Source organism: Balaenoptera physalus (genome assembly GCF_965194825.1).
Source record: "Balaenoptera physalus genome assembly, chromosome: 4".
NCBI lineage: Eukaryota > Metazoa > Chordata > Mammalia > Artiodactyla > Balaenopteridae > Balaenoptera > Balaenoptera physalus.
In genome coordinates this window covers 130,179,972-130,302,753 of record NC_138891.1, presented here as the reverse complement: position 1 = coordinate 130,302,753, position 122,782 = coordinate 130,179,972, and the positions used below count along the sequence as shown (strand labels likewise).

At 36.9% G+C, this 122,782-nt stretch overlaps 2 protein-coding genes across 5 annotated transcripts; one reads left to right on the top strand and one right to left on the bottom strand.

Annotated features, from left to right (window-relative positions):
- Window positions 1-5,721: 5,721 nt before the first annotated feature.
- Window positions 5,722-90,285, top strand: LTN1 (listerin E3 ubiquitin protein ligase 1). 3 transcript variants are annotated; one of them, XM_082460289.1, is made up of 31 exons: window positions 5,722-5,835; window positions 10,698-10,901; window positions 11,426-11,524; window positions 12,043-12,273; window positions 14,844-14,896; window positions 15,595-15,775; window positions 37,269-37,442; window positions 38,446-38,636; window positions 39,369-39,504; window positions 40,355-41,164; window positions 41,691-41,732; window positions 44,240-44,429; window positions 44,808-44,849; window positions 44,958-45,197; window positions 46,039-46,192; window positions 46,983-47,127; window positions 47,589-47,775; window positions 49,533-49,692; window positions 50,645-50,749; window positions 55,995-56,137; window positions 59,956-60,091; window positions 60,287-60,431; window positions 61,349-61,562; window positions 62,037-62,274; window positions 62,612-62,686; window positions 65,686-65,872; window positions 69,332-69,503; window positions 70,379-70,599; window positions 72,298-72,492; window positions 74,168-74,335; window positions 74,932-90,285. In XM_082460289.1, exons 1-31 carry the CDS (start codon window positions 5,794-5,796, stop codon window positions 74,992-74,994), a joined length of 5,343 nt encoding a protein of 1,780 aa, XP_082316415.1. In that variant the 5' UTR covers window positions 5,722-5,793; the 3' UTR covers window positions 74,995-90,285. The 3 variants fall into 3 exon arrangements, with proteins under 3 accessions (XP_082316415.1, XP_082316416.1, XP_082316417.1); XM_082460290.1 differs by lacking the exon at window positions 44,808-44,849; XM_082460291.1 differs by lacking the exons at window positions 69,332-69,503; window positions 70,379-70,599.
- Window positions 90,286-90,563: 278 nt separating this feature from the next.
- Window positions 90,564-118,511, bottom strand: HEMK2 (HemK methyltransferase 2, ETF1 glutamine and histone H4 lysine). Of its 2 annotated transcripts, XM_082460607.1 has the most exons (6): window positions 118,268-118,505; window positions 116,198-116,284; window positions 114,322-114,412; window positions 109,484-109,567; window positions 104,827-104,968; window positions 90,564-103,742 (listed from the first exon to the last, which is right to left on the bottom strand). In XM_082460607.1, exons 1-6 carry the CDS (start codon window positions 118,438-118,440, stop codon window positions 103,636-103,638), a joined length of 684 nt encoding a protein of 227 aa, XP_082316733.1. In that variant the 5' UTR covers window positions 118,441-118,505; the 3' UTR covers window positions 90,564-103,635. The 2 variants fall into 2 exon arrangements, with proteins under 2 accessions (XP_082316733.1, XP_082316734.1); XM_082460608.1 differs by lacking the exons at window positions 90,564-103,742; window positions 104,827-104,968 and adding an exon at window positions 104,975-108,856 and having other exon boundaries at window positions 118,268-118,511.
- Between the last annotated feature and the right edge of the window lie 4,271 nt (window positions 118,512-122,782).

Here is a 122,782-nt window from a genome sequence, read left to right as displayed (position 1 = left end):
GAAAATTCTTAAGTTTATTGGCCTAAAGTTCTTATTTTACCTGTTCTTTTTTAAAAATTTATTTTATTGAAGTATAGTTGACTTACAATGTTGTGTTAACTTCTACTTTACAGCAAAGTGATTCAGTTATACGTATACATACATTCTTGGAAAAAGTAATTTTTGATACACCATCACTTTTGTTCTTAAAATATTTTCAAATTAACTATTTTCAAATAGTTCCTAAATAATAATTTGCTTTGGATGACTGAATATAGGAATTTTGCTCATACAGTATGGAGGCTTAATTCTCCCCCCCCCCCACCGGGGTGTTTGGCATTTTGGATTTTGTAAACTTGTTCTCTTGCTTTCCCCCGCCCCCCAAATATATGTAAATAAGTGTAAGCAATATATTTTTACTAGAAAAGATGACCATTGAGAAAATGTACACATAACTGGATATAAAACTCACCCATAATCTCCTGCCCAAGAAGACAAATTTTTGTTTTATGTTTTATTTTTTAGTATATTACTTTTGCATATGTGTATATGTTGTCTTCCTTTTTTAAACAAGTCATACTGTACATGTTGCTTTGTATCTGCCTTCTTTAATTAAACAATAGGTTGTAAACATTTCCATGACATTAAATATTTTCAAGACTGTCTTGTATTCGGTTGTCTGAGTGTACCGTAATTGATTTCAGCAGTTCACTGTTTTGGTCGTGAGATCATAACATTTTTGGTTTGGTTTGGTTTGGTTTAGTTTAGTTTCAAAAACGAAGCTGCTCTGAGCATCCATTATTATCTCTTCAAGGTAGATTTCTAGAAGTGGAAATTCACTCAAACTCTGGATTTGTCTTGCCGATTGCACTTGTGAAAGGTTGAGAAATGAAAATTGCAAGACCTCTAGAATTTCCTTTGCCTTAGATTTTTACCAACACTGATTATTATTTTGCCAGTTTAATAGATGGAAAACTCTACATTGGTTTATGTTATTTTCAATTGACTTTTAGTGTGGGCTAATACTTTTTACACGAGTACTGGTCAATTTTATTTCTTCCGTGGTGAATTGCCTGTTTATGCCTTATTTATACCTAAATAAGAAACCTTAAAATAGTTATTTGTACGAACTTTTTTTTAACAGTAAGCATATTAACACCTAGTTAATGTTGCAGATGTTTCCCAAGCTTGTCTATTTGTTTTTTCTGACATAGAAAAAAAAAAAACACTTTCAAATTAATGTTACTTAAATGTATCAGTCATTTTCTTTATGGTTTTCTGTCTTTGGAGCATTGACTGGGAATGCTTTCCCTACTCCAGGATAATTTAAAAGTATGTCTATATAACCTTATAACTTTTTTTTGTTTTAAAAAATCTTATTGTGAAGTAGATATGTAACATTCATACTATTTATCTTACTATGAATATTTACCTTATACAAAAAGGTAAAAAGAAGTAAAAAATGAATAGTCATAATCTTACCAACTAGTTTAAGAAAACTTTACCGACAAGTAAAACTTTACCACTCTACTACACGAGTGTGGTTGAAATCCTCTTGTGTACTTCTGCTGATTACAATTCTGTTTCTTGGCAGTATTAACTCCACCCTAAAGTATTTATCATTCCCATATATTTCTTTTTTTTTTTAATTAATTAATTTATTTAATTTTTGGCTGCGTTGGGTCTTCGTTGCAGTGCACGGGCTTCTCATTGTGGTGGTTTCTTTTGTTGCAGAGCACAGGCTCTAGGCACGTGGGCTTCAGTAGTTGTGGCACACAGACTCAGTAATTGTGGCTTGCGGGCTCTAGATCGCAGGCTCAGTAGTTGTGGCACACGGGCTTAGCTGCTCCGCGGCATATGGGATCTTCCTGGACCAGGGCTCGAACCCATGTCCCCTGCATTGGCAGGCGGATTCTTAACCACTACGCCACCAGGGAAGTCCCCCCATATATTTCTTTGTACTTTAATGACGTGTGTGTGTATCCCCGTGCCACATTTTATGGCTTCATTTTTAACATTCAGTCATCAGCAATTCATTTTAGAGTGCTGCATGAAGTAGGTACTAAAGTTATTTTCTCAGAAGGCAAGCAGTTGTTCCAATGATATTTGCTGGATAATCCATATTCTTCAGACATTTGAGATGCCACTTTTATCAGAGCCTGAATGTGGGTTCTGGATTTGCCATTCTATTTTAGCTTATTCCTAACAACACTATTAGGATTGCTATGGCAATATCTTGAGTTTTGAAGTTTAGAAGGACAAATCATTGTTATGCCTGCTTTTCAAAATATCTTTAGCTATTCTTTCATGTTATTCTTTCAGGTGAGCTTTTGAGATAGTTTTGTGATATCTGAAAACAAAATCTTACTGAGAATTCTTTTGGGAGCACATAGGTTACAGACATAACTTTCAAGATTTGACATCTCAGCTATTGTAATTTCCCATCCTCTCTCTAGTTATAACTCTTTAAGTTTTTGTAGCTTTTCCCCTCTACGTACTGCACCTATATATTAATTTTTATGTATTTTGGATTTTATAATTATCTTTAATTAGGTCTTTTATTTTAGAACTTGTTTATTATTTTATAACATCAAAATTGATGTTACAATCTGATAGGACAGATTTCTCTCTTCATTGTTTACCAAAAATATCCTTTTGATTCTCCTTTTATTCTTCCAGATAAACTTTTAAATCATGTGTCCAAAGTTCATTAAGACTTTGGTTTACATTAGAGTTATGGATATTTTGATTAGAATTGACATAATATTACCACTTTGGCAGGCACTGTTTAGAGTACTCTGGTGTAAGAGGGTCTCATCTTCAAAAGAGACAACCACTGGGAACTGTTACGTAACGGAGACTATTTTCGAATGCCCAAACCAATTATAAAATGGCGTTCTAGGAAAATCAAACAGAGACCTGCGTGGTTTGGAATAGTTTGAGGGTTTACATCAAGCGATATGGATCCTTGTTATGAAATGTGGGCAGTGTCAAGGAAATAGAAAGAAATGAAATCATGACATATTTTGAAGTAAGAACAGTAAACAAGGGCATGGATAATCACCCTGGTCCTTTCCCTCAAGTTGTTTTTCCCTGATAAAAGTCCCTGCACAGAAGTCAGTCCAGTTTCTTCACTGGCCTTTCCAAAGGCCATGCTAATTCCTTAGTTCACTGACTCTGCCCCTCTCTAGTCCTGTTTAGAGTGTTCTTCCCTAGGTCTGCTCTTCCTAATTTTGTCCAAGCTTTGGGCTGAAGTTGTCATCCAGGAAGTCTTTCTGACTATTCCAGCACATTACTCTCCCCCTCCTGTAGCATTTTTGATATGTGACACCCAAGTTATCAGTGAATTGCCTGATATCTAGTACTATTTCTTATGGTAAGCTGTTTTCCAGCTATACTGCATAACTCTTAAGAGGACACTGTGATTTGTGCAACTGATAATGTAAGGTATTTTATACAAACAACTTGATTAAATATTTATTTTTATTTAAAATTACATAATTAATACATGAATATAGTCTCCTTGTATAAAATAAAATCTTACAGGGAAGGCTTAATTTCCTTTGACTATAACTCTTAACCCTAATCTCTTCTCTTGCCACCTCTTTCCCCTAAGTATTAACTTCAATTATCAGATTGGTATGATAATTGCATACCAATTGCAGCCTTTTTTTCTGTGTATTTACATAATATATATGTATCCATATAATATTGTTTTATAAATTTTTTAGACACAAATGGTATTATGCTGTACATATTACTCTATTTGCTTTTAATTTAAGAATGTCTTAGAATTCTTCCCATGTATGTACAGATAAACCTCTCTTAACTGCTGCCTAATAGTCCATAGAATAGATATAATTTACTTAGCCATTCCCCCAATGGATAGACACTACGTTGTTTTCAATTATCTTGCTATTATAGTGTTTTAGTGAACATCCTGCAGCATGTCTCTGGATGCATTGTTTAATCAGGGTCCAGTCAGGAAAACAGAAACTTCACTACTTATTTAAAGAGAAAAAAATGTAACATGGCAGATTGGTTAAAAACGAGTATAAAAGCAAAAAGAGAATCCTGAGGTAACACAGAGGTGATTACTGCACAGCAGCTACTATCACTAGGGCTAGAAAAGGAAGGAAGGAAAGAAGAGGTTGGGGTAATCCGAATTTAGAAGTTTGGAGGAGGGCCTGGAAAAGCTGGGGCTCAGTTCAAGCCTATGAAGAGAGGGTGGTTCCTGGCTGGAGCTGCTCGCTGGAGCTCAAAGAAGGTACTGCGTGATGCTGGGGCTCTGACTTCTGAGAAGGGGGCACCACAGGCCGTCTTAAGAGCTCAAAGGAGGGGGCCCATGGAGCTAGGACTCATACCTCGGCGAAAGGTCCTGCCTGGCTGCTGCTGGTACCCCTGAGGTGTGCAATGAGGTTGACTCTGATTGTCGAAAAAAAAGTTGGAGACAGAAAACAACTGCTGCCTAAACCAATTGCTGCTACCAGGGCAAAGCGCTGCTGCTGAGATGATGTTAACAGTATGGAGCAAGTCCCTTCTTCCTCTTCTCTTTCCGTCTCCTTCTAGTCCATCGTCCCCCGCCCCCCCACCCCCAAGTTGAAGGAACCTAACAGGAAGCCAGTTGACTAAAGGAGAAATAGTCTGCAGAGCCTCCGTATCATGGAGTTGATTATAATAGGGTGAGTGTGTGGGCATGAGAGATAATAACCAGCAACATGTGCTTATGTTTCTCTACTGCGATTCTGAGGAGCAAAATCACTAACTACAAAACCTGTAAATTTCAAATTTTAAGAGAGACTACCACACTACCCTCTTTTCTAAAAGCTGCACATAACACTTTTGATATGGGGGGGAAAAAAAACGCGGAGGGGGGCGGATTTAGAGTTGCCTAGAGCACTACTTTGCAAATTTTAACAAAACCTGGGGAAATTGTTAAAAATGCAAAATCTAATTTAATAGTCCCAAAGTGGGCCTGACAGTCTGCATTTCTAAGAAGCAGCCGGGTGATACTGATAATTGCTTTTTTGCGTGGGGGGGTGGGCTGCGTTGGGTTTTAGTTGCGGCATGCAGGATCTTCCTTGAGGCGTGCGGGATCTTTTCGTTGCGGCACGCGGGCTCCTCTTCAGTTGTGGCCTGCGGGTTTTCTCTCTCTAGTTGTGGCTCGCCAGCTTCAGGGCGCGTGGGCTCTGTGCTTTGTGGCACGCTGGCTCTCTCGTTGAGCTGAGCGAGCTCAGTAGTGTGGCACGAGGGCTTGGCTGCCCCTCTGGCATGTGGGAATCTTAGTTCCCCGATCAGGGATGGAACCCTCGCCCGGTGCACTGGAAGGCGGATTCTTTACCATTGGACCACCAGGGAAGTCCCGATAATTGCATTTTAAAAGGTCTAACATTGTCCCATCTTCCTTCAGCCACTACTGTGTCATTCCATTGCTACCCTTGTATGAAAATACCTCCCTTATGGCCGCCCATGCCGATCTCCTACCCGCTAAGCAGGGAACAAACCTTCGCTGCAGGAAAGCGAAGAAGCAGGGTTTGGCGCTATTGGTCCAATGCTTGGCTTCCTATTGGGCAGGGGTTACGTCACTCAGATGGGCGTGGCCACAAGTGTGACATATCCCGCCACGGATGGCCAGGGACGCGGCAGGAGGCGGGAGGGGAAGTGGGGCGGCATGTGGGCGGGGTGGGTGACGGAAGGGGAGGGCCAGGGGAAGGCGTTCCTGTGGGTCGTTTTCCGGTGCAAGGGGCTGGAAGTTGTGGCTCGGTCGTGTTAACTCGGGGGCTGCGGGGTGAGAGTGCCGCTGAGACCGCGAGCATGGGCGGGAAGAACAAGCAGAGGACTAAGGGGAACCTGAGGGTGAGTGTGGGGTGGCCCAGCCAACCTAGGAGTCCTCGCCTCGCAGTGGCTGGCTCCGCCCGGCGCAGGGCCGGAGGATGTGTGGAGCGCGGCTGTGGGGAGGCGTGTGTTTGCGTGTCGAGTGTGACCTCTCTGTTGTGTGTGCGTCCCCGCGGGCGGGGTGGGTTATCGCTGAGCAGACTGGGGAGTCGTGAGAGAAAAGATGTTCCGTGCCAGAGCTGTCCCCACCCGAGCATATTCCACCCCCAACATTTTCATTAAGAATTGGTTCCGTGTCAGCTTCAAGAGGAAGGTTACCTGGCCAGGGTGGCAGGGGTGAACAAGGGAATTGGGTGGGAAGCAGTTAAGGTGAGCCTGGTGTGCACGGTATCTCGCATCATGTCGCTCCTTCGCTCAGAAACCTGCTGTGGCTCCCCACATCCCTCGGGGTAAAGGCTAAAGCCGTGACGATGATACATACACGGTGCATGGTCTGCTGCGGCCCCTTTCCATCTCCGACCCCATCTTCAACTCCCTCCGCCTCGCTCACTCCATCTGGCCACGCTTATCTCTTCACCGAACCTTGACCTTGCCTGGCAGGCTCCCCGACGCTCTTTTGTTAGGTGCCTCCAAATTTTGCCCGAGATATCTCAGTGAGGTCTCCGGTGATCACCCTATTTTAAGTTGTAGCCCTCCCCCCCCCCCCGCTCCCTTTTCTCCTTTCCTGCTTTATTTTATTCCATTGCATTTATGACTTTTAACATATTAGTTGACTGTCCCGCTTCATTTACTGTCTTGCTTCACTAGGATATTAGTATAGGATATAAGTCTCATGAAGGCAGGCGTTTCTATCTGCTGCTGTTAACCTTGGAGCCTAGAACAAAGATTAGCATATAGTAGAAGTTCACTAAATACTTGTTTAAACCCCAGAGTGGACTAAACTACAGGATTGGGGATGCCATAATGATATTTTTTATAGTACTAGGTTTATTATGGCACAGTCTAATTTTATGAGGATGCTTTTTTCCTGTTTCTGAAACAATTCTCGTGATTCCAGTACCACATTTTCTTAGATCTGTCACTTAATCTGTTTTGGAGGTTAATAATAGTAACAGTGATAATAGTAACTTACCTTGTGTTAGTACTCTCCTAAATGCTTTACTTGCATCCTCATTTAATTTTATTTTTTTATTTAAAAAATTTTCTCAATGTTTACTTTTGAAATATTCCAAATATTAGGAAAAGTTGCAAGAATATTAGAGCAACAACTCATAAATTCTTTACCTAGGATTACCAATTGTTAATCTTTGGTCACTTTTGCTTTCTCTTTCTAAAATATATGTATTTTGCTGAAACGTGTGAGAATTAGTTGCAGAAATCATGACCCTTAACTCCTAAATACTTCAGCATGTATATTCTAAAAACAGCACCATTCTTCTACACAACCATGAGCAATTATAACATGCAGAAAATTTAACTTCAGTATAATACTATTATCTAATAATATACATTATCATATTCAGATTTCTATAGTCATCTCAATATTGTTCTCTATGAGTTTTATTTAGATATAGCATTTAAAAAATTTTTTAAATTTATTTTTGGCTCTTGGTGCACGTGGGCTTTCTCTAGTTGCAGTGAGCAGGGGCTACACTTCATTGCGGTGCACAGGCTTCTCATTGCAGTGGCTTTTGTTGCAGAGCACGGGCTCTAGGCGCGCGGGCTTCAGGAGTTGAGGCACGTGGGCTCAGTAGTTGTGGCTTGTGGGTTCTAGAGCGCAGGCTCAGTAGTTGTGGCGTATGGGCTTAGTTGCTCTGCGGTATGTGGGATCTTCCCGGACCAGGGATCGAACCCATGTCCCCTGCATTGGCAGGCGGATTCTTAACCTCTGAGCCACCAGGGAAGTCCCTAGATATAGCATTTTTAAAAACATCCAAGATCCATGAAAGGATCACTCATTCCATTTAGCTATCATTTAGATCTAGGCAGTTTCCTAGTGCCTTTTTTTGGAGGAAGATTCTTTTATGACGTGGACCATTTGGAAGAGTCTAGGCAGTTGATTTGCTTAACTTAGATTTGTCTAATTGTTCCTTATAATTACATTCAGGTTAAACAGTTTTTGACAGAAATGCTTCATAGATGATGTGTATTTCTCAGTGCCTCTCACACCACAGGGACACATAATGCCTGTTTTTCCTGTTATTGGTGGTATATGTTTAATCACTTGATTAAGGTGTTGTCCATTGTATAAGTGTCTCTTTATTGGCTATTAACAAATAATATGTGGAGTAGTAATTTCGGGATAACCTGTTCTCTCATAGACTTTCACTTAATGGTTTTTAGCATCCTTTGATAATTCTTGCTGGAATCAATTATTATTATAGTGGTTTGAAAACTTATGTTTAATCTTGACTACACCTAAGTCATGATTTAGTGACTGTTGTCTCATTTTAAAGGTGATGATTCTGAGGCTTTGAGAGTTAAGTTGCCTAAATTCATGTAGTCAGGAAGTTGTGGAGTTGGGATTTGGACTTCAGAGTGGCAGTCATTTATTCAACAGAAGACTTTGAATACTGAATGCCATGTATTCAAAGACGATAGAGAAATTTTCTGTTCTTGAACTATTAGTTTGATGATAGACAGATAAGTAAGCAAATAATTGTAATATATTAAAGAATTATGGAACAGGTATCAGTAGAAGCAAAGTGGGAGAACAGCAAAGAACGGTGATTGACCTGAGAGGCAAATGTTGAAAACATGAATGTGTTTTCAGGGATAAGTGGGAGTTTGTCAGGGAGAGAAGAGATTACACAAAGACCAAATTGTGGGTAACTAATAAGAACCTGCTGTATAGCACAAGGAACTCTGCTCAAATACTCTGTAATGGCCTGTATGGGAAAAGAATCTAAAAAAAAAAAAAAGTGGATATATGTATATGTATAATTGATTCACTTCGCTGTACTCCTGAAACTAACACAACATTGTAAATCAACTGTACTCCAATAAAAATTTTTAAAAAAAGAAGCATGTTTGCTGTTTGAAAAAAATGAATAAAAAGACCAGATTGTGAAAAGGCATGACATTTTCGGGGAACTTTGTATTGAGTTTGGAACTAGAACATAAATGGTGGGAACAAAAGGGAGCAGGGAGGAGGAAGTGGGACAAGAGAAGAAAAAAGTGTTAGAAAGATGACTGGAGAGGTCGAGGCCAGATGGTGAAAGATCCCGAAAGCTTCGTGAATTTGGTCTTTAAACTGTAGACTCAGGATTGCCACCTCAAATATTATACCTCTAGAAGCCAGGCACAAAAGAATGAAGTAGGTGTAGTATAAGAAAATTAACTGCCAGAAATAGTATCGAGGTTCTTAATTTTTGAACTGTGGGTATGAGCATCTAATGTACAGTGGAGAAAGTAACAAGAAACAGTAACTACATTTTAAGTTCAAAGTAGACATTGAAAAAAGATACAATTAGTTGAAAATAATTTGTTTCTGTGAAACTGGACATCTGATACCTGGTTGTCACTGTCAGCTCTGGTCTTCAGGTCAGTTCAGAACTCAGCCTTGACTCCTTTAGATTTTAGCTTTTTATACTATTTCATTATTCTGTTTCATAATAAAACTGTTTACGCATGAGATTATAGGTAAAATTCCAATGTCTTAATATCATCATAGTTTTCAGAATTATAATTCACTAACTTCCTTTGTAGCTCTTTATTCATGTATCAATATTGAGAAAGGTGAACTGAATAATTTTAGTTCATTTTAATAAAGTTTTAAAATAGAGAACCTTTTTTGAAATTAGGCCAAGTGCTACTGTTTTGAAAAAATATCTAGTCCATCATTTTCATTTCTGGTCACTCATTTCAGTTTAGGAAGTAGTACAGATTATTATTCCTTGATAAATGATTTTCCCAAACACAGTTTTGCTAGGTATGAACAAACTGAATCACACATTTGGATTTGGATTTTCAGACATTCTTACGGAGGAATAAGAAATAGATGAGTTTAGATGGGTTGTGATGTCATCCTGGACATTGAACTGAGGCATTTTCCTATTAGATGACAATGAATACATTAATTTCTTTCAACAGTTCAAATATTTTCTTTCTTTGTCACAAAGAATCCTTTAATTTTTAGTACTGGAAGCCACTATATTGTGTATCAAACAAGCCACTGACTGTGTTTCAAAACAAAGGAGTGTATCTTATATCCTGATCATTGTATTGATTTTTATGTACATACTAATGTAATTTGTAACCATTTTAGCCTAAAGAGATTTGGTTAGGCTGTGGGTATGTGGAAATGAGTGTGTCTGCCCACAAGGAACTCCTGGTCTAGAAGTTGCTATCATTAGACTTGTCCTAGGGTAGTTGCTTAATAAATATTTGTTGAATGAGTGGGTGAATGAAAAGATATCCATTTATGAGTTAATTTTGCATCACTACACAGTATACATATGTGTGTGTACATACTATTTATACAAAAGTTGGAAATAAAAAATTTCATACAACAGTACTTATTCTTACCATATGTGATGCGTTCTGATTTTTAAAATTTTGTTCTATTTCTTTAAAATGTTGTCATGGCCCATTAAGTTGATATCATGAGTCTCTAATGGCTTGTAATCACAACTTTAAAAACATGGTTCTGATGTTTAGGAAACCAGGAAATAGCTCCTAGGAACATTATTGTTAAGTTCTTGGTGACAAAAATATTTATCTTTGGGGAACATTGCAATAGATGCATAAGCTAGGGGGAAAAAGTCCTCAAATAGAAGTTTGCTTCATTGTGGGAATTGTCAAGTAATTACTCCAAAGAACTCAAAGTTAAATTTTGAACTCTTCCTTGACTCTGACTTTTTTTCTACCTACTTTCTTACCAGCCTTCAAACAGTGGCCGAGCTGCAGAACTCCTTGCCAAGGAACAGGGAACAGTGCCTGGATTTATTGGTTTTGGAACATTTCACAGTGACCTAGGCTATGTTCCTGCTATTCAGGGAGCTGAAGAAATAGACAGTCTTGTGGATTCTGATTTCCGAATGGTGCTGCGGAAACTTTCAAAGAAAGATGTCACAACAAAACTAAAAGCAAGTTTTATCGTTTTCATTAAAATGGTCAAGAAAATCTTTTTGTTAAAATGTCATTGGCATATTTTATGTAAAGAAGAATGAAGAATCATCACTAATAAGTACTTTTAAATGAAGAATCATCACTAATAAGTACTTTTACAATTGTACTTTTTTCTGACACAGACTTTAGGTTATACTTATCTTCTAGGTTATAAGTTAGTTTGTTTTTCTGCACTTCTTAGAATCACTTTGGAATTCTGGCTTTACATTTTTTCCTATTAAGTAATGTAATTTTGACTCTCTAATTTTAAATGGTTTTTGTTTTTTGTTTGCGTACGTTTTATATATTTTTTAAAACAACTGAAAAGTTTCTACCATAGTAACCTATAAAGGAACTCTTCAGATTAGTCCCATATGGCACAAAGAGGCATGGTGTATTCTCACGTTACATAAAATAGACTAAGCTTCTAGAACAGCATAAATATAATCAACAGTCAGTATCATGGCTGTTGATCCTTAACAATTTTAATAATTTATTTTAGGCTATGCAGGAATTTGGAACCATGTGTACAGAGAGAGACACGGAAATTGTGAAAGGAGTTCTTCCATACTGGCCAAGAATTTTCTGCAAAATTTCACTTGTAAGTATTAAGACTTGGCTAGTTTATTTCTGTTGTGGTTTTTTTGTTTTGTTTTTTGTGTTTTTTGTTTTTGTTTCTGGTTGAAGTTGTGGGGACTATCAAATTTATATGATTCATTTTTGGTGAGGGTTGTGGAATGTTATGTCAATATTATTACGCAGATTGGATCATGTTGGGTTGTAAAAAGGAGTCTGTTAGGTCCTTACTATAGAATTACCTAGATACTTTTAAGTCATAGCACATTTTGACAATGTAATTTCTTTGTATACTTGCTGCAGAAGAATGAGAATGAATTGCTTATTTATTCCAGGCTTAGCCTTGACTCTATCTTGAATACAGTCATTTTTAACTCGTTGGGAAAAGGAAAAATTAATCAGTTTTTTAATATAATTACTGATTTTAGTTTAGGTTTGTGCATAGGTGAATTCTTATTAATGGGTCCTCATCGCATACCCAGAAATGTCAGTATTTATTTTTATGGGTTAGAGCTGTTTTAAACCATATTATATTTTCAATAGGATCATGACCGCCGGGTTCGAGAAGCCACACAGCAAGCTTTTGAAAAGCTTATCCTTAAAGTTAAGAAACACTTGGCTCCTTACTTAAAAAGTTTAATGGGCTATTGGCTAATGGCTCAGTGTGATACTTACACACCAGCTGCATCTGCAGCAAAAGATGCCTTTGAAGCAGCTTTCCCTCCAAGCAAGCAACCTGAAGCCATAGCATTTTGTAAGGATGAAATTACAAGTGTAAGTCCTTGGAACCATTCTGTATCTATTTTTCTGAAGTATTTAAGGGATATATGGCATATTACAAAGGCAGCTCTTTTACCTAGCATTGTGAGGATATGAGACGTGAAATATTTTCAATGGAAGATTGCGTTTTTTAAACGGTGTTTATGATAAAGTTGACCATTTTGGCTTTTTAAACATAATTAACTTTTTGGATTGGATCTTTCTAAATGATTTAAGTTTTCCCTGTTTATTTTAATGTCTTCATTTACTGTATCTAAAAAAATTTAGATATGTGCTTTGTAATATATAATCTAAAAAAAGAATACATCTAAAAATCAAATCTAAACTTTTTTCCCCCATATTTCCAAATCAATACATGTATACAAATCTGTTTCATCCTGGTATTCCTTTGTATATATAGATATACAACAGTTTATTTAACTTCTTTCATTTTAATATACATTTGGGATTTTTCCCCAGTTTTTTTTTTCAGAATAGGTTTATTTATTTATTATTTTTAAAAATATTTACCCGGTTTTTTATGATAACAAACAATGTGCCTCAGTGAACATTCTTGAATAGATTTCTTCATACCCTGTAGGAGTGGGAGTTACCAGAACTTCTAGTAACTATATGTTGGGTCACAGGGTTTAAATTTTTTATAGATGTGGATAAACTGCCCTTCAAAGGGCCATACAAATTTGTACTCCCATTAACAGATATACATTTCTCCAACACTTGGCCAACAGTTTTGCCAGACTGATACCAGCCATAACTTTTGTGGCTTTTAGTTTGTACACAGTACTGTCCTTCCTCATTTTTTCTCTCCTTATTTGCTATTCCTGATATATGGACTGGAAAAAACTAGACGCCAATTTGTTAGCATTATACCAAGAGATAAAAATAGGTGGGCTGTGAGTCCATTGAGGAGAAGTAAAGATTTAAAAAAAAAGATAATGCTTGCATTTATTTCCTCATTTAGTACTCTTACATTTCCATAGCACCCGATGTATAATCCTACTTAAACACCTTCCCTCCTCCTCCCTCGTTTTCTCCCTGCTTCCCTCCTTTCAGTTAGTCGACCTTTCTGTGGCTTCCCATTATACTTACAAGTCCAGATTTCTTATCTTGGCCTACAAAGCTCTACATGATGTGGTCCCTTCTTACCTATCTGGTCTCTTCACCCAACATCTCTACACACACACACATACACACACGCACACGCACACACGCATTCTAGTTCCCCCTTTAAGTTCTTGGTTCTTACATTCTTTATTTTCTGTTGTACCAGAGTTGTTTTTCTAGGGTGATGGTTTGTAGTTGTGTGGTTTTTTTTTGGCCGCACCGCGCGGCTTGTAGGATCTTAGTTCCCGGACCAGGGATTGAACCGGGGCCCCAGCCTTGAAAGCGCTGAGTCCGAACCACTGGACTGCCAGGGAATTCCCTAGGGTTTGTAGGTTTAATTATACTCTCAAAGGGAGTTCTCTATCCCAACTGTAAATTAAATATCATTGGTTTCTTTAAAATATCAAGTGATGAATGTTATGAGTGAAGTATCATGAGTTTGGACACTTAAGAGTTTTAGAAAATGGATTTAGAGATAATTAATTCGGCTATTCATAGTTTTGTTTATTTGGTTGGTTTTTTGTTCTTGGTTTTATTATGGATGGGTAACTGATCATTGGATATGTGGATTATTTCCTCCATTATTTTACCTTTAGTTGGCTGTGTCACAGATATACAGATACTGGGTTTGAACTTTCCTAAGTTCAAAACACATTTATTAGAGAGGAGTTAGGCAAATGAGATCCAAATGTCACAGTGTCTGTAAGAGAACATGGGCTCTGGGTCATACCACTGGGTTCCAGTCCACTCTGCCATTAGTTGGGGTGTTTGACCATGGGCACGTTTCTGTGCTTCCATTTCCTCAGCTGTTAAAGTAGGAATTAACCTGTACTTCATCGAGTTATTTTGAGGATTTAGTTAATGCACGGAGTGTGCTCAAAACAATACATGGTAAGTGGAAAAACTCAGTAAATGTTGGTTATTATTATTGCTGATAAAATTGATACTGGAACAGTGGACTTGCTAGTACTCTACCCCAGAAGTAAGCAGACTTACTCAGTATTTCAATTGGAACCTTAAACCTTCCTCCATGATGGAGCAGAGCACAATGTGTGTTCTATGTGAGCAGGGAGGTGCTCAAAAAAGAGGGGCGAGGAAAGCAGAGCCTAATTCACTCCCAAACTTACTAATCGGACATCCCATTCACTTCATTGCTGTGTACAAGAAGAATGGAGAAACAAGGGGCCAGGAGTATTTAAGGGAAAATTCCTCTCAGTGGAAACTGGAGGTGTTTGGAAGAAGTACCTTATCCTTCTTTACCCCAGCAGGTGCCAACCTTGGGGATTGATAGGGGGAAAAAATTGGTAAAATTCAAACCTTTTAGTTTTGCTACTTAATTTTGCTACTTTTGTGAGAAAGGGGATAAAAACTTTTAGATAAGATGAAGTTTATGTTCTGTCTCTTCACCACTGACAATTCAATAAAATCTCAAGGCTGTGGCATTTTTCTCCCCTCTGTAGGTGCTGCAGGATCATCTTATAAAAGAAACACCTGATACACTCAGTGACCCACAGTAAGTTGTATTGTTTCTGTGTAACTCAGATTAAGTGAAACTATGTTTCACTCATAGGTAATAAGATGGTAATTTCAATGTGACATTTTTTTAAAAAGGGATGCTAAATGTAGAGGTGAAAACACTTAATATAGTGCTATTTGCCAGGTGCTGTTTTAAGTGCTTTTACCTGCAAGTTGTCCCGCTATTTAACTTGAATTATCTGGGAGCCCACGATTTGGTTCTTTTACAAAGAGATGTTTTTAGGTTTTTTCAAGATTTGCCTTTTGACAGTTTTAAGGTCTGGATGAAAATAGTTGAACTATGAATAGTTCTATTGAAAGAATAGTAAGATGTTCCATTTACTTTTTACTCTTGTGTTCTCATCAAACTATTAAGAGTCTGTAAGGGAAAGTACTCTTAGATGCAGTGTTATTTATTCTCTAATCATCCAATTAACTGCTACTGAGAGCAGTGTACATGCACACTTATGAATGAAGCCACAACTCTTCATTTACTTTCACCTTGTATTATTCGAATAATATGTGATTAAAATTCTATATTGGCATTTTGCGGGGGTTTGGCACAGGGAGAATGAATATAGAGATAAAGCAACTTTGGTAGATATTCAATGATAAAACATTTAAAATAGAAGTGCTGAATATGTATTTTGTCTTATTCTCAATCCTTATATGTATTTATTTTCTTTTTACATCAAGAACTGTTCCAGAGGAAGAGAGAGAAGCTAAATTCTATCGGGTTGTAACTTCTTCCTTATTGGCATTGAAAAAATTGCTTAGCCTCCTACCTGATAATGAGCTTGATTCTCTGGAGGAGAAATTTAAGTCTCTTTTATCACAGAATAAGTTTTGGAAGTATGGAAAACACAGTATACCTCAGGTATCTTAATCTTTTTTATTTTAAGACATTTCTCTGATTCCGTTTTCTCCCCTGATCTTGTTATTTTTTATTTAGGCTTCATGTTTATTGTTTATGTTTAAAATTCTGCAAACACATTTTTGTGGTGGGACTGAATTAACCTCTTACTAGAATGTCCTTGTATTTTCATTTTTTTATTTAGTTGTTTGGACCTCAGATTCAGAGTTGAATCATCATCTTTCTCTGTTCATGGCACCTTAAAACTGCTAGGTGTGTACAAGTCTCTTCCTTTTAATGTATTTATTTTTTCCATTTTGTCTGTCTGTCTCCGTTTTCCACCTCCACCAGCTGCCCATCCTAAGTGTGATTAATGTATGTGCTTTCGTCTGTGCAGTCGATTCTCATTATTTACTGTGATTTTATTCTGTGAAGTCCACGAACACTGAATTAGTGAATACTGAAGCATTGCTCTGAGGGGAAATGCAGGATCAGGCTCCTGTTAGTCTCTTGTCACGACATTTTTGACAGTTGGTCAGTACATAACCTTGTTTTATGTGTGTCTGTTTAAAGACACCTTATTTAATGTATATTGTTGATTCACTAACTTTGAATTCCCACACAACAGCACTAGACATCATGCCTGAATGAAGTTTATCTAATTTTCTCTGTTAGGCATGTCACAGCCTTTTTGCATGTGTTTTTAATTCACATAAATGATACTGTGTTATATTTCGTCCCATTTATTGCTTTTTACTTAGTAGGTTTTTTTTTATACATGTACTTTTTGTTTGTTTGTTTAAAAAAATATTTACTTATTTATTTATTTAGGCTGCACCGGGTCTTAGTTGTGGCATGCGGGATCTTTTTTATCTTTTTTTAAATTAATTAATTAATTAATTAATTAATTATTTTTTTTGGCTGTGTTGGGTTTTCTTTGCTGCGCGTTGGCTTTCTCTAGTTGTGGTGAGTGGGGGCTACTCTTCCTTGTGCTGTAGGTGCGAGGGCTTCAGTAGTTGCGGCACGCGGGCTCAGTAGTTGTGGCTCGCGGGCTCTAGAGCACAGGCTCAGTAGTTCTGGCGCACGGGCTTCGTTGCTCTGCAGCATGTGGGATCTTCCTGGGCGAGGGCTTGAACCCGTGTCGCCTGCATTGGCAGGCGGTTTCTTAACCACTGCACTACCAGGGAAGTCCCAAGCTCACAGGATCTTTTAGTTGCGGCATGCGAGCTCTTAGTTGCGGCATGCATGCAGGATCTAGTTCCCTGACCAGGGATCAAACCCAGGCCCCCTGCATTGGGAGCACGGAGTCTGACCCACTGGACCACCAGGGAAGTCCCAGTAGTTTTTTAAAAGTACAAAGATATTTAAATTTATCACATTCCTGTATGTGTATCTGGCCCATGGCTTGTAACTGATGTGTAGTACTCAGAAGTTTGCATTCATTCCATTTTACCTGTTCATTCCCCCAGTGATAGACACCCTGATTGCCTTTGACTCCCTGCTCTCACAAATAAAGCAGCAGTGAGCATCTTTCATGTATCCCCAGATCTGTGAGAATTTCTTTTTCTGAAATTCTCTTGATTTCTGAATTGCTGAGTCAAAAAGAGTATAGGCATACTTAATTTTCTGAAGTAATGCCAGATTGCTTACCTGATTGGCTGCATTAGTCTAGGCCCAACTGTCAATACATGATGACTACTATATATCCTTATACTGTAGCCAGGACTGGGCATCATTCAACTTCCTATTTTTCAGTAGTCTAATTAGGAGTTCAAATGATACCTCTCTTTAATTTTAATTACTCTGCTTACTAGTGACTTTTAGCATCTCTTCATAAGCTTTTCAGATTTTTATGTTTCCTCTGTAAACTACTTATTCATATCTTTCACCCCTTTTTTTCTATTGGAGATCTCTTTTTCTTATTTTACTGGAGTTCCTTGTATATTTTAAATATTAGTCCTTTTGTCATTTTTAGGCATTGTAAATAATCTCCCATTCTGTCACCTTTCATGTGTCCTCTTTTATAAAGAAATCTTAATTTTGATGTAATCAAAACCACTGATATTGCCTTATGAAGGCCTTTCTCACTTTTAAGCCATAAAAATATTGTTATATTTAATAGTTATATCTTTTTAAACAGCTATATCCTTTTTTAAGTTATATTTTTCTTAACAGATATCTTTTAATCTCTTTAGTTTTATCTTTCATATGAAGTTTTTATTCCATCAATAACCCACCTTTTTATGTGGTGTTAAGTGGAGATCTAGTTACATTTCTCTTCATGTACAGTGAGCCACTTTTCCTAACATCACCTAGTTAAACTGTTCATTCTCTCCCTATTGATTTATGGTCCTGCCATTATGGTATATTAAGTTCCCATATGTTCATGAGTTTTTCTCAAAACTCTATCTTCTGATCTATTAGTCTTTGTTTCTTCTTATGCCAGTACCACTGTTAAAATGACATTATGATATGTCCTAATAATTGCTCAGGTGAGTCACTCTTTTTTTCATCTTCAAAACTAAGTTGTTTTAGAACTTTATTCTTCTGTATAAATTTAAATAAATTTATTGAATTCCTCAAAAAAAAATCTAACTGGAATTTTGATTGGGGTTTCACTGAATGATTTGGGGAGACTTGCTGTTTTTAGGTTATTGAACCTGATGTTATAATTACCTCTCAATTTATTCAGGTATTTAAAAAATATCCTAGAATAACTTTTTAAACAAATTTTATTAAGGTATGACTTACATACAATAAAATGCAGTCATTTTAAGCTTACAGTTTAAGATTTGACAGATGTATACACTCATCTTCATGTACATACTCACATAACCACTACAATCAAGAAGTAAAACATTTTTATCACCCAGAAATTGGTTCCTTGTGTCCCTGCTAGTCATCCTCTCCCTTAACCTAGGCAACTATTTATCTACTTTTCTGTCACTACAGATTCGATTTGTCTTTTTTAGGTTTTCATATAAATGTAGCCATATATTACTCTGTATCTGGCTTCTTTTCTTTTCTTCTCTTTTCTTTTTTCTTTTCTTTTTTTGCCTTGCCGCACAACTCGTGGGATTTTAGTTTCCCAACCAGGGATTGAACCTGGGCCCTCGCCAGTGAGAGTGCGGAGTCCTAACCACTGGACTACCAGGGAATTCCCTGTATCTGGCTTCTTTTGCTCAGCATAATGTTTTTAAGATTCTTTGTTGTTGCTTGTATCAGTATTTCAAAGTGGTTATACTATTTTACACTCTTAATCAGCAGTGTATGAGATTTTTAGTTCCATATCATTACTTCAATATTGTCCGTTGGTTTTTTTTTTCAATTTATTTATTATTTATTTATTATTTATTTTTGGCTCTGTTGGGTCTTCGTTTCTGTGCGAGGGCTTTCTCTAGTTGCGGCAAGCAGAGGCCACTCTTCATCGTGATGTGCGGGCCTCTCACTATCGCGGCCTCTCTTGTTGCGGAGCACAGGCTCCAGACACGCAGGCTCAGTAGTTGTGGTTCACGGGCCTAGTTGCTCCGCAGCATGTGGGATCTTCCCAGACCAGGGCTCGAACCCATGTCCCCTGCATTGGCAGGCAGATTCTCAACCACTGCGCCACCAGGGAAGCCCTGTCCGTTGTTTTAAGTCATTCTCTTGGGTGTGGGATCGGGGATTGGCAAATTACAGCTCATGGGTCAAAATCTGGCACACCTGACCTGTTTTTGTAAATCGTTTTTTTTTTGTATTGTATGTGACTGCTTTGTGCTAACATAGCAGAACAAAGTAGTTGCAACACAGTCCATATGGCTTGCAAAGCTTAAAATATTTGTTTTCTGGCTCTTTAAAGAAAATGTTTGCTGACCTCTGGGGTAGAGACTTTACATTGTGGTTTTAATTTGCACTTCCCTGATGGCTAATGGTATTGAACATCTTTTTTTTTTTTTTTAAGATTTATTTATTTTTATTTATTTATTTTTGGCTGTGTTGGGTCTTCATTGCTGTGCATGGGCTTTCTCTAGTTGCGGCGAGTGGGGGCTACTCTTCATTGTGGTGCGCGGGCTTCTCATTGCGGTGGCTTCTCTTGTTGCGGAGCACAGGCTCTAGGTGCGCGGGCTTCAGTACTTGCGACACGCAGGCTCAGTAGTTGTGGCTTGCGGGCTCTAGAACACAGGCTCAGTAGTTGTGGCGCACAAGCTCAGTTGCTCTGCAGCATGTGGGATCTTCCCGGACCAGGGCTTGAACCCGTGTCCCCTGCATTGGCAGGCGAATTCTTCACCACTGTGCCACCAGGGAAGCCCTGAACATCTTTTAATGTGTTTATTGGCCATTTGTTTTTCTTCTTCTTCTTTTTTTTTTTTTTAATTTGGCCGCACCACTTGGCTTGCGGGACCATAGTTCCCCAACCAGGGATTGAACCAGGGTACCAGAAGTGAAAATGCTGAGTCCTAATCTCTGGACTGTCAAGGAATTCCCTATCTTCTACTTTTTTGAGGTGTCTGTTTAACCCTTTTGCTCATTTTTAATTTAGTATGTTGTAGTTTTTATATCTAAAATTTCAACTTGGTTTTTGTATTTTCTATTTCTTTGATGAAATTTTCTTCTTTTTTAAGAATTTTTTTAAGAGCAGTTTTAGGTTCACAGCAAAATTGAGGAAAAAGTACCAAGATTTCCCATATATCTCCTGCCCCTCACATACATAGCTTCCCCCCTTATCAACATCCTCTCACCAGAGTGGTACCTGTTTTTTTTTTTTTAAACAATTGATGAACCTACGTTGATACATCATTATCATCCAGAATCCATAATTTACATTAGGGTTCACTGTTGATGTTTTATATTCTGTAGGTTTGGACAAATGTATAATGACATGTATCTGTTTCCTATATTTTCATTCATTGTTGGCATATTTTTCTTTACCTCACTGAGTATAGTTATAATAGCTGCTGTAAAGTACGTGTCTGATAATAACATCTGGGATCACATTTTCTTGGCTTTCACATGTTGAGGGATTTTAGATTGTATCCTACACGTAAATATTTAGATTGCATCCTAGACGTAAATATTTAGATTGTATCCTGGAATGTTCTATTTTGGAGACAGGATTATTTTATATTGCTCCAAAGGGTGTTGATGTCTTTGTGTTAGTGGGCAATCAACTTGGTTAGACTCCACAAACTCTCATGCCTGCAGTGGGCATGGTTCAAGTGTCAGCTGTAGATTTAGACTGTTTAAACACAGAACGTGGGGGTTCTCTTCGTTGGTTCTCTTCTTTCTGGAGTTCCCTATTACTCTCTTGCCATCTTGGTTACCCTGGGCTCCTTTTCCTGGTTCTTTCAGTTCTTCCAACCAGAAGGATGTCAGGCTTTCTGTTGCAGTTGTAGCTGCCCCAGTGCCTCTGTGGTGGTGACTGCATCCACCTTCAGGGCAAAACTGCACGAAATGGGAACTCAGTATGTGTGATTGCTTACTCCAAGTTATGATACCCCCTCCAAAATGTGTATTTCAGTCTTCAGAGCCCTTGGATAGTTTTTTTGTGTCGGGTTCACAGAGTCTATAGTTGTTCTTTGCAGGAAGATCAGTGTATCAGCCTGTCACTACTTGATATTCTTTTGCCTATTTTTAAGTTGGGTTTTTGGTTTTTATTGTGAGTTATGAATATGCTTTAGTTATTCTGGGTACAAGTATTTTGTCAGGTAAAGTATCATGAATGTTTTATTACAGTTTGTGGCTTGCCTTTTCACTTTTTTTCCATGGTTTTTGGAGAGTAGGTGTTTTAAAGTCCCATTTATCAATTTTTTTTTTTTTTTTACACTTCATACTTTTGATTTCTTATATAAGGAGTCTTTGCCTACTTGAAGGTTGCAAAGATTTTTTTTATATTTTATTCTAGAAATTTTATAGTTTAGGTTTATTTAGACTTAATTTTTGTGTATGGCATAAAGGTGAGAGTCAGATTTATTTTCATATAGGTATCCATTTCTTGAAAGACTACCAGCTCCTCCTCACCCCACCACCCTGGCACCTTTGTCAAAATTCAGTTGAACATATGAGATTTTAATTTTGGACTCTTACTCCGTTACATTTTATGTCTATCTTTACACCAGTACCACTCTTTCTTGATTATTATTGTTTTACGGTAAGTCCTGAAACCCTCCAACTTTGTTCTTCTTTTTCAAAATTATTTAGCCTATATCAGGCCCTTGCCATCCTGGAATTGTATTTTATAATACTGAACATGACTTCATGGTTTTTGTTACTATTGTGAAATGGGTTTTCTCTTTTGATTCCATTTTCTATTTTGTCTCTACTGTTGTATAGGAATGCTATGCTTTTGTGCGTTAATTTTGTATCCAGCAACTCTTCTGAACTGTTAGTTCTTTTTTTTTTAATCAATTCTTTTATTATTTACAACAATCTTTTGATAATTTCTGCCAAATTTGTTCTGATATATTCTTTTTTTTTAACATCTTTATTGCAGTATAATTGCTTTACAATGTTATGTTACTTTCTGCTTTGTAACAAAGTGAATCAGCTATACCTATGCATATATCCCCATATTTCCTCCCTCTTGCATCTCCCTCCCTCCCACCCTCCATATCCCACCCCTCTAGGTGGTCACAAAGGACCGAGCTGATCTCCCTATGCTGTGTGGCTGCTTCTCACTAGCTATCTCTTTTACCTTTGGTACTGTATATATGTCCATGCCACTCTCTCACTTTGTCACAGCTTACCCTTCCCCCTCCCCATATCCTCAAGTCCATTCTCTACTAGGTCTGTGTCTTTATTCCTGTCTTGCCCCTAGGTTCTTCAGAACTTTTTTTTTTTTTTATTCTATATATGTGTGTTAGCATATGGTATTTGTTTTTCTCTTTCTGACTTACATCACTCTGTATTACACACTCTAGGTCCATCCACCTCACTACACATAACTCAATTTCATTTCTTTTTATGGCTGAGTAATAGTCTGTTGTATATATGTGCCACATCTTCTTTATCCATTCATCTGTTGATGGACACTTAGGTTGCTTCCATGTCCTGGCTGTTGTAAATAGAGCTGCAGTGAACACTGTGGTACATGACTCTTTTTTAATCAGTCATCAGTTTTTTACACATCACTTTATACATGTCAATCCCAATCGCCCAATTCAGCACACCACCATCCCCACCCCACCACAGTTTTCCCCCCTTGGTGTCCATACGTTTGTTCTCTACATCTGTGTCTCAACTTCTGCCCTGCAACCCGGTTCATCTGTACCATTTTTCTAGGTTCCACATACATGTGTTAATATACGATATTTGTTTTTCTCTTTCTGACTTACTTCACTCTGTATGACAGTCTCTAGATCCATCCATGTCTCAACAAATGACTCAATTTCGTTCCTTTTTATGGCTGAGTAATATTCCATTGTATATATGTACCACATCTTCTTTATCCATTCGTCTGTCGATGGGCATTTAGGTTGCTTCCATGACCTGGCTATTGTAAATAGTGCTGCAGTGAACATTGGGGTGCATGTGTCTTTTTGAATTACGGTTTTCTCTGGGTATATGCCCAGTAGTGGGATTGCTGGGTCATATGGTAATTCTATTTTTAGTTTTTTAAGGTACCTCCATATTGTTCTCCATAGTGGCTGTATCAATTTACATTCCCACCAACAGTGCAAGAGGGTTCCCTTTTCTCCACACCCTCTCCAGTATTTGTTGTTTGTAGATTTTCTGATGATGGCCATTCTGACCGGTGTGAGATGATATCTCATTGTAGTTTTGATTTGCATTTCTCTAATAATTAGTGATGTCGAGCATCTTTTCATGTGCTTTGTGGCCATCTGTATGTCTTCTTTGGAGAAATGTCTATTTAGGTCTTCTGCCCATTTTTGGATTGGGGTGTCTGTTTCTTTAATATTGAGCTGAATGAGCTGTTAATATATTTTGGAGATTAATCCTTTGTCCGTTGATTGGTTTGCAAATATTTTCTCCCATTCTGAGGGTTGTCTTTTGGTCTTGTTTATGGTTTCCTTTGCTGTGCAAAAGCTTTGAAGTTTCATTAGGTCCCATTTGTTTATTTTTGTTTTTATTTCCATTACTCTAGGAGGTGGATCAATAAAGATCTTGCTGTGATTTACGTCAAAGAGTGTTCTTCCTATGTTTTCCTCGAAGAGTTTTATAGTGTCCGGTCTTACATTTAGGTCTCTAATCCATTTTGAGTTTATTGTTGTGTATGGTGTTAGGGAGTATTCTAATTTCATTCTTTTACATGTAGCTGTCCAGTTTTCCCAGCACCACTTATTGAAGAGACTGTCTTTTCTCCACTGTATATCTTTGCCTCCTTTGTCATAGATTAGTTGACCGTAGGTGTATGGGTTTATCTCTGGGCTCTCTATCTTGTTCCATTGATCTATGTTTCTGTTTTTGTGCCAGTACCATATTGTCTTCATTACTGTAGCTTTGTAGTATAGTCTGAAGTCAGGGAGTCTGATTCCTCCAGCTCCGTTTTTTTCCCTCAAGACTGCTTTGGCTATTCGGGGTCTTTTTTGTCTCCATACAAATGTTAAGATGATTTGTTCTAGTTCTGTAAAAAATGCCATTGGTAATTTGATAGGGATTGCATTGAATCTGTAGATTGCTTTGGGTAGTATAGTCATTTTCACAATGTTGATTCTTCCAATCCAAGAACAGGGTATATCTCTCCATCTGTTGGTATCATCTTTAATTTCTTTCATCAGTGTCTTATATTTTTCTGCATACAGGTCTTTTGTCTCCCTAGGTAGGTTTATTCCTAGGTATTTTATTCTTTTTTTTTTTTTTTTTTTCTTTTTGTTGCAATGGTAAATGGGAGTGTTTCCATAATTTCTCTTTCAGATTTTTCATCATTAGTGTTTAGGAATGCAAGAGATTTCTGTGCATTAATTTTGTATCCTGCAACTTTACCAAATTCATTAAATAGCTCTAGCAGTTTTCTGGTGGCAGTTTTAGGATTCTCTATGTATAGTATCATGTCATCTGCAAACAGTGACAGTTTTACTTCTTCTTTTCCAGTTTGTATTCCTTTTATTTCTTTTTCTTCTCTGATTGCCGTGGCTAGGACTTCCAAAACTATGTTGAATAATAGTGGTGAGAGTGGACATCCTTGTCTCGTTCCTGATCTTAGAGGAAATGCTTTCAGTTTTTCACCGTTGAGAATGATGTTTGCTGTGGGTTTGTCATATATGGCCTTCATTATGTTGAGGTAGGTTCCCTCTATGCCCACTTTCTGGAGAGTTTTTATCATATATGGGTGTTGAATTTTGTCAAAAGCTTTTTCTGCATCTATTGAGATGATCATATGGCTTTTTCTCCTTCAATTTGTTAATATGGTGTATCACATTGATTGATTGGCGTATATTGAAGAATCCTTGCATCCCTGGGATAAATCCCACTTGATCGTTGTGTATGATCCTTTTAATGTGTTGTTGGATTCTGTTTGCTAGTATTTTGTTGAGGATTTTTGCATCTATATTCATCAGTGATATTGGTCTGTAATTTTCTTTTTTTGTAGTGTCTTTGTCTGGTTTTGGTATCAGGGTGATGGTGGCCTCATAGAATGAGTTTGGGAGTGTTCCTTCCTCTGCAATTTTTTGGAAGAGTTTGAGAAGGATGGGTGTTAGCTCTTCTCTAAATGTTTGATAGAATTCACCTGTGAAGCCATCTGGTCCTGGACTTTTGTTTGTTGGAAGATTTTAAATCACAATTTCAATTTCATTACTTGTGATTGGTCTGTTCATATTTTCTGTTTCTTCCTGGTTCAGTCTTGGAAGGTTATACCTTTCTAAGAATTTGTCCATTTCTTCCAGGTTGTCCATTTTATTAGCATAAAGTTGCTTGTAGTAGTCTCTTAGGATGCTTTGTATTTCTGCGGTGTCTGTTGTAACTTCTCCTTTTTCATTTCTGATTTTATTGATTTGAGTCCTCTCCCTCTTTTTCTTGATGAGTCTGGGTAATGGCTTATCAATTTTGTTTATCTTCTCAAAGAACCAGCTTTTAGTTTTATTGATATTTGCTATTGTTTTCTTTGTTTCTGTTTCATTTATTTCCTCTCTGATCTTTATGATTTCTTTCCTTCTGCTAACTTTGGGTTTTGTTTGTTCTTCTTTCTCTAGTTTCTTTAGGTGTAAGATTAGATTGTTTACTTGAGATTTTTCTTGTTTCTTTAGGTAGGCTTGTATAGCTATAAACTTCCCTCTTAGAACTGCTTTTGCTGCATCCCATAGGTTTTGGGTCGTCGTGTTTTCATTGTCATTTGTCTCTAGGTATTTTTTGATTTCCTCTTTGATTTCTTCAGTGATCTCCTGGTTATTTAGTAATGTATTGTTTAGCCTCCATGTGTTTGTGTTTTTTACTTTTTTTTCCCTGCAATTCATTTCTAATCTCATAGCGTTGTGGTCAGAAAAGATACTTGATATGATTTCAATTTTCTTAAATTTACTGAGGCTTGATTTGTGACCCAAGATGTGATCTATCCTAGAGAATGTTTCGTGCGCACTTGAGAAGAACGTGTAATCTGCTGTTTTTGGGTGGAATGTCCTATAAATATCAATTAAATCTAGCTGGTCTGTTGTGTCTTTTAAAGCTTCTGTTTCCTTATTTATTTTCATTTTGGATGATCTGTCCATTGGTGTAAGTGAGGTGTTAAAGTCCCCCACTATTATTGTGTTACTGTAGATTTCCTCTTTTATAGCTGTTAGCAGTTGCCTTATGTATTGAGGTGCTCCTATGTTGGGTGCATATATATTTATAATTGTTATATCTTCTTCTTGGATTGATCCCTGGATCATTATGTAGTGTCCTTCCTTGTCTCTTGTAACATTCTTTATTTTAAAGTCTATTTTATCTGATATGAGTATAGCTACTCCAGCTTTCTTTTGATTTCCATTTGCATGGAATATCTTTTTCCATCCCCTCACTTTCAGTCTGTATGTGTCCCTAGGTCTAAAGTGGGTCTCTTGTAGACAGCATATATATGGGTCTTGTTTTTGTATCCATTCAGCAAGCCTGTGTCTTTTGGTTGAAGCATTTAATCCATTCACGTTTAAGGTAATTATCAATATGTATGTTCCTATGGCCATTTTCTTAATTGTTTTGGGTTTGTTTTTGTAGGTCCTTTTCTTCTCTTGTGTTTCCCACTTAAAGAAGTTCCTTTAGCATTTGTTGTAGAGCTGGTTTGTTGGTGCTGAATTCTCTTAGCTTTTGCTTGTCTGTAAAGCTTTTGATTTCTCTGTTGAATCTGAATGAGGTCCTTGCCGGGTAAAGTAATCTTGATTGTAGGTCCTTCCCTTTCATCACTTTAAGTATATCATGCCACTCCCTTCTGGCTTTTAGAGTTTCTGCTGAGAAATCAGCTGTTAACCTTATGGGAGTTCCCTTGTATGTTATTTGTCGTTTTTCCCTTGCTGCTTTCAATAATTTTTCTTTGTCTTTAATTTTTGCCACTTTGATTACTATGTGTCTCGGCGTGTCTCTCCTTGGGTTTATCCTGTATGGGACTCTCTGCGCTTCCTGGACCTGAGTGGCTATTTCCTTTCCCATGTTAGGGAAGTTTTCGACTATAATCTCTTCAAATATTTTCTCTGGTCCTTTTTCTCTCTCTTCTCCTTCTGGGACCCCTATAATGCGAATGTTGTTGCGTTTAATGTTGTCCCAGAGGTCTCTTAGGCTGTCTTCATTTCTTTTCATTCTTTTTTCTTTATACTGTTCCGCAGCAGTGAATTCCACCATTCTGTCTTCCAGGTCACTTATCCGTTCTTCTGCCTCAGTTATTCTGCTATTGATTCCTTCTAGTGTAGTTTTCATTTCAGTTATTGTATTGGTCATCTCTGTTTGTTTGTTCTTTAATTCTTCTAGGTCTTTGTTAATCATTTCTTGCATCTTCTCAATCTTTGCCTCCATTCTTATTCCGAGGTCCTGGATCATCTTCACTATCATTATTCTGATTTCTTTTTCTGGAAGGTTGCCTATCTCCACTTTATTTAGTTGTTTTCCTGGGGTTTTTTCTTGTTCCTTCATCTGGTATATAGCCCTCTGCCTTTTCATCTTGTCTGTCTTTCTGTGAATGTGGTTTTTGTTCCACAGGCTGCAGGATTGTAGTTTTTCTTGCTTCTGCTGTCTGCCCTCTGGTGGTTGAGGCTATCTAAGAGGCTTGATGGGAGACTCTGGTGGTGGGTAGAGCTGACTGTTGCTGTGGCGGTCATCAGAGCTCCGTAAAACTTTAATCCAGTTGACTGTTGATGGGTGGGGCTGGGTTCCCTCCCTGTTGGTTGTTTTGCCTGAGGCAACCCAACACTGGAGCCTATCTGGGCTCTTTGGTGGGGCTAATGGCAGACTCTGAGAGGGCTCACGCCAAGGAGTACTTCCCAGAACCTCCGCTGCCAGTGTCCCTGTCCCCACGGTGAAACAGAGCCAGCCCCCGCCTCTGCAGGAGACCCTCCAACACCAGCAGGTAGGTCTGGTTCAGTCTCCCCCAGGGTCACTGCTCCTTCCCCTGGGTCCCGATGCTCACGCTGTTCCATGTGTGCCCTCCAAGAGTGGGGTCTCTGTTTCCCTTAGTCCTGTCGAAGTCTTGCAATCAATTCCCACTAGGCTTCAAAGTCTGATTCTCTATGAATTCCTCCTCCCGTTGCCGGAACCCCAGGTTGGGAAGCCTGACGTGGGGCTCAGAACCTTCACTCCAGTGGGTGGACTTCTGTGGTATAAGTGTTTGCCAGTCTGTGAGTCACCCACCCAGCAGTTATGGGATTTGATTTTACTCTGATTGTGCCCCTCCTACCGTCTCACTGTGGCTTTTCCTCTGTCCTTGGACGTGGGGTATCCTCCTTGGTGAAGTCCAGTGTCTTCCTGTCGATGACTGTCCAGCAGCCAGTTGTGATTCTGGTGTTCTCGCAAGAGGGAGTGAGAGCACGTCCTTCTACTCCGCCATCTTGGTTTATCTCCCACATGACTCTTTTTGAATTATGGTTTTCCCAGGGTATATGCCCAGTAGTGGCATTGCTGGGTCGTATGGTAGTTCTATTTTTAGTGTTTTAAGGAGCCTCCATACTGTTCTCCATAGTAGCTTTATCAATTTACATTCCCACCAACAGTGCAAGAGAGTTCCCTTTTCTCCACACCCTCTCCAGCATTTATTGTTTGTAGACTTTTTGATGGTGGCCATTCTGACCGTTATGAGATGATATCTCGTAGTTTTGATTTGCGTTTCTCTAATGATTAATGATGTTGAGCATTCTTTCATGTATTTGTTGGCAATCTGTATATCTTCTTTGGAGAAATGTCTGTTTAGGTCTTCTGCCCATTTTTGGATTGGGTTGTTTGTGTTTTTGATATTGAGCTGCATGAGCTGCTTGTAAATTTTGGAGATTAATCCTTTGTTAGTTGCTTCATTTGCAAATATTTTCTCCCATTCTGAGGGTTGTCTTTAAGTCTTGTTTATGGTTTCCTTTGCTGTGCAAAAGCTTTTAAGTTTCATTTGGTCCCATTTGTTTCTTTTTCTTTTTCTTTCCATTTCTCTAGGAGGTGGGTCAAAAAGGATCTTGCTGTGATTTATGTCATAGAGTGTTCTGCCTATGTTTTCCTCTAAGAGTTTGATAGTGTCTGTCCTTACGTTTCGGTCTTTAATCCACTTTGAGTTTATTTTTGTGTATGGTGTTAGGGAGTGTTCTAATTTCGTTCTTTTACATGTAGCTGTCCAGTTTTCCCAGCACCACTTATTGAAGAGGTTGTCTTTTCTCCATTGTATATTCTTGCCTCCTTTATCAAAGATAAGATGACCATATGTGCGTGGGTTCATCACTGGGCTTTCTATCCTGTTCCATTGATCTATATTTTTTTTTTTTGTCCAAGTACCATACTGTCTTGATTACTGTAGCTTTGTAGTATAGTCTGAAGTCGGGGATCCTGATTCCTTCAGCTCCATTTTTCTTTCTCAAGATTGCTTTGGCTACTCAGGGTCTTTTGTGTTTCCATACAATTTGTGAAATTTTTTGTTCTAGTTCTGTGAAAAATGCCAGTGGTAGTTTGATAGGGATTGCATTGAATCTGTAGATTGCTTTGGGTAGTATAGTCATTTTCACAATGGTGATTCTTCCAGTCCAAGAACATGGGATATCTCTCCATCTATTTGTATCATCTTTAATTTCTTTCATCAGTGTCTTATAATTTTCTGCATACAGGTCTTTTGTCTCGTTAGGTAGGTTTATTCCTAGATTTTATTCTTTTTGTTGCAATGATAAATGGGAATGTTTTCTTAACTTCACTTTCAGATTTTTCATCATTAGTGTATAGGAATGCAAGAGATTTCTTTGCATTAATTTTGTATCCTGCTACTTTACCAAATTCATTGATTAGCTCTAGTAGTTTTCTGGTAGCATCTTTAGGATTCTCTATGTACAGTATCATGTCATCTGCAAACAGTGACAGCTTTACTTCTTTTTTTCCGTTTTGGATTCCTTTTATTTCTTTTTCTTCTCTGATTGCTGTGGCTAAAACTTCTAAAACTATGTTGAGTAATAGTGGTGAGAGTGGGCAACCTTGTCTTGTTAATGATCTTAGTGGAAATCGTTTCAGTTTTTCACCATTGAGGACGATGTTTGCTGTGGGTTTGTCATATATGGCTTTTATTATGTTGAGGAAAGTTCCCTTTATGCCAACTTTCTGGAGGGTTTTTATCATAAATCGGTGTTGAATTTTGCGGAAAGCTTTCTCTGCATCTATTGAGATGATCATATGGTTTTTCTCCTTCAATTTGTTAATATGGTGTTCACATTGATTGATTTGCATATATTGAAGAATCCTTGCATTCCTGGGATAAACCCCACTTGATCGTGGTGTATGATCCTTTTAATGTGCTGTTGGATTCTGTTTGCTAGTATTTTGTTGAGGTATTTTGCATCTATGTTCATCAGTGATATTGCCCTGTAGTTTTCTTTCTTTGTGACATCTTTGTCTGGTTTTGGTATCAGGGTGATGGTGGCCTCGTAGAATGAGTTTGAGAGTGTTCCTCCCTCTGCTGTATTTTGAAAGAGTTTGAGAAGGGTAGGTGATAGCTCTTCTCTAAATGTTTGATAGAATTCACCTGTGAAGCCATCTGGTCCTGGGCTTTTGTTTGTTGGAAGATTTTTAATCACAGTTTCAATTTCAGTGCTTGTGATTGGTCTGTTCATATTTTCTATTGCTTCCTTGTTCAGGCTTGGAAGGTTGTGCATTTCTAAGAATTTGTCCATTTCTTATAGGTTGTCCATTTTATTGGCATATAGTTGCTTGTAGTAATCTCTCATGATCCTTTGTATTTCTGCAGTGTCAGTGGTTACTTCTCCTTTTTCATTTCTAATTCTATTGATTTGAGTCTTCTTTTTTTCTTGATGTCTGGTTAATGGTTTATCAATTTTGTTTATCTGCTCAAAGAACCAGCTTTTAGTTTTATTAATCTTTGCTATCATTTCCTTCATTTCTTTTTCATTTATTTCTGACTTGATCTTTATGATTTCTTTCCTTCTGCTAACTTTGGGGGTTTTTTGTTGTTCTTTCTCTAATTGCTTTAGGTGTAAGGTTAGGTTGTGTATATGAAATGTTTCTTGTTTCTTTCTTTTTTTTTTTAAATTAATTAATTAATTTACTTACTTATTTATTTAATTATTTATGGCTGTGTTAGGTCTTCATTGCTGTGCGCGGGCTTTCTCTAGTTGCGGTGAGTGGGGGCTACTCTTGAGTGGGGGCTACTCTTCATTGTGGTGCGCAGGCTTCTCATTGTCCTGGCTTCTCTTGTTGCAGAGCACCAGCTCTAGGTGCACAGGCTTCAGTAGTTGTGGCACATGGGCTCAGTAGTTGTGACTCGTGAGCTCTAGAGCGCAGGCTCAGTAGTTGTGGCACTCGGGCTTAGTTGCTCTGCAGCATGTGGGATCTTCCTGGACCAGGGCTTGAACCTGTGTCCCCTGCATTGGCAGGCTGATTCTTAACCACTGCACCACCAGGGAAACACCTGTTTCTTGTTTCTTAAGGTAGGATTGTATTGCTATAAGCTTCCCTCTTAGAACTGCTTTTGCTGCATCCCATAAGTTTTGGGTTGTCGTGTTTTCATTGTCATTTGTTTCTATGTATTTTTTGATTTCCTCTTTGATTTCTTCAGTGATCTCTTGCTTATTAAGTAGTGTATTGTTTAGGCTCCATGTGTTTGTATTTTTTACAGATTTTTTCCTGTAATTGATATCTAGTCTCATAGCGTTGTTGTCAGAAAAGATACTTGATATGCTTTCAATTTTCTTAAATTTACCAAGGTTTGATTTGTGACCCAAGATATGATCTATCCTGGAGAATGTTCCATGGGCACTTGAGAAGAATGTGTATTCTGTTGTTTTTGGATGGAATGTCCTATAAATATCAATAAAGTCCATCTTGTTTAATGTATCACTTAAAGCTTGTGTTTCCTTTTATTTTCATTTTGGATGATCTGTCCATTGGTAAAAGTCAGGTGTTAAAGTCCCCTACTATGATTGTGTTACTGTCGATTTCCCCTTTTATGGCTGTTAGTATTTGCCTTATGTATTGAGGTGCTCCTATGTTGGGTGCATAAATATTTACAATTGTTATATCTTCCTCTTGGATTGATCCCTTGATCATTATGTAATGTCCTTCTTTGTCTCTTGTAATAGTCTTTGTTTTAAAGTCTATTTTGTCTGATATGAGAATTGCTACTCCAGCTTTCTTTTGATTTCCATTTGCATGGAATATCTTTTTCCATCCCCTCACTTTCAGTCTGTATGTGTCCCTAGGTCTGAAGTGGGTCTCTTGTAGACAGCATATATACGGGTATTGGTTTTGTATCCATTGAGCTAGTCTCTGTCTTTTGGTTGGAGCATTTAATCCATTTACATTTAAGGTAATTATCAGTATGTTTGTTCCTATTACCATTATCTTAATTGTTTTGGGTTTGTTATTGTAGATCTTTTCCTTCTCTTGTGTTTCTTGCTTAGAGAAGTTCCTTTAGCATTTGTTGTAGAGTTGGTTTGTTGGTGCTGAATTCTGTTAGCTTTTGCTTGTCTGTAAAGGTTTTAATTTCTCCATCAAATCTGAATGAGATCCTTGCTGGGTAGAGTAATCTTGGTTGTAGGTTTTTCTCCCTCATCACTTTAAATATGTCCTGCCGCTCCCTTCTGGCTTGCAGAGTTTCTGCTGAAAGATCAGCTGTTAACCTTATGGGGATTCCCTTGTGTGTTCTTTGTTGTTTTTCCCTTGCTGCTTTTAATATTTTTTCTTTGCATTTAATTTTTGATAGTTTGATTAATATGTGTCTTGGCGTGTTTCTCCTTGGATTTATCCTGTATGGGACTCTCTGTGCTTCCTGGACTTGATTAACTATTTCCTTTGCCATATTAGGGAAGTTTTCAACTATAATCTCTTCAAATATTTTCTCAGTACCTTTCTTTTTCTCTTCTTCTTTCTGGGACCCCTAGAATTCGAATGTTGGTGCATTTAATGTTGTCCCAGAGGTCTTCCTGAGACTGTCCTCAATTCTTTTCATTCTTTTTTCTTTATTCTGCTCTACAGTAGTTATTTCTACTGTTTTGTCTTCCAGGTCACTTATCCATTCTTCTGCCTCAGTTATTCTGCTATTGATCCCTTCTAGAGAATTTTTAATTTCATTTATCGTGTTGTTCATCACTGTTTGTTTGCTCTTTAGTCCTTCTAGGTGCTTGTTAAACGTTTCTTGTATTTTTTCCATTCTATTCCAAGATTTTGGATCATCTTTACTATCATTATTCTGAATTCTTTTTCAGGTTCACTGCCTATTTCCTCTTCATTTGTTAGGTCTGGTGGGTTTTTGCCTTGCTCCTTCATCTGCTGTGTGTTTCTCTGTCTTCTCACTTTGCTTAACTTACTGTGTTTGGGTTCTCCTTTTTGCAGGCTGCAGGTTCTTAGTTCCCGTTGTTTTTGGTGTCTGTCCCCAGTGGCTAAGGTTGGTTCAGTGGGTTGTGTAGTCTTCCTGGTGGAGGGGAGTAGTGCCTGTGTTCTGGTGGATGAGGCTGGATCTCGTCTTTCTGGTGGGCAGGTCCACGCCTGGTGGTGTGTTTTGGGGTGTCTGTGGCCTTAATATGATTTTAGGAAGCCTGTCTGCTAATGGATGGGGTTATGTTCCTTTCTTGCTAGTTGTTTGGCATAGGGCGCAGCACTGTAGCTTGCTGGTCGTTAAGTGGAGCTGGGTCTTGGTGTTGAGATGGAGATGTCTGGGAGATTTTCACTGTTTGATATTATGTGGAGCTGGGAGGTCTTTTGTGGACCAGTGTCCTGAACTTCGCTCTCCCACCTCAGAGGCACAGCCCTGATGTCTGGCTGGAGCACCAAGAGCCTGTCATCCACACAGCTCAGAATAAAAGGGAGAAAATAAAAGAAAGAAATAAAGAAGAAGATAAAATAAAATAAAGTAAAATAAAATAAAGTTATTAAAATAAAAAATAATTATTAAAAAAAATTATTTTAAGTAATTTTTTTTAAAAAAAGGAAAGAAAGAAAGAAGAGAGCAACCAAACCAAAAAACAAATCCACCAATGATAACAATTGCTAAAAATTATACTAAAAAAAAAAAAAAACGGACAGACAGAACCCTAGGACAAATGGTAAAAGCAAAGCTATACAGACAAGATCACACACAGAAGCATACACATACACACTCACAAAAAGAGAAAAAGGGAAAAATATATATATATCGTTGCTCCCAAAGTCCACCTCCTCAATTTTGGATGATTCTTTGTCTATTCAGGTAGTCCACAGATGCAGGGTACGTCAAGTTGATTGTGGAGATTTAATCCGCTGCTCCTGAGGCTGCTGGGAGAGATTTCCCTTTCTCTTCTTTGTTCGCACAGCTCCTGGGGTTCAGCTTTGGATTTGGACCCGCCTCTGCGTTAGGTCGCCTGAGGGCATCTGTTCTTTGCTCAGACAGGACGGGCTTAAAGTAGCAGCTGATTCGGGGGCTCTGGGTCACTCAGGCCGGGGGGAGGGAGGGGTACGGATGCGGGGCGAGCCTGTGGTGGCAGAGGCCAGCATGACATTGCACCAGCCTGAGGCGCGCCATGCGTTCACCCGGGGAAGTTGTCCCTGGATCACGGGTCCCTGGCGGTGGCGGGCTGCACAGGCTCCCGGGAGGGGAGGTGTGGATGGTGACCTGTGCTTGCACACAGGCTTCTTGGTGGTGGCAGCAGCAGCCTTAGCGTCTCATGCCCGTCTCTGGGGTCGGCGCTGATAGCCGCCACTCGCACCCGTCTCTGGAGCTCCTTTAAGCGGCGCTCTGAATCCCCTCTCCTCGCGCACCACGAAACACAGAAGCAAGAAAAAGTCTCTTGTCTCTTCGGCAGCTCCAGACTTTTTCCCAAACTCCCTCCCGCCTAGCTATGGTGCACTAGCCCCCTTCAGGCTGTGTTCACGCAGCCAATCCCAGTCCTCTCCCTGGGATCTGACTGAAACCCGAGCCTCAGTTCCCAGCCCATGCCCGCCTCGGCGGGTGAGCAGACAAGCCTCTCAGGCTGCTGAGTGCTGGTTGGCACCGATCCTCTGTGCGGGAATCTCTCTGCTTTGCCCTCCGCACCCCCATTGCTGCGCTATCCTCCGCAGCTCCAAAGCTCCCCCCCTCCACCACCGGCAGTCTCCGCCCACGAAGGGCCTTCCTAGTTTGTGGAAATCTTTCCTCCTTCACAGCTCCCTTCCACTGGCGCAGGTCCCGTCCCTATTCTTTTGTCTCTGTTTTTTCTTTTTTCTTTTGCCCTTCCCAGGTACGTGGAGAGTTTCTTGCCTTTTGGGAAGTCTGAGGCCTTCTGCCAGCGTTCAGTAGGTGTTCTGTAGGAGTTGTTCCACATGTAGATGTATTTCTGATGTATTTGTAAGGAGGAAGGTGATCTCCACATCTTACTCTTCTGCCATCTTGAAGCTCCTCCTCCTCCTGTTCTTATTATTTGTCTTTAGATTTTCTTTTCCTAAATTTTTAAAAAATTGATTAATTTAATTTATTTTTTGGCTGCTTTGGGTCTTCATTGCTACACGTGGGCTTTCTCTAGTTGCTGCGAGTGGGGGCTATTCTTCATTGCAGTGCGTGGGCTTCTCATTACGGTGGCTTCTCTTTTTGCAGAGCGTGGGCTCTAGGCACGCGGGCTTCAGTGTGGCGTGTGGGCTCAGTAGTTGTGGCGCATGGGCTTGGTTGCTTCATGGCATGTGGGATCTTCCCAGACCAGGGCTCGAACCCATGTCCCCTTCATTGGCAGGCAGATTCTTAACCACTGTGCCACCAGGGAAGTCCTGTCTTTAGAGTTTTTGGAATATTTTTTATAGCCTTTTATTTTGCTATGATTATAAACAGTAATTTGGGTTACTTTATAGTTTCTTTTTTTCCCCTTTTCTCTGTATTAATTAGGTTCTCAGTACCATGTTGAATAGAAGTGGTGATAGCAGGCATCCTTTTCTTGTTTCTTACTTTAATGGAAATAGTTGTAGACTCTTAATGTTGAGTATGATGCTCTTAAACTGTGCATTGTGCTCTTATTTATTTATTTGTGTATTTATTTTTACCTTAGGAATTGTGCTTGGTTCTTTTTCAGATCTGCTGTGCTTTTTCTAAGATCCTTTTCCCTTTAAATTTCTTTAAACTTTTGTTTCTTTAAATATAATAAACATTGTTGTTATGGAGTTTGTTACTGATAGATAATTATAAGATTTAAAGTCTCAGGTCTCTGTGTTATCTTTTGGTTCTGCATCGTGGCTCATGGTGTCTTATTTTTTGTTTGGCTGTATTTAATTTTGTGCTGACTAGTATATTCATAGGGATAATTTGAGCCCCCAAATGAAGGCTTCTTACACTACCGAGGATTTGTATTTGCTTGAGCCAAAGAAATAGAAAGTTGAATTCTTTCTGCCTTCACTTTTGGCTTGGTAATTCCTAATGTCTCTTCAGCCCTGTGGTGTTCTTAAGATTTTTAAAAAGTATTTTTTTTTTTTTAAATTAAGAAATTTTAAGAGTAGTTATTTGTTATTTCATTTTTTTTTTTAAAGCTTGATGGTATTCACATTGCTTAATTTGTGTCATGCTTTATTTATTTATTTTATTTCTTTATTTATGGCTGTGTTGGGTCTTCGTTTCTGTGCGAGGGCTTTCTCTAGCTGTGGCAAGCGGGGGCCACTCTTCATCGCGGTGCGCGGGCCTCTCGCTATCGCGGCCTCTCTTGTCGCAGAGCACAGGCTCCAGATGCGCAGGCTCAGTAATTGTGGCTCACGGGCCCAGCTGCTCCGCGGCATGTGGGATCTTCCCAGACCAGGGCTCGAATCCGTGTTCCCTGCATTGGCAGGCAGATTCTCAACCACTGCGCCACCAGGGAAGCCCCTTAAAAAGTATTTTTTCTAGCCCTTTTAGTTTTATTAATGGAAGGGTTAGTATGAATAACCTACTTGCCATTACCATAAATAAAATTTTATCATACCTTGACTAGGCTTTAGTTTAATTCAGCTTTCCATTTTTTTCTTTCAGATCCGCTCAGCCTATTTTGAGTTAGTTTCTGCTTTGTGCCAGCGTACTCCACAGTTGATGAAAGATGAAGCATCCAAAGTGAGCCCATCTGTCCTTCTTAGCATTGATGACAGTGACCCCATTGTATGCCCTGCTCTCTGGGAAGCTGTGCTTTACACACTTACAACTATTGAGGTAAGTTAAAGAGGTACATTTAGTACATCTGGGAATATTTGTCTTCTTAGTTGTATTTTAGAAGCCTTAGATACCATGTGAGAGAGCCTATCAGATTATAATATTTAAAACTTGCTAGAAAAATGCTTTCTTGGGAATAAAATATTTAATCCAAAACTTTGTATAAATCTTAAACTGACCATAAAATGATATAGCATTTTTATTTTACTTTCAGTTTAGTCAATATCAATTATCCTTTAAACTTATATGGCCCAATGAAATCAACATATCTGAATCTTATATTTAAGATTAAATATTGCTGTCCCTTTTAGAAAGCAGCTTTTTTTTTTTCTTTTTTTTTTAACTTGTTTAGAAAGCAGCTTTTATAGAAATCTTTTCAGTTAAATATTACTTCTTTTTTGGCTGCCTCAGGCCTTAGTTGCAGCACGCGGGATCTTCATTGAGGCATGCAGGATCTTTCGTTGCTGTGTGCGGGCTTCTCTCTAGTTGTCGTGTGCGGGTTGTTTTCTCTTCTCTAGTTGTGGTGCGCAGGCTCCAGGGCATGTGGGCTCTGTAGTTGTGGCACATGGGTTCCAGTGTGGGCAAGCTCTGTAGTTTGCCACACACAGGCTCTCTAGTTGAGGTGCACGAGCTCAGTAGTTGTGGCATGCAGGCTTAGTTGCCCTGTAGCATGTGGGATCTTAGTTCCCTGAGCAGGGATCGAACCCACGTCCCCTGCATTGTAAGGTGGTTTCTTTACCACTGGACCACCAGGGAAGTCTCTAAATAGTTATTTCTGATCAATATTGTCCTGGAAGCATGTTGTATACATAATTACTAAATGTAATAAATTTCTTATAATTTCAGACTTTTAGTTTTTAATGGTGGTGAGAGATTTTGACCCTCTTTAGGTAGAATACTTGATTTTTATTTTTGAGAGTCTATGTGTCTTCTCTCTTAATTGGGAAATGTATGTTTATGATCTCTAATTATTATTATAATCTTTTTTTTTTTTTTTGGTAAGGACTGTTGGCTTCATGTAAATGCAAAAAAAAGTGTGTTTCCCAAGCTGTCAGCTATGGTTCGTGAAGGAGGTCGGGGTCTGGCTGCTGTCATATATCCTTATCTTCTGCCATTTATCAGCAAACTCCCTCAGTCTATTACAGATCCGAAGTTGGATTTCTTCAAAAATTTTCTCACCTCCCTAGTTGCAGGGTAAGGAATTTAAATTCTTGACCTTTAAAGCAAAATAGATTTTTTCTTATTTTCATAAATGGGCAGAATGACATACTTGTTATTATCATATGTAAATTTCCCCAAATTGTTTTGCTGTTCATTAAACACTTTTGAAGTTTTAGAGAATTACAATTGGAATTCTTTTTTGGGGTACTTTCAAGACTTCAGTGGTAGTATGCAGCAGAAAGTGAGATAAATTATGGCAAGGCCCTTAGGTGGAAATAGACTCTTTTTCAATGACCCATTTTTTGGTATGTTGATAAATACAAATGCCCGAGTGCAGAAAATGAACCAGTGAACTTTTCCATTAATTTAAATATAATAGCTGTTTAAAGTCACACTTAAAACGTCATTTCCGTGTATTTGTTGAACTTAGTAAAAGATACCCGGTTTTATTAATGATTAAAAATTTTTTTTCCACTACAGTATTATCTTTATTTGGTTAAGTCCTCTCTTTGAAATTTGCAGGTGGATTGGTTCATGAATAGAAAATAAATATGTTATCTTCTCTTGATACATTTTTGAAGATATGCTATTTTTCATAGTTCTTCAAGTTTATAATCTAATTGGGCTGTATTTTGGTTGTTCTTAGTTTTTCATTAAAGAATTTTATTTTTAGAAATTCTTTTTCATGCCTTTATTTTGGTGTTTTTGTATTGCTTATTTTCTTTTTCATGAAGGAGTAAGCCACAGGTATTTATTATTTCTTAGGCTATCAACAGAAAGAACCAAAACCAGCTTTTCAGAGTGCTCAGCAGTAGTATCTGCTTTTTTTGAATGCTTACGTTTTATAATGCAGCAAAACTTAGGTGAGGAAGAGATAGAAGAGATGCTCGTCAATGATCAGGTATTTATAATGTAAAAAATCATCAGTGCCTTTGCACACTAACTATAAAGAATCAAGCTCATTGTGTCTTGTTGCCATTTTTATTAATTAGCCTTCCTTGTAAAGATTTCATTTTTATGATTTACAAATTAGGTAATGTGTATTGCTGACCAATAAATGAAAATTTCTGTATTGTTAGTTGTTAGCATAATACCATAATGCCTAAGTACTAGTCACTCTCTGGTTGTACAAACTCTGTTTTAGAGAGTTGCAATGCAAAACAATTTAGAAGATGCAATTTTCAACATTTTGTATTTTAGTTTATATTATAATCATCTCCTTCCTTCTAAAATATGTAGTACATTTATCCTTTTGTGAGCAATTGTGCTTGGCTTTTAGAACTAGTGATGAGAGCAGGTCCTGGAATATGGTTCCTTATGGTAGGAAATTAATTAATATGATTATATAAGCCCAGATCCTAGTTGATGTCTCAGATAGTTAATTTCTCTTATCTTTGTAATTTAAGAGAAAGCACTGAATTCTGTGGGTCCTGTATGTCTTTCATATTGGTTTAGAAAAAAGGAAAAAACTTTGAATAAGTTCAGAAGATGCAAAGAGTTGATGACCAATGATCTTGGTCAATTGTATCATAAAAAATAAGTAATTCGGGGGGATACAGTGAAATCGTTAGGCTCTTTGAATGATATGAAGATGATTTTTCAGGTTCAAATTAACTCTTTTCATAGTTCTGGGAAAAAAATTCATGTTTTTCAGTTATTAAATATGAAAATTTATAATGTTTTACAAATACCTTGTTTAAATTTTATTTTCCCTGAAAACTGAACTTTAATATTTCTACCTTCTCTTTCAGTTGATTCCTTTTATTGATGCAGTTCTCAAAGACCCAAGATTGCAAGATGGGCAGCTGTTTAACCATTTGGCAGAAACTTTAAGTTCATGGGAAGCCAAAGCAGATTTGGATAAAGATGATAAAACAGCTTACAATTTGGAGAAAGTGCTACTGAATTTCTGGGAAAGACTGTCAGAGATCTGTGTTGAGAAAATCAGTGAGCCAGAAGCCGATGTTAAGTCAGTTTTGGGTGTTTCTAACCTATTACAGGTCCTTCAGAAGCCAAAGAGCTCCTTGAAGTTAAATAAAAAAAACGTTGGTAAGGTTAGATTTGCTGATGAGATGCCCGAAAGTAATAAAGAGAATGAGAAATATGTCTCCTCAGAAGGAGAGAATAGTGAAGGCTCTGAATTAATGGCTGAACCGTCTCTCACTCACAGTTGCTCAGACCTTATATCACCCCTAAGGAAAAAACCTTTGGAAGACTTAGTCTGTAAACTAGCAGAAATGAGTGTTAATTATGTCAATGAACAAAAGTCGGAGCAACATCTAAGGTTTCTTTCCACTCTGCTCAACTCCTTCTCTTCAAGCCAAGTATTTAAAGTGCTATTGGGTGATGAAAAACAGAGTATTGTCAAAGCCAAGCCTCTTGAAATAGCCAAACTTGCACAAAAAAATCCCGCGATACAGTTTTTATACCAGAAAGTAATAGGTTGGCTAAATGAATATCAAAGGAAGGATGCTGGTTTCTTGGTGGACATTTTGTACAGTGCCCTTTGTTGCTGTGATAATCATATGGAACGAAAAGCTGTCTTGGATGATCTAATTGAGGTATTACTGTTCTGTATCTTTTTATTTTCATTTATTTATTTATTCATTCATTCATGCATGCCTGCATGCAGGATCTTTGTTCCCCAGGCAGGGATCAAACCTGTGCCCCCTACAGTGGAAGCGTGGAGCCCTAACCACTGGATCACCAGGGAGTTCCCTGTATCTTTTTAAACTATAATGGTTTACACTGGCACACTGATTATGGATGAGTAGAACGAGACCTCTGTGGGGGTTATTTTGGGATTGTTTCTTAACTATAAATGTCAATTTAAAGACAATATATTCTTGATTGGGATTGGGAAGTATGTGAGACTTCTGGGTAGCTGTTCAGTAAGAGTAAATATGTTAAGATGACAAAAGCTTGGTAATAAAAGGGTAAGTTCTTTCAGTCCATACTTTTTAAAGCTGGACTTGCTAAAAAAATGTTTTAGTTTTGTAGTGGTTCCATGGTTACTTCATTTACTAATAAAAAGTTTTACCAGTTACTGTTTTTTCTAGCAGATTGTTTCTCTTTTTCTTCTTTTAGGTGGATCTGAAATGGAATTCTATGCTTCAGGTCATTGAAAAGGTATCTTAGAGATTTTTCTCTTTTTTTTGTATTTATAAGTATAGAAAAATGAAACCACAGCTATATTCACATAATGGTATGTGATCAGGAGTCTCTGTTAGAGAATTTCCTTATTGTCACTTTCTTCTCATAATTTGAGAAGACATGGTGTTCAGCTTTCTATAGTATTATTTTTCTGGTTAGGAATATCAGGGAAGAATGAACAGGTTCTGGAAGATCCAGTGTCTCTTCCCTAGTGGGTAACAAAGGAAGAGTTAAGCATTTATCTTAGTTTATCTTTTAAACTAAGGTTTCTGCTGTTATCCTAGTTATTTTTTCTTCTGTAGAAATGGATTGAATGGTTCTAGCTTTGAGTAGAACGCATCAGGATATTAAGTTTGTTTTACCCTGGGATACTGTACAGGCAAACTAAAGTCTTCCCACCTTTATTTAATTGCCATTTGACTAAGTAAGAAAATTAGTGATGAGAATAATAAAAAGAAATCAAGGAACATAATTCAGAAAAATGTTTAAATGGCTTAAGTATTCTTTCCTAATGAAGATGTAAATGATATAACATAACACTTTTCCAACCATAGAAATGTTATGACTAGCTGCCTAAAAGTCTTCCTTTTCTTAAAGAACTTTTTCATTATTTTAAAATTTTACATACATAACTCTAATTTACAAGTTTCTTTTTTTCTGTCTTTTTAAATTATGTTGAAAAAACATATAATTTGCCATAGTAACCATTTCTAAGTGTACAGTTCAGTAGTGTTAAGTTTATTCACATTATTGTGCAACCAATCTCCAGAACTTTTTCACCTTGTAAAATAGAAACTATACCCATTAAACAATAACTCCCTATTTCCCCCAGTAGTTTATTTTTACAAAATAAATACAGAGTATTAATTTACTCTTTTTCAATGGGAAATATAACTTACTAGACACACCATTTGAATTACTTTATACAGTACCTTCCTGTAGGCAGGCTACAGGAAAAGCCAAATTATGAGAAAGCTGCTTGATAAGTCTAGAATCAGAGCAAAAGTATATAGTTAATAATTTGATAAGATAAAGATTGATATATCCATTTCCAACTTAGGAATGTACCTGCCAGTAGTTCAGGTACATCTGTTTAGAAGACTCCTCTTCCTGGGCAGTGTTTGGCAGTTCATAGCCAGTGTTTGCTTCCTGTACTTCTGTGACTAACTAGTCTCCCTAACCCCTGTTAGATTCTGTGGATATGTTAAAACATTGAGAAGTTGGACTTCATGTCTTAATAACCTGAGAGACATTTTATTCAGAAGTTTGCTTTTTGGATTCTGTAGGATTCTATAAAATAGATTGGTTTTATTTGGTAAGCTGTCTTAGGAAAGCCAATATTATAGCTATCTAAATTCTAGTTTTTCTTGTTTTTATGCAACCTCATACTTTATGAGTAGAGTCCTAAAGTCAGCTTCCTTAAAAACAAACCTGACTTTTGTAACCAGAAAGAACCTTAGAGATTTTCTAAGTTAATCTTCATTTTTCAAATTAGGAAATAGGCCCAGGTTGGTTAAGAGCTTTGTCTAAGGTCATAAAGCCAGAATAGTGGTAAAGGTTGGGTTAAAATAGAAGCTCTCATTACAGTTTTTTAAATAAGGAGATGAAACAGTTTTGGGGGCACTACCCAATCTGCACGTGGATTTTTTTTTTTTCCAGATTGCTTTGAAATGAGCCAAGTTGCAAATTCCTTTCTTCTCAGCCCTTAAACCAAAAGAAGCTCTGGGAACATGGATCACCATGCTTTTGGGGGTGGATTTACAGTTTTTTTCCTTGCTTCCCCACCCCATGAAAATAAACCAGTTGCTGTCAGCTATCTGCCCCAGTAACTATTTCAGAAAATTTGGGCAAATGATAAGTCCCATTGTTCATATTGAAGTAATTTACCACTATTGTATGTTAATTGTTCTTTAATTTTAGCAAAATTAATGAAAAAATTTAATATTTGTAGAGGATTTTAAAATCCGTCTTTAAAGTTCATTCATTATTCATTGAACATATCTGCAGTGTTGATAGCAGGTATCAAAGAAGTTTAAGACAGTCTCTGCTCTCAAGGAACTTACAGTCTCATTGGAAACAAGACATACACAGATGAAACATTATAAATAATAATACAACCCAGTAAGTGCTCTAGAGATTCAGAGAAAAGCAGTGATGAGTATGGGCTGGCATGGATGGGGGAGACTTCACAAAGCAGGGGGGATTTATACTGAATCTCAAGTAATGGATGTGATTTTGATAAATAGAGAAGAGGGGGAATATTTATGGTTGGGAAGATAGCATGAACAAAGCATGGAAGCGTGCATAAGCAAGGCTTAGTGGGGAATAGGGAAGATACCAGCCTTCTTAGAACTTGAGAAGGAGGCATGGGGGATGATGTTGAGGCCATGATGATGAAAGGAGGTAATATGGTACAAGTAATATTTTGGCAAGTCTACTTTTTGATCTTGCTTCTAATCTTTGCTTTAATTTTATGGTTTTAGGCATGTTCTAGTTCAGATAAACATGCTTTAGTAACTCCTTGGCTAAAAGGAGATATCCTTGGCGAGAAATTGGTAACCTTGGCAGATCATCTTTGTAATAAGGACTTGGAATCCACAGTATCTTCTGAATCTTACTTCTCAGAAAGATGGTCTCTTTTAAGCTTGGTATTATCCCAACATGTTAAAAATGGTAGGTAAAAATATGGCTTTTGTTTTTTAGTAGGGAGGGAGTAGTTTTTTCACCTTTTGGGAGGATTCCGTGCTGCTCAGTTTGCATAATATTAGTTGAGAATAACAAGATTTAGTTCACTCAAATATCTGAATTTTGTAAGCACCCTAAATGTTTATAAATCTCTGTAACATAACTTGGAAGATATTTAATACTTTTAGTTTTATATTTTAAAGGGTTTTGAATTTAGCCATTCACTCTAATTTTGTCTAGCATTGCTTTTTTACTTAATTTAAAACAGCTTTTTTTTAATGTGAGGGCTTTTATGCGTGGGGAACAGATTGATTTGTTGATGTGATTTTCTTTTATCTAAAACATAAACACCTTTTTTTCTTTAAGAAAAAAACACATGGAGAGACCAAGGTGGAATGTTAACCCAAAGTAAAGTATTAAAATACACTGGTTAAAAAATTAAAAACAAAGATTAAAAAAAGGAAATCACACTGTTAATATTTCTTGTATTTTGTCTGTTTGAATTTTTTTCTGTAGATTACTTGATTGGAGAAGTATATGTTGAAAGAATTATTGTTAAACTTCATGAAACTTTATCCAAAGCAAAGAAATTGTCAGAAGCTGAAAATAATGACTCATCAGTGTCTTTTATCTGTGATGTGGCCTATAACTATTTCAGCTCAGCGAAAGGATGCTTGCTAATGCCATCATCTGAAGATTTATTGTTAACTCTCTTTCAGTTGTGTGCTGAGAGCAAAGAAAAAACACATTTGCCAGGTAATAGCCTACTGCTCAAATGTTTTGTTGGGAATCTCCGGCTCTGACCTTCATAGTGTAAGTGCCCAGGCTTTATTAATTGAATCATAATGTGTTTGAACTTTGAAAGCGTTTTGAGTAAAGGACTACAAATCTTAAACACTTTCAGCTTTAGAAACCAAGTTAAAGATGTATGTAGACATTATATCTAAAGTTTTTACTTGATATCAAGGAAATGGTTTTGGAAGGGGCCATGATAGATGAGTTAGAATCTTAGCTCCTTCACTCAGTAACTCTCGCAAGTTGCTTAATTTCTTGATGCCTCAGTTTCCATATTCATAAAGGGGGACATGAATACCTTCTTCTCTTATAGTTAAAGACATTCAATCTTGGTGTATAGTAAAATGAAATTGAGATTGCCTTTTTAAGGACTATATTCCTGTCTTATGTATTAATTCAGAGTCATTTGTGAAAGGAATGTAAAAAATACTCTTGAAAAAAAAAAATGCTGTCAATGGAGAGCCCTCCTCCCCAACCCTTTCTTTAATACTAACTTTTCTATTTGGAAAAGGTATAATATTTTTCATATCTCCAGAAGGGCAACTCTCTTATAAATAAGTTCAGAGCAGAAAAAAGCTGACTTTAAAAATCTTAGCATTTTTACATTTATATGGCATGAGTTAGCTTATATTATTGCATATTTATGACATAGTTATTTTGTTTTAGCCATTGAACAGTAATTTTATGTTTTCTTAATGGTACCTTAAAAATCTCAGATCTGCAATGAGTTCTTTCAGACATTTTGTACCGATGATAGTTACTTCATAGGGATTATGAATCACTGTTGACATCTTGATTTTAGACTTTCTTATCAGTAAACTGAAAAATACGTGGCTCTCTGGTGTGAATTTATTGGTCCATCAAACTGGCGACACATATAGACAGAGCACCTTCCTACGTTTATCTGCTCTGTGGCTGAAAAACCAAGTTCAGTCTTCATCATTGGATATCACAAGGTAACCTTTTCTTGTGCCCAGTTGCAGAGTATCTCTTTAATAATTGATCATTGTCCTTAATAAGATTCCATGATTAGTGTGAGTGCCTATGAAAAATGACGTGTTTGTTATGTAAGAAATCTACAGGATTCTAAGGGAAGATCCAAACAGATTTTTTCAAAAGGATTTTGTTTTAATGATCATCCCTTTAAGCTCAATTAATTGGAGAGTGATTTGTTCTGACCATAATAATTGATGGTCAGTGATGTGATAGGGGTGCTGCCCTGTGTCTTAGGCTGGTATGGATTGTAACCGTAAACTCTTATGGCCACCACGGACAGTGATTGTCCTTCATTGTTTATTTTTTGGGGGAGTCTGGTAGCCACTGTTGTAAGGGGTAGGATTGCAGATGTATTTCACATCTCATGCCTAAATCCATATATAAAAATGAAAACTAAGAGAATGCATCCAGAGCTACTGGGGTTGGGTTAAATCTTTTTCTGATTATCATGCTCTTTTCATGGAATAAAGTAGCTATATTTCAGAAATATCTGATCTGAAATAGGTCATTCCCCCCTTCATTCTGAAATAGAAGCAGCACTTGATTTCAATTATAAAATGTTGGATAAAGTCCCCTGTTTGATTGTGTGTTAGTCACGAGGGGAGGGTGGAGGGGCCATTTACTTGTATTTTGAATTGTCTTTTTTGTTCAGGTAAACTGTTACCTGCCGTAGGGTATTTAATGTATACCAGGGTGTTCAAATTGGTTATAACATAACTGCAGTGGTTAAGTTATTTGCATTATTTGCAGTCTTCAGGTCCTATTGTCTGCTGTTGATGATTTGCTAAATGCGCTTCTAGAGAGTGAAGATACTTATCTTCTGGGAGTTTATATTGGAAGTGTAATGCCAGACAACAGCGAATGGGAAAAGATGAGACAGTCTCTTCCTATGCAGGTATGTTGGAGATTGGAGAGTACTTATTTTATTCTGAAGTTTGGATTTCATGCAAACTTAAATATTTTAATTTTATTCTGGGGAAGAAAAAAAGTAAATGAAATGAGTATCTTACTTTGTGTTTCTGCCTTTGAATGCTCCTGTGTTGGGTGTTTGCTCTTTGCAAGATACCAGTTGACACTTGGCAGTTGCCATGGTACAAGGTAAATAAGACCTTGTTCGGTCCTGAAGGAATCCTAAAGAAACACACACATTGATCATTTCTGTTCGTAGAAACCAAACTTCTAGGCTTCTGTGGTTTTGCTAGTAAACTAGCAATAGCTTCATTTTTGAAGTTATTCTAATAACATTTTGAAGATATTTTAATAACTTTATTTTTGTTCCCTTCTTAATTGCAGAGGTAGTAATTAATGGAACTATTGAATGCTTTTGTGTATAATTTAATGTATTTTTTTTTACAGTGGTTGCATAGACCTCTTTTAGAAGGAAGACTGAGTTTGAATTATGAGTGTTTCAAAACAGATTTTAAAGAACAAGATACAAAGAAACTTCCCAGCCATTTGTGTACTTCAGCATTATTGAGCAAAATGATATTAGTTGCACTGAAAAAGGAAATAGTCCTAGAAAATAATGAGCTTGAGAAAATAAGTAAGTATATATGAGCATTCAGGTAAATACATGTGAACATAAGTAAGTATATATGAGTATTCAGATAAATACATATAAACATAAATCTTGAAGTAATTAAAATGTAATTTTGAAATAATTTTGATTATACTTCAGTCTAAATCTTTAAAGAATCAAAAATCCTCAGCTCCTTTTAATTATTTTAGCAATGAGAAACTTGAGGACACTTAAGAGATGAATGTTAAATTGCAAATCAAATGGAATCATACTGAATATCTTGCTGTAGTCTTGTTAGCAATAGAGCAGAATTTGGTATAAGATGTTACTCTAGCTGGCATGACATCAGTATAAGCATATCCTATGGCACATAACCCTAAAGAAAATGGTTTAAGTGAGTCTTGTGTTTCATCAAGGATTCTGAATTTTCAATTAATTTTTGAATCAGTCTACCTTTGTATAGGGCTATAATTTTTTTCCCAGCAAGTGGAGCTTCAAATGTTGAATTTCAAAAGGATTTAAAAATTCCCCCATTCCAGGAAATGGTGTAGAATTGTAGGTAGCAGTGTGACCTGTACAAAATGGCCTGAAAGGTGGAGGACTTGCGTAATTCCTGTATCAGTCTTGATTGTGAGCCCTCAGCTGAGTACAGTTACTAGCGTAGGAGAATATTGTGCCCTGTGGAAGAAAGCTGGAACACCTCTCGTGGTGAGCGAACTCCACATGCAGTTGAGGTCAAGGAGATTAGCCTGCTGTTTACTTTACTCACAGAGTGAATCTGTCCAAAAACAACAATGGAAATTAGAGTAATAATTTTTGTTTTTCTTATCTGGAACTTGCAAGGGATGGGATTTGATTTTTGAACCAGGTTTCAAGTCTTCTAACTCCAAAATCCATACCTGGCTTTATAAAAGAGAGTTGTGACTAATTATGTATTGAAAACCTGTGACATGCCAGGTTTTGTGATACTTGGTCATTTAATTCTCACAGTAGTCCCATGAGGTAGATTTGTATTATCCTAGCTGATGACGATGTGTGCAGCTCATTAGAATCCAGACTAGTCTGTCACCAAGGCCCATGCCCTGTGTACTAGATCATGCTCTCTCCCATTTCTTAACACATTGACTTGAACTTCTCAGGTCTTGGGTCCCATAGTTGTTTATCCTGGGTGCAACTTCTTATCATTTGTGGCAAAAATAGTAGGAAGATTCTTCCAGTATCTGTCTCTGATAACTTAGGTTACTGTCACATTCTTAACTAATCAGAAAACGGACCAAGTAATGTTTGGGAGAGGAGTGATATACTGTATCAGGTATTCTCAGCTTTCATTATAGTTGAACATCAAATAGTTGAAAATCAGTTCATAGGTATTTTATTTATTTATTTATTTATTTACTTACTTACTTACTTACTTAACTTACTTACTTACTTACTTACTGCGCTGTGCGGCACGTGGGATCTTAGTTCCCCGTATCAGGTATTTCATTTCATTATACTTGAACATCAAATAGTTGAAAATCAGTTCATAGATTATTGACTGATTGATTGATCGATTGCAGTACGTAGCATGTGGGATCTTAGTTCCCCAACCAGGGATCGAACCAGCACCCCCTGCGTTGGAAGTGCAGAGTCTTAACCACTGGACCACCAGGGAAGTCCCAGTTCATAGATATTTTGAAATTAGCGAGCACGACAATGTTAGGGAATGGGGGGGACAAGTGAAAACAGTTCAAAGGTCTGTTCACAAAATATACTCAGTAATGTGTTGTCCATTCTGTTAGTTGCAGAACTGCTCTATTCATTGCAGTGGTATGAAGAATTAGACAATCCACCTATTTTTCTAACTGGATTTTGTGAAATGCTTCAAAAAATGAACATTACATACGATAACTTATGTGGACTTGGTAATACTTCTGGCCTTTTGCAGCTGTTATTTAACAGGTAAGAATCTCTTTCAATTTCCATTTTTTTATGACTGTTTTGCTAGTTTATGGCTTGTGTCTTTAAAATGTAAGCCCACTTCATGCTAATCTTTGAATCAGAGGGTTTATCTAAATTAATCCCAATTCTTAATGATAAATACTTTGTGGATACTAAGTACTTGATTTACTCTTCTGGTGAGATATTTGGACTTTGCCTGTGTTATTAAATCCATAAATACATTCAAGGGCCAGATGACAATGAAAGAAATAGAATCCTGTAGAAGTTGTTTTAATTTGTCATACGTAACCCATCCTTCCACTACTCTAAATTTAACCTTTTACCTTGCATGTTGTTGCAGGTGTGTCTTAATATCATAACCACAAAACCCTCTCCCCTAGACGAGGAAGTAGGTATGAAAACAGAGTTGTTGTAGAGGTTATAGCAGTTTGATGGTTAGCTCGTTGAAATTACTGTGTTGAACTGCTTTCTCTTGAAGAGTTTTTCACTTGCCTGTAGTATTTTTCGTATGCTTTGCAGTATCAGAGGCCCCAGGCTGAACAGGTCTTCCTTTCCAGTCCCACTCTACATACTTGACACTCAGAACTTTCCTCAGTGGATATCAATACCTCCTTGCTTTCTCAACTTCAACAATCCTTGGTGTCCTCCGGGATATGTCCTCTTTCCAGCGGCAACCTCTGGTCCTCAAGCTTAATCTTTAAGGTCATCTCCCCTATTGGAACTTGAGGGGCTTTGGGATTGCCTTGGATGAGAGCTCAATATCAGCTGTAAAGGAGTTTCAGAAGTTAAGTTCCCAATCCTTTTGGTAACAGCAGTTGTTTGGGTGCAGAAGTGCTGTGTGAATTGATACCCTTACAAGGTGATTTATTTAGTTCTGTAAAAGGAATCCAGGTAAGCATTGTTTAAAAATCTTAACTACACTTTAAAAACGGAATTTTTTTTCCTCTTTTAGATCCAGGGAAAATGGCACCCTTTGGTCTCTTATTATTGCTAAGTTGATCCTTTCCCGAAGTGTTTCATCTGATGAAGTAAAACGGCATTATAGGAGAAAAGAAGGGTATTCTTCTTGAAAATACTTTTACTTTGAAATTTATTATGGGTGGTCACTTTGGCAACCCCAAACTAACAAACAGTCTAATGAATCAGGAAAACAAGACTTAGGAAATGAGGAAATTAAAGAAAATGAGACTTAACAATTTAAATTGCTTTAGGTTGTGGACACGTCTTTTTTTTAATAAGCATTTTTAACCTTATAACATTTTGTTGAGGAATTTTATATATGCTATAAATAATTAGCATTTCATAAACTTGTTCTCTTTTCCCCAGAAATCTCTCTGGTAGAATCTATCTCCCTATCCTTCCATCACTTTATTTGCTAAATGGAAATGATAAGGAAAGTTACTTACTCTTAACTCTATTCAATATCCTGTGATAAGCCATAATGGAAAAGAATATGAAAAGAATGTATATATATGTATAACTGAGTCACTTTGCTGTACAGCAGTAATAAACACAACATTGTAATTCAACTCTACTTCAATAAAAAATAAATTTAAAAAATTAAATTAAAAAAAGGTTACTTTTAAATAAGGATCATCCTATTGACGTATATTCTAAAAATGCAATAAATGTGTTCTTAAGACAAATAGTGAGGTTGGACATACTAGAGATTTACTAGAGTTGATCATACTAGAGAAGCTGAGCATTCAAATTAAACACCTAGCTGAAATTTACCAAGAGGCATTTTGAATTTACTGATTTACCAAGAAGAATTCAGAAGTTATATGTGTGTGTGTGTATTCTGGTACAGTAGAGTTGTAAGCTAAATTTTGATGTTTTTAATCTTATTTAAAAATTTAAAAAATTTATTATTACTATTTTTTTAGAAGAATTTATATATATATATAAATTTATTTATTTGGCTGCATTGGGTCTTCGTTGCTGCACACAGGCTTTCTCTAGTTGGCGATGAGCGTAGGCTACTCTTCATTGTGGTGCACGGGCTTCTCATTGTGGTGACTTCTCTTGTTGCAGAGCACGGGCTCTAGGTGCACAGGCTTCAGAAGTTGTGGCACGTGGGCTCAGTAGGTGTGGCTCACGGGCTCTAGAGCGCAGGCTCAGTAGTTGTAGCACATGGGCTTAGTTGCTTCGCGGCATGTGGGAATGTTCCCGGACCAGGGCTCGAACCTGTGTCCCCTGCATTGGCAGGTGGATTCTTAACCACTGTGCCACCAGGGAAGTCCTAAATGTATTATTTTGAGTTCAGTTATTAATGTGGATTATAGGTTCACATGTAATTATAAAAAATACAAAGAAATTCTGTGTACCTTTCATTCAGTTTCTTCCAGTGGTACCAGTTTGCATAATTTTAGTACAATTTCCCAACCAAGAGAATGGCATTGATACAATTCACTGACCAAGTTTACTTGCACTCACGTGTTTGTGTGTGTGTTCTGTGTGGGTTACCACCACCATATTACAAGCTACAGAATAGTTTTATCATAAGGATCCCCTATGTTACCCTTTCTTGCCAAAGCCACCTCCCCTCTTGCCATTCTCCTCACCTCTGGCAAACAATAATCTGTTCTCTATATAATTTTATCATTTAGGAATGTTATATAAACGGAGTCATATAGCATATGATCTTTTGATGTTAGCTTTTTTTTTTTAAGTAATTTAATTAATTTATTTATTTATTTTTGGCTGCGTTGGGTCTTCGTTGCTGCGCATGGGCTTTTCTCTAGTTGCCGCGAGCAGGGGCTACTCTCCGTTGCGGAGCACGGGCTCTAGGCGCGTGGGCTTCACTAGGTGTGGCTTGCGGGCTCTAGAGCGTAGGCTCAGTAGTTGTGGCACACGGGCTTAGTTGCTCCGCGGCATGTGGGATCTTCCTGGACCAGGGATCAAGCCCGTGTGCCCTGCATTGACAGGCAGATTCTTAACCACTGCGCCACCAGGGAAGTCCTGATGTTAGCTTTTTTTATTCAGCATAATTTTTAATTTTTTTCTGATTATAAAAGTCATAGGGAATTAACTAAAGAAGTATTAAAACTAATTACAAATGAGATGGACATATACTTGACATACAGAAATCAGTATCTTTCTTATTTACCAGTAATAATCAATTTAAAAATGGCATAGGAAAAAAGAAATTCTGTTCACAATGACAACAAAACTGTAAATACCCAGAAATAAATTTAACAAAAATTTAAAATTGTAAAACTTAAGATCACAAAAGAAGGTGGGACAATAAATTATAAAAATTGTTGTATCTATAATTTCAGTGTAATGTCAATCAAAATTTCAGCAGAATTTTTTGAAAAACTTGACAAACTGTTCTAAACATAGTATGCATTTGAAGGAAAAAAATGCTTAAGAATAGCTGGGACATTTATGAAAGAGAAAAGTGAAAAGGACTTGCCCTACCAAAATAATAATTAAGCAGTATGAAATTGGTGAACACACAGATCACTGGATCAAAATAATCGAGTCCAGAAACCAGTCCACACATATATGAAAATTTAGTTTTTGATACAGGTGGTCTTTCAAATCAGTGAGATGAGTCAATAATAAATGACATTAGGAAAATAGGACATGTGTTTGAAAAAAATTGTGAGACCCACTCCCTTACATTATACATAAAAGTAAAGCCCAGATGAAAACTAAATGTAAAGAACAGACCTATGAAAGTATTAGGGGAAAATGAGACTATAATCTTGGCATGGGGAAGATCTTAAGCAAAGCACAAACCCAGAATCCATAAAAGAAGCAATAGATATCTGATTTTGTGAAAAAACCTTTGTGCCCATCAACAGATAAATGGATAAACAAAAATGTGGCATATACATATAGTGGATATAATGGAATATTATTCTGCCTTAAAAAGGAAGGAAATTCTGACATGTTAAAATGTGGATGGGGAGGGAGGGTGGGAGACGCCACAGGGAGGAGATATGGGGATATTTGTATATGTATGGCTGGTTCACTTTGTTATACAGCAGAAACTAACACACCATTGTAGAGCAGTTATACTCGAATAAAGATGTTAAAACAAAATGTGGATGAACCTTGAGGACATATGCTCAGTGCAATAAAACAGTCACAAAAAGGCAAATGCTGTATGATTCCACTTATATGAGGTACCTAGCATAGTCAAATTCATAGAGACAGAAAGTAGAATGATGGTTGTCAGGGGCTGAGGGGAAGGGAGGTGGAGAGTTCTTAATTAATGGATAGAGTTTCAATTTTGTGAATGAAAAAGTTCTGGGGATTGGTTGCACAACCATGTGAATGAACATAACACTACTGAACTGTACACTTTAATATGGTAAATTTTACATAATGTGTATTTTACCACAATTTAAAAAGAGAACTTCTGTATGATAAAAGTACAGTAAGCAAAGGTTAAAGGGCAGGTGGCAAAATGGAAGAAAACACTTGCAAATTAATAAAGAATTAATAGTCATAATATATAAATAGCTTCTATTAATAAAACTATTCAAATTGAAGAATGTATCTAAGACTTGAACAGGTAATTCATAGGTGAAATAGTCAAAGGTAGTTCATTTATGAAATGTGAAATACAAAAGAAATACAAATTAAAAGTAGTACATTTTATCTACCATATTGCCAGGAATTAAAAAGAGTCATTAAGTGCGCAGCTAACCAATCTTGTACAGTTTTAGTGAAAATGTAAATTGATTATGCTTTTTTGAAAAGCAACTTGAAATTATCAAAATATAATACACTCAAATCCTTTGATTTTGCAGTTCTACTTCCAGGAGACTAGCCTAAAGAGGTATTTGCACATATGCAGAATAGTATCTGCTCAAGGACAGTTATTACAGCGTTATTTGTAAGAGCAAAAATTTGGGGGGAAAAACCTAAATGTCCACTAATAGGGAAATAGTTAAATTATGATAGTGTGGAATATTTGGGTTTTTTTTTTTTTTTAGATTTATTTTTGGCCGCGTTGGGTCTTTGTTGCTGCGCACGGGCTTCCTCTAGTTGCGGCGAGCGGGGGCTACTCTTCCTTGCGGTGCACGGGCTTCTCATTGCATTGGCTTCTCTTGTTGCGGAGCACAGGCTCTAGGCGCTCAGGCTTCAGTAGTTGTGGCACGCGGGCTCTGAAGTTGTGGCTCACAGGCTCTAGAGTGCAGGCTCAGTAGCTATGGTGCACCGGCTTAGTTGCTCCGCGGCATGTGGGATCCCTGGTTTTGTTTTTAATCTAGTTATGTAGCTTTAAAGTGGAAAGAATGGACTTCCCTGGTGGCGCAGTGGTTAAGAATCCGCCTGCCAATGCAGGAGACATGGGTTCGAGCCCAGGTCTGGGAAGATCCCACATGCCGTGGAGCAACTAAGCCAGTGCACCACAGCTACTGAGCCTGCACACCACAACTACTGAAGCCCGCACGCCTAGAGCCGGTGCTCCGCAACAAGAGAAGCCACCGCAATGAGAAGCTCGCACACCGCAACGAAGAGTAGTCCCCGCTCGCCACAACTAGAGAAAGCCCGCGCATAGCAATGAAAACCCAATGCAGCTAAAAATAAATAAATACATAATTAATTAAATTTTAATAAATAAGTAAAGTAGAAAGAATACTTTATACCTATATGTTCTGATGTAAAACAATCTACAAAGTACAGAAGTGTATATACTTATATACAAAGTATATAAGCTGCTGCATAGCACAAGGAGATCAGCTCCATGCCTTGTGATGACCTAGAGGGGTGGGATAGGGAGGATGGGAGGGAGGCTCAACAGGGAGGGGATATAGGGATATATGTATACATATAACTGATTCACTTAGTTGTTCAACAGAAACTAACACAACATTGTAAAGCAATTATACTCCAATAAAGATATTAAAAAAAAGACAATCTACAAAGTATATAAGTGGCAAATAATACAAAACTTAGGTAAATAAAACCCAACTATATATGTGCACATATATGAATATCAGTTCATACAAACAACATGCAACTAGTACTCTTTAAATTGAATCAGTAGACTCTTAAAGAGAGCATAATCATGTATAATTTTTAAAAATTATACATGGGGAAAGTTATTTTAAAAATTAGAAACGTGAAAAAGAGAAAGAAGCAGCAAAAAATAATTATCCACAGTTTCGTCATCCAGAATCAGCAAGTGTCAATCTCTTTCCTAGTTTCTTTTTTTTTCTCTACAATTATTTTATATGGTGGAAATATTAGTCTTTCTGAACAGTCTGAATAAGAAGAATTTTCTGAAATAACTAAATATTTAGGATAAATATAATTCATACCTTTTTTTTTTCTTTAAACAGTTTTTTTCCACTAACAGAAGGTAATATGCATACCATTCAAAGTCTCTGTCCATTTTTATCAAAAGAAGACAGGAAAGAATTCATTGCTCAATGTATACCTGCCCTTTTGGCCTGGACCAAGGAAGATGTTTGCAGTATTAATGGTTAGTTGCTTGGTAATAAATATTTCACTAATTATTGCTTGAGATGAAAGAAATGTTTCTTAATATCTAAATCCAAATCTAGCAGAGATGAATTATAGTTAATTTTTTTCCTAGTTTATAATTATTCTATATAACAAGTTGACTCAGTAGGACGAGTGTCATTGGAGAGTGGCTGTTACCATTTTGCAGGTCAGAAATGCTGCAGCCTTACGGGAAGATTCACAACCACAGATACCCTCTAATCATTTCTTTTCCATGTACAGCTTTTTTTAGCTACGCGTCATCTCTCCCTAGTCAACCAGTGATTGAACTTACAAAGGCAAAAGAGGGAACAGCTTTTGTTATGTTTTAAACTTTTCGGACATTCTGTACTCTATTAGTTCATTTGCTTATTAGTTTAACAAGCACTTACTGACCCTGGCTATGTGGCAATTCCTTTTGTAGAGAAGGTAGACATAAAGTTGTATGATAACTGACGTAGCAAAAAGATGTCATATGTGTGGAGGCGCAGAAAAGGAGTTTTCTACATGGCTTTGAGATGTTCTGGCTATTTCACAAAGAGAAATATTTCAATGGAGTGATGAAAGATAGTTTTCCATATGGACACAGTTGGGAAAGGTATTACAGGTACACAAAAACATAGGAGAATGCAGATAGTTCATTTTGGTTGACATTTAAGGTAGAAAGTCGGGGACAAAGCTGTTAAGGTGCACAAGAATATGGATTTTTGAAAAACATCATAAAGGCCTAGTTTTGTCATTTATGGAGTTTGAACTTCAAGCGGTAGGAGGTAAGGAGCTATTGGCCCAAGTTAGGTAGGAAGGTAGTAAGACTATCACATTGACGTTAGAAAGGTTATTTTGACAACTGTGTGAAGGGTGAATGGGAGAGAAGAGAGATTCGGGGTAGCAGACTAGGTAGAGAGCTATGGGAATAATCATGATGAGAGATAAGAGAGCTTGAATCAAGGCACAGATGGAAGAGAGGAGATGGAAATGAAAGACGTAGGAAGTAGAATTGATGGGGTTCTGTGATTATATTTCTGGACTGGGTATATGGAAGTACCATTAGGCCTTATAGGAAACCCTATAGGAGACTTGAGGATTGGAAGGAGGATGGGGAAGGAGTATACAGGGAGCTAATGTTGAGTTTTAGACACATTAGGTTAAGGTGTCTTTGGAATAAATACTAAAATGGAGATTGTCAGTAAGCAATAGACTATTGGCTGGATGGAAATACTGCTTTCAAAGTCCATGTCACGTAGGTGGTAGTAAAACCGTAAATAAGTATGAGCTTGTTTAGGGAGAGTGAAGAGTGAAAAGAATATCAAGGGAACACCAGTACATAGATTTAATGAGTATGTGGATGGAGGCACATTTGAGAATAAGGACTAAAGATAAAAAATAAGCAAAAGCAGAGTTTTAGGTAATATTCATCACCCGTTAAATGCCACAGTCCAGCCACTGGCTTTGGCATTGTTGGAATGAATAGTGGTGAGAAAATGGGAGCAGATAGTCTGTTCTGCGTGTTTGGCAGAAAGGGATGTTGAAAGAGGTGAAAGCCGGAGATGAACACAAGGTCAAAGGGGAAATATATGTTGTGGGGACGGAGGGGGAATAGAAAATAGAGACGGGATAACTGACAATAGCTCCCACTGAGAAGGTGAGAGGGGAGGGCATGTAGGGCTGGATCTAGAGCAGTTAGACGATACCAACCACGTATAGGTGGAGACAAGATAAGGAACGGTGTAGGATGGACGCACATGTAGGTATAGAGGGGGTTGGGAACTTCATGGCTTCATGTCTCTTTAGGTCATTTAATAAGTAAAAACTGGATTGTAGATTTTAAGAAGGGTAGGGAAAGTTTGAAATAGTGGAAGAAGAATATGTCCATCAAAGAACACAATGAAACAGAATTGCCTTGATAGCACAAAGGGCCAGCCGGTGTCAAAAATAAACTTTTGTGGCATTAAACTTTACCGTTGAGCTCACTTATATAGTTAAACTGTGGGATTAGGTTGGGATTTGCAGTTCTGGAACAGGGATACAGTTGAACTTATTGTGCATGGAAGAGAGGATTACCTAATGGAAGTGTAGGTGATTTCTCCAGCACGGGTTATAACTGAAGGATGGCAGAGAGGGGGAAGGGGCAGGAGACAGGACCACGGTGCCACACAACTGTGTGCTGTTCACACAGACCAGAGGTGCCCAGCTGTGCAGAGGCCAACAGGAACGGGAATGTTTTTAAGATTTGACAGTCAATTTTGCTCTTCCAGCCAAAGTGACAAAACAGAATTAGCTAAGAAATACTTTTCAGTTATTAGAAAATCAGTTGTTTCTGATTAAACTTGAGCCTCTTCTATTTTGTCAGGAAGATTTTTAAAAAAATTCTTCCTCAGCCTTTAAAGGAAGATTACATTGTTATTAATTAATTAATTAATTAATTTTTGCTTTTTCCCTTGGTTCCCATTTGCCTACAGGATAAAAACCTAAATCCTTAGTTTGGCCTATAAGACATTTTACAATCTTACTGCAACTATTTCTCCGGTTTTACCTCTTTTGCTTCCATCCTGGACCCTGACCATGCTAAATTCTCATGCATTTTGAACACTGTACTTTCGTACAACTTTGTGCCTTAGCATTCCTTGGAGTGTCCCTATTCTAGGCTTGCAGACTTTGATCTTTTGATAAATCCCAGTTCACACACCAACTTTAGGAAGCCTCTTCTGACTCAATCTGATTTCCTGTTCTGGGCTCTCAGTTTTTGGCCATATTATATTCTAATTTGTTAAGTCTGCCAATACTGCTAGATGAGTCCCTTCAGAGACTGGATTTTGTTCAGCTTTCTCTCCCCAGCATCTAACATTGTACCTTGTATTCACTCATTTATTTGTTCTTCATTTAGTCAGTCAAAGTAAACGTCTCTGGATCTCAGGCATCATGCTAGGGGGACATATGCTAGTGGTAAGTAAAACAGACAAGGTTCCTGCTCTCACGGAGCTTACTTTCTAATTAAGATAATAAGTAAACATGTACACCTAGGGAATAAGGTCAATAATATTTTAACAACCTTCTATGGTGATGGATGGTAACTGGTCTTACTGCAATGGTGATCATTTTGTAATGTATAAAAATATCAGAAAAGCTATGTTGTACACCTGAAACTAATATAACATTGTATGTTTTAATAAAAAAGTAGAGCTCCTCCCCCCAAAATAAGTAAATAAACAAACAAACATTAGTGCTATAAAGGCAACAAATAAGTGATATTAGAGAAATGAGGAGGTGCATACTTTGTATACTTGGGAATTTCAGTGTGGAGGCAGTATTTAAGCTGAGAGTTGAAGGATAAGGAGGAACCAGGGATACTAAAGAGTAGGGAACCCTTAAGAACTTTCCAGACATAGTAGATGCTTACTGAGTGAATGTATGAATTAGGAAACAGTATGTTCTATCTTCCAACTTTATTTAACTTTGCACTCTAGCTAAGGTTTGTTTGTTTTTTGAGAGGTAGGTATGCTGAATAAGTCCTATACTTAAGAAAACAAAATGTAGCATAGGTTAGTTTAATGCACAGTATCATTTACTTGCTTCCCAGCTTCCCTTCCACACTTTCTTTTCTGTGCTGGGTGTGGAGACAGGGTCCCTGCCCTGTGGAGTTTATAAGCTCATTCGTTGACTCTTTCATGTAAGCCCTAATTTTCAGAGTTCTTAACCTGGACACTTGTGAAGAAAGTTTTTAACCTATCTCAAAGTAGACTTTCTTTTTTATAGTAGCAATACAATTAAAAACATTTTTAATTTTTTATTTTGCTTTAGGAGGTTTTGGACATCTCGCCATTTTCAATTCTTGTCTGCAAACCAAAAGCGTAGACGATGGAGAGCTATTACATGGTATATTAAAAATTCTGATAACCTGGAAGAAAGATCATGAAGATATTTTTCTTTTCAGTTGGTAGGTAATACTTTATACAGTTTTTTTCCCTCTATTTATGATGTGGACTGAGATTATGTATCTTATAGTCACAGTTTTGTAGAGCAATAAGATGGTAGACATTTCAGTCAGTCTGTTGTAAATATATGAGATTTAAATGTTTCCAATTGAATGTCTATGTAGTTCTTCAATGTTTTGTTTTTGTCTTTATCACAGTAATCTGTCAGAAGTAAGTCCAGAGATACTGGGTGTAAATATAGAAATAATCCGGTTCCTTTCCCTATTTCTGAAATACTGCTCATCTCCTTTGGCAGAGAGTGAATGGGACTTCATCATGTGCTCCATGTTGGCTTGGCTGGAGGTAAATTAACCTGCTGGGTTATCACGGCTACTGGGTCTTCGTGCATATCTGTATACCAGAACTATTCGCTAATCTTCTTCAAGTAATGATTGTAGTTAGCTCCTTTGCAAACGTTTAAACACTTTATAGATATGTTCCACACCAGCTACTACTTGACAGATCAGTAAAATGATGGAGGTTTAATGTCTGTCAAAATCATTCAGTAACAAATCTGCTAATGCTTTTAAAATGTTCTCTCCATTAGCTCATTCTGGTATAATATTTGCAATACAGCCCATTAAGGTTTTATCTTTTCATGACAAGTTTTTAGGTCTTTTGGTTCTAATTAAATTATTCTTAAAATGTACTGTTTCAGTATTGCCAGAGTAATGCATTAAAGATTAAGCAAATTCAGAGGGAATTAGTGTTCTTTTTATGACCCAAAGCAACCAGATGTGTAATACTTATGGGCTGTCACATAGCAAGTCAGTCAGGGTTGAATTTGTCTGAATCTCTGCTTTGCCTGCTGTTAGCTGTGTGGCTTACAGTATTAAAGTTTACCTAGTTGAGCCTCAGTTTCCTTATTTTAAAATAGTTTAACAATGCCCAATTACTAGGGCTCCTGTAGGGCTCCTGAGAAGATTATAAATGTACTTTTAATGTACTCAACTTGGTAAATGGTAATTGATAATATTTTCTTTCATAGTTTTAGAAATAAAATAGAACATTTCAGAATAAATGGATTGATTCTATTGATAATTCCTAGTATTTAATTTTGAAACGAAGTTATTTTGATGTAAAATATATAAATGTCTTCTGAGACTATGCATTTCAACTGCTTCTTTTCAAATTTAGAGAAATGAAAGGGACTTTTCTTTATTGCCTTGATTTGTAGTATTCTAGAAGTCTGCTTACTTATTTAATTTTTGTTTCTTCAGACAACGAATGAGAATCAGACATTGTATTCTGTTCCACTTGTACAACTGTTTGCCTGTGTCAGCTGTGATTTGACCTGTGAACTCAGTGCTTTTTTTGATTCCACAACTCTGGATACCACTGGCAGTCTTCCTGTAAATCTAATCAGTGAATGGAAAGAATTTTTTTCTCCAGGCATCCACAGTTTGCTTTTACCTCTTTTGGTAACTGTTACAGGCAAGTGAAAAAGGGAATAATAGTGAGATTCATTGAAAATGACTTGTTGAAAAGTTAAAAAAAAACAAAAACTCTGGATGTTTAAGTCACACAGTGCAAAATAGTAAAAGAGCCAGAGAGAAAGCTTGGCATCTCAGAGGCATCATATATGCTTCTGCTTTACAGACAAGAATTGAAAAATGGCAAGACATCTGAAGACCATTGAACATTAAAATAATACTAATTCAGATAACAAGAATAGATTTTTTTAACTCACATGTCTTTTTTTTTTTAAGGATGAGATAATAGAAGTCATTAAATAGTTGAGATTATCTGAAATATATATTCAGTTCATGTTTCTAGTTAGGACTGCTTCAATGTTTGTCAAGTTTTTATTTCATTTTCTTAAGTAACATTTGGTTGTCTGTGAATGGGTCAAGCTGTATTACTCACTTTGTTTTGGGGTATGAAAATTTCTTTCTTTTTTGTCATCAGGAGAAAGCAAAGATACATCTGAAACATCATTTCAGAATGCAATGCTGAAGCCCATGTGTGAAACATTAACTTATATCCCAAAGGATCAGCTATTGAGTCAAAAACTCCCTGCAAGATTGGTTGCTGGCCAAAAAACAAACTTGCCAGAATATCTCCAGACTTTGTTAAATACATTAGCCCCATTACTCCTTTACAGAGCTCGACCTGTGCAAATTGCTGTTTATCATATGCTATACAAGTAAGAATTCTTTCAATTGAATCAATGTCGTGGTGTTCTAAAAAAATGGAATATGTATTTAGCTTTAACTTTTAGTCATTAAAAAAAGTCACAGTAAAAGCAACAACAAAGTAAGCTTGACTATGCATTTCAATAACAGGGATGCCAAGTTTTTGATCTTTTAGGTCACTGTTCTCCATGCACAGTTTACATTTAGATAGTCCTGGCCATAATGGGTTATTTCAGAAAAAACTCAGTAAAAAAAATATATTCATTACAAAATAAGTATTGGTCTTTCTGCTTTTAAGCATGATTTAACAATGAACCGTTTAATATATTTAAATATCCTAACTTCCAGATTGATGCCTGAATTCCCACAATATGATCAGGATAATCTAAAGTCATATGGAGATGAAGAAGAAGAACCAGCCTTGTAAGTTTTTTTTAATACAGAGCTTCTTTGACTTACGGGATTACATCCCAATAAACTCATTGTAAGTTGAAAACTGTGTTGAGTCAAAAATGCATTTGAGGGCTTCCCTGGTGGCACAGTGGTTAAGGATCTGCCTGCCAGTGCAGGGGACACGGGTTCGAGCCCTGGTCCGGGAAGATCCCACATGCCGCGGAGCAACTAAGCCCGTGCGCCACAATTACTGAGCCTACGCTCTAGAGCCCGTGAGCCACAACTACTGAGCCTGCGTGCCTGGAGCCTGTGCTCCCCAACAAGAGAAACCACCACAATGAGAAGTCCACGTACCGCAGCAAAGAGTAGCCCCCACTTGCCACAACTAGAGGAAGCCCACGCGCAGCAACGAAGACCCAACACAGCCAAAAATAAATTAATTGATTAATTAATTTTAAAAAATGCATTTGCTACCCCTAACCTACTGAACATCAGCTTAACCTCACCTACTCAGCCTCAGAACACTTACATGAGCCCACAGTTGGGCACAATCATCTAACACGGGGACTTCCCTGGTGGCCCAGTGGTTAAGAACCCGCCTGCCAATGCAGGGGACACAGGTTCGAGCCCTGGTCTGGGAAGATCCCACATGCCGCGGAGCAACTAAGCCCGTGCGCCACAACTGCTGAAGCCCACGCGCCTAGAGCCCGTGCTCCACAAGAGAAGCCACCGCGGTGAGAAGCCCGCGCACCGCAACGAAGAGTAGCCCCCGTGCACCGCAACGAAGAGTGGCCCCCGCTCACCGCAACTAGAGAAAGCCCGCACGCAGCAACGAAGACCCAAGGCAGCCAAAAAAAAAAAAAAAATCATCTAATACAGAACCATCTTATAAAGTGTTGAATATCTCATGTAATTTATTGAATACAGAAAGTGAAAAGCGGAATGGTTGTCTGGGTAAGAATGGTTGTGAGAGTATTGGTTGTTAACCCGCGTGATCGCGTGGCTGACTGGGAGCTGCAGTTCGCCACCACTGCCCAGCATCATAAGAGAGTAGTGTACTGCACATCGCCAGCCTGGGAAATGACCAGAATTCTTAGTGTGGTTTCTATTGAATGCTTATTGCTTTCACACTATTGCAAAGTTGAAAAATTGTAAGTCAAACCGTCATAAGTTGGGGACCATCTGTAGTTTGCTTTATTAAATTCTCATAATCCATCATAATGACTTTAGAAGACTGAGGCAATACAAAAGCTCTAAATTTAGAGTATATGTTCCTTCAGATCTTGTAAGTTTATCTGTAAGATACAAATGAAATTTAGAGTTCACCCAAAGAGATAGTTACTCTCTCTTCTTAATTGTTTGTAAATCATTTTCAGTTTGCTACCGTTTAGTAAAACTGTCTTTGGCCACATGGGAGCTGTGGAAACAGTATATCAATTCAGAGATCTATTGTGCACCCCTTTGTGCAAAGTATTAATTAAACGTTGAGGGGAGAATACAGTGTTAGGTAAACAGTATTTTGAAGAGTTTATAATCTAATATAGATGACATTACCCTATAATAGAAGACAGTGTATGACAAGTGCTAAGAAAAAGGATAATGTTAGAGGGACACAGCTGCTGTGCCAGGAAGAGAAGACATTCTCGTGAAGAAGAGACATTTATGCTGGACCTTTCAGATTAGGGAACATTTTAGTAGGGCAGGGAAAAGTTGTGTGAACACCATGTGCAAAGGCATTGAGGCATGAGTGTTCAGGAAATGCTTGGGGAATATTGAGTAGTTGCCATTTAACATATCTTTTAATTGTCTAGATCTTCTTCCACTGGAATATAAGCTCTGTGAAGGCAGACATTTTTGTCTCTTGTTCCTGACTATATTCACAGACCCAGGTTTTTTGGCATAAAACAGTCATGAATGTGCTCATTTGTTGAATAAAAGTATAAATGAATATGTGTGGAGTAGGCAAGGAGGGTAGAGTGGAAGATGAAGCTGGAAGGGTAACGAAGGGCCTTCAAAATGACATTTTCTAGGAATCGGGGCATTGTTTGGTAGAAGATGGGATACCACCAGCTGATTCTGGCAATAGTATAAAGCCTAAACTGTACGAAGAAGCAAGCAGAGGGGGAGGCCATGCCAGAAGTCATAGCAGTGCATGGAGGTTAGTGTAGAAAGTGGAGAGCTGTTGTTTGTAAAATCTAGTGATGGTTGGTATGGAATGGAAAAGGGTTGGTACATGAGATGGTGGTGTTGAAGGTAAAAACTTAAGGGCAGAAGCTTAAAGAAGACTTGTTTATGGACTGGTAGTAGGAAACCACAAGGGAAGAAAGATCACAGAGGTGAAAGGAGAGAACCAAGCTAGAATGTCAGAGAGAAGGGAGTTTGACAGGAGATACACGCAAGTATTTCACTTTTTGAGAATCTTATAAGCTCATCTGTAAGTGTTAATGAGTGCAGTACTTTGGTAAAGAAAAAAATTACTTCACATTGTCATGAATTAATGTGAATGTTAAAATTTACTTCATTGAAGAAACAGAGTCTTTTTACCCTTTATAGGATGATAAAGGACCCGATAGGATTTGTTAGCCCTAATCATTCCCCTGACTAGCCAAGGGACTTCAGACTAATAATTTAGCTTCTCTGGGTATCTGATTTTTTTTTTCATCTATAAAACAGAAGGTTGAAATATATGTTTTGTAAAAGGGTCTTTCCTTTAAGTGCTAATCTCTAGAGTCATATTTTATAGCATATTTTATATATTTATAAATATAAAAAGTATATTTATATTTTTATATTTTTTATATTTATAAATATGGAAATGTAGGTATATATTTATATAATACTTTATGTCTTTCAAATTCTGTAACTGCCTCTGTGAATTAGGGGTCAAAATTGAATCTATAAAGGGAGACTTTTAAAATGGTTTTTGGAAAATAAAGATTTTTTTTAAATGCTTGACATTTATACGTGCTGTCAATTTGTGAAGGGACAAGTTATGAAGAAAATTGTGGTGTTTAATCATTGATTCTTAGGTCACCACCAGCAGCACTGATGTCTCTTCTTAGCACTCAAGAAGACTTACTAGAAAATGTTTTGGGGTGTATTCCTGTTGGACAGATAGTTACTATTAAGCCACTGAGTGAAGACTTCTGCTATGTTCTGGGATACCTCCTCACTTGGAAATTAATACTTACTTTCTTCAAAGCTGCTTCATCTCAGGTAAATAAAATGAGACGACTTTTGACAGTTCTGTCCTATACGTATTTCTCTGTTACTGTCCTAAACCCTTTCCTTCCCCTACTTTTAGAAAAAAAGGGGAAATGCCTCACATTTTAATCTAATCTTATCTGGCTAATTTCAGACATTTTGCTAAATTTATTTCTGTCTCTGCTTCCTCATCCTCCCACAGGTTTTTACACAGACACACACACATACACACTCAGTTTTTTTGCAAAAGTAATTAATCTCTGGAATGTGCTTGGATCAATTTTTTTTTCTAACTGAATGTAGCCACCAAGTCCTTTTATTGCAGGAAACCAGATTTCTATAATTTAATTTTGTGCTACCACAGTAAGAGTTTCAAAAGAATCGGATATTGCTATTCTTTTTCCTTTGGTCAATTTCTGACTCTTGTGGAGATGTCAATTACTACATCATTGGAAATTTACCTTACTTGAAAATCAGTGTTTAGAGAAAGATCTGTGAAATACTACCTTATATAATTCAAACCATTATCGCTAAATAAAGAAAATATCCTATTGTAATTATTTTGACCAAATTATTTTAGCAGGCACTAGATGTCTCTGTTGTCTCATGTTTAAGAAGGAAGCTGGAGAAATCTACTCCATTTTTAAAAATTCTTTTAGACAGATTCCCACTTTTAAAAAGATTAACACATTGATTGAATCAGTTTAATAAAGTAGGTGGCTTCTTTGAAAGGTTAATACAAAAAGACTTAATTATTACATATTTAAAGTGTGACTAAACATCTTGGCATTCATTTCCAATGTGATTTTTTAGAATCCTTAAGTTATAATTTACGTTACTAATAACCCATACCTTGGTATAAATATATAAACGTAAGCACTTTTGCATTTGTTTAAGGGGAAAATCAAATCACAGAGGCAACACTGATCTAGATGTTCAAATTATTTTATTTCTTTTCAGTCCTACCACTTATGTTTGTGATTTGAGCTAATTTTAATTTGCTGTATGATGTATTTCAAGAGCTCCTTGTTAAGCTTTTAAATTTGTTTCTTAAAATATTATTGGTCTCTAAAAAATTGCAGCAAATTGAAGTTTTTATGTGTAAGAACTTCGTTCTCGTTATCTTATATTCAGAAATTAAGAATCTTGCCACGCCTCATCTTTCCCATTAGGCCAGAGTGGGGGAGGGGAAGGGGGCACAAAGCATTACAGCAACATTTACTGAGCCTAGAAATTGAACTGAGCTGTCAACAGATAAACCAGCATAACCCAGTAAATAACACTAATTAGAGGAATCCTTAAAACAAACTGAAAAATTTTTAAAAATTTTGGTCCTTAATCTGAGTTGTTTTTAACTTTCTTCTTAAAAAAACTAGTGAATCAGATTGCATTAGAAGCAAAGGTGTGTGTGTGCGCACGCACGCACGTGTGCACGCACCTGTATGTGTGTTTTTTATAGTTTTGCTGAGATATATTTCACATATCATCAAATTTATTTAAAGTGTACAGCTTGGTGTTTCTAGTATATTCACAGAATTGTGCACCTATCACCACTATCTAAATTTAGAATATTTTCAACATCCTTCCACACCACCCCCCCGAAAAAAACCCTTACCTATCTTCAGTCACTTCCCATTTCCTTTCAAACCCCCCAGCCACTGGCAACCACTAATCTATTTTCTGTCTCTATGGATTTGCCTACTGTGGACCTTTCACATATGTGGCCTTTTGTGTCTGGCTTATTTCATATGGCATAATGTTTTCAAAATTCATTCATAGTATAGCATGTATGAGTATGGCATTACTTTTTATGCCTAAATAATATTGCGTTGTATGACTATACCACATTTTGTTTATCCAGTCATCCAGTGGGCATTTAGGTTGTTTCCGCTTTTTGCCTATTGTGAATAAAGCTGCTGTGAACATTTGTACATAAATTTTTTGTGTGTACATATATTTCTCATTTCTCTTGCGTTGTATACCTAAGAGTGGGATTGCTGGGTAACAGACATGTGTTTATAAAAGCCCACTGATATATGTATTAAGTTTTTTTAAAAATTCTACTTTGCTTCCAACTTTTTATTTTGAAAAATATTCGGATTTACAGAGAAGGTGGACAGCAGACATCATGATGCTTTACCAAAAGTATTTAAACATATGTCTCCTAAGAACAAGGACATGTTTCAACATAAATGTAATATAAATATTACACTCAAATTTAATTTCGATGCAGTAATATTATCTAATTTGTATTTAAATTTTCCCAGTTGTCAGATGTCCTTTATAGTTTTATTTCCTTCTATACTGAGGTTTCAGTCAAGGGTCATGTTTGCATTTGTCTGTCATATTTCTTTAGCTTATAATTCCTCTACTTTTCTTTGGTGTCATTCACCGGATCAGTTATTTTGTAGACTGTCTTCCAATTTGGATTTGTCTGGTAGTTTCCTCAAAATTAGATTCTGGTTGCTTTTCAGCAAGAGTATTTACTGCACAGTGGTGATGTATTCTCAGTGCCTCACCTCAGGAGCACAGAATGTCATGTGTCCTTTTATTGGTGATGTTAAGTTTGGTTACTTGGTAAAGGTAGTGTTCTCCAGATTTCTTCATTGTAAAGGTTCTTTGATCAATTTTTTAAGAATCAATTCCAAATACTATGGCTTGATCTTTGTATTTGACCGTTCATAGTGTTCAGAAAATGGTATATTTGTACTATGAAGAAACATAGTGTAAGAAATAATTTTAAAACAGGTACAAATAGCAAAGAGCTACAAGGTAAATGTGAACAAATGAAAACTACATTATTGAGGAACAAGTCTAAAGCACATGTCTCACATAGATACCTATAGTACACCCAGTGGTGCCAAATTTTCCTGTTTTTAAAAAAGAAACCAGAAAAAAAATCCATATTTTTTGTGAAATTTCCTGATTTATAAAACAACTAATGAGAAGACCCCAAGACATTTTGAAATACTAGTTTGTGCTGTCATAAAGGGATGCTGAAATGTTTGATATAGCATGAGGTCAGCCATAAAAATGGGATTAGTTTTAAGCAGAATTTTGAAAGATTAGAGGTTATGGTGCGGAAGGAACGTGTGGAACATTTGGGAGGAGAGTGAGCAAATCGTCTGTGGGGAATGGCGAATAGATTTTTCTCAACAGAGACTCCAAGTGGGGGTGAACTTATCAACAGGGAGACAGTTTGAGAAAGATGTTAGAGGCATATGTCTGATGAGGGGATAGTGAAAACTTCTGCTGGTTTATGAGAAGGGGGAGCAGTGCCTTCAAATGACAACTGGAAAGTAAGACTGTGGCGTGTATTTTATAGGACTCTTCCGTGTCATTCTCAGTGTTCAAATGAATTCATTTTTGTATTGTGTTCTTGTACAGTCTGTTACACTTTAGTTTGTTCATATCTACTGATTGTCTTGGTTTAATTGGGTTTCCTAACAAAAATTGTTTACTCTCCACCAGCTTCGAGCTCTGTATTCAATGTACCTTCGAAAAACAAAAAGCTTGAATAAATTGCTCTATCACCTGTTCAGGCTTATGCCAGAAAATCCAACCTTTGCAGAGACAGCTGTTGAGCTCTCCAATAAGGACCCTAAAACATTCTTTACAGAAGAGCTCCAGTTGGGTATCAGAGGTCAGTATGATGTGTGTTTGTGTTCTTTCTTAGAGACTAGGTTCAGATCAGGTTACCCTGAGGGCATGGAGAATAACCCCAGACGTGTGTCCTGGCTATGAGAATGCTGAAGTGCCAGATTTTCAGTATTTCTCTAAATAGGACATATAATTAGATCTTGTGGATAAGGTTGTTAAGAATTTAATTTTTGAAGCTTACTTTGTTGAGACTATTATCTTTTACTCAGTAAACAAGTATTTGTTACACAATAATGTTTTGTAGGCCTGTAAATAAATAGTCTTCAGCTGGGGAAACAAAGATAAGTAAAATTTATTTTTCACTCCGGGAGCTCACATTTTAGCTGAAGGGATAGACAGCGTGCATCTAGCTGTGCCGCAGTGTTATAAGTGATTTCCTGAGAATAGGAATTTTTTAAATGCCTTGGAGATCTGAGGATGGGACTTTGTCTTGTGAGTACTGAGGTGGGATTCTAGAACTTTTGCATAACACATCAGTGAGCTCTGGGAAAAGTAAAGGAGGCCAGACTCTTTTTCTTAATTTATAAGAAAAAAGAATCTTTAATTCTTCCTCCTCTTTGAAGTGTGTGTGTTTCACTGTATTTGTGATCTTTCATGTGAAATAAAGAGGTCTATTTCTAGGCAGATTTTTCAGTGTCATTCAGGATTTTCATTCCTTTTACAATTCTAATTGTTCATTTTGAATGTGTGAGAAAAAGCTAATACTCTAGAGTTCTGGTTTCTTTGGTATGTTTGTTTTATGAGCTCTAGCACTAGTGTTAAGGAATTGAAAATGATTTTCTAAGAAAATACTAATATTAGTCTGTTATTCTATGTAAGAAATATATGTTACTAACTAAGAATTTGTTTTTTCCTCAGATACCTCAACTCTTCCATACCATATTCCACACTTGGCTTGTTCAGTCTATCACATGACATTAAAAGACTTGCCCGCCATGGTTAGGCTGTGGTGGAATAGTAGTGAGAAGCGTGTTTTCAGTATTGTAGATAGATTTACAAGCAAGTATGTTAGCAATGTTCTTTCTTTTCAAGAAATATCTTCTGTGCAAACAAGTACACAGCTATTTAATGGCATGACGGTTAGTATTGTCTTGGATTTTTTTCTAGAAAAGTTGTTTCAGTATTGGTTATGTCTATCGGTTGTAGTGAGTATCATCACAACTGTAACTCTTGGTTCAGAATTTACAGAAGTTGTCCACTTTATTTTCAGATTATTGGATATCAAATCTCAAATTAATGCATAGGTTAAAATGATGTTATAATTTTATTTACTCCCACCAAATAGTTTTTGAACATTCATTAGTTAATTCAAAATATATATTGGGATACTTACAGATGCCAGGCACTGTGTGCCAGTCACCTGCAAAATGAACAGTTTAGAAGGGTCAGATTCCTGTCCTGTAATAACATACAATCTAATAAAGGGAAAAGAGTGATACTGATAATGTTTTTTTGCATTGGAAACTGGAAAGTGGCACATTAAGAGGAAGAATGCTCTGCGATCAGAGTGGGAAAAGTTCATCTGGCTGAGGGGATTAGGTGAGACTTTATGGAGGAATTTTACTTTGAGGTAGGCAGGATTTTTTTATGGGGAAAAGCATTTAATATAGAGAAAACAGTATGGTAAAAGCAAAAAGCTTGAAGATGGGAATGTAATTTATGCGATGGCCTAAGAAATGTTGAATAGCCCAGTATTCATATGGAGTTGGATTCATGAAGGTAAATAGAGAACAAACTGCTTCTATGATGAATTGGGGCCATATTGGGAAAGGCCTCAAGTAACAGTCTAAAATATTTGGGCCTATGTAGCCACTGAAATTTTTCTTTTGTTTTCTTTTTTTTTTTTGGCTGTGTCGCGTGGCTTACGGGACCTTAGTTCCCTAACCAGGGATTGAACCCGTGCCCTCAACAGTGAAAGTGTGGAGTCCTAACCACTGGACCACCAGGGAATTCTCTGAAATTTTTCTTTTGGGGCAGTGACACTGTCAGAGTTATAATCTGTGAAATTTCTCTGACTGAAATCTTATAACATGGGCTATTGGCATGGAGCTTGGGTTCAAGTGAATAGGGAGACTTGTAATGTGTAGACATTATGAGGAGGGCCCAGGAAAGGCAGTATCAGTGAGAATAGTCCTTAAAGGGGGAGGGATGTGAGAAATTTTGCGGTGTTTTATCCAAACTTGCAATCAGTTAATATCTGGAATGTGGTAGAAGGAGAATTTTAAGATGATGCTACGGTTTTTAGTGTGGAGATAGGAAAGCCAGAGGAATAAATCTTTAAAGGATGATAATTTGTGTTTTATGTTGAGTTTGCAATGCTAGTAAGAAAATCAAGATCAGGTATAAATATTCTGGCAGTTGCTGGTTGGCTCTAAAGCTCAGGAGAATTCTGTGGTAGAGAAAGACTTGAAAAACATCTAAATAGAAGTGATATTTGATACGTTAGCTTTGGAAAAGAAGGAATAATTAATAATAACCCATTCTGTTATTGGTCTATGCAAAAACTATGATGTGACAAGCCTAATATACTAAAACATACTTTTTAATGAGTAGTGCATTTCTTTTTGAAACATCTTTCAATGTCGTAACATCACTATAAAACATTTCAGGTATTTGAACCTATTTATTAAATATCTCATGTCAGATAAGTGAACATGTTTACCCGTGTTTTGTTTGAATGAGGACTGGCTGCCAGCAGTCAACCTGTTAAGATGGTTTTTGAATGAAAGGGAAGAAAAGAAATTTGGCAAAAAAATATTACCTTCCATGTGTTGCAGGTTAAAGCTCGAGCTGCTACTCGAGAAGTCATGGCCACTTATACTATTGAAGATATAGTTATTGAACTTATAATACAGCTGCCTTCAAATTATCCATTGGGTTCAATAACAGTAGAAAGTGGGAAAAGAGTTGGAGTAGCCGTTCAGCAGTGGCGAAACTGGATGCTGCAGCTAAGCACTTACCTCACCCATCAAGTAAGTGTCTGTGTACACATTTGACTTTCTAAACTAGAGAAAGATTGCTGATTTACTATTTGAAAGGACAATAAAACAAAAATATATCTCTTCTGCTTAAGTAGAAATAGATACTGTATTTTGTTGGATAAACAGATACATGCCTAAATGATTTGAACCTGCCAAGCTCGTGGTTTGGTTTTTTTTTTTTTTTTGCTGCTTTGGGTCTTCCTTGCTGCATACGAGCTTTCTCAAGCTTTCTCTAGTTGCGATGAGCGGGCGCTATTCTTTGTTGTGGTGCATGGGCTTCTTGTTGCGGAGCACAGGCTCTAGGCGCACGGGCTTCAGCAGTTGCAGCACGTGGGCCCTAGAGCGTGCAGGCTTCCGTAGTTTGTAGCACATGGGCTCAGTATTTGTGGTGCACGGACTCAGTAGTTGTGGCACATGGGCTTAGCTGCTCCGCGGCATGCGGGATCTTCCCAGACCAGGGATCGAACCCATGTCCCCTGCATTGGCAGGTGGATTCTTTTTTCTTTTTTTTTTTTTTTTTTATTATTACGATGTTGGGATTTAATGATTAAGATTTTATACCAATTTCTTTCTTTTTTTTTTTTAAGTAAATTACTTACATTTAAACATTTTAAAATTTATTTATTTATTTATTTTTGGCTGTGTTGGGTCTTCGTTTCTGTGCGAGGGCTTTCTCTAGTTGTGGCAAGCGGGGGCCACTCTTCATCGCGGTGCGCGGGCCTCTCACTGTCGCGGCCTCTCTTGTTGTGGAGCACAGGCTCCAGACGCGCAGGCTCAGCAATTGTGGCTCACGGGCCCAGTTGCTCCGCGGCATGTGGGATCTTCCCAGACCAGGGCTCGAACCCGTGTCCCCTGCATTGGCAGGCAGATTCTCAACCACTGCGCCACCAGGGAAGCCCAGGCAGGCGGATTCTTAACCACTGCACCACCAGGGAAGTCCCCTGCCAAGCTGTTTTAATTTTTCAGGCTTTACAGCTTTTTTTTCTGGTGTTTGAGAAGAATTGACTCTACTTCATTGACATTGTAGATGATACAGAACAATACATGGTATTAAAGTTTGAGAGGGAATCTTTTTGTGAGACATGGGACAGATGAATGTCTTCTGAGCTACTTTACTTTAACATTTCAACTTTCCTTTTGTGGTTAGAGAAATCCCAGTACTTTCAAAGACCTTTGCCTTTTAAACAAATTGTAAGTCTCTAGTTTTGTTTGCACATTGTGATGTATCTCAGACATTCTACAGTAAAGAAAAATTATTTTAAAACAAGTATATTCACCAATATTGTAGAGCTGGAACAAATCAGCATTTGAGTAGGTGAGATAGTTAATTTCATCATTTTTAGTTAAAAGTTAGGAGAGCTGATCCAAATGATTTAATTATTTAAAAAGTTTCATCAATAAGCTAAGACTATAAAACTTGAAAATTGGGGCAGGAGCCTTTCTTTCAAGTCTGCCTTTAATGTAGAAAAATTATATCTGGTTCCTAAAACCTGGGAGGTCATTTTAAAAACCAGTATTCTTAAAACTTAGAATCGTGAATATAGCCAAGCAGATTCTCTTCTCTCCAAATTATAATACAACTTTAAAATTTGTGAAATTGAATAAAAATAATACTGGTGGTCTTCAGTGTATATTGACTTTATTTATCTATTTTTCTTTTTAACAGAATGGCAGTATTATGGAAGGCTTAGCATTATGGAAAAATAATGTAGACAAACGTTTTGAGGGTGTTGAAGATTGTATGATTTGTTTCTCAGTCATTCACGGTTTCAACTATTCTCTTCCCAAAAAAGCCTGTAGAACATGCAAGAAAAAGTTCCATTCAGCCTGCTTGGTAAGCTAAAGAGAAATTAACTTATTTATATCTTATATATATTCTATATGTATGATATCTAACCTTGGAAAACAGTGGTTGTTAAACTCTTAATTGTGGTAAATGGGAGACATATTAAAAATGTTTTTTCAAAATTTGTGAAAGATAATTAGTAATTTACTGAGAGTGGTGGCATCAAAGCCATTTAATAAGTGGATGTTTCTAAAATAGCTCTCGGCACTCAAAAAATAGATGGTCTTGTAAGATCTACACCGTAAAGGAGACTGAAGAAATTGGAACTGAGAGCCATCTGGCATGAGAGATTTTGCTCTTTTTAAACAGCATATTGGAAAGAAAGCCACCCTATGTTCAGATCCTTCACAGGAGGTCTTCCTTACACATCTTCGTGGTTGCGTGCATGAGCCTAGGTGGAAAGCGTCACAGTGTGGCCTTTGGAAGGAATACTGAGTTGTGTTGATTTTGGAGATGAGCGGAGGGGAGCAAACATTTCAGTATTCTCCCTTGTCTTACTTTATTATTTTAAGGTAACTTGAGATGTGTATGTAAAATGGCAATTTTAAAAGTTTTTAACATTTAAATACACTTTTCTTTTTCAGTACAAATGGTTTACGTCTAGCAACAAATCCACTTGTCCGCTCTGTCGTGAGACCTTTTTCTGAGATTTTTTTCTTTTCCCCATTGGAATTGATCCCTGAAGTAAATCAAGCAAAGGCAGTGGATTTGGATTCATCTTGAAGTGTTGATGTGAGAAGGCCAGTGAGCATTCTTTCAAATAGGACCTTCTCTGGAAGATTATTTTGGTTAATGTAATGATCCTAAAATCAGGTTTACTTACCTTTAGATTGCTTTGTAAATGTTCGGAAACCTTTTCTTTTACATAAGAATATTACATACTGGAGAGAAAATATTTATATTAATAGTTTAATCTCTTTGTACATTTAAAAATAAATAAGGAAAAACCCTAAATTACAGAACTGGAATTTGTGAAAGCGCTGTACAACTGTATTATACTGATAAACCCATTCAGTTTGTTGATCTATGTTCTAGAACAGTCTGAGTGAGGTAAATGAATTGAGAGGGTTGATTTACATTTACAGATATTTTAAGACTTATTTATTAGTTACGACAACAAAATTAGTATTCTGATATTTGTAGATTATTTTAATGATAAAATGACATTAAGCTATTAATATAGCTTATCTTAAACTATTTAAAGCATGCTCTGAAATCCTATATAAAAGAGTATAAACTGAACTTTAAGGTGCCTCCATTTATAAAGGGTTATGAAATTCAGAAAATTAAATTCACAACACTGACCTTTTACTGTAGAAGAAGAATTTCCTTGTACTAGTGAAATTTGAATTGCAGACTTGTCAGTGAATTTATTTCTCAGTTGGAATGAGTCTCCAGAGGGTGAGAATTTGAGAGAAACAGGAGTTAGATTATTTTATTCGTGAAGCAGAGTGGTAGTTATTCCTCTATCAAGAGCGAAGAAATAAATGAGTTATTTCTGAAACTTAAGTGGTGGAAAAAACAAAAAATATAAAAATGTAGTAGGAGGCTTTCAATTTTGTAAGCAAATTTTGCTATTCTTACTGGTCAAAGTTACACTAAATTAGAGAGTTGCAGGGAGGTAATTTTTTCTAGCCTTCAGAAGTACAAGTTAAGAATTTTAATACTAAGTAAAATTCAGTTTAACAGGCTGAAATATGGGGTAGATGCAAACCTGCCTTTTGCCACAGCACTATTGCCCTTAAAAATCGTGCCCAAAATATAAAACTGTGGAAGTTTGGAACTTGGAATAATTTTATTGCAGTCTTCCATCACATGGGAAATATTAGCATCTTTAATAGCAAGGTTACTTGAAGGATCAGCTAATCATCTCTGTTGCAAATGTTTAATTGGCAAAAAGCAACTCATGTTAAATAAAATTACTGCTTACCATCAACTGGGTAAAATGGTTATTATTGAAATAGTATGAATGTGGTCAGAGTATTGTAGTGGAGAGTGAAGTATTACGTGTGAGTTAAAGATCTCGAGTTGTATTTGTAGATGCAGTGTCCGGCCCAGTTTTGTCTGTCTCCTAAATTTTTCTCTGTAGTATTTATTATCTTATAGTCTTGAGGCTCAAGGAGTCAGTAAGTGAAGTACAGATAGCAAAATGCTACTACCTCTTCTTAACCCCTTTCTTAAAATATTCTCTCTTTTTCTGTGTCTCTCTCTGACATAGTAGACCCAAAGGATTGTGTTACTCCTCTGTGAAAATTACACACTTTTCCTTTAAAAATTGTTTTATAATAAGACTTTGTTTATAACTTTTCCAGTATTGGTACATCTTGATTTCTGACCCAAACCCCAAGTAGAAAAGAAAAGGGAATAATGGAGCATTGTTTTTCCACATTATTATTTAGGGCATCAGGTTCTTGGTGAAACACTATAATTAAGTGGGATACCTACTCTTCATACTTAGGACTCTTAGCACATTTCTTAGAGACTTGTAAATATAAATGTAAAGCTTGTTATTGTTTATATGCTAAAGAAAAAGCTTTCCAAAATAAGACTGAAATTCAGAATATCACATTAATTAAAGTTTATTTATATAGCTTTGATAACTTGAGAGCATCCCTTAAAATTCTAGCATAAGGACATTTTAAAATTGCATGAGATTCAAAGCCCATTAGGAAAATTATTAATTTAAAACCCTAATGTAAATTGCAAATTTTAGAATTTATTTTTAACTCATATTTATCACATGCTGTAATGTATGTACATAAGTTCTGTGGCTTAAAATAATTAATGTTATTACTTGACAAGTTTTTGTGGTGTGAATACTTCATGTTATTATTTGATTGTTATACCATATGTGCCCATTAAAATTCTTTTTAATTGCAAAATATTTCAAATATACATAATAATAATAATATAAATGCCCTTGTACTCTTCATAAACTATTTTGCCATATATGCTTCTGATTTTTAAAGAAATAAAATGTTACTCTTTTGTACTCTTCCCTGAGGCCATCTCCTCCTTCCCTCCATAGAGCTAACCCACTATTCTGAAGTTGGTGTGACTCCTTTCTACTTAAGATTTTATACTTTACCATGTGTTTGCATCCATAAATAATATATAGCAGCTTTTTAAAAGTTTATGATAGCCTATCACAAGTGCTCTTTTGTAATTTGCTTTCTCATTCAACATAACTGCTGTTTAGTATCATTATATCAGTTTGCTTACCGTTTCCCTCACTAATGGTCATGTCAATTGTTATTTTTTGCCATTTTGAACCGTGCTGCAAGTGTACATTCTTGATAATATTTTCTCATGCAAATGAAATGTGCTAGATATTCTGGACATATGCACCCACATGGTATTTCAGGTGGTAGATACTCTGATTTTAGATGTATGCTCTGTGACTTTAGATGTTGTCAAGTTGCTGTCCAAAGTGGTGTGCAAGTTTGCACTCCCAGTGGTAGTGTAAGAGAATTCTGGTTTTCCTAAGTCATCACTAAAACGCTTAGTCTCACCACTTATGAAGTTTTCCAGTTAGAGCTGTGAGATAGTAGCTGTTTGTTTTAATTTATATTTCCCTGGCTACCATGAATCTTAGCTTTATTCCATATATTTATTGGTCATTATTTTGTGAATATATTATCTATGTGCCTATTTTTCTCATGGATTTTATATATTATTATTTTGATCCTAATGCTGTATCTCTTACAGGGATACTTCGAGTAGGTGGCTTGACTGTAACATGGTCTGTAGCTGTCTTTAATTATACAGAATTTTTCGGTTAAATTGATCATTCTTTTCCTTTATGGTTGAGCCTTTTCTGTGTTAGGTTTAAAAAATTGGTTCCTTCCCTGAGGCTTAAAAAAAAATTATTTTATATATATTTTGTTCTAAAAGTTATGAATTCCAAAGTATACCGAATTCACCTGAAACTAAATTTTGTGACTTTTGTAAGGTAGAAGTCCTGCCCCATATTGATAGCCAGTTTTCATAATATTATTTATTAAATAGTCCACCCATTGCCCATTGACTCTGTAGTGCCTCCTCTCTTATATTACCGAATCTTGTATGTGTATTGGTTTCTGGCCTCTGTATTCTATTGCATTGGTCTATTTATCTGTGTTAATTCTACACAAATTTTTTTTTCTTTAAAAAAACATCTTTATAATTAATCTTGAAGAGTAGGCGAGTAGTCTTCTACTCTTGCTCTCCTTTAAGACTTTTCTTGGATAGTCATATCCTCTGCATCCAAGAACTCCCTTTCCCTCTGCTTGTTTACTATCATGGCCAATTTGTCCTTACTACAATGAGTTGTCTTATGGAAGAATTTGGCAGGTGTCCATCCTAGGTTTTATCTGGTGGGACCAGAAGGCTCTTTGGGCTTTGCCAGATTTTATACTTTAGGTTTTACAGTCCAATTATTCTGTTTGGTTTTCAAAATTAGAGGCAAAAATTTTGTGTATTTATGGTGGAATCCTTGAACCGCTCCATGAATTTTTCTTTCTGTTTTGTAAAAGTTCCTTGCAGAAGGACTTTGGGCTAAGCAGTGTTTGGCGTGCGGGTCAGCTATTTCCAATTAAAGTCTTTTTTTTTTTTTTTAACCTGTGTTTTTCTTTTTAAGGACAGCAACTTCTTTGTGTAGCACCAAGGCATCAAATAAGTTGTATATTTGTTGTCCAGATTTTATAGGGGTACCTGAGGAGGTTAAGAAACTTCAGTTTCCATGGCATTCCAAATTGATGTGCTATTTCAAAAATACTGGCTACAGTATATCGATTTACTCTTTTATTTTTAGTAATATGATGTTCCCTATAGAAGACCATAAGTTGGACCACTTGAGCCTATCTGGTTAAGTCCTGGATACTACTGTATAACCAGATAACATTCATTCTTTAAGATAAGACCCATTAACAGTCGACATCTGTAGGAACTTAGTAGTGGAGTATTCAAAATGTCTGTTCTGGGCATGGACTTCTTGAACTGCAGAATCATAATCATGGGAATCTCTTTTATCAGCTAAAGTTAAGAGAGTTTCTGGATTTGAGAGGGCATACAGTTCTGGTGTACAGTTGATAAAATGAGAAGGAGAAAGTGAAAATATACATTATATAGTATCATCAGATTTACTTTTGTATATTGATCTTTTACCCTGCAACCTTGCTGAATTTGTTTACTAGTTCTAATAGTGTGTGTGTATTCCTTAGAATTTTCTATATATAAGATCTTGTCGTTGGCCATAGAGACAGTTTTATTTCTTTTCCATTCTGGATGCCTTTTATGAGGCATCTGGCTAGAAACTCCAGTGTTGAATAGAAGTGGTGAGAGCAGATATCTTTTTTTTGTTCCTGATCTTAGGGGGTAAGCTTTCAGTCTTTCAGCATTGTGATGTTAGCTGTTGTTGATACAGTCAGATTTAAAGGTGAACTAAGTACAAATTCTGAAGGTACTTCAACTAATTAGTCTAGGCTGCAGTTTCTCAATGCAAGAGAAAATAAGCTGTTGGATCAAAGGATAGGCTGTAAGAGGCAACGAATTGTTGATGTGTGTGATGCTGTTGAAAAACCATTAGAGCAGAGTTTCTCAGCCTCACTACTGTTGGCATTTTGAGCTGCAAAATTCTTTGTTTTGGGGCCTGTCCTGTGCATTGTAGGAAGTTTAGCAGCATCCCTGGCCTCTGTTTACTAGATGCCAGTGCAGTATCCCAGTTATGAGAACCAAAAATGTCCGAACATTGCTAAATGTCACCTAGGTGATAAAATTGTCCCCAGTTGACAACAGTTACCTTAGAGCATGGACTAATCAGGCACCATTCAGTAGAAATATAGTGTGAGCCACATATGGTATCTTAAGTTTTGCTAGTAGCCAAAAATGTAAGAATAGGTGAAATTTTAATAACACAATTTGTTTAACTTGGTATCCAAAATACTATTTCAACATATAATCAATTAAAAAATTTAGATATTTTACATTCTTTTTTCATATTAAGTTTTTGAAATCCAGTGTATTTTAAATCTATAGCATTTCAATTTAGATTGGAAATTTTCATCAGAAATACTTTATCTGTATTTAGATGTCAGGAAATTTAGTGTTAAAAAAGTAAATTCATATACCCAAGTTTTTTCCAAACACACTTAACAGTTTTCCAATAACTGGATCTATTTTGAAATTTTAATTAATAAAAAATAAAAATTAGAAATTTAGTTCCTTAGTCACACTTGCCACATTTCAAGTGATCATTAGCCACATGTGGCTAGTGGCTATTGTATTGGACAGTGCAGGCCTAACCTTACATGTACATACAAAAATAAAGGTTCTTGATAATCTAGGAAGAATCACTCTGGACTCAAACTCAGCTACACACACTTTTACCTATGTGTTGAGAGTCTTTTGCCTGTAAAATTCTGGGATCATAGCTTATCCTTTGGTTAATTTTTGAATCACAACATAGTGTAGTCATATGTCAAAATCAGCTATACTTTGGTCACATGCAGCATTTTCCAGAATTTTAAAAAATAATTCGGCAGTAAATTTTAACTGGCAGTTCCATTTATTCAATGGTTGTACCATGAGGAAAGTACTATATTCTGATAATGGTCCTGAAATAATAGTTATAGATTGTTGGACATTTGCATTATTTGAGTGGTTTTAGTACTCTGAGGGGTCTGATGTACTATGGTAATAGAATTATTAGTAGGTAAAGTTAGTAGTAGGTAAGTTACCAATATCAGTATATTGTTGTCCGTCTGTATTTATAGATCTTCCTCCCTAGGGGTCTAGAAGAAGTTCGGGGAATTGTTAAGTGCTAGTATTTCCTGGAGTAACATTACTAGAGAGGTAGTAATGAAACAACAAAAATTCAAAACTATGAACAAATAGGCTTGTCTTTTTTTTTTTTTTGAAAATGAAAAAAAAGAAAAAAAAAGGACAAGCCTGTCTGCCTTTACTTGAGGATACTCTTGAGGATACTCCAGAATATTGTTTGAAATTTTTTCTGGGTTTGTTTTTGGAGACTGCTAATTATTCATCTTTTTTGTTTGTTCATAGTTTTGAATTTTTGTTGTTGCTGTTGAGTTGTTAAGACTTTTCCTAAGGGAAAGGCATCTGAAGTGGCCTTGGTAGTGCATTTCCTGTTTGCTTACCCTTTCAAGGTCATTTCTTGAATTATGAAGAGCTGAGTTATTTAAACCATCTCCTAATTTTTTGTGGTTTTTTTGTTGTCATTGTTTTTGCTGCTTTTAAGCTTTTTGCCCTCATCTGAGGGGCTGACAATTAAGTGAACCAGTTGGTACAAACCTGGTAGTCCAGGACAATAAATATCAAACCAAATTCTGAATTCTGCATAAATTTGTCTTCCTAAGGTTAAGAAAATTCTTGATTAAAGCTCTCAACTTGACTCTAGATCAAGGTTCAAATATCAGTTTGTTTAGATCTGCATTCTGGTCTAATAGTTTTGAAGGAATATATATAATGTAAATGATCTGTGTTAAGAAAAACTTTGAGGAAAGGATTACTTGTTTTGGAGGTAAAAGAAGGTGCAGGAGGATAGAAGGGGTTTTAGTGGATGGTAAAGCTACAGCTGGGTAGAGAGAAAGGTGCAAGCAGGGTGGGTTTAGTAGGTTTGAATGGGAACGAACTGGTATTTCTTTCACTGAGGCTTTCTAAGAGTCATTGTTTCATTTTGAGGCCACAGCATACCAGTCAAAAGTTGACTGTTGAATGCTTTAGGCTTTTTTCCCCCTAATTTTTCTAGAGCTCCTTTGAAATGTATTAATTTTGATATATCAGAAGTTCCCTATAATGGCTATTGTAATTCTAAGACATTTTTAGCAAAAAAATTGCCTTTATCAAGTTAAGCACAAGAGTTAGGATTATATTGAAAATTGTGCCAGCAGGAGGTTGTGCCTTTGACACAGACAAATCAGTGACAAACAAGAAAAAGGCACTACGTTAGTCGAGTGTGTTTGTTAATGATAGATGAGGTTCTTCAACGAAGAAGAGGATAGGAAGAAGCCAAAGTGATCAGTGACCCCAACAACTGATCCTGAAATATGGACTAAACAAAGTGAACTTCTTTCACAAATTGCCAGATCTTGGGGAGAACTCTTAAGAGGATCTCATAGGGGACCCAAAGCAAAGTTTAACCCATCATTTTAACAGCGAGTTTTCATCAGTCTAATGAATCATTAGTCTTCAGGGCCAACTTGTGTTGATTTGGAGACTTAGCTTATGCCTCCATCTGTTCCCTATGAAGCACTTCCTTATATGTTCAACAGACGCAAGACAGTAAGGGACAAAATAAGAAAACATAAGACAAGAATTTGTATAAATAGATGAACAAGAAAGTGAAAGCAAACCAAGCAGTGGGTCTGATTATCATAAAGACAGAACTAAGTAACCTTATATGAAGATCTATTTGTTTAGAACTCTTAGATAAAATAAATTCAGCAAGTAGAGCTCAATGAGCCCTAGTCAAAGTTCAGATTGTTTTTGAGAAACTCACCTGGCAACAGATGTGAGGACTATTGGAGTTTGGGACTCAAGAGGCCGCTTATCTTTCCTGTTGGTCCAAGGGTCCACTGGGATACTGTCAAGTGAGGTATTATAAATAATCTTGATGTGAGAATTGTCCAAGGAAGAGATCAAGATTACCACTTGATATCTGAAACAAAGCCTGTATTACTTAAGAAAGGGAGAGTTATGCTGGTTTGGCCTGTCATTTTGAGTAAATCCAATTTGCTAATTTTACGTAAGGTTTTTGACTCGGGTATTGTTCTGGTGTTGTGTTGGTTACAGAGGTGGAGTGGGTTGACATCACTCTTACAGTCATGGTTATTCTGGCAAGACCTGTTGGCCAGCCGGCTTTCAGAAGATTTAGTGATAAGTTTATTGTTGACTGGTTGACCTTCAAAAGTGTGAGACTGTCGCTGAATGATTGGCTTGCAGAGGCAAGGTTACTGAATCAAGTTATTTTTGATTACATAGATTTTGAATTGGTTCTAATTTACTTGTTACTGGCTGTAGAACAGTCAGTCTGTTATCAAGACTGGAGAGAGAGGCGTTTTTATTCTTAACTGGTTTGTTGGTTGTATAGTTTTTGCTGGATTTAGGTTTTTTTTTAATTAAGTGAAATCCACATAACATAAAATTAACCATTTTATTTTAGTTTTTTAAAGTTTATTTTTAATTTTTGGCTGCGACATGCGGCTTGTGGGATCTTAGTGCCCCAACCAGGGTTTGAACCCAGGCCCTCAGCAGTGAGAGCGTGGAGTTCTAACCACTGGACTGCCAAGGAATTCCCAAAATTAACCATTTTTAAGTGGACAGTGGGAATTCCCTGGCGGTCCAGTGGTTAGGACGCAGCACTTTCACTGCTGTGGGCCTGGGTTCGATCCCTGGTCAGGGAACTAAGATCCTGCAGGCCTCAGGGCATGGCCAAAAAATAAAAAAATAAAATAAAGTGGACAGTTTAGTAGCATTTAGTACATTAAAAAGTTACTTCCCAACCTCCCACCCTACCCCTAGTAACCACCAACCTGCTTTCTGTCTCTATGGATTTACCTTTTCTGGACATTTCATATAAATGGAATTGAATAACATGTGACCTTTTATGCCTGTTTTCTTTCACTTAGCATGTTTTTGAGGTTCCTCCACATTGTAGCATGTATCAGTACTTCATTCCTTTTTTATGGCTGAATAACATTCCATAGCATGTATATACCACAACTGGCTTGTTATTCTTTTGTTGATAGACGTTTGGGTTGTTTTCACTTTTTCACTATTGTGAATAGTGCTTCTTTGGACGTTCGTGTACAATTATTTTTATGAGTACCTGTCTTCAGTTATTTTGGGTATATACATAGGAGTAGAATTGCCGGTGATTCTGTGTTTAACTTTCTAAGGAAACACCAAACTGTTTTCCACAGCAGCTGCCACATTTTACATTCCCACTCAGCCAGGTATGAGGGTTCCAGTTTCTTTACAGTCTCTCCCACACTTGTTATTTTGCATTTTTAAAAATTATATATAGCCATCCTAGTGGATATGTAATATTATTTCATTGTGGTTTTGATTTGAATTTCTCTAATGACTAATGATGTTGAGCATCTGTCTATTCATATACTTGTTGATTGTATATCTTCTTTGGAGAAATATCTATTCAAATCCTTTCCTCATTTTTAAATCAGGGTAAAGTTTTGTTGTTGTTGCGGTTGAGTTGTTAAGACTTTTTAATATATTCTGGATACGAGACCAAGATCTAGCTTAGAAGGATGTTAATATTCTTTAATTTTGGGAGAAGTCCTTGAGAATTCAGTATTGATTAGGTTTGGATCTGAGTGACAAAAAATTCAAAGTAAATATGGTTTACACAGGAAAGAAATTGATCTCTTTTGTAAATGAAGTCTAGATATAAGCAGTTCGGGGACCTAGGTTTCTTATGTCTATATATGGACCTAGGATTCTTATGTTGTTGCTCCACTATTCTCAATGTGTGACCCCACTTCATGGTCCAAGGTGACTGCTCAAGCACCAGCCATTTTGGGTACTTTACATTCAGCACAAAGGAAGAAAGATGAAGAGGAGCATGCAGCCTTGCCTTAGGGACTTTCCTCATAAGTCACACACAACACTTTTATTTATTTCTCATTGGAAAGAATTTGTTCTTGTGTTCACCACTAGCTGCAAGAGAAGCTGGAAAATATAATCTTTATTCGAAGCAGCCACATATCCAGCTAAAAGTGAAGAGTTCTATTGTTGAGGAAGATGGGGAGAACAGATATGGGAGGGCAAGTGTCTCTTGCAGCTCCTCTGGTATTTGTGTAAGCACTGTTGTTGCATATGCCATTAAAATGTACAGTCTTTTCTATCCAGTTTAACAGTCTTTGTTTTTTAATTGTAATATTTAGCTCATTTACATAATACAGTTGTGGATACAGTTTATAATTAGTTTTCTGGTTGTCTCGTCTCCTGTTCCTTTGTCTCTCTTTTTCTGCCTTTTGGATTAATGAATACTTATTATTTTCATGTCCTCCTATTGTCCTATTTTACATTATAAATAAAATTCATATTAGCTTATTATTTAAGGTTATCCTAGAGATTATAACCTTCATACTTGACTTAACAACATCTCATATATTAATACCTTTACCACTTCCTGGACAATTCAAGGACCTTTAGATAACTTCAGTACTATTGTTTTCTATACTGCTATTTTCAAGTATTTTATTTTTCTTTATATTTTAAAACTGATAATGGGAATTCCCTAGTGGTCCAGTGGTTAGGACTCGGCGCTTTTACTGCCATGGCCCAGGTTTGATCCCTGGTTGGGAAACTAAGATCCTGCAAACCGCATGGCACAGCCAAAAAAAAAAAGCATAAGACGTTATTGTTTTTTAAGTCTGTATATTAATTTATATGTGTCATAATTACTATTTGTATTGCTTTTCACTCTTCTCTGCATCTTTGGCAGTTCTTTTCTTTCATCACCTTGACAGTATCATTCATTTGTCTTTTGGAGTTCCATTGTTTCTGTTGCAAAAAATCTGTAAGTGCTATTATTCGTTTTAAAGAAATGTGTCCCTTGCCCACCCTACCCCCAGCTGCTTTTAAGATTTTTCTCATTTTTTTTTTATGATGTCAGATCTTTTCTGCTAGGAGTTGTAAAACTACTTGAATCTGTGATTTGATTTTTTTAGTCATTTTGGGACAATTCTTAGGCATGAATTCTTCAAATATCGTGTTTGCTCTATTCTTCTTTCCACTCCTACTTAATTAGGACTTTCACAGTGAACCATATGTGTCTTAGATTCTCTTCTGTTTTGTTATTGTTTTATTCTTTTTCTTTTCATGTTCAGCCTGGATTTTTTTCTTTTGACCTATCTTCTAATTCACCAGTCTTCTCTTCAGCTGTGTCTAATCTGCTGTTTAACTCATCTACTGAGTTCTTAATTTCAGTTACATTATTTTTCATTTCTATAATATCTATTTAATTCTTTTTTATTGATTTGAACACTGCTAAAATTCTTCATCCTGTGTATTTTCTTGAACATATTACAGTTACTTAGAAGTTATTTGGAAGCCCATGTTTGATAATTCTTAATGCCAGTTTCTCTTTTTCTCTTGATTTTCAATCATTTGTTGTTGCCTCCTGGTATGGTAGGTAACTTTTGCCTGAATGCCTGACATTGTACATGAAAAATTATTGAGATGGTGATATTAACTCTTGATGATGTTATCTTTCACAAAGGATTTACTTTTTTGTTTCTAGCAGGCAGTTTGTATAAGAACAGATCAGTATAAGAATTAGCTGGTTCAAAGCTGATCTTTGGCCCTTTTTTTTTTTTTAATTTTATTTTTTCTTTGGCTGCGTTGGGTCTTCATTGCTGCACGTGGGCTTTCTCTAGTTGCAGTGAGCGGGGCTACTCTTCCTTGCAGTGCGCGGGCTTCTCATTGCGGTGGCTTCTCGTTGCGGAACGTGGGCTCTAGGCACGTGGGCTTCAGTAGTTGCAGCAAGCGAGCTCAGTAGTTGCGGTGCACGGGCTTCAGTAGTTGTGGTGCGAGGGCTCAGTAGTTGTGGCTCGTGGGCTCTAGAGTACAGGCTTAGTAGTTGTGGCGCATGGGCTTAGTTGCTCTGCGGCATGTAGGATCTTCCTGGACCAGGGATCGAACCTGTGTCCCCTGCATTGGCAGGCGGATTCTCAACCACTGCGCCACCAGGGAAGTCTGATCTTCAGTCCTTTTGAGGGTTGGTATATTTACATTTCATCTAGCGCTCTTTTACCTTGGCTGATCCTGAACTCCAATTTTTATATCCCCACACATCTAAGAATGCCTTAAACTCTACTTACCTTTTCAACCTCTGGGCTACCACTTTCTGCTCAGCTTTTCCCACCTTTAGCTTTTCAGCCTTAGGCCCCTGCTTATGAATAGGCAGTTGCCTTAAGGGGAAAACAAATGCTAAATATCAGTCTCACTTCCATACTTCCCTACTGCACATGATCTGGATTCTTCAGGTCCTTACTGCCTTGGTGGCCCTGGTCTTTTCAAGCGGACCACAGAGATCTCCATCTTTATATCTGTATCTATAACTATATCTAATTTTTGGCTAGGGTAGTTGGCCTGATAAAAGTTGGTCTACTATAGCCAAAAGCAGAAGTCCCCATAATCTGTTCCATGACAAAAACTCCTACTAGAGGAAAGCAGGTACCTAGATTATTCCTAGAATATCAATTCCATTCATTTTCTCCTCTCTCTTCTTTTAAAAACTTTATAGCCTTCATAGCAATACTCTATACATATGCAATATTTTGGTATCTCTGCTTGATCACACTCTGGAACCCTTTACCCCTCTATGTCATGTCTCAGTCTATGTAGAGCTTTTATATACTTTCACCAACTCATGCTTGGATGGAGAGAGGCCGTGATGTAGAAGCACTGGCAAAGCCAGCTGCAGATTACACTTTCCGTTTTTATTTGATCTCAAACTAGAATCCTGTCTGTCTTGGTTCAGGAACTTTCAGTGTGTGTTTTAGTTTGCATTTAACTTAGTCTTTTCGCCTGGTGTAGACTCTGTATCGATTTTAGTTCACAAAAGTGACTCACCCTAAGAGGCTGTATATATTCAGTTTGTTGCAGGGAAGAACATAGATATGCCAAGTCAATCCTTGAGTTAAACCTTTTTTTTTTTTTTTTCCTCCCAAATGCTCACCAGTGTGAAAAGGCTTCCTGAATGATGTGCGCCTTTCACTGTCCACCTCCTCCAACTCTCCTTCAGATAAATTTATCAATGTAACTTGGGACAATATGCAGAAGTGGCTGCATTTTAATTCATAAGCAGAGACCCTCATTGATACTACATTTACTCCTAAATCCAAGACACAGCAATTACCCTTATTTTACCTAAAACAGAATTTAGCAAATAGAACACACCAAGACTTTTCAAGAGGTACTTGTTGTACATGGAGAATTTTAAGTGAATCTATTTTCATTTTCTCAACTCCCATGTACTCTCCAAAAATCGATCTTCCTGTTAATATACCTGTCTCAGACTGATTCTCTTTCCTACCATCTCTTGCACATTTGTCCTTCTGTTTACAGAATTATGAAATAATTCTCACCCATCTATCTCTAATTTTACAGTGGCCAAGGTAGGGAAAACAAAAAAACCCTGGGAGCCTAGAGAGGTAATTTGAAATACGCTGAGAAAGATGTTTGTAAGGGCTAACAAATCCTTTTTTGCAACTCAGTGGTTTTCAGTTGCTTACTTTTGATAAAATAAAAGCCTAATAGAGGGACTTCCCTGGAGGTCCAGTGGTTTGGACTCCGCACTTCCACAGCTGGGAGCCTGGGTTTGACTCCTGGTTGGGGAACTAATATCCTGCATGCCGCCCAATAGAGCTGTCAGTCAATACATCATTAGAAATTATTTCATGTTTAGCATATTACTCAGAAAAATTTAATGAATGCAATGACATTGAGTAACAAAGATTGAGTTACTATAAAACTCCATTTTCATCTACTTATTCACCTGAAGAGTTTTCTCAGTGATTTTATTTATAAATAGGAAAAATAGGAATAGAATTTATGTCAACTGCTATCTTATTTTAGTTATATATTTATAAGTAATTATAGTAATATATAGTTATAAGGAATATATATATATATCTGTGGAGCTATGAACTAAAAATAATAAAACTACAAACTAGTGTCAACTCTAATAAGAGATGAATTTCCAGTAAGATTTAAAATATTTTATGCTTAATTACCTATAAAATTTCTAATGTTTATGTTTTTATTATTTGTGTTCTAATAGTTATTTAATAACAATCTAGAAAAATATTTTTAATACCTACAGCTTAGTCACAGGAGATCAATATTTAAATTTTTAAATTTATATTCATATTTTTACTATACAGCAGTATTATAGGGGGATAAAAAAAATATTTTAAGCACTCCAAATATACTATAATTCTGTAAGGGAAATGGAGTAAAAATACAGATCCAATGAATGATGTCAAATGTCCAACTGTTGAAGAGTTTTCTTGTATTATTTTATTGATGATGGGAATCAAATTGCTATAGCATTTAGATTCTATTAGGTATATTTAAGAGAATGATATAACAGTTTCTATTTTTAAAAATGTAAGTGTTTATAGTATGCCCCTGGAAATTATCTTATTTATACTTATTTAAACTTACGATGATAAACTTTAGTTATCAATTTTAAAATATGTGAAGTGGTACATACTTTCGCAAAATTGTTTGGGAAATTCTGTTCTGGCAGATGGTAAGCAAAAGGTTGGCAGCAGGTTCCCATACGAGTTAAACAGACCTACACAGACAGCTCTTTATTGATAGTTTTAGAGACATTTAAAAATGTTTCTTAATTTTAGATTTGGTGCTAGAGAGTTTGTCAGGAATAGCATGTCACATTATCTTCCAGGTGAGCCAGTCAAGTCATGGTGCTAGAAATGTTGAAGAAACTGCTGTACTGCTTGGGTCAGATCTTTCAAGGGCTGTATTGCTAGGCTTCTAGCCATTGCCTGAAAAAAGAGAGAAATCACACAGAACTCTATGTAGTCAAAGCCTAATTCTTACATAATAACAGAACTGATAGCTCTTACAAAGTGAAAAGTTTACATTTTCTTTTTTTAAAAAAATACATATTTATTATGTTAAATAACAATAGCAAATCCATCACCTGTGAATATAGAACTGGCATATTTTTATGACAAATAATTATATTTTCCAAAATAAAATGTTTAGTGAGAGAGCAACATAGTTTTACAATTTTTGCAAATTTCTTTAATGTCTGACTTGTTAGAAGGCAGCTGGATTCTCATGTCTGCTTCTGCTTTCAGTTGGCTGCCATCTGTTGTTTTGGTTGAAGTACATTTAAAAAAAAAAAAAAAAAAAACTAGCCCCACACAGATATGTAAAGGTTACGTTTTCTATCAGCAAATGAATATACATTTTGACATGTCTTACTAGAAGTGAGTTTTTAGTTGTCACAAGATTACAATTAAGTAGTTACATTTTTTGGAAAGCACTTTCCTTAATTTAACACCCTTTCATGCCTGTGTAACTCAAGGTTTGTCATAATCTGCTTGACAGTAGTTCTGAGAACAGTCCTATAGAATTTCACATCTTGTTTCCTCATCTTAAGTCCTGAATGGATGGTGAGTTTAAGCAAATACTTTTCTACATCTAAGTAAATGACAAGGTTTTCTTTTTTCCTTCTCTTTATCCTCGTGGTGATTACCTAGATTTTCTAATCTTGAACCATCCTTGCATTCTTAGTATAAACCCTACTTGGTCATGATCTATACTATTATTACTAATAATATATTTGTGGATTTTAAAGATATTTTTTCAAAGTCTGCTTCTTCACAAACCACCCTATGATCATCTTTATTGTACTGTATTTATATTCATAAGTGATATTAACCTTTAATTTTCTTTCTTATATTGTTTCTGTTTGGTTTTGGTATCAATGATATACTAGTATATCAATGATATAATAGCTCATATTTAAAAAAATGAGTTAGGGTTCTTGAGTGTTTGATAAAACTCACTTGTAAAATCACCTGGGCCTGGTGCTTTCGTTTTGTGGAGTGGAGTGGGCAGATACTCAACTAACTTTCTTTAATGGTCATAGATTCTTTAAGATGTTCTATTTTTTCACAAGTTAGTAAGTTTTATTTTCTTAGGAAATTATTCATTTCATCTGTTTTTAAATGGATTGGTATAAAGTTATTCATGGTATTTTCTTATGATTTTTAGTATTTATACACTGTATGATTTTTCATCCCTAATATTATTGATTTGTGCCTTATTTCTCTTTTTTCTTGATCAACCTAACTAAAGATATATCTAAGTAATCTTTTCAGAGAACAGGTCTTTGTTTTGTTTGACCACTCAGATTCTTTTATGTTTCATTAATTTTTTTCTGTTATTTCGTTATACTTGTAATAGTTTATTCTTTTTGTAACTTCTTGAGCTATTCATTGATCTTCTATAGTTTTTGTTTTCTAATAGATGTATTTGAGAGATATATTTCTCTCTTTATATTACTTGAACCCTTTTCCAGAAGTATTGATATGTGGTACTTTTTCATTTCATAATTTTCAATATGACTGTTAATTTGACTCAGTTATCTAAAAGTGAGGGTTTAAAATTTTTTTTTGTTGTTTAAAAAATATATGAAGCAATTTGGCCTTCATTTTTATTTTCACTTTTTGAAATAAATTTCTACATATACTTCATTGTGGTTATTATTTCTACTTTGTTGTGGTTACTGTTTTTCCCTTTGCATATTCTAATCCTTAGAAGTGAATCACTAAGACCAGCTCACACTCAAGGGGTTAAAAAGTAGACTCCACGTTTTGAAGGGAGGAGTGTCAAAGAATTTGTGGACATACTTTAAAATCCCCACAGTGGAGATAATGCACATACAGATTTTGGTGGAGCACAATGTTGTGCTAAAAACAAAGTTCTTTCTAATTTATGAAAGCTATGAAGCAGAAGTGAATTTGAAATTGGTTGCAGTGACTGTATTATTTATGATAACATCTCAAGTGTGATATTCTACCAAATAGCCCTGTAGTTAATTTACACACACACACACTTTACACTAACTGAACTATTAAACATTTGAGCTAATATTAAAACATAAAATTTTTAAAAATTAATTTTAAAAGTATGATATTTACCATACACTGTGGGAGTCATCCGCCTACTTCAAAAATGTATAATTATTTTAAAGTGACTGCTCATAGACAATTGTTTTATTACATGTTACTGCAAAAAGTGCATTTATATATCATTCTGTGAAGCATGACTTTCCATTTAAATTAAGTGATTATTCTCAAGTAATTTCATTATTTTCTGTTCTCATTTTTATTTCACACATGAAAAGCAAAGCTATCATTGTTGATGTTTCATTAGCAGAACTTTTCAGTTAAATAATGTCAGTATCATCAGATATGTCAAAAGAAATCAGTTAAGTCAATGCCAAAATTGGTCCAAAAATTTTAAAATTCAGTTCAAGGAACTGAATAAACCTCTTGGATATTCATTCCGTTGAAGATACAACCAACATCTGACAACATTGTGCATGTTACAAATTAAGTTAAAAAGCTCCACATTGAATAGAAAGCTGTTTGACGGTTTTATTAGTTATTTATTACTATGTAACAAATCACCCCAAACCTTAATTTAAAACAAACATTTATTTTCTAACACAATTTCTATGGGTCAGGAATTTGAGGCTGGCGTAACTGGGTGGCTCTATTTTGGGGTCTGTCATGAAGTTGAGGTCAAGATGTTGGCTGTGGCTGCAGTTATCATCTGAAGGCTTGATCGGGGTTGGAGGATACTCTTCCAAATGATTCACTCACATGGCTGTGGGCAGGAGACTGTGGCCTCTCACCACTTAGGTGTCTTCAAGGTGTTGAGTTTTCTTACAAACATGGCATCTGGATTCCTCCAGAGAGAGTGACCCAAGACAGACAGAAGCTGTAATACCTTTTATGGCCAACTCTCAAAAGTCTACATCATCACTTTTGGGCTCTCTAGTACTTACACTCCTAGCTGTGGCATGTTTAGCCCCACTCTGCACTAGTGCCATGTTACACATGCCAGTCACTGCATCTTGTGCCCTCCATTTGAGCATACTTCACTAATGATTACTTGTACCTTAGATAGAATAGGTCTGCCAGGTCCTCAAGGACTGACTTAGCCCATCAACATAGGTTATGCCTTCCTTCTGAAAGCAGAGATTGGCACCATCTGCCAATTCTCTGACTCTTGTGTAAACTGCTCGAGTGAGATGCTCAGCTAGCACTGAAGCAAGAGATGTAATGGCCATTGGTTCAGGTTCTCTTCTTAGGTCCAGTGTCTGTATTTCTAAGGCCAGTTTAGGGCAAGCCCAGCCCTTGCCAGTGTAGGTGCCCCCTTTTCCTCTACTGAGACAAGGGAGTTGCTCAGACTTTACAACCATTACTGCACCTATGAAGGGGGATGGGCATCCCTTACCAAAGCCTCTATTCCTGTGGTTATCAATCCTGGCTGCATATTAGAGTCATATGGGGAGTTTTGAAAATATACTGATTCCCAGCTCTCATCCCTCAAGATTCTGATTTGATGGTGTATGGTGGGGCTCCTGGCATCAGTGTATTTTGAAATATATTCAGGCAATTATAGTCTGCAGTGAGGGTTAAGAAGCGTTGCTCTATTTTCTCCCTGGTTAACTAGAACAGGGGTTGTTAAACTTTCTGTAAAGGGCCAAGTAGTAAATATTTTAGGCTTTATGGGCAACTATTTAACTCTGCCAGTGTATCGCAAAAGCAAATGAATGAATGAAAAGCTGTGGTCCAATAAAACTTTATTTACAAAAGCAGGTAGTGGGCCAGATTTCGCCTGTGGGCTGTAGTTTGCCAGCCCTTGAACTAGATCAACACAACATGAATAGCACCCCAAAGCTGTTAACAGAAGCCTCTGTCAGTGCCACCAAACTTCAGGAGACTCACTAATGTATTCTGAATTCTGGCAGTGGTGAATGGTTAAATTTCACTAGTTGTCACCTGTTTGAAACCAGCTGGTTATCATAGCCCCTAGCTGTGGTGTCTTGAATAGGATTGGACCCGTAGGACCTAACCTTTAACCAAAATCTCAACTATCACCCTACTGTGGCAGTTATGCTCAGGGGCTCTGAGCCAGAAGACCCAGTCTGTGGGACTCTTGTCACACGAGCTATGATATTCACTGCAGTGTCTCAGCAGAAGGCCCTATGGACATGCAGTCACTGTTTGTAGTCCCTGGTATCTCCCCCACTTGGCTGAAGATGCATGTTGGAAGATAATCTTCATGGATCTCTTGTGTTTCTTCATGTCTTGAAATTAAGGCACTAACTTCCCTTTGTTCTGGATTATCTCTTCAAGAATATTTGTATAGGGCTTCCCTGGTGGCGCAGTGGTTAAGAATCTGCCTGCCAATGCAGGGGACATGGGTTCGAGCCCTGGTCCAAGAAGATCCCACATGCCGTGGAACAATTAAGCCCGTGTGCCACAAATACTGAGCCTGCGCTCTAGAGCCCACAGCCACAACTACTGAGCCCGCGTGCCAGAACTACTGAAGCCCACATGCCTAGAGCCTGTGCTCTGCAACAAGAGAAGCCACTGCAATGAGAAGCCCGTGCACTGAAATGAAGAGTAGCCCCCGCTCACCGCAACTAGAGAAAGCCCGCGCGCAGCAATGAAGACCCAACGCAGCCAAAAATAAATAAATAAAATAAATAAATTTAAAAAATACATCTGTATAGTGACCATCCTTTAGAAAATAGTGATAGTGTCTCTCTCCAAAGCAGAGAGAAGACATTTCTCAAAGAGCAGGTACTCTTACCCTCCAGTCTAATAAACACAGTGTCTACACAGCAAAGGGAAGGCATGCTTAATGCCCACAAGGAAAATTTGGGGTTCCCTTAAATTCAGGGTTTCTCTTCTATAATGCAACCCACTGTGTATGCCAGTTATCCTTCTGGCTCCCTCCATGTTGCTCCTGTAGGACTCCAGGGCAAGGAGAAGCTGATGAAAATATGGTGATGCTCATATTAACTGCTAGGCTGAGTAATAAAGTTCTTTGTCTCTGATCGAGAAGCCTTCTTTCTTCTGCCAACAGTGAGAGTGTGTCAGGTTAACCTGTTAGCTTACAAGTAGGGTAAAAGCTCAGATCCTTTACATTTCTCGACAGTGCCGTGTCCTGCAGTGTTTTCTGTGGAACCGCCATTAGTGCTGGCTTACTGGAGCCAATGGGCCTTCATACAATAATCCACTCCCCAGAATGTTGTTATGGCACGTTTGCAAAAGTACTGTCATAGGACCCACAGCCAAGGGCTATAGTTTGGAAACAAGTCTCCCTGGTGACCTGTACTTCATACTCCTTTCCCACTCTTCACTTAAATCATGAGGTTTTTCTTGCCAATTCTACTGCCTATGCCAGTGAGCTAAGCCAATCTAGTTGGAGTTTATAGATCTGTGAGAATGACAGTGAAACTCAGCCTAAGTTGTTTTCACTTTGCCATTGGAGCAAAAATCAAATTCATGGCCTAAAGATGAAATTAAAGGTATGACTATAAAATCCTTCACTAAGACCTCAGAAAGATCAAAGGTGGTGTCTTAGAGCATTTTCAGTCAGAATAAAGGCTCTTTAAATATTTTAAGGATGAGCCTCACAGATTCTCTTAAATAATAGGGCCTCTAGGAAGCTTAAGGGCATTAACCCTAAGATATCTCAGCAGAAGCCCACGGTAGAGCAGGGCTTATCTTGAAAAGATTTATGTGTGTGGCATATATCTAATCGAGTTAACCCCAAAAAGATTTTCATGAGACCTTAGAGTTTTAAAGAGAACTACATCAGTGGAAATATAACTTGGACTGAGACCATCCAAAATGAAAAGAGATTTTGGACCTCTAAACATCTATAAGCAGGGACCAGCCTGAGAAAACGACTCAGATGCAAACATGTGCTACCTTTATCTTGTGGTTTAACAACCCATACAGGATATTGTAGTGAATGCTGAAGCTTGAGAAAGTTCTAGGAAGTTGTCCATTTCATCTCTGTTTAAAAATTATTGGCATCCAAGTGTTCATATTTTTTCTCTTGTGACTTCTCTTTTTCATTATCAATATAATCAGAATTTCTCATTTTTCAGATATTTGTCCTTTGATATATTATTGTATCTTTCTTTTAAAATCAATTTTTGGGAATTCTCTGGCAGTCCAGTGGTTAGGACTCAGTGCTTTCACTGCCGAGGGCCTGGATTCAATCCCTGGTCAGGGAACTAAGATCGCACAGGCTGCCCAGTGTGACCAAAATAAATTAATAAATAAAAATAAAATAAATTTTTGCTCTCATCTATATCATATTGCCAATTTTCCTACTTTTTTAGAGAATTTATTCTAGCTTCTCAAACTGGATACCTAGTATATTAATTCTAAGCCTTTCTTCTTTTCTTTTATAAGCATTTAAGGCTGTAAATTTCCTTCTAAGTTTTACTTCCACTGAATTCCCTAAGTTCTGATATTGAAATTTTCATATCATTCAGTCATTTAAAAAAATGCCCATTATCACTTAATTTTGACCTATAAGTTATTTAGAAGCATGTTTTAAATTTTGCAAATGTATGAAGAGTTTTAAAATTTATCTTTTTCTTAGTGATTTATAACCTAACTACTTTATAATCAGAGAATATGGGCTATATGATACTGATTCTTTGATTATTACAGGGATTTGCTTTTGGCCTAATAGGTTAATTATGTTTGTAAACATCCCATGTATGCTTATGTATTCTCTAATTGTTGGCTCCAGAGTTCTATTATACGTTAGTCTATAAATCAAACATTTCTATTGTTCAAATCTACCTTTATGTTTCTTGTAAATCTCCTTGATGTTGTGGTAATTGATAGGGGATTTGAAATCTTCCTGTATGACTGATTGGTCAACTTAAACTTGCATTTCTATTTTTATTTTGTATAGTATGAGGCTCTTTTACAGTTACATTCAAGTTTATAACTGTGAATATCTGCCTGTACACCTTTTATCATTCTTTAGTGTCCATTTCTATCCCTAATAGCGCTTTTAACTTATTGTCAGCGTATTAGCTTCCCAAAGCTGCTGTAACAAAATACCACACAGCTGGGTGGCTTAAAACAATAGAAATTTATTCTCTCAGAGTTCTGGAGGCTAGAAGTCTGAAGTCAGGGTGTCAGCAGGGCCATGCTCCCCATGAGGGCTTTGGGGAAGAATCCTTTCTTGCCTCTTCCAGCTTCTGGTAGTTGGTGGCAATTCTTGGCACTCCTTGGCTTGTAGACTCATCACTTCAATCTCTGCCTCATCTTCATGTGGTATTTTCCCTGTGCCTGTGTCTCTACATCCAAATGTCCTTCTTCTTACAAAGACAACCATCATATTGGATTTAGGGCCCACCCTAGTCCAGTATGATGTCACCTTAACTTAATTACATCTGCAAAGACCCTATTTCCCAATAAGGTCACATTCACAGGTTCTGGATGGACGTGAATTTTGGGGGGAACACTATTCAACCCAGTATAGTCAACTATTAATGTAGCTATCTCAGCTTGTTGCTTTGTCTAATATATCTTTTCCCATCCTTTTATTTCCAATCTTAAAATGTACTATACTTCAGGTAAGTCTCTTAGAATCACTGTATAATTGAAATTAAAAAATTATAACATTTTTCTTCTAGCCAGTGAGTTTAATTCAATTACTTGGATAACTGAGATATTCTAAATTATATCTCATTACCTTGATTTACCCCCCTTTTCTATTTGTCTTTTTTTTTAATTGAGGCTTTTTGTTTTATAATTTGCTGTTTTCCTCTCCTGTTTCTACTATTTTGGTGGTTACCCTTGAACTTTGACCATACTGTATTAGCTTCCTATGGCTGCTGGAACAAATTACCGTAACCTTAGTGGCTTAGAACAACAGGAATTTTTTCTCTTGCAGTTCTGGTGGCCTGAAGTCTGAAATGGGGTTCTCTGGGCCAAAATCAAGGTGTCAGCAGGGTCTCACTCCCTTGGGAAGCTTTAGGGGAGAATCATTTCCTTGCCTTTTCTAGCTTCCAGGGCTGATTCCTTGCGATCCTTTAGTTCATGGTCCCTTGTTCCACCTTCAAAGCCAGCAGCATCGTCATAATAAACTTCTCCTCTTTTGTATTAAAATCTCCCTCTGCCTCTGTCTTATAATACACTTGTGATTACACTTAGGGCCTACCTAGATAATCCAGGATAATCTTCCCATCTCAAAATCCTTAATCACTTCTGGCAAGTTCCTTTTATTGTATAAAGTAACATTCACAGGGTTCTAGGGGCTAGAAAATAGATATCTTTGGGGGCCATTATTCAGCCTACCACACATACATATTAAGTACTATCTTTACCTCCTGAACATTGCAAAGAATTTAGAACACTTTCACCCTAATCAAAATGCCCTACCTAATTTTATGCAGCTGTTCAATATTTGTTATTTCTATTTTCAAACCAATTAAATCACACTATAATTACTAGTAGTATTTTATATAATGTTTGTTTGCATTTATGTACATCTTTTGCATTTTATTTGCCATCAGTTATTTTTTCCATTTGAGACCCCTGGGATGTTTTTTCTTTTTCCTGAAATACGTTTTTAGAAGTTCCTTTACTGTAGATCTCTTATTGGTAAACGCCTTCATTTTTACCTGTAAATGTTACTTTTTAAAACCTCACTTGTAAGAGTTTTGCTGGGAACACAATAGGTGGACCACTACTCTCAACATTTTGAAGATCTTACTCCACTGGCTTCTGGCTTCCACTGTAGCTGTTTAAGAACTCTGTTGTTGTTTCAATTATAGTTCCTTTATAGCAGGGGTTGGCAAACATATTAAAGGAACAAAGAGTAAATATTTTGTGGTTTGTGGGCCATATGGTTTCAATGGTAACTTGCAGTTACTCAGCTCTGCCACTGAAGTCCAAAGCAGCCACAGGCAATGCAGAAATGAACTGGAGTGGCTGTGTCCTAACATTTTATTTACAAACACAGTTTGTCAACATCTGCTTAATAGTGATGTGTACCTTCCTTCTCTTTGATTGCCTTTTAAGATCTCTTTGCCTTTGGTGTTTTGCAATATCACTACTATATGTCTAGGTATGGATTCTCCTTTATCCATTTTTTGCTTCCAGGATTCATCTTCTTTTTAATTAATTAATTTATTCTTGGCTGTGTTGGATCTTCGTTGCTGTGCACGGGCTTTCTCTAGTTACGGCGAGCAGGGGCTACTCTTTGTTGCGGTGCGTGGGCTTCTCATTGCGGTGGCTTCTCTTGTTGTGGAGCATGGGCTCTAGAATGCAGGCTCAGTAGTTGTGGCGCACGGGCTCAGTAGTTGTGGCTCGCGGGCTCTAGAGCGCAGGCTCAGTAGTTGTGGTGCATGGGCTTAGTTGCTCCACGGCATGTGGGATCTTCCTGGACCAGGGCCTGAACCTGGGCCCAAACCCATGTCCCCTGCATTGGCAGGGGGATTCTTAACCACTGTGCCACCAGGGAAGACCTATAGTTTTTATCATTTTGAAAAATTTTGGATATCAGCTCTTTAAACACTTTTTTTTCAGCTCTCCTACTCTTTCTCTTCTCTTTCTGGGAATTTGACTGCATATATATTGTCCTGCTTTATATTGTCCCACAGATCACTGAGGTTTTGTTCCTATATTTTCAGTGTTTTTTGTTTTTAAATCTCCCTTTTTGTATTTGGATTGTGCTGTCACTGTTTTCTTATTCACTGATCTTTTCCTCTGCTAATCCCTTATAGTGATAATTTTACTTCATATATCATATTTTTGATCTTTAGAAGTTCTGCTTAGTTCTTTTTAAATATTTACTTCTCATTATATTCAAGTTTTTCTTTATATCTTTGTACTTATTCATAATGTTTATAATAACTATCTTAAAGTCCTTGTTTAGTAGTTTATAATCTATCATTGTTGGGTCTGTTTCTACTGATTGATTTTCCCCTGATTATGGTCTATATTTTCCTGATTTCTTCACATTGTTGCAGGAAAGAATTCAAGAGTGAGCCATAGTAAAGTGAAAGGTTTATTCAGGGAGATACACACTCCAAAGACAGAGTGTGGTCCATCTCAGAAGGTGAGAGAGGCCTCATCTTCTTAAAATGTCAGTTCAGGAAAAACATTAGCCATTACCTTTCCAAACAGTCTCTTTCTTACATTCTTTTTGGGATTCTTGTTTTGCTAGACCTTTGCATTCTATCCTCCATAATCATTATTTTTCTTCATATTTTCTCTTTTTGTCTCTCAGAGCTACATTGTTTCTTTCAGTTCATTAATTATCTTGTTAGCTATCTTTTTTTACCTTCTCCATAGTGGCTTTTTTAAAATAATTAATTAATTAATTTATTTATTTATTTTTGGCTGCATTGTGTCTTTGTTGCTGTGTGTGGGCTTTCTCTAGTTGCAGTGAGCGGGGGTTACTCTTCATTGCAGCGTATGGGCTTCTTATTGAGGTAGCTTCTCTTGTTGCAGAGCACAGGCTCTAGGCGCGCAGGCTTCAGTAGTTGCAGCACGTGGGCTTAGTTGCTCCGTGGCATGTGGGATCTTCCCGGACCAGGGCTTGAACCCATGTCCCCTGCATTGGCAGGCAGATTCTTAACCGCTGCACCACCAGGGAAGTCCCCATAGTGGCTTTTGATTTCAGGAATTCTATTTCTCATTTTTAAAAGTTGCCTTGAATTTCTTCTTTCCAAACAGTTATCTTCTTGTGTGTCTCCTTCTTGATTATGTTAGCTCTAAACATTTCAAACATTCTATATAACAATTCCAGTATCTGTATTCCTTGGGTGACCAATTCTGAGTTATTTTTTTCCCTCCGCTCTGATTGACTGTTTGCAGAACGTGGGTATTTCCCTGTTAGCTTGCTAGGGTTGCCATGACAAAATAACACAGGATGAATGGCGTAAACAGCAGACATTTATTTCCTCACTCTTCTGGAGTCTAGAAGTCCAAGATCAAGGTAGCAGCAGGTTGTTTTCTCCTCAGACCTCTTTCCTTGGCTTGAAGTGGCCACCTTCTGTGTCCTCACATGGTCTTTCCTCTGTGTACAAGCATTCCTGATGTTTTTAAATCTCCTTTTCTTATAAGGACACCAGTCACACATGCATCCCAATGTTCATTGCAGCTCTATTTACAATAGCCAGGTCATGGAAGCAACCTAAGTGCCCATTGACAGATGAATGGATAAAGAAGAAGTGGTACATATATACAACGGAATATTACTCAGCCATAAAAAGGAACAAAATTGGGTCTTTTGTAGAGACGTGGATGGACCTAGAGACTGTCATATGAGTGAAGTCAAAAAGAGAAAAACAAATATCGTATATTAACACATATATGTGGAATCTAGAAAAATGGTACAGATGAACCGGTTTGCAAGGCAGAAATAGAGACACAGATGTAGAGAACAAACATATGGACACCAAGGGGGAAAGGGGGGGTGGGATGAATTGGGAGATTGGGATTGACGTACATACACTAATATGTATAAAACAGATAACTAATGAGAACCTGCTGTATAGCACAAAGAATTCCACTTCACTGTATTGTAGAAACTAACACAACATTGTAAAATAATTATACCCCAGTAAGAAAAATAAAGAACACCAGATTGGATTAGGGCCCACCCTAATGGCCTTTTTATTTAACTACCTCTCTTAAGGCCCTATCTCTAAATACAGTCATATTCTGAGGTAAGAGGGGATTAGGGCTTCAACACATGCATTTGGTGGTGGTGACAAGGGTGGGGTAGGGGGGGAGACACAATTCAGTCTGCAACAGCTATGTATGTGAAGTCCTTGGTGTTTTACGTAGCATTTCTATGTTTTGTTTCCTATGTTGATAGAAGTCCTCTATACTAATTTAAAAGTATTTCAAACATTATTTGAAAAAGTATTCAAGACCTCATTCCCCAAAACTATGACTAAGAGCCCACAGTAAAATTCTAAGGTTAATTTTTTTTTCTCCTGGGATACAAGAGGTTATTTACTATAAGACTTCATTCAGATGGCACTGTTTCTGGGAATGGAAATTTATTTACAGATATCAGATTTAAGTAAATACTAATTTTGACATTTTTGCTGCTGAAAGCAGCATAAGCAAAGAAAAAGACAGCTTTTGGAGTCAGATCTGTGTTTGAAATGTTGACATACTGTTTTCACTCTTTACTACTGTGTTTCTTTGAACAAATTATTTAACCTTTCTGAACATCGAAGGTGGATAATTCTATTCTTTCTGTGGATTGTCCAAAGGATTAAATGAGCATGCTATCTAAAGCAATAGTTCTAAAATTTGACAGGGTGCCTTAAAGAATGTTGAGGAGTACATTTTAAAAAATACAGGTTTTAGGTCTGGTCAGCAGAGTATACCATGGGTTTATGGTGGGGTTTAGGAATGTATAATCTTGAACTTCCTCAGGTGATTCTGAATGTAGCCAAATTAAAAAATTATAGATTCCTCTCACTCTGGTCCTACACAGTCCTGCTAATTGATTTTGATAAATACAGTTGACCCTTGAACAACACGGGGGTTAGGGCGCTGACCCCCCTCACAGTCAAAAATCCACATATAACTCTACAGTCAGCCCTCCACGGCATCCACAGATTCAACCAACCACTGATTGTGAACTACTGTAGTATGTCTTTATTGAAAAAGATCTGTGTATAAGTGGACCCGTACAGTTCAAACCCACGGTGTTCAAGGGTCAACTGTATATTTTAAATGGTGGGGAAGTTACAGAAGAGGTTCCTAAATTTAGTAAAGGTAATTTGACATTTCTTGAAAGATACATGTGGGCTCTTAAAAATGTGATTAATTTGAGTGCTGGGTTTATTTACATACAACTCTCCCGGACCTAAGAAAAAAATGAAAGCAGTCTGCAATATATATGCAAGAAGAAAACAGAAATATATGATGATAGAGGATAAAAAGTAGGAAAAACGTGACCAAGGAGAAGAATGGAGGCAGAAGCCATTCTAAATAATAGAAAGAGAATGGAGACAATAAGTAAAGGTAAACTTAAAACATTTTAGATAAAAGATTGTGTTTAATTACAGAATACACTATCATTGTACAAACGCCAACACAAAAGAATGAAAGTTCCTCTATTCCCACCTGTTATTTACCTTTTGAGAATTTCTTATATACACATACACACAAACTTTTGTTGTTAGCTTTTCAAAAATATACATATAGGTTAGTACTATTTTGCAACTTGATTTTTTTCACTACTCAATAGTACATCATGAACCCCTTCTGGTTCAGTATATACAGAACTGACTTGTGTTTAATGGCTGGATATGTCACTCATGTTCAGTAACATGAATATACTGTAATTTATTTTACCAATCCCTTTGCTGATGGACATTTAGGTTAACTTCATTGTTTTGCCATTACAAGTAATGCTGAAATGAACATCCTCTTCATATACAAATATAATTTTTTATTATATATTCGCCACATATTATATAATATATAAAATTCAAATTATATATATATTATATATATTTACTTGCATTTGTGCAAATATTTCTGTAGGCCTGATTCCTGGGTAAAAGGAAATGCCTTACTCTTATGCCTTTTTCTATATGACAAATTTCTGACTTTACTTGTTAACTAAGAAATGACTTCTGTTTCAAAATATGCGAAATGCATGCAGCTTTCAGTAGCACACACTGTAGATTAGGACTTGGTGAACTTGAGGACTGAAAGGATTTCTTGGCCTGCTTGCCTGGAAAGTGCAGTGGTCCCTTGTAGACCTTTTGTCTTCATTATTTCCAAAATTTCTTCTAAAACGAAAATTAAAACAAAAGGTAAAATCCAATTAAATCATATGGTGAAGTACATATTATCACTAAACAGTTTAATAAGATGATAAACACAGACTATTTACAAATTCTATTTATCTAAGAAAATAGCATATACCATGTAATTTCTGTTGAAGTGAACTTGGACTTTAGAAAGATGAGAGCACCTTGGATTTTCAGGGTGTTGCTGAGAATTCTAATCAGACTGAATAACTGCTTTGCAGTGGTAGCCTATTCTGGACTCAACAGAAACGTTAGTTATACTTGCTATTACAGTAAATGATTCATTTTTTAGTTGATTGGCTCTAATCTCTGCCCTATATCCTCCCTTTTGGATGAAAAATGCCAACGAGGGTGTGTGCAAATCATATACTGACATTGAAAAGTGGTAGTAAATGAAGTAGCTTATTTCTTTCAAGAGTACTGAAAAAAGCAAGACCTTCCCTTTCCAAATAAGTAACACTAAAAAGATGAAACCAAGAAACTGGAGTTACAAAAAACAAAAAACCCCCTCAAAACCAAACAAACCGAAAACCCTAGTAATTATGATGTGATTTGAGGGGCTGAGAATGTAACATATAAGATAATAATCAATCCTGAGATGTACAGAAAAGAGAAGAAAGATTATGGTCGATTTTTAACCAAGTAATCTGAAAACCAAGATATAAAAATCGTATCAGGAGATACCTTTCATGATAAAACTTCAGATGAACTAAAGAGTATGCAGCAGAACTGTCAAAGACATAAAGACTAGAATATAGAGAGAAAATTCACAGGGTGAATTGAGGGTGAGGTGTTGTAAGAAGAAATTATAGATTCTGTATTTGAATATTAGTTGATAAATTAGGGAAAAAACTCTCCCTCACTCCAAAAAAGACAATACTCTTTAAAATCAGAAAAATCTACCTCTAAAAAATCTCTCTCCTCTTTCAACATGAATGTTATGTCTGTATTATCTGTTGTCAGTGACTACATTCATTAACATTCTGGGTTACTACTGTCTTTGACATAATTAGCCTTGATTTCAGCAAAGTAAATGGTCAAAAGATAAACTGGTCTGTATTACCTGGATTGTTTTCTTTAATGGTGACTAAATAGAACAATCCTCTTGGTGAAAGGAGCTCTGGAGCCAGTGGAAACAATCTGTCCATGACTTCACGACCATTTCTGCCACCAGCCCAAGCTGCCTCTATCCCGTGACTCCTTACCTGTGACCAATTAGAAAGATTGTTCTGTTTTGACTTGTTACATTAAAAAAACTGAATCTTTTTGACAAGTAACATTCACCAAGTGGGTATACACTTTTTATTTTACTGCTGATGAGGAGGCAGCAGTAAAGTTGAATCTGAGCCCCACCATTTCCTAGCATGTGTGACCTTGCATAAGCCTGTAATCTTTTTTTTTGCCCTTGGGATAGACCTTTGTGTGATTAGTAACATAAAGCTAAAGGTCCTAAATATCTGTCACCATTTCACATTTAATTACGGCAGCTGGCACTACAGGAGAAAATTCCCTCACAGAACCCTTCATGTCTCCAAATCTTATACAGATAAGTCTGTAATCTTGATGAATTAGTTTCCTCTCTTACCTGTAAAATTAGAAAAACAACAGTTTTATCTGTAAAATTAGGAAAATGATAAAAAATTATTTTTGTCCTTTAGGAATAAATGAGGAAGTACATTTAAAGTGTGAGAACAGTGCTCTGAGCATAATAATGTGGTTTAATAATAATTGATACTATTAATACAATGTTTAAATTCTTATACTTAATACAGAACAATTAGGAAGAAACTAAAAGGGAGAAATTGTATTATTAGAGATCTACTTTGCAGAAACAAAGTTTCAAAATGTCCCACTGTATCTGGCTCTCTTCTAGATTACTGAGAGTACTACAGTCCCTTTTTGGGAACCCATTTATTACATAAAAGTACATTGAAGCATTTTTTCCTATAATGATCTAATTATAGTATAGAAACAAAACCCATTAGTTTATATAGTATTAAAAATCTTTAGATCCTTAACGTTGTACATGTTTCTAAAACTTAAGAATACATCGAGAGATGAATGGATAAAGAAGATGTGGCACATACATACAATGGAATACTACTCAGCCATAAAAAGAAATGAAGCTGAGTTATTTGTAGTGAGGTGGATGGACCTAGAGTCTGTCATACAGAGTGAAGTAAGTCAGAAAGAGAAAAACAAATACCGTATGCTAACACATATATATGGAACCAAAAAAAAAAAAAAATGGTCATGAAGAACCTAGGGGCAAGACGGGAATAAAGATGCAGACCTACTCGAGAATGGACTTGAGGACACGGGGAGGGGGAGGGTAAGCTGGGACAAAGTGAGAGAGTGGTAGTGTATATATGGACATATATACAGTACCAAATTTAAAATAGCTAGTGGGAAGCAGCCACATAGCACAGGGAGATCAGCTCGGTGCTTTGTGACCAGCTAGAAGGGTGAGATAGGGAGGGTGGGAGGGAGGGAGACGCAAGAGGGAAGAGATATGGGAACATATGTATATGTATAACTGATTCACTTTGTTATAAAGCAGAAACTAACACACCATTGTAAAGCAATTATACTCCAATAAAAACATTAAAAAAAAAAGAATATCTTGATGAAATCACTCAAAAACGACTTAAACTCTAATACAATGATTTTCTTCCTAATCCCTTTAATGGTTTTTGTCCATGTTTTAGTTTAAATTATTTACATACAATTATACATTCTGCTTTTATTCATTTATCATGGCATATATTTCCCCATTAAAAATAATTTCTTGGGAATTCCCTGGCAGTCCAGTGGTTAGGGCTCCATACTTCCGCTGCAGGGGGCATAGGTTTGATCCCTGGTTGGGGAACTAAGATCCCGCAAGCCACATGGCGTGGCCATAAAAAAGAATTTCTTTATACCTATAACCATATACATGTACAATTAAGAGAAATATGTTCATATACCTCCTTTAAAAAACAAACTGTACTTTTCCTGTTTTGCTTGTCTGCTACCCTCCCATCTTACATACACACACACACGTTTTTCTTTTTTGTCCGTGTTTTACGAAAAAAGGATTATATCTACATTCTTACCTGTATCTTGCTTTTCTCAACAGTACCATATGGAAATCTCCTCATGTGATCAGGTATAGTTCAATTTCCTTTTTAATGGCTGCATGATATTTTATTGTGGAAAAGTATCATTTCTTATTTAGCTATTGATGGGCATTCAGCATGTCCATTTGCTTAATTTTTTTTGTATCTAATTTAAATTATTCTCATATTTATCATAAGCTCCTCAATATAATTTCCCACATAGTTAATCATACTAGGGAATTTATCAGTTCCTCTGCTTTTTTTGTCATGACTTTCCTCCTGGAGACTTCCCTTTTCTAACATTCCAAGAATTCCCTTTTTCTGGGGCCCATATCTTCCCGTTTCTTGGCTTACTCCCTTATTTTGGTGGAGCCCATTCTCTGGCTGTTTCACAGGGTAAAGTTATCTGTGGAAAGAGTGCATGGTGACGACAGCTTTTGCCAAGCCTGTCCCTTGTCATTTCTGTTTCAGTGTGGACTAGGAGCCCTCTGTGCTGGACCCTGTTTACATGCCCCGCCCCCCCAGGGATGCTCAGCCAGGTTTTTCTGCTTGCACTAGAGACGGCCCTCCAGGAGGATCTCCTGGCAACAACCACATTCTCACAGGCCACAGAGGGGAAGTTTTCATCTCTGGAAGGAGTCACGTTTGGTGGTCTGCTGACTGCCTACTACCTGGGCTTTGCTGTGCCTGCTCCTGATACTTTATAAGTCACAGGTACAAACCAACAGTACCTAACCTCATGTTGAGGGATGTAATAGTAGGTATAGCCACAACTTTTTATATGTACAAACTCCTACTATTTGTATGTCTCCTGGATCTAACCTCTAAGTCTCTTAACTTTTACCTTCATTGTTTCCTTCTTTTTCTCTTCATGCTCAATGCACTGAAATATTTTCATTTGGTTTCCATACCACTGATTCAGGTCTTGACAGAGACTACATTCTCTTTAAATTCATTTCCTAATGTTTTACATAGTAAAGCATGTTTTCAGGCTCCAGAAAATCTTTATTGTGCTGTATTTAACCCTGCTCTCCAGCTAATTGCTCAGCTAATGGAAATTATGACACTATCATCTCTCTCTGTTGGAACTCTGACAAAGCCCAAGTCATTGCCCACACTGAATTACCTACATAATTACACACACAGCTTAGGAGTAGGAATGTGGGAGAAAGGAAGCCCATTCATCTCACCATATTCCCAGAATCTCCTCCTCATTCACTAGTCCTCCTAGTAGTCTGTAGACCTGATAAACCATGATTTACTTAACTGTCTCTCTTCTGTTACATATATAGGTTCATTTTACTTGTCATCATAAATAAAGGTGCACTAAACATATTTTTGTAAATTACAATTTATATTCTACTGTTAATCATTTTCCTAAATTAGATCTCAAAGACTGAGATTATTGGACTAAAACATTTTTGTCATGCTTGATATTTATTTCCACAGTGCTTTTCTAAAGAGTTTTATTAAGCTGCAGGGACTTCACTGGTGGTGCAGTGGTTAAGAATCCTCCTGCCAATGCAGGGGAGACGGGTTCAATCCCTAGTCCAGGAAGTTCCCACATGCAGAGGAGCAACTAAGCCTGTGCGCCTCAACTACTGAGCCTGTGCTCTAGAGCCTGCGAGCCACAACTACTGAGCCCACGCGCCACAACTACTGAGCCCACGCGCCACAACTACTGAAGCCCACGTGCCTTGAGCCCATGCTCTGCAACGAGAAGCCACCACAATGAGAAGCCTGCGCACCACAACGAAGAGTAGCCCGCCTCTAGTAGCTCGCCATAACTAGAGAAAGCCCACGCTCAGCAACGAAGACCCAACGCAGCCAAAAATAAATAAATAAATAAATTTATTTAAAAAAAAGTTTTATTAAGCTGCATTTACCTCAACTGCTGTTCACCTTATGACAATGACTTTCCTTCTCACATGAGTTCATATGTCAGGGGACCAAGAATTTCTCAGTAGTCACAGCAGCAATATAGACCCTTCTCATCTTGGTAAAGGTGAATGTAATATTTATCAGTCTTGCCAGAGAGTGATCATCAAAGAATAAAATAGGTACAATAATTCAGAGGAAAGCTAGCTAGTCCTTCACTAAACTTTTGTCTGCTTTGACCACCCCTGCTTTAAACTGGGAAATGGTTACTGTGGTCTGCCTCTTCATCACTGGAAATGCTACAGCAATGCGTGTCAGGGTTACAGCTTTTTCCTACCTGAGATGAGGACTGCTTTCCCCCACCCCCACTTCCTGACACCTGTGAAAGGATGAAAGCTGAGACTTTCAGAAATAATTCCTAAGGGAATTTAAGGTGATTAAAAATATTTTTTTTTGCAAATTTGTTATTCATGATAAAGGTACACACAGATACATGAATTTAAACACCATGGCTTGATTTGGATGGGATTTTAAAGAATAGATATGGACCACAGTTTGTATTTCCATTAGTTTCAGGTTCCTTTCCTATGTCTACCAATAGTATCCAATAATTGACAATTATGAGTAAAATGAGAGCAGCCTGTGTTATTAGCAGCTGACTGATGTCATATGATGAAGTATGTTTGACTTTTAGATAGAAAAAAGCTGAAAATATTAGTAATTAAATTTTGTTATATGTCTTACCTCTTCAGGTGGAGTCACTACATAGGGAGGATTAAACACCAGAAGATCAACTTTTTCCTTCAATCTTGGTAGCAAGCCTTTGACCTAAAAAATGTTCAAAATAGTCAGAATTTTAAGCTGGACCCAGAAATAGTAAATAAGTAGATGGATAGATAGATATCCATCTAATCAATCCTTAAATATACTCTCTCATGTTTTTAGAAAAAATGTGTTAGAGAGCCAAATTTAAGACAGAAATGGAGATAAATATCATTACACTTTCATTCAGATAAAGATTATATGCATTCACCTAAAAATAAGGAAAATAACCTATTTATCAGAATGACCCTCTGCTCTTCAGTAGCTCATGTTTACATTCTGCACTCACTTTTAGAAGATAAAACAAGATGGAGGCAAGCTCTCATATATTCTACATAGATTTGTGCACAACTTTAAAGTTATAGTTGCTAGCTCATGAAGCTCAATAACAAAAAAACAAACAACCCAATCCAAAAATGGGCAGAAGACCTAAATAGACATTTCTCCAAAGAAGATATACAGATGGCCAACAGACACATGAAAGAATGCTCAACATCATTAATCATTAGAGAAATGCAAATCAAAACTACAATGAGGTATCATCTCACACCGGTCAGAATGGCCATCATCAAAAAATCTACAAACAATAAATGCTGGAGAGGGTGTGGAGAAAAGGGAACACTCTTGCACTGTTGGTGGGAATGTAAATTGATACAGCCACTATGGAGAACTGTATGGAGATTCCTTAAAAAACTAAAAATAGAACTACCATACAACCCAGCAATCCCACTACTGGGCATATACCCTGAGAAAACCATAATTCAAAAAGAGTCATGTACCAAAATGTTCATTGCAGCTCTATTTACAATAGCCAGGACATGGAAGCAACCTAAGTGTCCATCATCGGATGAATGGATAAAGAAGATGTGGCACATATATACAATGGAATATTACTCAGCCATAAAAAGAAATGAAATGGAGGTATTTGTAATGAGGTGGATGGAGTTAGAGTCTGTCATACAGAGTGAAGTAAGTCAGAAAGAGAAAAACAAATACAGTATGCTAACACATATATATGGAATCTAAGGGAAAAAAAAAAGGTCATGAAGAACCTAGTGGCAAGATGGGAATAAAGACACAGACCTACTAAAGAATGGACTTGAGGATATGGGGAGGGAGAGAGGTGAGATGTGACAGGGTGAGAGAGTGTCATGGACATATATACACTACCAAATGTAAAATAGATAGCTAGTGGGAAGCAGCCACATAGCACAGGGAGATCAGCTCGGTGCTTTGTGACCGCCTGGGGGGGTGGGATGGGGAGGGTGGGAGGGAGGGAGATGCGGGAGGGAGGAGATATGGGAACGTGTGTATATGTGTAGCTGATTCACTTTGCTATAAAGCAGAAACTAACACACCATTGTGAAGCAATTATACTTCAATAAAGATGTTTAAAAAAAAAAAAAGTTATAGCTGCTAACTTAACATTTATTTTCTATAACCAAGGGAAATGTTTTACGAGATGACAGAAAACATATATGAATGACAAAAATATCAGAAGACAGAGTTTTATTTTTCTTTCTACTTCTTTAATTACTTGTATATGTACTGGCTAAAACAATTAGATATCAAAGAAACAAAGGACTAAAAGTAGTGGGAAGAGACCTGAAAACATCAGTTGTTTGGCATTTTATAAATATTTGAACTGATACAACTTTCTATAGAATAAGAAAAATGTCTTTTTAAAGAAAGTATATTTAGGGCAAAATGCCATTTAAAGCATCCCTCTGATTGAATTAAATAACTAAGTATTTAAAAAATTATGTCTGATGATGTCATCCTATACCTTCACAGGCACAGTAAAGTAAAAATGCTGTATCTGGATGAGTTCTCACCCCTAAAGCCATTTCCTTCAATTATTACTTCACACTGACTCTCACTCATGAATACCAACCCTGCTATTCTTCAAAGGTAACTTCTTTCTCTACTCACTTAAAAAGAGAACAGATAACTATTTTGCGGAACATAATTCAGGTGTATCTTCTGCAAGTAGAAAGGCGACTAGCTAATCTGCTGTTTTTTCTAGTAATAACATTGGTGAGGAAGTACATTTGAAATAACCAAAAGCTTTGTTTTCAATTCCATAAAGAAATTAAGTTTCCCAATTGTAAAAAGAATTCAAAAATGTAATTTTCCAGAAATGCTGAGTAAGGAAATTAGAAAAGAATTTGCTGTGTAATTATTTATGATGGCCCTGAGGTACTATATACTAATAATCATTTCAGTACTGGACTTCAAATAAAGGAACAAATTGACACTAAAAAAGTAGAAAATTACGGAGTTAAAAAGGAAATGGATTTAAATGAGAAGTCACTGTGGACTGGATATAAAGTCTAATTACAGGCAACCCTCACTCATCCATATCTACCTTTTGAATAGTCTCACAGCACTAGAATAAATCCAAGAATTAAGAAGTAAGCAAAAAAGGCCTCTGACAGCAAGTTTTAAATCCATACAGCAAAAGGTACTTTGTGTGAGAAGCACTTATTCAGAATCCCTTAACTGTTAGTTTAAATACAAGTCTAACTAAATTAATTGTTTGCTATTCTAGCACAAAGCACATGAAAAGAGACAGGAAAGTGCTATCAATGGGTAGCAGTGAAACATAACAACATAAAGCAAGTGAAAAGACAGACAAAGAGGAGAGAAAATAAAATCTCAAAATCACTGCAGGCTACAGCTACTTAATGTAAAGGCAGAAACACCTGAATAAACCTTAGTCATTATCACATATAGTACAGAATAATAACTGATACTCATATTAATGACCCTGAATCACTAAAAGGTAAAATTATGTTCATTTTGTTTTAAGAATGTAAGGAAATGCATAAGACATATTTGAAAAAGATTTTCTTCTAAAACTAAAAAAGAAATACAATGAAAGTACTACTTTGTGAACAAACTCAGTTATCCAAAACAATGATTTTCTTTTATATGATAGCTATGACACTCTATGTCCAGTGTTCTGAATACAAGCAAATGTAAAGAGTTTTGTAAACTGATCACAATACCTATGGTCATACCTATCTCTTCCTACCTTCTTTGCCACAAGTCAACACTCCGCATCATGGTCAGCTTTCATTACTGAAAGAATGGATTCTGACAGCTTTAGAACTGACTACCACCAGTCATGTTATAAAACAGCTGTGAGACCTCTTGACTTTGATTCAGAAGATGTGGGCTTAAATTCTGGATTTATCACTTTATTAGTTATGTGACTTTCAAAAGTGTCCCTTACCTCTGTTAACAAAAATAGATATTCTGAATTTCTTGTATCTCTAAAGTTTTACTGTTCTATCAAAAAAAATATATAATACTAATTATGGACACATTAAAGAAACAACTTTAAAAATTTAGGGACTTCCCTGGTGGCACAGTGGTTAAGAATCCGCCTGCCAATGCAGGGGACACGGGTTTGATCCCTGGGTCCAGGAGGATCCCACATGCCACAGAGCAACTAAGCCCGCAAGCCACAACTACTGAAACCTGTGCGCTCTAGGGCCCGTGTGCTGCAACTACTGAAGCTCGCACACCTAGAGCCCATGCTCTGCAACAAGAGAAGCCACTGCAATGAGAAGCCTGTGCACCGCAACGAAGAGTAGCCCCCGCTCGCCGCAACTAGAGAAAGTCCGCGCGCAGCAACAAAGACCCAACGTAGCCAAAAATAAATAAATAAAAAATAAATAAAATAAAAATTTAAAGAGTAAAATCACCACACTGATTGAGTATCTTTCTTGATAGTCTAATTTTTAATGGCAGTAACAACTTCTAGTGATATGTATAGAATTTCTTAGATCTTTGGCTTAATTCCTTCTAAGCTGCAAAATCATTTGTGAGTTTAAAAAAGAGAAAAGCTCGATACCCTTATCAGTACAAGAATAATACAGGTCAAGAAGCACGGAAAGCATTTTATATTTCTTATGCCCACCTGGTACATACTATTATGATTTTTGCTTATAAAAAGGCATTCACATTTATAACTGAAAAAAAGTTCAGAATCATCCAAATCTTAGTAATATAATGTAAAATGTTTTAAAAACTGAAACTGAAAAACGTACGATGTGTAACTTAAAATGATGGTTCTGTAGTTGTCATTTGTTGTTTTGACCTGCCCAGGACCCATTCTGCCTTTCATCTGATTACATGTCCTTGACTTTCATTGGGGAAACTCTACCTCCTCTCATTCTCAATCCAGGTGGCTTGGATTATCCCAACCGAGCTGCGGGAGTGAGACTATGACTCAGGCTCAAGCCAATCATGTGCATATTCCAATCCCCCTTGAGAGACAGGCATATGACTAAAGCTGATATAACAAATGGTACTCATTCTGGGGCTTCTGCTAGAGTAACTGAATAGAAAGTGTTTCTTTCCCTGTGAAGTTGCTGAGAAACAAGATACAGGCATGCAAGCATCTTATTACCATGAAGGGAACGACTGCTGAGGAATACAGCCACTAGAGAGAAGTTTAGAGCTAAGAAAAAGATGCCTGTAACATCATTTGAGTTCCTGAAACCGTTCACTCTTTTTATCAAAGCCAGTTTGAGCATTCTTCTGACTGAAAGATACCTGATCTATACAGGCCAAGAGAAAGTTCCTTTGAATTGTGGAAAAGATGGATTATATCAGTCAAGAATTTACTTTGCTCAGCGGGTTAAAAGTTAATTAATGACTCAAGTTTCTTTGACCTAAATCACCTTGACCTTAACTTACTTGAAAAGAAAATTAATTATTACAGTACTGGACAAGAACTAACAGCTTACCAAATCCGTAATTACTGGTTGAATGTGGACTTTGTTACAGCGTGCTGTCTCCAGGGTACACGCTGCCGCCTCAGGGTTGACATCAGTGCACCTATAAACAGAAAAGAAACCAACTACATCCTGTGTCTACCGACAAAAATTCAAGGAATGTTCTACTCCTTTTACGTAAAGTAGATCTATAAAAAAATTGGAATGCTTTAATAATGGTGAATAAAAAAAAGGAACTCAGATTTGTTATATTGACGAAAAAGATTGTTATATTGATATAATGTCCAAGAGTAGAAGAATACACTTACATGCACACATATCTGAAGGAATTTATTAAATTCTGAATCCAGTAGAAGAATACTATGTAGCTACCAAAAATGAAATTTAAAAGGAAAATGCTCATCATACAATATTAAATGAAAAACATAGGAAATGAAAAAAAAAAAAATAGAGGAAACACAGTTGGACCATGTGTGGTAAAATTTATAGGTGATTTAAAAAAAAAATTATTTATTTGGTTGCGCCTGGTCTTAGTTGAGGCAGGTGGGTTCCTTAGGTGTGGCATGCAAACTCCTAGTTGCGGCATGCAGGTGGGATCTAGTTCCCTGACCAGGGATCGAACACAGGCTCCCTGCACTGGGAGCGTGGGGTCTTAAACACTGCACCACCAAGGTGATTTTTATTTTCTTCTTTATATTTTCTATATTCTCAAATCTTCTAAAGAGAAATTTTATTAACTTCCAATTTTTTCTGATAATCAACTTATTTATCTAAAAAAGGATTCATTTTTTTATTCCAATAATTTAATAGAAAATTAAAATAATAAATAATATGAAAAAAATGGAGAAGATGCTGAGCTGGTGCAGGCCCAGGCCCGCCTAGTACAAAGTTAAGGAGGTAGGGAGGAAGGTGGGGAAGCAGGAGGGAGGCAAGCTGCCCTGCACAATGCTGAGGAGGCGGCTCAGAATGTGGTGGGTGTTATTAAGGGCTGGCTCGACACTTTGGTGTGTACAATGTACTCAAAAAAGACAAACGGAATTCTAAACCCTTCTAAACCAGCTGGTGAGGGAAGAGGGCAGGACAAGGATGGGGATGAGGGAACCAATGTAGGCCTTCTCAAGGCCTCTGAGGGGAGGGGCTGGAATGTACTGTGTGGTTAGCAATGAGGTGGGAATGGATGGAAAAGGGCCAAAGTGAACTGTACCATGCACTGAAGGGATGGAAGAAAGACCCACGACTTGGCCAGCAAAGCCGGGGCAAAGGTCTGGGAAGGGGAGGAAGAGAGAGAGGGACTGGGTCCCAGTAGCCTGGGTGCAGTGGTTAAGAATCCACCTGCCAACACAGGGGACACGGGTTCGACCCCTGGTCCGGGAAGATCCCACGTGCCGCATAGCAACTAAGCCCATACGCCACAACTACTGAGCCTGCTCTCTAGAGCCCACAAGCCACAACTACTGAGCCTGCATGCCACAACTACTGAAGCCCGCACGCCTAGAGCCTGTGCTCTGCAACAAGAGAAGCCACAGCAATGAGAAGCCCATGCACCGCAATGAAGAGTAGCCCCCGCTCGCCGCAACTAGAGAAAGCCCACGCGCAGCAATGAAGACCCAATGCAGCCAAAAATAAATAAATTAATTAAAAAAAAAAGATTCAAATTTAGAGATGACCTAAAATTATTATGCTTCTTGTATAATTATGCAGTATGATGGAATGGTTTTGAACACGCAATTATAACTTTTAGGGAAGCATAATTTGCATCTGAGTACTTACTACGCTTAAATAGACACTATCAGATACATATTATTTACTTACAAAAATGATTTCATTCAAGCAGTTATATCCATAGTGAAACTCTTAGACCAAGATGTGGATGAATTTGTATACTTACATGTACAAAGCTTGAGGACCTATCATAGAGGCTAGGAATGCAGATACCACTCCAGACCCTGACCCTACTTCAAGGCATATTTCCACTCTAAAAAAACAAAATAAAACAAGTATTAGTAGTGGTATTAAAATACACATCTCGGAAAATAACTCATGCTACTTTTATGTCTATTTCTCCAGCATCATCCCTCACCTACAAATATATGGAAATTTAAAAGAAATTTATAAATAAGCTGATTTCCGACAACCACTTTGTGCTTGTTTAATACTGCATAGTTCAAAACTGTTTTGGGGTATGTAATTTATTTTAAGTCTGTAAAATAGTAATGTAACAGGTAGCTTTCAATTAATTTCCATAAAATATTACATAAACCATGGAATGTTAATTTAGGGTTGGAAATATTAATATGGAAGACATCAGCCCTTCCCACAAGGAGCTTCTAGTTTGGTATTTCCTAAAATGGTAGGATATTATTACAATATTTATTTATGAAAAACATTTTCTGTCACTTTGAAGAAATTCATAAGTCCATCAGCATATCCCAGGGAAAAAAAAGTTCCCCCATTCTACTGATAATAGATTTAGAGCAGCAAAGAAATTCCATATTCGTACAGCTCTACACTGAATTGGGAAAATATCTGAGTATCTGATCTTAGAATATTAATAATACGCTTAAGAATGCTATTGAATATAATAAATTCTTGATTCTACTGTATTTGTACTTCCCTATAATCATATACATACATCAAAGGCACGAATTATCCCCATTACAGAAATAGGTTTGATGGGATTTAGGGGCCTCTCTAGCACCTAACTTTCCAAACAACTATTCAAAAACAACAAACTCCAGCGGTTTCTCACTTTTGGAACCATTCTACACATCTGACAAGCCTTTACTGTGCTGTAGGAAGGTCTGTTGAATCTTACCAGGAGGCTTCTACTTGAAAATAACTATTGTGGCCTCATAAATAATTAAAACTCCTAGACCAGAAATACCCAAGACTTTAAAACAAAATCAGTTCCTTTTACAGCACACTTTGCAAGGCACTTTGTGCTTGTAAATCTTTCTGTTATATCTTGATAATAAAAGACAAGTTATAAAACAGTACTGTTCCATTCTATATTCCAGTAAATCCAAAAGTTCCACCATTCACAATGAAAAACTAGTTTAATAATAGTTGGGGCATTTTACACATGGAAAAATCTGACCAAGAGGGATAAATAAACACAATATGGATCTTTGAAGCCTGACAACTCTTTGTTTCATCCTGAGAAAACCCATTTTAACTCTTGATCTTTACATAAATCTAATTATCCAAATTTCCTTCATTTAAAAAATGACAATGCAAGTATTCACTCTTTTTATATTATTAATTTAAAACTTATATGAGCACTTCAACAAATCAATTTTAATACTTATTAGGAGCTAGGGTATATTCTATAGGCAGCTAGCTGCATGTAACTTTAAATTTTTTACAGTTAAATGAAAAATTCCGTACTAGTTACATCTCAAGTGCTCAGTAGTCACATGGGGATAATGGTTGTTGCTAGATAGCTGAGTATGCTATTCAGTGGGTTTAAATACACTCCCCTACTCCAATATTTTACAACCTCATTTCCTTTTTGTGCCCTTCCATTGCTAGAGGATGCTTTTATGTACTGAGTAAATTAATGCCATGCGACACTGATATTTACTAAAAGTTGTAATATTAAGACGCAGCGTTTTCAGAATGTTTTGCTTTTGAACGTGTTATAATATCGCTACTCTCAGGGGCTTAGGGTCTTCAGTTAACAGCTGATAGGAAAAGATACATCCCGGCGTGGTGAGGAAGCATGGGGCCCCTGAAACCAAAACACCACCTTGGCAACTGCGGACAGATCCCCGCTACACTGACTACGTGTATCCACGGAAAAGTCCTCAGTTACGGTGTTCTGGTGTCAACTGTCGCCAAGTGGACCGACACCGCCTCCTCTCGGAGACAGTGGCGACAGTCCTTGCCTTGATCGTCCGCCGCCGCCTCTCCAGGACTCCCGAGCCCTCTCCCGCGGGGACCCTCGCCCTCCTCGCACCCCGTGAGTTCGGCTGCCGCCGCCTCGAGCGCGTCCAGCAGCAGGAATGTGTCCTCCGCGGGCTCGTACACGTCGCTGAAGGCGCCACGGCCCACATGCCTGTGCAATGGCGTGGGGAGGCAAGGCACCGCCATCTTTCGCTCCTCCGGCCCACGCTTATGCGCAATGCGCATGCGTGCGTGCAAGGGCGCAGGCCCAGCAGTGGGGGCGGAGCACCGGGGGGCGGAGAGTCGCCTCGCTTACAGGTAGTCCGCAGATGCGCTTGGGATTGCTAATTAGACGGTTATATAATCTGCAACTACTAACATTTGCTTTCTTCTTTAGAGTATTAAATTTTCTTTTATTTTATGGACTAGCACCGGATAGAGGCAGCCTCTATTGTTTTTGATTAAGGGGAATGTTTTCTCTCTCTATTCTACACTCAGAAGTTTCCTTCTATTCCTAGTTGGCAAAGATTTGAAAAAATACATAATGTAATGGTTACTAAATTTAATCTTTTTTTTTCTTTTACATCCATTGAACTTTCAGCGTTGAGCCTTAAGATTAAGATTTTTTTTCCTTATTTCATTTTTTAGTAGTGCAATATAGTACAAAAATTGCCTTCCTTATGTTGAATCATGAATGCTCTCTTTTTACAAACCTCACTCAAGCAAAACGATGCATTTTTCTTTTATTTAATACACTGTTGAATTTGAAATGCTAATGATCTAGCTCTCTTTTGTATCAGGGTTATGCTTCCTTAGGACATCGTTTCTGGAGCATTTGGTAGAACTACCCATAAAACTGATTGGGCTTGGTGCTTTTAGTGGGTGGTTCTCTGGTGTTTGGGGGAATCTTCTATAGGTTATTAGACTATTCAGGTATTTGCATTCTTTTTGAGTCAGTTTTTGAAATTTCTTTCTCACTAAAACATTTAAATTTGAGAAATAAAAATACAAAGTACTTGGATAACATTTTTAAAAACCTTGAATATCCACCACCCAGAACTGACAATTGGTAGTATTTTCTCATGTTTCCTTAAAATAGTTTTCAAATATAAGAACTAAAATATTATAAGTGAAGTGGATGTTCTTTCTGTACTCACCTTCAGTTCCATTTTGTAATCCTCAATCCAAAATAACTTCTTTCATGGATTTAGGATCCGTCTAACCCATGTTTTCATGCTTTTATTTGTACATTCATAGACAACATCTGGTTTATGTATTTTCATATTTGTGTAACTGGTGATAGGTTGGACATATTGTTCTTCAAATTTCCTTTTCACTCAACATTATCTGAGATTTGTGTCTTGGTATATAAAGTTAATTTACTCCTCTTAATTGCCACATAGTTTTTTTGAAATTATAAAACAATTGCTATCTGGCATGGATAAATATCAATTGGTAAACATTTAGTTTTTTCCAGGTTTTCACTGTTATGAACGACACTGTAATCAGCTTTCTTAAACATGGCTTTTTCTGGTCTTTTACAGACATTTCCTGGCATTCAACCCAGAGTGGATCAGCAGGGTTGTAATGTGTACACATTTTAAAATTTACTTGACATTTTCAATTTTCCAAATTTCTCCCCAAGCTAATTATACTTATTTATATTTCTGCCACCTCTTTGTGGCAGATTTTAATATTTAATATTGTTAGATTTATTTTTTGTTTATTTTAAATTAAATTGTTCTAATTGCTAACTGAGTTTAGGCATGTGTTCATATTTTCATCATTTGAGTTTCTTCCTTTGTGAATTGTTCATTTTTGCATATTTTTCCTCTTTGGTTTTGTTTTTATTTTTACCAAGGTTGATAACATACATAGACCAAATAATTCTACATGATTTATTATGAAAAAACAATCCACTCTAACACCCCAGCACCCAACTTCTCATGTCTCATTTCCCAGGGGTGGCCATTTTCAACTTTTAGCTGTTTCTTTGCCATTTATTCCCATCTTTCTATATACCAAGCTTATAATGATATTACTTGATTTCTCAACTTTAGCATTATCTGTCAAGTTCCCATAGTAGGAGGTAAAGTTCTCATGATAGAAGGCAAGAATTTAATTCTTCTGCCTCAAATAAACAAATGTAATTGCCACCCCCTCTCTCCCCATGTTCTCAATATATCATGATTTTTTACATTATTTTTTTATATAAATGCTACTCAAAACAGATGTGTAATATAGTAGTTACATTTGCTTTCTTGTACAACTTTTTGCTTTTCCTTAAAGTTAATAATTATCCAGTATATTAGTTTCCTAGGCCTGTCATAACAAATTACTACAAACTAAGGGGTTTAAAAGAACAGAAGTTTATTCTCCCGTAGTTCTGGAAGTGAGAAACTGAAAATCAAGGTGTTGGATAGGCCATGCTCTCCATGAAGCCTCTAGGTAAGAATCCTTCCTTGCCTCTCCTAACTTCTGGGGGTTACCAGCAATCCTTGACCTTCCTTGGCTGTGGCAGTGTAATGCCCATCTCTGCCTTAGTCTTCACATGGCCTTCTTTCCTGTATGTCTTTGTATCTCTAAATCTTTCCTTATTAGGATACCAGTCATTAGATTTAGGGCCCTACCTATTCTAGTATGACCTCATTTTAACTTGATTATATTTGGAAAGATTCTATTTGCAAATAAGGGCATATACACAGAGGTGAGGGTGGGTGGATGGTTTAGGACCTCAACATGTCTTTTTGGGGATTATGATTCAACCCACAACACCTAGTGATAAGTACTTTTTCACTTGCATAGTTTTCTACATATCAAAGTTCAGCCTCAAAGTCTCTTCTAATTGTTTATCCTCTGCCTGCCCACCACCCCGCCCCACATATATTCAAAGACATTGAGAATACTGATTACTTCTATCTAATCTATTTAGGCACCAATATATGGCTCTGGGGTTCATTCCTTAGTTTTGCCTCTTCAGCTTCATTCTCAGGCTAATCCTCCTTTTGGTACCAAGATGGCTGCATCTTTACAGCTTCATGCCACCAACTTCAGTGGAAGAGTCTTTTTTTCCAGTTGCTTACACAGACAAGTCCTTATCATTCGCTCTTTCTTATTGGCTCTGAATAGGTCATGTGCTAATGATTGACTTGATCCTGTGACCAGGTAGATGACATGATCTCCCCCCGCCTCTCTTGGGACCCGGAGGGGGTGGGCCCACCACAACCAGAGAGCCAAAATGATCCACCAAAGCAAAATTGTGGTACTGATATAGATGCTGGGCAAAAAACATGAGCTGTCTACTACATGAAAGTTTTTCATATGTTTGGTAATTATTTGCCTTCAGTTTGTTATTGCATTTTGATTTTGTTTTTCAGTATTTTTTGCTATGCAGATATTTTAAAATATTTATTAAATCTACTTTTAAAGTTTCTGATTCTTGCATTGTGCTTAGTAATGTCTTTCCCACTCTCAGCTCTTTATTTTCTGGTTTTAAAGTATAGACTTCACTATATTAATTGGATCTACTTTACTAGTTAGGTCATTAGATGTTCTAGAATCTTATTTTATATCTACTTGATTTTCTATGGCCTGAATGAAGTGATTTAATTGTTTATAATCGACGCAATCAAAAGTCTTTCATTATTAGCATGCTTCTGTCTACTTATATATTTTTTGGTAGTTTTTGAATTTTCATGATATACCAGTTGGGTCATTGATATTTATGATCAATACATCTTATTTGAGGATTATGTTTACTATAAAATGTCTTTGTCTTGCTTACTGCTTTTTGTTGTGAATTCAACCTTGCTTAAGATTAAGAACACAACACTGCTTTCTTTTTGTTTCCATTTTCTTACTATGCCTTTGTCCTTTTTTCACTGTAATTTTTTCACCCTTAAACTTTGAAACACACACATGTGCACAAAGACATTATGATCTCACGGTGTTCCCACTGATCAGCATCATATCCTCTCTTAATAAAGATAAAAATTTTAGCATGCTTTCATTTGTTTCTCCTAATGTCTCCCAACCCCATTTCCCATGTTGAGATCACCTGAGAATTTAGATGATACTTTTGATTTTTTTTAAAAACAGCTGACAGTGATTTTAATTTAATGACTCTACTGGCTCTCTGATCCACATATTTATGGTATCCCATGTTTTTTCCTAGGACTCATATTTAGCTGGAATACATCCTTTATTAATTATTACTGATGGTAATACCCCAAATATCTTTATTTTACTCTTCAACCTAAGAAGTAGTTTGTGTGTATAAAGAATTCTAGGTTGAGAATCATTTTCCCTTAGAATTTTGAAAATATTTCTCCAGTGTCTTCCTAACATCCAGTGCTGCTGATGAGATGTAGTGCCAATCTGAGTCTTATTCCTTTATAGAAAATTTAATTTTTGCCCTGGAAATGTATATTTTTGGTTTTCTGAAAGACTCAAGGAGGAGATGCATATCCATAAGTAGATCTATATGTGTGATGGTTAATTTTATGTGTCAGCTTGGTTGAGCCATGGTGCCCAGAAACTTGGTCAAACTTTATTCTGGATGTTTCTGTGAGGGTGTTTTCAGATGAGA

Excerpts from the sequence above, each read along its gene's own strand:
- LTN1 (XM_082460289.1), top strand. The coding sequence starts at position 5,794 with ATGGGCGGGAAGAACAAGCAGAGGACTAAGGGGAACCTGAGG. Across the intron at positions 47,128-47,588 it reads GACAGTCTCTTCCTATGCAG|TGGTTGCATAGACCTCTTTT; the intron begins GTATGTTGGAGA and ends TTTTTTTTACAG. Across the intron at positions 62,687-65,685 it reads GAAGAAGAAGAACCAGCCTT|GTCACCACCAGCAGCACTGA; the intron begins GTAAGTTTTTTT and ends ATTGATTCTTAG.
- HEMK2 (XM_082460607.1), bottom strand. The coding sequence starts at position 118,440 with ATGCGCATTGCGCATAAGCGTGGGCCGGAGGAGCGAAAGATGGCGGTG. Across the intron at positions 114,413-116,197 it reads GGTCCTCAAGCTTTGTACAT|GTGCACTGATGTCAACCCTG; the intron begins GTAAGTATACAA and ends TTCTGTTTATAG. Across the intron at positions 103,743-104,826 it reads CATTAAAGAAAACAATCCAG|AAGAAATTTTGGAAATAATG; the intron begins GTAATACAGACC and ends TTTTCGTTTTAG.